Raw genomic sequence first — 134304 nt, forward strand, 5'->3', positions numbered from 1 at the left:
AAATGTGTTTGGAGAAACCTGCAGGGTGTTCAATTACTATCATCTACTGTGTTTAGAGGACTTTAAAAGTTTAAAAGGGCTTCCTGATGCAGTGTCCAAGGAGCCTGGGAGATAGTGAGGAGATAGTGGGGTAGAGAAGGCCTTGTCACGGGGCTCTACCATCTCCTCCCCTGGAGGTAGACCCGGCCAAGTTACTGCTAGGGACGTTACCTCTTGTCCTGCTCTGGATGGTTTTGGGAGCCAGATGGTAAGAGCAGCTGAGTGGCTCAAACCCCTGACCAATTGAAACTTGTTGCTCAGGCAAATATTCACTTCTGTCTGGCAGCATCTGTGTCATATTACCTCCACTTAATATCGATCTCTACATGTCTTATTGAAATATGATTTATAATCCCATGTAACTTAAAGCATGCATTTCGTATTTTGTTTCTACATTTTTGCCCACCTCCTGTATATACACACACACACACATCTATTATATGCCCTTTTTTGGCTCTGGAATAGAGGCGCTCGATCAGGGGTAGAGGCATTTAAGGGGAGAATTCTTGTCCCGCCAATCTCCCCCTGTCAAATCTTAGTTTTGGAAACCCCCCATAACAGGCTTGTATTAGGCTACATTCACACAGATGAGAATGTCGTGTGAGTTTTGTGCGTTGCGAGACACAAATATGTACTACATTCTTTTGAATGGACTTATTCACGTGAACAATTTTTTTCCCCTTGCGGTGAGGATGAAAGTCGCAGCATGTCCTATCTTTTGGCATTCCTTCAGAACGTCTCGCCCATTGTTTCCAATGGGACTTTAAAAGACATCACATAGAACTCACATGCCATATGATGGGCATGCGAGTGTGATAGGTTTCAGATTGAAATCAATGGGAAATACTTGAACCTGGTGGATCGGTTTTCACGTGGATGCGAGGCATTTTTCACTCAAAAATGCCTCGCATCCGCGTGAAAACCGCACGCTGGCAAGCACGATATCGGGCTAAGCATATGGTAATTGTCTGTGTGAATCCAGCCTAAATTAGATTTCAGTCAACAGACGTCTAGCATTCATAGAAGTTTGCAAATGCATCCCAATTTTTGATGTCAGAGAAAACCTAAATCCAACAGGTTGGACTTATGCCCCCTGCTCCATTGAAATAACAGCAAATAGGCACTAAACCTTCAGTCTCTCTCATCTCCATTTCCTGTGCAGTTGGAATTTATCTAGCAGTGTCTGGGAGCAGGTATCACAGGCTGGGAGAAGGTACACTTTAGTGAAATAAAACGCCTGCCCACAAAACATTACTTTAGCTCTATAGTAGCAGCCCTTTCTATTAGCTGCTCACATTATGTTTGCATTGTTTCAATAGCTACTGCGTTTCCCTGAAAATCAGACACTGTCTTATATTAATTTTTGCCTCAAAAGAGGCACAGTGTCTTATTCTCAGGGGTGTCATATACTTACCTAGCTAGTGGTGTCCCGATGCCTCGCACTGGTCTCCAGTGCTGCAGCAAGCTGCTGTGTCCTCAGTGCTGACAGCATTCTCTTCCTGGTAACTAACAGGGCTTTGAATACCCCGCCTTCAGCAAGCAAGTACTCTGATTGGACCATGAGCGCCGCTGGCTCAGCCAATCAGGGCCAGCATTCGATGAACCAATCACAGCCATTCAGTAATGTCACCCCAGAAAACAGGGTAGGTCTTATTATCAGAGAAACACGGTAGCTTTTGACAGGAGAAGAACACGCCAGTAGATAGTGCTTAAACTAAGGAGTTTGGAATGAGAGGATTACGAGTATCTACAACAGGATGCTGCTCATGACCCCAGAGAAGATACTTTCCTCATATTTTCTGGAATATATAACACAAATAGAAAATAAAATAACAAAACAACAACATTATGCAGAACGTAAAAAAAAAACATAAAAATGTATGGCCATAATACATGCCAAATAAAGTGCTATGCTTGGCTATCTGCGCCCACCATACTTGGACATCCAGTCTGTTCTCCCATGAATGGCAGGAGGTGGCCAGGGAGACAATGTAGGTGAACTTTTTAGATGGAGAGTTGATGGTAGACTGTCCCAGATACGGCCCAAAAGATTTCATGGACTCAAACTCTAAATGGAAAGATCAAATAAAAAGCCGCTATGAAAATCGGTATTGGTACATGATTGGGAAAGCAAAAAAGAACCAAGACTCAAAAGGCCCCAAATATCTTTTTCATTCAAAGACTGAAGGCATGAAACATGCGGACAGCAATAGTCAAAGAAACACGCCAGTCTACGCATTTCAGATCTGTAGGTCCTTATTCAAGGCTCAGCCATATTTTTTTCCCCTTCTCTTGGATTCGCAGGAGCCAGCTGTGATTGCGGGCACCATATATGAAATGTGCCGACCGCCTGGGGATTGGTATATGATGGACAGATTTTCTTTTCTTTCCAAAATTAGTTTTTAGATACAATAGAAGTTTGTTTTAGCTTCTAAAGTAAGGATTAAGAAACATGAAAGAAAAGAAAAAAACAGGCAACACTAGCTACACTCCTGCTTGGTGGGAAGGCATCTGAACCTATCTAGTCACCACATTTTCTACACCAAACATTTAGGTTAACGAACTGGAAAGTTTTCTTACCTTGTGGTTGTGAAATAGGAAAATCAAATAATGGCATCAGGGACAGGACATTAGTGGGGCTTTTTAATTTACTTTTTAAGTGAGAAGAGCACAGACGTCAGCATGAGACCAGCCAACAAAACAAAAATGATCAAGGTCTTACAGTTACTTGACTTGCCAACTGCTTTGTTGAAAGAGCAGTAAACTTCAAATGATCTTTTCTATGATGTTGGTGGCAAGTATTCAACAGGCATACAGGTTTATTTTAACTCCTTCAGGACTGGACCTATTTTGTCCTTCAAGACCACAGAAATTTTTATGCTTTTGCATTGCCACCCTCTGAGAGTCATAACTTATCTTTCCATCAACGTAACCATGTAAGGGCTTATTTATTTGCTGGATGACTTTTTATTTGATGGCACAAGTTTGGTGTACATTTATCTTATTTATTAATTTTTATTAATGCTCTCTGGGGAGAATAGGTGGGGGAAACCAATTTCTTCACAGTTTTTTTCCTTTTTAAATTTTGCACCATTCAACATGTGGCACAAATAACATGTTCCTTTTATTACATGGGTTGTTAAAATTATGAAGATATGAATTATGTTTTTTTTTAGGTTTGACTAACACAATAAAACACGGAGGGGGGGGGCCTTGTGTGTTGTAGGATGAGTAATCTATTGATGGAATCATTTAGTGGTAAATATAAATAAGTAATTAACTTTTTTATTTTTTTTAAATCAAAAAATAAGGAATTCTGCCAGTGTCTTTTCCCCCCGAAAACTGTAAATACATGCGGCCACTGCTATTTTTAATTAACAATATGGCAGCAGGATTTTGCTAAACCAAATGTTTCACCTGCAAAACCACATGGCTATTCCAACAAGACATGCGCTTTGAGGGTGAAACAGCTGGTTTATGGCCAGATCATGCAGCCATGTAATCCATTTAAAAACTGCAGCAGCCACTTTATGTGACTCTACCCTCCAGAAGTAATCGTGGGTTTCCTGATTTAAGCAAGGTCCATCTATGGCTGTAAAAAGGAGCTTGTGGTCTGGCTGCTGACATTAGGACCTGATTAGTTTGGAATGGATCCTAACAGCAGCACCTGGATCAAAAGTTGGTTAATTGTCATATGTCAATCACTCTTATGTTGCATGTCACAGTTGGGGGCCCCTGTGTAGTGGCACAGAGTTAGTGGGGCCCCTCCATAATGTTATATGTCTGTCTCGTGCCATTTGTCTTGTCGGTGTCTTATGTGTAGTATGCATCAGGTTTATGTGTATTGCACCTCTGCAGGACTGAATGGGTTAATTTCTGGGTTATGTCTGGAAAATGTATCCTGTTGTGCGTCATATGAGTATGTTTTATATATGTGTTTGCAAGGTGGTTGCAAGGCAGTTAGCAAAAGTGAGTCTAGCAGTACACTTCAGTCTAAGACAGTTGGGAGTTAGTTGGAGTCAGTCTGCAAATGAGTGAACTCCACAGACACACGATTGGTCTGTGTGTGGAGGAAAATGGAGGAAGCTGAGTGATTCCCTTCTACTTGGTCTGGAACCAGTCTACCCAGGATATGCCAGTACTACCACTAAATATAGAGTGAAAGAGGAGGATCGTTCCTTGGAGAGAGAAAGGCACAAGAAGCATGAGTGTTGACTGGTAGAGAGTTGGAGAGAGAGAGAGTCGCCAGGAGCGGGATCACACAGATTTTCTGGAATACCCAGAGAATTCTCCCTGTCACACCACCTTCTCCTGGTGCAATAGTGCCGAATCGTTGTTTTAAAGTGGACTTTGCTATGATGGTAGAGCCCTGTGACAAGGTCTTTATCTACACTGTGGGCCCACTCCTCAGACACTGTAGGGCAGAGTTTTGGTGTCACAAACAAGATTATGCCTCCGCGCCTTTGGCTGTCAAGAACAGGAAGATTGTTCCACGCCTTCACTAAAGAGATGGAGAAGAAGTGCTTCCGATGTTTTCCAGACACGGAAGAGTGTGTGCCCATGCCTGAGTGTATACGGATAGTCAAGTTGTGTCTGGTTCCAGCCCTCTGAGAAAGTTAGAGAATCAAGGCTGAAACACCTGCAAGAATGCAGAGGAAACAAGAGAACTTTTATGTATCCAGGATGCATTACTGCCTGATGAAGAATCGTGTGGTGTTGCTAGATAAGGTAACATAGTAACATAGTAACATAGTATGTAAGGCCGAATGAAGACATTGTCCATCCAGTCCAGCCTGTCTATCCTACTGTGTTGATCCAGAGGAAGGCAAAAAACCCCAAGGCCAGAAGCCAATTAGCCCTTTTGGGGGAAAAATTCCTTCCCGACTCCCTAATGGCAATCAGACTGTTCCCTGGATCAACCCCTAATAGTTCCTACCTGCCTGTATACCAGGATTGACACTTAACCTAATATTTATATCCTGTAATATACTTCTTCTCCAGAAAGACATCAAGTCCCCTTTTAAACTCCTCTATCGATTTTGCCATCACCACTTCCTCCGGTAGAGAGTTCCACAGTCTAACTGCTCTTACAGTAAAGAACCCCTTTCTGTGTTGGTGATGAAACCTACTTTCCTCTAATCGTAGCGGATGTCCTCTTGTTACCTTTGTGGTCCTGGGTGTAAACAGATCACGGGAGAGATCCATGTGTTGTCCCCTCATGTACTTATACATGGTTATTTGGTCGCCTCTTAACCTTCTTTTTTCTAGAGTAAATAGTCCCAATTTGGATAGCCTCTCTGGGTATTCCAGTCCCGTCATTCCATGTATTAGTTTAGTTGCCCTTCTTTGAACCCCTTCAAGCACTGTGACATCTTTCCTGAGCACCGGTGTCCAGAATTGTACGCAGTATTCCATGTGAGGCCTGACAAGTGCCTTATATAGTGGAAGAATAATGTTCTCATCCTTCGCCCCTATACCTCTTTTAATGCACCCCAAGACTTTATTTGCCTTTGCAGCAGCTGACTGGCATTGGTTACTCCAGTTTAGTCTATTATCCACTAATACCCCTAGATCCTTTTCCATATCACTTTTCCCCAGCGGTACCCCATTAAGTGAATATTTGTGACATCCGTTCCTCCTGCCCATGTGCATAGTCTTACATTTTTCAACATTGAACTTCATTTGCCATTTTTCTGCTCAAGCCCCCAGCTTATCCAGGTCCGTTTGTAGCCGCACATTGTCTTCCGTTGCATTAATTATATTGTATAATTTTGTGTCATCTGCAAATATTGATATTTTGCTGTGCAGCCCCTCTATCAGGTCATTAATAAATATGTTGAACAGAGTGGGGCCTAATACTGAACCCTGTGGCACCCCGCTAGCGACTGTGGTCCAATCAGAGTACGAACCATTTATTACCACCCTCTGCTTTCTTTCGTTGAGCCAATTTTTTACCCACTTACACACGTTTTCGCCCAGTCCGAGCTGCCTCATTTTGTATATTAGCCTATTATGTGGCACGGTGTCAAAGGCTTTAGAGAAGTCCAGATATACAAGATCAATAGATTCTCCCTGGTCCAGCTTAGAGCTTACTTCATCGTAGAAACTGATCAGATTTGTCTGACATGAGCGACCCTTCATGAATCCATGCTGGTGAGGAGTTATTCCCTTAATCTCCTTGAGGTACTCATCGATGGCGTCTCTCAGAATCCCCTCGAAAATTTTTCCTGTTACTGAAGTGAGACTTACTGGCCTGTAGTTACCAGGCTCACTTTTGCTCCCTTTTTTGTAAATTGGAACCACGTTGGCAATGCGCCAGTCCAATGGTACTACTCCGGTCTTGATAGTGTCTAGAAATATTAGGTATAGCGGCCTAGCTATCTCGTCACTTAGTTCCTTTAGTATCCTTGGGTGTAATCCATCTGGGCCCGGTGATTTATCAATTTTAGTTTTCTTTAGACACTTCCGCACCTCCTCCTGCGTTAGGTATGAGATATTTTGTGAGGGGTTCGTTTTATTCCCCTGCATCTCGTGTGGCATTTCCTTTTCTTTGGTGAACACACTTGAGAAGAAGCTGTTTAGTAGATTTGCTTTCCCTTCGTCATCATCAATGATTTCTCCTGCATTGTTTTTTAAAGGGCCAGCGCTCTCCCTGCAAATCCTTTTGCTGTTTATGTAGTTGAAAAATAGCTTCGGGTTGTTTCTGCTCTCTTTTGCGATCCGTCTCTCTGCTTCCTCCTTGGCAGTTTTGATCGTATCTTTGCATATTTTGTTTTTTCCCTGTATGATTTTAGCGCTTCTTCGCTGCCTTGTTGCTTTAGTAGTTTGAACGCTTTCTTCTTTTCGTTTATTGCCCCTCGTACCATCTTGTCGAGCCACATTGGTTTCCTTTTAGCTTAGTTTCTTTTATTTTTAAAGGGAATGAACTGCTCACATGAGGTGATTAGGATCCTTTTGAACTTTTCCCATTTTTCCTCCATACTGATATTTTTGAGGATGTTGTCCCAATTAATGTTACCGATAGTAGTTCTAAGCTCATCAAATTTTGCTTTACTAAAGTTTAGTTTCTTTGTCTCTCCCTGATAAGGCTTCCTATTGATGGACAGCTGGAAGTTGATTATATTGTGGTCGCTGTTCCCCAAGTGCCCCTCAACCTGCACCCCCCTTATACGTTCCGTTTTGTTAGTTAGTACTAGGTCCAGAATGGCTCTCCCTCTTGTTGGTTCCTGCACAAGTTGGTTCAGGTAATTGTCTTTAATTACTCTCAAGAACTTATCACCCCTGTGAGATTTGCAGGTTTCGTTCTCCCATGTTATATCTGGGTAATTAAAGTCCCCCATGATAATTACTTTGTTTCGTTTTGACACCTCATCTATCTGCCTTAGTAGTAAGTCTTCCGTTTCTTCTGTTGCTTTTGGTGGTCGATAGAAGACCCCTATCAAGATTTTGTTATTTTTTCCTCCCTGTATTTCTACCCACAGAGATTCCACCTGTTCGTCTCCTACCCCTATATCCTCCCGTAGCCTCGGCTTCAAGTTCGATTTGACGTACAGACATACCCCTCCCCCTTTCTGGTTCCTTCGGTCTCTTCTGAAGAGATTGTACCCCTGCAAATTCACCGCCCGATCGCACTTATCATCAAGCCATGTTTCAGTAATTCCGACTATATCATAACTTTCATCAGTCATTTTTGCTTCAAGCTCGCCCACTTTACTGATCAGACTTCGTGCATTCGTGGTCATACAATTTATATCATTTTTTTTGTTTTTTAAATTTGTTTTGTTGCTATTCGTACTTATGGCTGATCTATCAGTTCTAACTGTACTAACCCCACCCCCTGCTCGTCCCCCATTCCCTTTGCTTGGACCCAGATCGCTAATTACACTGGCTACCCCACTATTTCTCATTTTGCCCTCCCCCCCAGTCCCTAGTTTAAACACTCCTCCAGCCTTCTAGCCATCTTTTCCCCGAGCACAGCTGCACCCTCCCCATTTAGATGCAGCCCGTCCCTACGGTAGAGCCTGTAGCCGACCGCAAAGTCAGCCCAGTTCTCCAGGAACCCAAATCCCTCCTTCTTACACCAACTCCGGAGCCACTTGTTTACCTCCCTAAGGTCCTGCTGCCTTTCTAGTGTGGCTTTAGGTACAGGTAGTATTTCCGAGAAAACTACCCTGGAGGTCCTCGCCCTGAGCTTGGACCCTAAGTCCCTGAAATCATTTTTGAGGGCCCTCCATTGACCTCTAACTTGTTCATTGGTGCCAACGTGCACCATGACTGCTGGATCCTCACCAGCCCCTCCCAGTAATCGGTCAATCCGATCCGCGATGTGTCGAACTTGAGCGCCAGGAAGACAACACACCGTTCGACGAGCCAGGTCCCCCACGCCGCATCCTTCTCTCCATGGCAACCAGGCGCACGTCCCAGGTCTCTGCCTGTTCTGCAGGGCTGGGGGCAGGTTCCCCAGCGTCTCAGTGATTCCATGCTGTGCCTGTCAGGCTCCCCTCCCCAATCCGCTGCTGGGGCAGGAGCTCTGACAGCTTTTAAACTCCTGTGTGTCTGTTCACTGTGCCAGTGTTAGTTTGTTATCAGCTACACTCACGTCTCTTGGAATTTGCCTGTTTTCCCAGTATTGACTCTTGCTTGACCCGGACTTTGCCTCTGCCTGACCCTTTTGTAACATGCACTGGCTTGTTGCCGACTCAGCCTGTCTGACTCTCCTCTGTGTTTGTTTTGTCTTAGTGTTTGTCTGTTCCTGTCCCCGTGCCCCGCTTCCCTAGCCAGTGTAGGGTCCGTCGCCCAGTTGTCGCCCTGGGAGTTAGCCCAGGGGGACACGTAGGTAGGGATAGTGGTTGCGGGTAGGACTAGGGATTGCCGGGAGGAGCCGCCAATACTGGTGAGTGGGCCTATGGAATTGTCTTGTCAGTTCAGCGTACGCACCCCTGCAGGCCAGATTACTTCTTCCAAGACTCTCCACTGTGTCCCTACTGGTTATCCACCACCTCAGCCTAGATTTTATTGATGAGCTAGAGCTGGAGGAGCTGATGCCAAGCACTTATCCCACTTCACCTCCAGCAGAGGAGAGATGGACTGCGACCCTAATTCTGTGGAGGCTGTATCTCCTCTTTCTACTGCTCCTCCAGCTGAGAAAAGGCCTAGGAGATTGCAGAGATACAGGATTCCAGGAGGATTTGTGGAGATGCGTTACCCTCCATGGATTCTTATTCACCACGATAACCAAGAGGTGAGGGCTGCATTGCCACTATCCATGCACCTAGTTATTAAAGAATATGGAGACGCTAATTTCAGGTTCTATTTTGTGGATTTCGTGGCGTCCACACAGCAGTGTTCCAGTGTCACATGGTTGTCCAGAGGAGACTCCTTGCCTGGAGAACTTATTACAAGCCCAGCGGCAGTCAGAGAGCAACTGTTCTGAGCCGATTCAGGTGGACAGTGACTCGGAGGTAAGAACATTTATTTGAGCCAGTCCGTCCCTGTGTTCTTTTGTCAGGATACGGTCTTGACCATACCGACTGGTTTCAGTCAGAGACTGAGGAACTTACTTTGTCAGCTGTTGTTAAAAAGGTATCACTAGAGGGCAAACTCATCAAACAGCGGCTCTATTTTTTTGGACACGTGATGGTTGCTAAAGGCCCATTCAGACACAACGATTATCGCTCAAAATTCGCAGTGTGTAAATGTGCCCATCTTTCACTTTTCTGCCCAAACGATGAATTTCAGTATTGCATAAAATCCATCGTTCGGCAGAACAGCTGAAAAGTAGGACCGCACACTGTGTTCTGCCCGGGGAGCGCTGATTACATTGTCTCAGCTGTCAGCCCTGCTGGCAGGACAAAGGGAATGTATTCAGCGAACAGCAGGTGGTCTGTTCCCTGGATAGAGCTCACGGCGGCTCACACGCTACTAAATGGTACTAATAGGCATTAGTACCTTCTGCTTGGCCTGGGATATGCCAGTACTACCACTAAGTACTGAGTGAGAGAGAAGGATCGTTGCTTGGAGAGACAAAGGCACAAGAAGCGTGAGTGTTGACCGGTAAAGAGTTGGAGAGAGAGAGTTGCCGGGAGCGGGATCACGCAGATAACTAGGACTGTGGATTATCTGGAAAACCCTGAGAATCGTCCCTGTCACATCGCTTTCTCTTGTTGTAACTGTGCATAACCTTTGTTGTAAAGTGGACTTTGCTAAAGTTATAGTAAACGAACACTACCGTTTTGTCCAGAATGTTTTCCCTGTGTGGACTACTTTATTCTACCATCAAGATTCACCGTAAAGGACGGAACAGTGGCATCATGTGTGGCCAAAAAACTACAGATAACCTGGTTACTTTTACCTTGTGACACCCCCCCCCAGTAGAAAAATGGTCGGGTACCGAGCTACTCTGAGGAGATGATAGAGCCCCGTGACAAGGTCTTTATCTACCCCGCTATCTCCTTAGCTGTCGGCCTGCTCCTTGGACGCTGCACCTGCAGCACAGGATTTCTCAGTTTTCCCTTACATTCACTTTAAAGCCTGATTGTTTCAGGTCCTGAGGTTAACAGAGAATGACAGCTGAGCACTCCTGTGCTGTGTAGTCATAGATAGACTCTTCTTACAGCGAGAAGTCTGAAATCCCCACAGCAAGGAGGACCATAAATGTGCGGCTGCTCTGCAAACTGGCACACTGCTAGCTGCTGTATATTTACATGAGGTGGTCGGGAAGTGGTCAATAGGTCAATAAGCAGCTGGCAGTCACTTCTGCTGGCGTTTATCTCATAGTGAAATCCAACAGGGCTCCAGATGGCGACAAAAATAGTCTCCAATGCAACGAAAATGTGCAGGTAGCATTTTTCAATCCTGTTGCCATTTATGACAAGCCCTACCGTCGTGGTGCTCCATCATACATCCCACTAGCAGCTGTCCTTATTGCCCCCACCCCCAATGCACATACAGCCTTCATCTGATTATTCAGGGCTCCTGATGCTTGGCTGGCCCCCTGGTATGCAGCAGCACTGCCGTCTCATCCCTGCCAGGATACAAGTATGTAGTATAAGAACTGTGTGTAGTTCCTGTGGTTTATTTTTAACAGGGCACCTGGCTCCAGTAAACGGAAGGTAAGGAAACCTCTGCATGTACTTGATTGCACCTGTGTGGGTGGAGCCTGTCAACATGATTGTACGAAGGCGAGACGTAAAACTCAAGTCTCGGGGAGATTAAAAAAAAACACATTTTAAAGGGGTTGTCCCGAGCCGAAACGGTTTTTTTCTTTTTTTTTAACACCCCCCCCCCCCCCGTTCGGCGCGAGACAACCCCGATGCAGGGGTTAAAAAAACAAACCGGGTAGTACTTACCCGAATCCCGGCGGTCCGGCGTCTTCATACCTGCTGAAGATGGCCGCCGGGATCCTCTCTCTCTGTGGACCGCAGGGCTTCTGTGCGGTCCATTGCCGATTCCAGCCTCCTGATTGGCTGGAATCGGCACGTGACGGGGCGGAGCTACACGGAGCCGGCATTCTGCACGAGCGGCCCCATTGAAGACAGCAGAAGACCCGGACTGCGCAAGCGCGGCTAATTTGGCCATTAGAGGCCGAAAATTAGTCGGCACCATGGAGACGAGGACGCTAGCAACGGAGCAGGTAAGTGAAAAACTTTTGATAACTTCTGTATGGCTCATAATTAATGCACAATGTACATTACAAAGTGCATTAATATGGCCATACAGAAGTGTATAGACCCACTTGCTGCCGCGGGACAACCCCTTTAAGGCCCTAAAATGCACCATTTTCGAGGAAAGAAAATTTTCAGACTGGAAGCAGAAGCAATGACAAGAATTCTCCCCACTTCCATTCCCCCCACTCGGCACTTACCATCCCGCGTCCCCTTCACCTCGCTCCTTATATATCAGACTGTTAACGGTTTTTCCTTCCAGTCTTCCATAGACTACTTCGATAACCATGTGTGAATGATACACTGCTTTTTACAATGGAATTAAAACTACCTACTGAGAGTGAATACGCAAATTGGATTTTACCGATTTTACTGTTTGATCCTTCAATTGCGTTTTAACAATATTATGTAGAAGGAAATAAAGTTGGACAGCCCAATTTTCAATAACCAATCCTTGTGCTTATAGTGCCGTGCAATGCACGGGTACATCACCTAGTTTCTATTATAAACGATCCTATACACTCCTCTACTGGTTCCCGCACATCCAGCACCGCAGCTCCCGTCTTCCCTATGTTGCCATGTTTACAGGCTGCAGTCAGTCTGTGGACCGATCACAGGCTGCTGCAGCCAATCACAGACCGTAATGCCCATTTACTCTGCACAATTATTGTGCAAACTGCTCATTAGATCGACTGGTTTGCATGGTAACTGTGCCGTGTGAACACATGCAGTGAAAGAACGAACAATAAATTGCTGATCGAATCTTTCATGCAGACCATAAAATAGTTAGCTGCTGCGGCATCTACCTGTGTAGACAGGAAGTTATTAATCTATGGCTGACTGCCTGTATACTGTGAATGGAGGCGGGCTGGGCGGAACGATCCCCATCCTACTCCACCTCCATTCACTGAGCGATGGACACACCTGTGTGAAAGAACAGGAGGGATAATTGCATGTAAAGGGGCCTTTACTGTTTTTGCAGGGAGGTCTGATTGGCCCAGAGCTTTGTACAGAGGTACAGCGCCTGGACATGCCGGAAACCAAGAGAGGAGTATAGGATCATTTATTTTTACAACCCCCTTAATTATATATGTATTTAAATTTGGCGATTAATGTTATTTGGCCCCCAAGTTTTTCCACTGTAGCCAACGGCTTCTAGGTAATTTCTTTTTTTAGTCTGGAGCCCTTTTTTTCCCCAAAACAAGTACCTTCCCCATTCACATTATATTATTGGCCGGAATTGCTATGTGTATGCAGCTTTTGGTCTTGGAATAGGTTTTATGACTTTCTTCGGGATGCTGGTGGAAAAGACCTACAACCTTTCAGACACAGGCACAGCGGTTATGTGGTCTTTAACGTTCTGCTGCTTTTCATCCGGCTCTCAGCATGTGCGTAAATAACAGCAGACTTGGAAGTCATATTCTAAGAAAAAAAAATCCATACCGAAAAGTGAACATCTTCATAAAACAAACACCCCCAACTTACTTGGAGATGGATCTGCAAGGGATGGATCTAATCGTGTCTTTGGCCCAACAGTACCAAATTCCTGTTTCCAGAAAGATGGAATGTAACCAGCAACTCCAGTAGGTCCTTAACAGGAAGACAAATGAATAGAACATTTCAGAGGATACCATTACTGAGAGACTAATCACCTTTATTCATACCGCACATGCATATTACGCAGCGCTGTACAATCACTAGATATTGTGTTCGGTCCTAATTGGGGCTCACAATCCATGTTCACCTAGATCAGTGTTTTTGAAGTGTGGGAGGAAACCTGAGTACCCAGAGGAAACACAAGCAAACACAGAGAACATACAAACTCCATGCAGAGGTTGTCCTTGGTTAGATTTGAACCCAGAACCTTAGCAAAGCATGGCAAAAGTGCTAACCAGTCTGTATTGCCCATTTCTAATCAAATATAATAAATCATCGTAATTAACTCCTTAGTGACCAAGCCTGTTTGCGCCTTAATGATCAGGCCAAATTTTGGCAATCTGACATGTGTCACTTTGACATAGACTAACTCCGTAATCGAAGTGATTCTGATATTGTTTTTTTGCCACTTATTGTACTTCATTTAGGTGGTAAAAATAGGCTGGTAAAATTTGTGTATAGCACCAAAATTGGGAAACGTTTCAAAAAATTGTCATTTTTTCACATTTTCAACTGCAATATCTCAAATACTGTACACATTTTTGATAAGCTATATATTTCCATCTGTTTACTTTATTCTGGATGCACATTGGAAAAACTTCAGTTTTTTTTAACCATTTAGGAGACGTACAAATTTAACATTGATTTTTAACATTTTGAGGATTTTCTTTTATTACACCAAGCCAAGATTGCAAAGGCTCATAGATGTCAGAATGATAGATACCCCCACAAAGTACCCCATTTTAAAAACTACACCTATCATGTATTCACTGAGGGGGTCGTTAGTATTTTTATCCCAGTTTTTTTTTCAGGAATTATTGCAATTTAGAGGAGAAAGACTAAAATGTCATATTTTTGCAAATATGCCATTTAGGATTTTTTTTCTATAGTGTACATAAAAATGAGTATTTGCACCCAAAATAGCTACCCCTGTTTGTCCAGTGTTCAGAAACATACCCATTGTGACCCTAATCTTGTGTCCGTATGCACAGCAGGGCCCATACCAAGAGGAACAGCCAGTGGCTTTCAGAACAGACATTTTGCTTGAAGGTGATTTAGGCCCCATTGCCCACTTGTAAAGGGCTTGAGTGACCAAAACGACAGAGGATCCCCACAAATGACCCCATTTTGAAAACTAGACCCCTTAACGAATTCATCTAGGGGTATACTGCACATTTTGACCCCACAGTTTTTGAATTAATCTAAGCAAAGCAGGAGGAAAAAAATTACGATTTTTGGCAATTATGTCACTTTTAAAATAGTTTTTATTGTACAGCATACATAGGAATGAAGACTTACACCACAAAATGGATTCCCGTTTGTCCCGTGTTCAGAAACATACCCGTTGTGGACCTAATATTATGTCCTTATGCGCAAAGGAGCATCAAACTTCAACTGTGTCTTAACTTTTACGTAATCGCCATTATCCATTGGATAACGGTGATCACGTGACCGGGGACCGTTTACTGCAGCCCTGGGTCACTGTTCCAGACTCTTGGCTACCTTTAGTAGCCAGGAGCGAGGAGACTTTAAATTTCCAGGGTCCTCACCAGCTTCTGAGTTTGCATCCGCCATTTTGCTGATAGGCACATGCCCCAAAATTGGAGAAAGGTCCCCAGATAAAGATCCCATCAGGGGACATCGCCAGAGGCCTTAGGTAAGTAATTTCACTTTCCCTCATGGATCGGATCAGTGATTGGAGGCGAAACTTAAACTTTTTTCACTTTTACTACCAGGGGCCAGGTACTGCGGGGCCCCATGAAATCTCAAGGCTCTTGGCTATGTTTGGTAGCCAGGAGCATTGAGATTCTGCAGCTTTTGTATATGTGTCCGTTATTTTGGCGGCGGGAGCGTGCGCAGAAGCGGTGGTGAGGTCCACGGATAAATCCAGAGCCTTAGGTACGTAATTTCATCTCTCCTCACAGATATGATCCGTGAGGGAAGAAGAAACTTAAACCTCTTTTTTACTTTACATGATAACTGTTATCTATTGGATAGCAGCGATCATGTGACCAGGAACCGCATACGGCAGTCCCCGGTGACATCTCTCTGCTACACATGGGAGCCGGGAGCCAGAGAGATTTTAAATTTCCCGGGCCGCGCACCCTTCTGTGCACGCGCCTGTCGTATGACATCTGGCACGCATGCGCAGAAAGGGCCTTCAGGACCCGGGAGGCCAGGACACTGCGGGACATCACAGAGGAGGCGGGTGAGTACTTTTAGCTGCTCTGATGGATCTGATCCATCAGGGCAGCTGAATCTTTAACTTTTTCAAACTTTTTATTGACTTTTATATGATCGCCGGCATTCGGTAAATGCCAGCGATCAGGTGACCGGGGTGGGGGTCCCTTGGCCTGGGATGACAGCTCCAGGTTGCCGGCTACCTCCGGGAGCCGGCAGCATAGAGATGTTACATCCTCAGGTTGCAGGGCCTTAATACTCGCAGGAAGCATGCTTCTACATCCTCAGGGATTAAAGCCCAGCAAGCTGGGACGTAAAAAGGCAATGGGCTAGTCAGTAAGGGGTTAAGAGTATAGTGCTACATAGATATTTATAATACCCTCAAAGAGAGTGGCAATTATATTTGTCAGTAAAGCTATAATCACTGCACGGTATTGGTATAAAGACCTGTGGTTTCCACATGTGATAGGCAGGCAGGCAGACAGACAGTCAGATAGTTTATATCTCTATCAGTGCTACTGTGCTTCAGGCAACAGTGCCGCTAGAGAGAGTAAAGCGTTGCTCAGATGGACAGAGAGAGACTGACAGAGAGAGAGAGAGAGACAGGCAGACCAACAAAAAGACAGACCAACAGAGAGATAGAGAGAGACACCTGTAGGCTTTTTATATTAGATATCTGCTCCAAATACAAAGTGACACTCTAAATAATCACCTAACCAAGCAGATTTAGAAGTTTACAACAATCACTTTTCCAAACATTTTATGTTCACGAAGCGAACATTGGGTTAGTGAGAGCTGCCACTGATTGGTGAGGGCTGTGACCAATCAGAGGCAGCCCATTCAGCAGGCGGGGATTTTAAATCCCCGGCTGCTGAATACTACACAGAGCAGTTCAGGAGAACTGCCGCGGCTGAATTCCGGCTGCACGGACAAGGTGAGTATATATATATTTTTTTTCTTTTTACACATTTTTGGACGTTTTTCAGGGAAGGGCTTATATTTTTAAGCCCTCCCCGCAAATTCATCCCGCTCTCGCCGGCAGCGAATTTGCTTTCAATGGAGCCGGCTGTATTGCTGGCTCCATTGAATTTAATGGGCGAACCTCGTTCTTTTCTGCCACAGCTGTTACAGCTGTGGCAGAGGAGAATGATCTTTGTAGTATATGTTCTCAATGGGGTCGGCGCTGCTGCCGCCGGCCCCATTGAGCGCATATATAGAACACAAGGAATCGCAGAACGCAGATAGGCGCGATCTGCGATACCTCGTGTCCTATAATTTATCAGACATCCGCATAAAAAGCGGCCATGTGACCGATCCCATTGCGAAGCAATGGTTCTATATATGTGCAGATCGCATGCGCAAGTCGGGCGAAAAAAACGCCCGTCTGACCGAGGCCATAGAATGTCTCTGTATGTCAGTGCATTAGAGAGATATCTATCATTAGAGAAATTAGAAATGAATAGTCTTATTATATAAATATTAGAGATGAGCGAGCGCACTCGTCCGAGCTTGATGCTCATTTGAGCATTAGGGTGTTTGAGATGCTCGTTACTCGAGACGAGCACCACGCGGCACTCGACTCCATTAATTTCCTTCCCTGAGAAATTTGCGCCCTTTTCTGGCCAATAGAAACACAGGGAAGGCATTACAACTTCCTCCTGTGACGTTCCAGCCCTATCCCACCCCCCTGCAGTGAGTGGCTGGCGAGATCAAGTGATCCCTAAGTATTTAAAGGGGTTGTCCCGCGGCAGCAAGTGGGTCTATACACTTCTGTATGGCCATATTAATGCACTTTGTAATGTACATTGTGCATTAATTATGAGCCATACAGAAGTTATAAGAAGTTTTTCACTTACCTGCTCCGTTGCTAGCGTCCTCGTTTCCATGGAGCCCGTCTAATTTTCGGCGTCTAATGGCCAAATTAGACGCGCTTGCGCAGTCCGGGTCTTCTTCTTTTCTCAATGGGGCCGCTCGTGCAGGATGCCGGTTCCGTGTAGCTCCGCCCCGTCACGTGCCGATTCCAGCCAATCAGGAGGCTGGAATCGGCAATGGACCGCACAGAAGCCCTGCGGTCCACCGAGGGAGAAGATCCCGGCGGCCATCTTCAGCAGGTAAGTAAGAAGTCACCGGAGCGCGGGGATTCAGGTAAGCGCTGTGCGGTGTTCTTTTTTAACCCCTGCATCGGGGTTGTCTCGTGCCGAACGGGGGGGGGGGAAGTTGAAAAAAAAAAAAACCCGTTTCGGCGCGGGACAACCCCTTTAAATCAGCCCCACCCGCGGCTCGCCTCAGGCTGCAGTCTGTACTTGAGTATAGGGGCAGTATTGGTCAGGGGACAGTGGTAGTGTAGAATCCTGTCTACAAGTACCCCAACGGTTCTTCTTAGGGCAAGCTGTGACCGTGTGCATTTAACTCCGTGGTTGCTGGGAGTTGTAGTACCTATGTATTGCACAGCAGAGCCTGCGTGCAGCCTTCATTTAAACATTTTTCTGTCCGCACTTTGCGTTGCGTCAGTTCAGTCTGCCTCTAAGTGTACGCCAAGAAACCACACATTTTCTACAACGCTCTGTGTTATACGTGTGCTGTCTCACAAGTGCACGGTCTGCCCGACGCCCATAGATTGAAAGTGCAATACACACTGCCTAGCCTCAGCCTGCATTGCATAGAAAAATAAGGAGATTTTTTAAAAAAAACCTTTTTACGGCAACCGGTGACACAGTGCATTTGCCTGCGTGGCCTGTGGGACTTCACGTCCATCCAAACTGCATAGTTCACAGCCTAGCCTGCGTGCAGCCTTCATTTAAATACTTTTCTGTCCGCACTTTGCGTTGCCTCAGTTCAGTCTGCCTCTAAGTGTACACCAAGAAACCACACATTTTCTACAACGCGCTGTGTTATACGTGTGCTGTCTCACAGGTGCACGGTCTGCCCGACCCCCATAGATTGAAAGTGCAATACACACTGCTTAGCCTCAGCCTGCATTGCATAGAAAAATAAGGAGATTTAAAAAAAATAAAATCCTTTTTACGGCTACCGGTGACCCAGTGCATTTGCCTGCGTGGCCTGTGGGACTTCACGTCCATCCAAACTGCATAGTTCACAGCAAGGCCTAAGTGCAGCCTACCTTATAATTTATCTCTGGCTTCATTTTGCGTTATATTACCGCTTGCAGCCACCAACTGCGCGGCAGTAATTCACAAATAGAGATGAGCGAGCACACTCGCTAAGGGCAATTGCTCGATCGAGCATTGCCCTTAGCGAGTACCTGCCCGCTCGGGAGCAAAGATTCGTCTGCCAGCGGCGGGCGGGAGTGGGGAGGAACGGAGGAGAGATCTCTCTCTCCCTCTCTCCCTCTCTCCCCCCCCGCTCCCCTCTGCTCATGGCCGCAACTCACCTGTCACCCACGCCGCCACCCGAACCTTTGCTCTCGAGCAGGGAGATACTCGCTAAGGACAATGCTCGATCGAGCAATTGTCCTTAGTGAGTATGCTCGCTCATCTCTATTCACAAACATTTTTACACCGCTCTGTCTCTGCTCGATTCTTAATCCAGCATGCTGAGGGGTAGGGGTAGGGGCAGAGGACGTGGACTCGGTCGAGGTCGAGGACGCGGAGTCCCAAGTGAGGGTGTGGGCATAGGACGAGTTCCTGGTCCAGGTGAATCGCAGCCGGCTGCTGCAGGAGTAGGAGAGAGGACAGTTTCTGGGGTCCCCAGCTTAATAACGCAATTTTTGGGTCCACATCGTAGACCTTTATTAAAAAATGAGCAGTGTGAGCAGGTCCTGGATGGCAGAAAGTGCATCCAGCAATCTATCGACCACCCAGTCTTCTACGCCGTCCACTGCTGCAACTCTGAATCCTCTGGCTTCTGCTCCTCCTTCCTCCCAGCCTCCTCACTCCATGAAAATGACACATTCTGAGGAGCAGGCAGACTCCCAGGAACTGTTCTCGGGCCCCTGCCCAGATTGGGCAACAATGATTCCTCTCGCACCGGAGGAGTTTGTCATGACCGATGCCCAACCTTTGGAAAGTTCCCGGGGTCCGGGGGATGAGGCTAGACTCTTCTGGCAACTGTCTCAAGAGCTTGCAGTGGGTGAGGAGGACAATGACGATGAGACACAGTTGTCTATCAGTGAGGCACTAGTAAGGGCAGTAAGTCCGAGGGAGGAGCGCACAGAAGATTCGGAGGAAAGGCCGCTGGACGATGAGGTGACTGACCCCACCTGGTGTGATAAGCCAACTGAGGACAGGTCTTCAGAGGGGGAGGCAATTGCAGCCGCAGGACAGGTTGGAAGAGGCAGTGGGGTGGCCAGGGGTAGAGGCAGGGCAAGAGTGAATAATCCACCAGCTGTTTCCCAAAGCACCCCCTCGCGCCATGCCATCATGCAGAGGCCAAGGTGCTCTAAGGTGTGGCAGTTTTTCACTGAGATGGCGGACGACGACCGACGAACACTGGTGTGCAACCTTTGTCGCGCCAAGATCAGCCGGGGAGCCACCACCACCAGCCTCACCACCACCAGTATGCGCAGGCATATGATGGCCAAGCACCCCACAAGGTGGGACGAAGGCTGTTCACCGCCTCCAGCTTGCGCCACTGCCTCTCCCCCTGGGCCCCAACCTGCCACTGAGATCCAACCCACCTCTCACGACACAGGCACGACCATTTCCTGGCCTGGACCCACACCCTCACCTCCGCTGTCCTCGGCCCCATCCAGCAATGTCTCTCAGCGCAGCGTCCATCTATCCCTAAGAGAATCGTTGGAGCGAAAGCGCAAATACGCCGCCACGCACCCGCATGCTCAAGCTTTAAATGTCCACATTGCCAAATTGATCAGCCTGGAGATGCTCCCCTACAGGCTGGTGGAAACTGAGGCGTTCAAAAACATGATGGCGGCGGCAGCCCCGCGGTGCTCTGTCCCCAGTCGCCACTATTTTTCACGGTATGCCGTCCCAGCCCTGCACGACCACGTCTCACGCAACATCGTACGCGCCCTTACCAACTCGGTTACTGCCAAGGTCCACTTAACAACGGACACATGGACAAGCACAGGCGGGCAGGGCCAGTATATCTCCCTGACGGCACATTGGGTGAATTTAGTGGAGGCTGGGACCGAGTCAGAGCCTGGGACCGCTCATGTACTACCCACCCCCAGAATTGCGGGCCCCAGATCGGTGCTGGTATCTGCGGCGGTTTATGCCACCTCCACTAAACCTTCCTCCTCCTCCTCCTCCAACACAACCTCTACCTCGCAATCAAGACTTGTCAGCAGCAGCACGTCGCCAGCAGTCGGTGTCGCGCGGCAGCACAGCGGTGGGCAAGCGTCAGCAGGCCGTGCTGAAACTACTCAGCTTAGGAGAGAAGAGGCACACGGCCCACGAACTGTTGCACGGTCTGACAGAGCAGACCGACCGCTGGCTTTCACCACTGAGCCTCCAACCGGGCATGGTCGTGTGTGACAACGGCCGTAACCTGGTGGCGGCTCTGCAGCTCGGCAGCCTCACGCACGTGCCATGCCTGGCCCACGTATTTAATTTGGTGGTTCAGCGGTTTCTGAAAGGCTACCCACACTTGTCAGACCTCCTCGGCAAGGTGCGCCGGGTCAGCGCACATTTCTGCAAGTTCAACACGGACGCTGCCACTCTGCGCACCCTGCAACATCGGTTTAATCTGCCAGTGCACCGACTGCTTTGCGTTGTGCCCACACGGTGGAACTCTACGCTTCACATGTTATCCTGGCTGTATGAGCAGCGTAGAGCTATAGTGGAATACCAACTCCAACATGGCCGGCGAAGTGGAAGTCAGCCTCCTCAATTCTTTACAGAGGAGTGGGCCTGGATGGCAGATATCTGCCAGGTCCTTGGAAACTTTGAGGAGTCCACCCTGATGGTGAGCGGCGATGCTGCAATCATTAGCGTCACCATTCCCCTGCTATGCCTGTTGAGAAGTTCCCTGCAAAGCATGAAGGCTGATGCTTTGCGGGCGGAAATGGAGGTGGGGGAAGACAGTATGTCGCTGGATAGTCAGAGCACCCTCATGTCTATATCTCAGCGTGTGGAGGAGGAGGAGGGGGAGGAGCCTGAGGAGGAAGAGACAGCTGGGCCGACTGCAGAGGGTACCCATGCTGCTTGCCTGTCATCCATTCAGCGTGTATAGCCTGAGGAGGAGGAGGAGGAGGATACTCAAAGTGATCTTCCTAGTGAGGACAGCCATATGTTGCGTACAGGTACCCTGGCACACATGGCTGACTTTATGTTAGCATGCCTTTCTCGTGACCCTTGCGTTAGACGCATTCTGGCCACTACGGATTACTGGGTGTACACACTGCTTGACCCACGGTATAAGGATAACCTTTCCACTCTCATTCCCGAAGAGGAAAGGGGTTCGAGAGTGATGCTATACCACAGGGCCCTGGTGGACAAACTGATGGTAAACTTCCCATCTGACAGCGCTAGTGGCAGAAGGCGCAGTTCCGAGGGCCTAGTAGAAGGGGAGGCGCAGAGATCAGGCAGCATGTTCAGCGCAGGCAGGGGAATACTCTCCAAGGCCTTTGCCAGCTTTATGGCTCCCCAGCAAGACTGTCTCACACCTCCCCAGTCCAGGCTGAGTCGGAGGGAGCACAGTAAGAAGATGGTGAGGGAGTACGTAGCCAATCGTACCACCGTCCTCCGTGACGCCTCTGCTCCGTACAACTACTGTGTGTCAAAGCTGGACACGTGGCCCGAACTCGCGCTGTATGCCCTGGAGGTGTTGGCTTGCCCTGCGGCTAGCGTCTTGTCAGAGAGGGTGTTTAGTGCAGCTGGGGGAATCATCACGGACAAGCGTACCCGCCTGTCAACTGACAGCGCCGACAGGCTTACACCCATAAAGATGAACAAAGCCTGGATTTCCCCAGACTTCTCTTCTCCACCAGCGGACAGCAGCGCTACCTAAAGACCTTTGTCAATCTGTGTATGATATTCGTCCTCCTCCTCCGACTCCTCCTCCTGAAACCTCTTGTAATCACCGCCAATGGGCAATTTTTCTGTGGGCCAAAAGGCTCATATAACTTTTCTAAATAATATTTATCTGTTTCAATTCTCATTAAAGCATTGAAACTTCCACCTGAACCAATTGTTTTTTAGACTGGGCTGCCTCCAGGCCTAGTTAAAAATTAAGCCACAGTACGCTAAGCGATTAATGGGTTTCACCTGCCCTCTGGGTTGGGCATGGGCAATTTTTCTGGGGTACATTTGTACTGTCTGTACACCAATTTTTCAGGCCCTCGTCTATAATGTAATCAAAGTAATTTTTATGGGCTTCGCCTGCACTCATGGTACACCACTGTGTCTGGGTTTGGCCTACACTTTTGCTACAGAAATGTAACTCTGTTCTGCCTACCTATACTTCTGCCACAGTAATGCTACAGGGGTCTGACTATACTTCAGCAACAGAAATGTTACTTCGGTCTGCCGATACTTCTGCTCCTGAAATGTTACCTTGGTTGGTGTATACTGTTACTACTGTAATTTTACTAATACTGGGCTCTGCCCATAATGCTTCAACGGAAATGTTACTGGGACAGGTCTATACTGCTATAACAGAAATGTAACTAATAGTGTGCTCTGCTCATACTGCTTCTACCTTACTGTTACTGGGGTCTGACTATACTGCTACTACTGAAATGTTACAAATACTTTTCTCTCCCTACTCTGCTGCCAGGGAAATGTTTATCTGCTGCTTTGCCCATACTGCTTCTACGTTACTGTTACTGGGGTCTGACTATACTGCTACTACTGAAATGTTACAAATACTTTGCTCTCCCTACTCTGCTGCCAGGGAAATGTTTATCTGCTGCTTTGCCCATACTGCTTCTACGTTACTGTTACTGGGGTCTGACTATACTGCTACTACTGAAATGTTACAAATACTTTGCTCTCCCTACTCTGCTGCCAGGGAAATGTTTATCTGCTGCTTTGCCCATACTGCTTCTACGTTACTGTTACTGGGGTCTGACTATACTGCTACTACTGAAATGTTACAAATACTTTGCTCTCCCTACACTGCTGCCAGGGAAATGTTTATCTGCTGCTTTGCCCATACTGCTTTTACGTTACTGTTACTGGGGTCTGACTATACTGCTACTACTGAAATGTTACAAATACTTTGCTCTCCCTACACTGCTGCCAGGGAAATGTTTATCTGTTGCTTTGCCCATACTGCTTCTACGTTACTGTTACTGGGGTCTGACTATACTGCTACTACTGAAATGTGACTGGGGCATGTCGCAACTGATACTACTGAAATGCTACTGGGGTCTGTCAATACTGCTGGAACTGAAATGTTACTGGGGTCTGTCTAGACTTATACTACTGAACTGTTACTGGAGTCTGTCTATACAGATACTACTGAAATGTTACTGGGGTCTGTGTACACTGCTGCAAATGAAATGTTACTGGGGTCTGTCGTCACTGCTGCCAATGAAATGTTACAGGGGTTTGTGCATACTCTTACCGCTGAAATGTTACTAATTCTCGGCTCTGCCTATACTGCTGCTACTGCAATGTTACAGGGTAGTGGAAACGGAGGCTTCCCAAAGACATGATGGTGGCGAGGCTGCGCTACTAGGTTCCCCAGGCGCGACAACTTTTCAGCGACGCGGTCACTGGGAAGGTGCATATAACCACGGACATGGGGACAGGACACGTACTGCCTCAAAAACTTCCCCGTCCTCCTCCTCCAACAATGAAAACATTCTTGGCAAATGTTTTCGCAGTGGTCCCTCTGGCCGCAGTCCAAGAATTTCACCTTAAACGACACAATAAGAAAACCCCCCACCACGGCCCACTTAATCCTGGCCACATTCCGAAAACCAACGGAATAAAACCGGGCTAATAGGTCCACCGTCGCGACCACTATCCCACCAACGCGGTTACTGGTAAGGTGCATATAACCACGGACACGGGGACAGGACACGTATTGCCTCAAAAACTTCCCCGTCCTCCTCCTCCAACAATGAAAACATTCTTGGCAAATGCTTACACAGTAGTCCGTCTGGCGGCAGTCCAAGAATTTCACCTTAAACGACACAATAAGAAAGCCCCCCACCACGGCCCACTTAATCCTGGCCACATTCCGAAAACCAACGGAATAAAACCGCGCTAATAGGTCCACAGTCGCGACCATTATCCCACCAACGCGGTTACTGGTAAGGTGCATATAACCACGGACACGGGGACAGCATACGTACTGCCTCTAAAACATCCCCGTCCTCCTCCTCCAACAATGAAAACATTCTTGGCAAATGCTTTCGCAGTGGTCCGTCTGGCCGCAGTCCAAGAATTTCACCTTAAACGACACAATAAGAAAGCCCCTGACCACGGCCCACTTAATCCTGGCCACATTCCGAAAACCAACGGAATAAAACCGCGCTAATAGGTCCACAGTCGCGACCACTATCCCACCAAAGCGGTTACTGGTAAGGTGCATATAATCACAGACACGGGGACAGGACACGTACTGCCTTAAAAACATCCCCGTCCTCCCCCTCCAACAATGGAAACATTCTTGGCCGAAGCCCACCTGTATTTAATCTGACATTAGCTCTGCTGTCCAGGGCACTGCAATGGGATCTATTTATGTACCACCCATGCTGTTGGTCCACACGGACTTCACATTATTGAGTTGTACCTGCCTGTGTCTATGTATTAAAAACCCCGGTCAGACTGGGGCATGCAGTGTGGGCCGAAGCCCACCTGCATTTAATCTGACGTTACCTCAGCTGTGCTGGGCAATGCAATGGGATTTATTTATGTACCGCCGGTGGCTTCCTGGGACCCACCCATGCTGTCGGTCCACACGGAGTTGTAACTGCATGTGTCTACTTATAAAGAACCCCAGTCTGACTGGGGCATGCAGTGTGGGCCAAAGCCCACCTGCATTTAATCTGACGTTACCTCAGCTGTGCTGGGCAATGCAATGGGATTTATTTATGTACCGCCGGTGGCTTCCTGGGACCCACCTATGCTGTGGGTCCACATGGACTTCACATTAGGGAGTTGTAACTGCCTGTGTATACTTATAACAACCCCAGTGTGACTGGGGCATGCAGTGTGGGCCGAAGCCCACCTGTATTTAATCTGACGTTAGCTCTGCTGTCCAGGGCACTGCAATGGGATCTATTTATGTACCTCCGGTGGGTTCCAGGGAGCCACCCATGCTGTGGGACCACACGGAGTTGTAACTGAATGTGTCTACTTATAAAGAACCCCAGTCTGACTGGGGCATGCAGTGTGGGCCGAAGCCCACCTGCATTTAATCTGACATTACCTCAGCTGTGCTGGGCAATGCAATGGTATTTATTTATGTACTGCCGCTGGGTTCCAGGGAGCCACCCATGCTGTCGGTCCACAGGGACTTCACATAGGGGATTTGTACCTGCCTGTGTCTATGTATTAAAAACCCCGGTCAGGCTGGGGCATGCAGTGTGGGCTGAAGCCCACCTGCATTTAATCTGACGTTACCTTAGCTGTGCTGGGCAATGCAATGGGATTTATTTATGTACCGACGGTGGCTTCCTGGGACCCACCCATGCTGTCGGTCCACACGGAGTTGTAACTGCCTGTGTCTACTTATAAAGAACCCCAGTCTGACTGGGGCATGCAGTGTGGGCCAAAGCCCACCTGCATTTAACCTGACATTACCTTAGCTGTGCTGGGCAATGCAATGGGATTTATTTATGTACCGCCGCTGGCTTCCTGGGACCCACCCATGCTGTGGGACCACACGGACTTCACATTAGGGAGTTGTACCTGCCTGTGTATACTTATTAAAAAAAAAACAGTCTGACTGGGGCATGCAGTGTGGGCCGAAGCCCACCTGTATTTAATCTGACGTTAGCTTTACTATCCGGGGCACTGCATTGGGACAAGCTACAGGAGCAATACAGCGCTAATGAGATGTGCACAGCTACGCTAGCATTGGAGTCTGCTGTAGGCCCGCAATTGCTGAGGGTTTGTGCAGAGGCTTATGTCCTGGGTGCAGTGAAAGTCCGCTTCCTGCCTAGGATTGCTGAATCTGTGGGCCAAGGCCTATGCCGTGGGCACGGTGCAAGTCTGCCATGTTTGGCCGCTCAGATCAATTTTTTGTTCATTTCTTGGGTTTCCTAGGACCCACCTATGCTGTTGGTGCAAACTTAGTTACCATCGCGGTGTTTGACCTGTCTGGCACAAAGACACTGACTAACTTGGGTAGGGGGCAGAGCGCAGACGGCTTTCCCCTTGCAGTGTCGATTGAGCTATGCGACACCTTGACAGAATGCTGTGTGGCACATGGATTCCCCATTGCTATGCCTACGTTTGCAGCTCCTGACGGAGGTCGCACAGGATTGGATTTCTCATTGCTTCTGTACAGAATTGTGGGCTATCGCCCCGCCCCTTTTAAAGAGGGTCGCTGCCTGGGCCTGCCAACCCTCTGCAGTGTGTGCCTCCGGTTCCTCCTCATGGCAGACGCACTTATAAATAGACATGAGGTTGGTGTGACTATGGGGCCAGCGTGTGGCATGAGGGCAGCTGAAGGCTACGCAGGGACACTTTGGTGTGCGCTGTGGACACTGGGTCGTGCGGGGGGGGGGGGGGGGGGTTGGGCAGCATGTAACCCAGGAGAAGAAGCAGCGGTGTGTCCCGCAGGCAGTGCTTGTGCTTAGTTGGAGGTAGTGTGGTGCTTAGCTAAGGTGGGGCTTGCTAATGAGGGTTTGTCCGAAGTAAAAATTGTTAGGGGGGGGCCCACTCTTGCCGCTATTGTGGCTTAATAGTGGGACCAGGGAACCTGAAATGCAGCCCAGCATGTTGCCCCTCGCCTGCCCTATCCGTTTCTGTGTCGTTTCCTTCACTTTCTTGGGTTTTGTAGATTTTCACCAATGAAAACCTTAGCGGAGCATGGCTGATATACAAAAATGCTCGGGTCGCCCATTGACTTCAATGGGGTTCGTTACTCGAAACGAACCCTCGAGCATCGTGGAAAGTTCGACTCGAGCAACGAGCACCCGAGCATTTTGGTGCTCGCTCATCTCTAATAAATATATATTATATGAATATCAAACACTATATGGACAAAAGTATTTGGACACTGCATGTTTTTCAGCAAATATGCAAATACTAAGTTTGCCAAACGATATGCTGGGAAGAGCATGGGTAAAATAAAAAGCTGCTCATTTTGTAATAACCATTCATTGGATCGAGCACTCGTGGGACGAACTGGAGCGACAGGTACGACACCGCCACCCACGCCCATCCTCACAACAATCTCTTCTCACAGCCTGGCACGAGGAATGGCGAGCTATTGCTGCCCAGACTTACAGAGAACTTGTGGAAAGTTTGCCTCGACGTGCTGCCGCTGTAATACAAGCAAAAGGAGGGCCGACACGTCACTAAATAGAATAATAAAGCACTTTTTACGAAAAGCATGCAGTGTCCAAATACTTTTGTCCATATAGTGTAGGTTTACAGGATTATTACAAATGATCTTCCCGATGTGAAACACTCATAACTCACGGAGATTGGATAGGAAAGGCTAAATTAGTTAGCTTAGTGTAGCTATTCACAGGGAAGATATTACTCAATTTTTTTTTTTACTGAAACAATGGGACAGAACCATAGAGATATAATAGAGTCACTGTAAGGCTGTCTGCACGCTGGCAAATTTTTGCTGCGGAATCCGCAGCGGGCATCTGCACTAAATACCGTTCATAGCATGCTATGGGAAATCGATTCTTCCTGCACACAAGCGGAAACCAATTATGGTTTCCACTCGCGGAGGAAAAATCACAGCATGCTCCATCTTTGTGTGGATTACGATCAGGTCACATGATCGAAATAGATATTTAAATTATCATGCCCGCGTGACTGAGCCCTTACTGCAGAAGACGGCCGCACTTCAGGACGGACGACTCCCTGCAGTGCCAAAGAAAGAACACATGACCAGTAATGAAGCCGGTCACATGTTCTTTCTTCCGGCGCTGCAGAGAGACGTCCGTCTTTAAGTGTGGCCTTCTGCTACCTGCAGTAACACGGGCGCCGATGCGCCCGTGTGCCTAAGCCCTAATAGAAATAATAATACTGCAAATGTAGAGGAGAGAGAATGCAAGACTAAACCAGCATGAAGAACTAAATAATTATCAATTGTCAGGTGGGCTATGGTCTCTTATTGGTTTAATTATACAATTCTAACAATAAATGAAATTGCATTATATTAAATTATTTTATTTCTAAACATGCACTCATCAATGTATTTACTCAGCTTTTGGATTTACTACTTTCTGGTTTATATGGAGAGTATTTTTCCACTAGCTTGCTCGAACTCATTATCGACAGTTTTTCATCCTAAAAAAATAATTCCATTATCCAATTTTCTTTTGTAACGTTTTGTTTTTATCATTGATTTTTCAGAAAAATATCTTTACATTTTTTAGTGTATTGGTATGTTGTTTTTTTTCAAAGTTACATATTTGTTATATAATTTTTTCTATTCCAAATTATCCTCTTTTCAGAATTTATTTCAATGCATCTAACACTTTATTGGTCTGTATATCATTATCCACATGATATACATTCATTGTCAAAAAAAATCATGCACCTAGGAGTTGTCCTTTTGCTGCAAAACTCGGCATGCAGTTACATCTCAGGCAGCTATGGTGTGATTAGATGGACAGTCTTGCAACCTGAGGCCCTAAAAGTGGTTTAATTCTTATCCTATACAAAAGCTCTCAGAGGCTACTTGTGTGTAGTGGACCTCTTTTTCAGCTTGTTAGAACTTGTTGACGCTTCTACGACTCAACTGCAAAAAATTTCACCCAGTTAATAATGTTTGAAAGGGGGCACATTATTGGAATGCAAAGAGCTGGATGGTCATATCGACGAATTTCCCACCACCTGGGCCGTTCTGACCAGACTGTTAGGAGGTGTTGAGACCAGTTGATGCATGAGGGCATGCGCACAAGATGACCGGGTTCAGGATGCCCTCGACAGACCACCAGTAGAGAGGATTGTCTGACAAACATGAGCAGTTCCAAGAGTTTTGTTGTCCACCATTCAGAGACAGGAGGTACCATTATTACAGGCCCCTGTGTCTCTTGGAATCATTTCTAGACGCTTGGCTGAAGGATATTTGGCCTTATGGCGCCCATTACTTGTACTGCCTTTAACACCCACCGTTGCCTCCGTTTGCAGTGGTATCATGAACAACGAAACTGGACTGCTACAGAGTGGAACTGGGTTGTCTTCAGAGACAGTTTAGGCACTGACAATGGTTGTCTTCGTGTCTGCAGACTTGGGGCTAAGAGTCTCAATCCTGCTTTTGCTGTGGAATGGCACACTGCCCCCACTGCTGGTGTGATGTCTGCAGGGTCCATCACATTGGACAGTCGGTCACACCTAGTAATGGTATGAGGGGCAATGATAGCTCAACAATATGTTCAGGACACCCTCTCATGGCAGGGCTTCCAAGAGGCTTTTTTCAGCAGCCAGACTTATTATTACACAACATAAAAAGGAATAAAAAGGAATTTTGCTGTTTTATCACACCAGCCAGTGTGCTGTGTCTCTCTGCCAATGAAGAACTGAAGCACCGTTGCGTTTCTTGTAATGTATTATTCTTCCCTCTCATTTCTCTTATGCTTTTTTTTCCATTGTTTTTCTGGACAATATAATATTGAAATGTCCACAAGATGTTCTGTGGTCACCAATGGAGTTCTTCATGTTCTGCATGTGGGTTTAGTTTTTCATTGTCGCCTAGTGGGCTTTGGGTAAGTCGCGCTATATATATGTATATCTATATATATATCTTTTGCACCAAATTCTAAAACCCATAATATTATTTTTCCACAGATGGGGTGGTGTGAGGACTTGTTTTTTGCAGGTTAAGCTGTCCTTTATATTGGTAACATTTTGAGGTACATATTACTTTTTGATCACTTTTTATTCTTTTTTTTTTTTATAGAGAAATGGTGCTGCATTTGCAGCATTGCGGATTTTTTTTTTAAAGTGCAGAATAAATAGTGCAAGACCAGTTTCTTTTTTTTTTACTAGTTTATATTGCAGTATAGAGGTTGAAAGCCCCGTCCCCTCATCTTCCTCAGTGTTTTATAATAGACTGACGAGGGTAGGAGCCAAACTAAAAATAATTCTAACCGTAAACCAAATATGATAATCAGAAAAAAGTTTTTCTTTTTCTTGGGGGTGGGGGGGGGGGGGGGGGGGGGGGATCATGGAGACTTAGTGAAAAAATGTTTACCGGTAAGTCTAACCTAACTTTTCCCTATCTTTTCCATGATGGCAGCACCTGAGACACCAACTAAATGAAATTAAGGCGGGACCACACCCGAGAGGATTTTCTGTCTGAAGGCCAGATTCTCGTCTGCATAAATATCTAAACTATAGTGTTTCATAAAGGTACGCAGCTATATCCAGTCCGCTGCATTGCATATTTGCTCTACTGAGGCAGAGGCTTGCTCTGCCCAAGATGTAGACATAGCCCCGGTGAGTCTTAAAGCCCATTCTACCAGGGAAATTTTATCTATTGCTGTGTAGGCCTCTGAGATGGCTAGGCTGATGCATCTAGCTAGAGCCCTTAGCAGCTCCCCCCCTTATTGGGGCTGAAAAACTGAACGAACAGGTTACCATCCTGCCTCCACTGGCTTGTGGAGCTGATATATTGTAGCATGGCTCTCCTAACGTCGAGGCAGTGAAACTTCTATTCCTGGACATTTTTAGGGTTATTACAAAAGGATGCAACTATTATGTCCTGGGACCTATGGAAGGATGCTGCTACCTTAGGTGTAAATGTAGGATCTAGCTTAAAGATGGTTTTCGGTGATTCTGAAGAATGGATGGCGGATGGATAAGGCCTGGAGCTCGCTCACTCTTTTCCATGAAGTAATGGCGACCATGAAGATTGTTTTTATGGTCAGGGTTCTGATAGCAATTGAGCCTATGGGTTCGAATGGAGCCGAGGATGGGGCTCTAAGAACCCACTTTAGGTTCCATTCAGAGACTAGGTTAAGGATTCCAGGTTGTAACCTGTCTGCTGCTTTAAGGAATCTAGAAATCCAACTCACTTCAGAAAGTCTGATATCATAGAAGGCACTAAAAGCCGCTACTTGGACTGTGTGCTAGGAGAGAGGCCTTTGTCTAGGCCTTCCTGGAGAAATTTCAGGATTGATGGAATGTCAGGAGAAAAAAAAAAAAAGGGGGGGGGGGGGGGGAAGAACTTTTCTCCGGGCACAGTTATGTGAACTTTTTTGAGGTTTTATAGTATATTCTGTTTATTGTTACTTTTATCCACTAGAAAGGTATCTGCATCACTTTTTCGGAGAAGCTTCTACATATCATGAACCTCCACCTCTTAGTGTGGATATTGAGACGTCTGGATGGGTCAGGGGACCCTGTGTTAGAATAGTCGGCCGGGCTGGCAGGCGGACTGGATCCTGTCAACTCAAATTTTTTAGTAGGCCAAACCTAGTTCTCCTGGCCCAGAAAGGGGTTACTAAAATGAGGGTGCACTTTTGTTGGCAGAATTTTTGGAGGACTCTTGGGATCAGTGGGATAGGAGGAAATGTATAGAACAACCACTGGCCCCAGTTCTGGATTAGTGCGTCTACCGCTAGGGGGCGGTCCCTTGGGTTGAGGGAAAAGAACCTTTCTACCTTGCATTTTTTTCTTTAGGGAAAAAGGTCTATCTGTGGGAATCCCCACCTTCTTTCAGGACCTTGAAGACGTCCTGGGAAAGGGACCTTTCCTTTGGGTCCAGCTGTTGCCGACTGAAGTAAACTGCCTTTTGATTCAGAGCACCCTTTAGGTCAGTGATGGCGAACCTTTTAGAGACCGAGTGCCCAAACTGCAACTCAAACCCACTTATTTATTGTAAAGTGCCAACATGTCAGGGGGCAGGGCTTATCACGACGTATGATTTTTACCTCTGTCGCTATTAAAAGGACAAGGCTGTTTCAAAATAGACTGGGTGCAGATTTTTACTTCTTTTGGATGTGGAAATGCTGTGGAATTTGCCATGGAAATTTTCGCTGAGGACATTCTGCAGCATTTCCACCTCGTGTAATATATCCCAGCAGTGATATTGAAACCCCCCCCCCCCCAGAGCAGCCCCAGCGCTAATAGTGACCCCCCCCAGAGCAGCCTTAGTGATTATAGCGCCCCCCCCACAGTGGCCCCAGTAGTAATAGCGCCCCCCCACAGTGGCCCCCAGTAGTAATAGCGCCCCCCGACAGTGGCCCCCAGTAGTAATAGTGCCCCCCCACAGTGGCCCCCAGTAGTAATAGCGCCCCCCCCACAGTGGCCTCCAGTAGTAATAGCGCCCCCCCACACCTCCTCTGCTTGGCGCTGTTGCTGCCACTGATCCAGGAGCACACTGACGTGCTGCCGGACACCTTCTCCCCTCCCCTGCTCTCACGGAACCAAGTAGATGTCAGAGAAGGGGGGGGATCTGCGCGGGTCTCCCACGCGTCGCGCCCATAGGGAATCATTGGGCACCCACAGGTAATTAAATACCTGCGGATGTCATTTTTTCCCCGGCGTACTGATTGCACACGTGGAAAAACAACAGCAGCATGCTCCATTTTTATGCAGTTTTTCCCCAGGGACGGCTCCCATTGAAGCGGCCCAAATCGGCGATACAGCCACGGATGACACTGTGGCTGTGTCGCGAATCTGCGGAAAAAGCAGGAGTTAAAAGAAAAAAAAATGGCACGGCACATGCGCGTGGCACGGCACCAGAGTCCCGAGCGCATCTGCTGTGCAGAAGAAAGAAGATGCAGCTGCGACGGAGGAGAGCCCCGCAGCATTTAGACAGGCGAGTAAAATGTATTCTTTGGCCTCATGTCTGCAGGTCAGGTGGAATCTGCTGCGGGATTCTGCACAGGAAAACCATGTGGGCCCGTGGACATGAGGCCTTAGAGATCTGGAGGAATCCTTGAAAGAGCCGAGATTGCTAAGCAGCAGTTACTACAGCATTTTCCAACCTGTTCTATGGACAGGAAACAGGAGCTGAGGGGTTCCCGCTTCCTGTCTGGAGGGAGGCAGGCTCACATAGGTGCTGTCATGGGTGTAATGGAAAAGATACTCCAGAATTATTGTACCTGGAATACATGTACTATATTTACTAAAACAGACATGTCAGAAGAGGCGACAGCTCCTCGTGAAAGGGTTTAAATTCATAATAAAAATCATGGAAAGAGAAAGAGCAATTAACAGCCTTTCCGAATTTTGATATAAAGATACTTCATGGGATAACCCATTTAATGGTCTTAAAATCTTTTACTACTTTTTTTAAAGTTTTATTTCTGGTTCCTGAACAAACTGGTCACTACAACAGTCTAAGAAAAAAGATCTTTATTATACAACTTGTAGAAAGGAATACAATATAAATAGCATACCAGACATCAAAAAGGTAGCGTACAAAAAAATCATATGCATTAGGACTGCTTGTAAAGACTGCACAGCTATAAGGTGGTTCTTGGTTCTTCTGGAACACAGTGACATTACATGAAGATACTACAATGCTGAGTGTGCAGCATACATAGCATTTTGGCACAGGATAGTGTTGGGCACAATATTTTTTTAGGCATAAAAAAAAAAAAAATATTAAAATACACTTCTAATTATAGCAAATAAAATAAAACGGTAACATTTTTGACTATAGGGTGAATCCAATTGGCTCTGGAGGACACATGTTCATGCAATATACACTTTCAAAAAAAAAAAATAATAATAATTGGCAAAAGTGGACAACCCCTTTAAGCTTATATTCACCTGTGAATTCACTTAATGGGGCTAAAAACATCGATAACTATACAAGGTACCTCTGGGTACAAATTGCATAAAATGTTAGTAAACAAATTTACAAAAGCTCCAAGGGAATGTGGTTTCTACAGTCAAATAAATTTGCACAATTCTAATGCTTTAGGACAGCGTTTCACAAACTTTAGCCCTTTAGCCACTTTCACAAAGTGATGCGAGGCGGTTTTGAGACAAAAATGCCTCACATATGCTAAACTCCCTCCCCTTTCTCTCCGCCCCTTGGCGGCTGTTTGCAATGGGAGGGGGTTGGACAGGGAGGGAGCTGGTTGCTAAGCTCCCGCCCCCTCAGATTGCCAGCTGCCGACAAGGGGCGGAGCTTAGCACACTAGTTCCTGCCCTGTCCCTCCCCTTGCTGAGAGCCGGCGGAAAGGGGGAGGCAATTTAGCAGAGCTAAACTGTCTTCCCCGCCTGGCGGCATTGCGGGCTTGGCGTATATGCGCCGAAACTGGGTAGTCTGAACAGGCGCACAAACGGCACATTTGTTCACGCGTTTTTCGGCCGCACCATGGCCAGCCGAAAAACGCTACGCTCATGTGAAAGCCCTAAGTGTACTTTTAGACAGAATGATTATTCAAACAAGCGAAAGTGAATGATATCAAATCGGTCTAAACATGAGCCAATGACTGAACGACAAACGAGAACTGTCCGCTTTTTGTTTGTTCATTTTCTGCAGACATAAAAACCATTGTTGGCTCGTTTGCTTATCGTTCTGTTTAAACAGTAATGGTTCAGTCCCTCTTATTTGCTAATACAGGGACTGGAAGATTCTTGTTTAGACAGGCAAATGCATTGGTGGCCAGTTCAAACAGGCTGCAGGAGTGTGAACGAGTTAACGGTGACCTCACTCGCTCTTTCAAATAAGAACCTGCTCATCTAAAAGGACACTAAGACACTACATGCTGACTGGTCAGCACTGCTCAAGAGGTCAACACCAGCCAATCAAAGCAGGTGTAGTGTCTTTTATAAATAATGTATATTAGAGCACACTGAGCTTCAGATATTCAGAGAAGCTGGTGTAGCCATCTTTGTTTCTCCAGGCCTGGAGGGTCACTTTAACTTTAGCTATTCAACAAAGAGGATTTTACCACAAGTGCTGGCTGTTTGTTAGATATCAGACTCTGGAAGTTTGAAGGCCTGTGCATTGGCTCAGGTGAGCAGACCAAATTTGTTATATATCCTTGGGTATACTTGGATGTTAGTTAGGTTAACTTAATTGATCTCTCAATTTAGAAAAATTAGCCTCAGGCTGCTCTAATTTCAACATGAATTTGGAATTTCCTGGGCTGTTGGAACTTAAAGCTACATTATATATGCAAAGCCTCACACACTACCAATTTGCAGTATGTGCATTTCACCTGAACAACAAATCAGCATGGGCATAACCCTGTAATTACTGAAGTGCATGCATTGATGTCTGTCTAGTAGAAGCTTACTAAGGAATAGTATAGTACTACACTCCTGTACAGCCATCTACCTGCACCCGGATGAACTACTCCTTTGGACATCAGGCGAGAGCGCCACCGGTTTCTATTATTTAGTACTAGAGATGAGCGAGCGTACTCGGATAAGCACTACTCGCTCGAGTAATTGGCTTTATCCGAGTATCGCTGTGCTCGGATCTAAAGAGTCGGGTGCCGGCACTGAGCGGGGAGCTGCAGGGGAGAGCGGGGAGGAACGGAGGGGAGATCTTTCTCTCCTTCTCTCCCGCCCGCTCTCCCCTGCGACTCACCTGTCAGCCGCAGCGGCACCCAAATCTTTAGACCCGAGCACAGCGATACTCGGATAAAGCCAATTACTCGAGCGAGTAGTGCTTATCCGAGTACGCTCGCTCACCTCTATTTAGTACCCTTTGTGTTTTGTACAGAATACACCAAGAAGCTCCTGTCAACATAGAAAGTGCTTTATACTTATAATAGTCATAAAGAGATGCTGATATGTACGAACTTGCTCTAAAGGTGTTGTACCAGAATATAAAGTTATCCCCTATCCACAGGAATAACTTGGGACTAACTTGCTGATCGATGGGGATTTCATTGCCAAGACTCCCACAGATTTAAAAATCGGCTGAATGGAGAACTGGTCGTGCAAACGCACCAGCACTCCATTCACTTTCAATGGGATTGCCGAAGACTCAAGTGACGCACCTGTTACTCTCTCCTCATTGCCGCATGCTTGGGGGAACAGACAATAGTGCAGGCACATAAAGGGCTATTTGCATATACCTTCTCTCAAAATAAAGCACTTTAGGCATGCCATAGAGGCAAGAAAAAGGTAAAATATTTGCAATTCCATAAAAAAAAAAACAGGAAAATAAAAAGTACGTCAGTAGAAAAAAATGTTAAATACAAAGCCATTTACTTGTTGTCAGAGGAGGTCACTGTATACAGCTGTTAACATGAAAATATACAACTTATGGAGTTGAATTAGTGGTCAGCTAACTTCATACTAAGGGATTATGTAGATCTTTACATCTGCTCAACAGAATAAAGCTGAGGGTGCGCCTGTTAGAAGACGAGCACTACTAGATTGCCAGCAATTCTCTGCACATTATCAAAACAAATGAAATGAATAGACTTGGATTCTAATACCAGTAACTGAGTAGGGTTTCATTACAACATGAAATAGTTTTTGTATAATCCCCTATATTATAGGGCCTATGACTTAGATTGTGTGTCTTTCCCAGAATACTTAAACTGGTGGTCATTAAAAAAAATAAATTGAAATTCTGTATTTACCTATTCCTCCCTCGTCAGCCTTCTTACCAGATCTTCACCTCACGGATCTACTCCTGGCTCCTCCAGTCCCCCGAGTCACCTCACCTGCAGCCCCTGGATCCTCTTCTCCCGGTGACAAAGCGTACATTGTCGGCCTTCTCCTTCCTGCAGAGCAATGTATGCTACATCACTATTGACATAGCGTTCACTGCCTAGCAGGGAATGCCAAATCCTTGGCAGCCTGCTTTAGCGCGACTGCGCATGTGCGATGTCTCGACGTTATACTATATGCGACACTAGTGGCGAGATTTCTCGCATGCGTGCTAAAGCAGGCTGCAGATGTCACTCGTAGCGTTCACTGACCTGCAGAAAGTGAATTGCAGATAATGGACGCTCCAAAACAGGAAGAAGAGGATCCAGCTGGCAGGAGGTGAGGAGGGTGTTCTATGACCCGGGGGAGCTAAAGAAGCCAGGAGAACATCAGCGGGTAGAAGATGTGGTAAGAAGACTGCCTGGGGAGGAATAGGAAAGTATAGAATTTTTCTTTTTCTATTGACAAACCCCCTTTAAAGGAGGTCTTAACATGGTGGCCCTACTTCTGATATCCACAGGCAAAGCAGACATGCTGGTTAGTTTAAACCAGGTTTTTTGAGATTAGGACACAGGAGTTGCAAATGCATCCCAATTTTTAATCTCAGAGAAAACCTAAATCCAACATGTTGGATTTATGCCTCCTGCTTCATTAAAAGAACATGCAAATAGGCACTAAACCTTCAGTCTCTCATCTCCATTTCAGGTCTATTTACATGGGATGAATGTCGGGAAAACGAGGCCCGACACTCTTCCCTGTAATTCCTCGCTCCCGTGCTCCAGCACAGGAGCAAGCAGAGCTGGCATGCTCACAGAGCTGCCAGCAGGGGGGCGGGGCAGTGCAGGAGATTTCTCTGTTCTTGCTCCCCCACCCCTCTTCATTGAGATAACACAGCGGCCGTTCACTACTGAACGGCTGCTGTTTAAACTGAACGACGAGATTCATCGCTCATCTTTTATGCTGCATAAACGATGAGCTCATCACTCATCGTTCTGTTTAAATAGCAGACGTTCAGTAGTGAACGGCCGCTGTGTTATCTCAATGGAGAGGGGCAGGGAAGCGAGAAGAGAGGAGAGAGGGAGCAAGGGACATGCAGGAGCACGGGAGCGAGGAAACACATGGACGAGTGTCGGGCATTATTTGCCCGACATTCGTCCCATGTAAGTGGACCTTAACTCTGCAGTTGGAAGTTATCTAGCCGTGCCTGGGAGCAGCTATTTTTGGGCTGGAGAAAGGTGCAATTTAGTGAAATAAAAATATCTGCCCACAAAAGATTACATACATACATACATACCTCTAAATGATAGTATAAAGCTGTCAATTAGCTGCTGACACTATGTTTGCATTGTTATAATAGCTAGCTTTTGACTACAAACAAGCCAGTAGATAGTGCTTAAACTAAGGAGTTTGGAATGAGAGGATTACGAGTATCTACAACAGGATGCTGCTCACAGCACCAGAGAAGATACTTTCCTCATATTTTCTGGAATATATAAACACAAATAAAAAATAAAACAAAACAACAACATTATGCAGAACATAAAAATTGCTTCCATGTATGGCCATAATACATGCCAAATAAAGTGCTATGCTTGGCTATCTGCGCCCACCATACTTGGACATCCAGTCTGTTCTCCCATGAATTGGCTGAATGGGAGGAGGTGGCCGTGGAGACAACGTAGGTGAACTTTTAGATGGAGAGTTGATGGTAGACTGTCCCAGATATGGCCCAAAAGATTTCATGGACTCAAACTCTAAATGGAAAGATCAAATAAAAAGCCGCGATGAAAATCAGTATTGGTACATGATTGGGAAAGCAAAAAAAAAAAAGAAAGGAAGCCGCACTCAAAATGCCCCAAATATCTTCTTCATTCAAAGACTGAATGCATGAATATTGCAGACAGCAATAGTCGTAGAAACACGCCAGTCTACGCATTTCAGATCTGTAGGTCCTTATTCAAGACTCAGCCATTTATTTTTCCCTTTCTCTTGGTTTGCAGGAGCCAGGTGTGACTGCGGGCACCATATGTGAAGTGCACTGACCTCCTGGGGATTGGTATATGATTGGCAGATTTTCTTTTCTTCCCAAAATCAGTTTTTAGATGCAACAGACTTTTTTTTAAGCTTTTCAAGTAAGGCTTAAAGCCCCATTTACATGCAATGATTATTGCTCAAAATGCATTCAAATGAGGTCTTTTGAGCGATAATCATTGCGTAAATGTAAATGCCACCATAGTTTGCTTTTCTGCTGATGATTTTTAGTTCAGCATAAAATACATCCTTTGGCCGGCCAGCTGATAGCAGGGACCGCACGCTGTGAAAACATCGTTTCCAGCTGCAGTCCCACGGGAGAACAACGGAGCTGTGTGCAGATAACAGACCACCCACTGTTATCTGCATACAATGAAGGAAAACTCATTTGCACGCAAATTAAGCCAATAAGCTACTAATGGGCATTAGTGCCCATTAGTAGTTTATTTAAAATGATTCCTATCTTTTGAACGAATTTTGAGCGATAGTCTGTGTGTAAATGGGGATTAAGAAACAAAAAAAGCAAAAACAGGCAACTCTAGCTTCCCTCCTGCTTGGTGGGAAGACATCTGAACCCATTTAGGCACCACATTTTCTAGACAAAACGTTTAGGTAAACAAACTTGAAAACTGGATTAAGCCCCATTTGCACACAAAGATGATCGCTCAAAATTTGTTAAAAAAAAATAAAATAAATAAATAATATGGGGAGAATGACAGTTTAAGCGATCATTTTGCATAAACTACTGAAGGGCACTAATGCCCATTAGTAGCTTATTAGCTTCATTTGCATGTAATGGGTGCAGCGGGTTGTCTGTTATCTGCATACAGCTCCATTGTTCTGCCATGGGACTGCAGCTGAAAACGATGTTATCAGCACTCCTGTGGAGAATCACAGTGTGCAGTCCCCGCTATCAGATGGCCGGCCGAACAATGGTATTTATGCTGAACTAAAAATAATCGTCGGCAGAAAAGTTAATGATGGTAGTGAGAAGGTACAGGTCCATAAAATGGAAGAATCTGTCTCAAAATGGCCGCTAGATACAAAATGGAGCATTATAAGATGTAAATAAGCTTGTGTGTAGTGAAACAATAATTAAAGTAGAAATAACTTTACAGCAGGGTATTCGGTGCAATGTCTAATGATTTGTTTTTTTCTTTCTATTCATCCGAGAACATTTGCCTGGTACAGCCGCTATCAGAAAAGACTCCCCCACGTCCTGAGCTTTGGGAAAAGAGCAAATCGTGCTGATAAGACGCTGCGATCATCCAAACTCCCAAGGGAGAATAATCATTTGAAGGACATTTCACATATTTATTCTCACTGCGCTGATTGTTCAACAAAGCACAATTCTTGATGGTTTTCTAACCCAATGACTAATGATGACGTATTCCTTTCCTGTATTAGAACGATACTCAGTCAATAAACGCTCAGAGTACGTACGCCTTAAGCAGAGTGAGCTATATACTTGCCGTGGCTCTCTCTCCGTATCTGAGGAGAACTAAAAACCGACTCTTTGTGTGGTTCTTGGCCTCCGTGGTGCACCGGATACGAATTGATTTGGAACCCAAGGCTTGAAAGGTTAATGTGACCTAACGGTCCTTAACAGTAGCATTTACACGTAAAGGCCCATTTAGACACAACGATTATCGCTCAAAAGATGTCTTTCGAGCGACATTTGTTGTGTCTATTTACAGCACAAGGTGATCGCTGAAACATTGAGCGATCACCTTGCGCTCTGAGCAGGGGATGCAGAAGACAAGTGGGGCCACTTGTCTTCTGCATCCAGCTGTTCCCCACTCTGAGCACCTGGCTGTTATACAGCCGCGCACTCGATGCAGAAGACAAGCGGGATGGCCCCTTGTCTTCTGCATCCAGCGGTTCTCTGCTCGGAGCGCCCGGCTGTTATACAGCCGAGCGCTCCGAGTGGGGTATGGAGAACACAGCTAGACAGCTTTGTTCTTCATACCCAGCCTGTGTTTAGGGAGCGGGATACAACAAACAATAGTATCAGCTCTATCCCGCTGTGAATTCCTGATAAGGTTCACCATTGTCCATCAGCATACTGAAAGACAAGGACGAGCGACGGCTTATCGAAAACTGTACGATGTCAGTGCAGTTAGACAACAATTATCGTTCAAAAGACAGGTTTTCAGCGAATTTTGAGCAACAATCGTTGTGTCTAAATGGGCCCTAATGATTACACTGTGCAACTCAATTTTTGTGCCCGATAAGCAGATAGGCGGCTCATAGTAACTTTAGTGTGCTGAATTTAAATAGGGTATCAGTTGTTTGTTTTTTTGCCACGTAAGGTTTTCCAATTTTGGGGAGTAATGTTTTTTTTTTTTTTAAATATATGCTTACACAATTAATCCAGTAGGCTCACCATTAACCTTGCTTAATAAAAACAACAAAAGTGATTGCATGCTGACTGAACACTATAAGGGTCGGTTTATGTAATATATAGGGTAATTGTAATTGATGAACTGTGTTTTTACAGGTCATTGGTTAGACTAAATAAAAGAATCAAAAATCGTAAAACAAAAATACATGTTTGGAATCACTGCATCCGTAAAAGTTCGATCCAGCTATGTAATTCATTATTTACCTAGCACGGTGAACATCGTCCAAAAAAAATAAATAAATAAAAATAAAAAAATGCCCGAAATGCGCTTTTTTGGCCAGTCTCCCAAAAGAGAAAAAAACATTTAAAATTCAATAAAAAGTGATCGTAAAGTTGTTGTACGCAAAAATGGCGTCAGAAAATAATTAAAAGAAATTAAGGTCTTTGCTGCACTGCTTCTTTATTTATTTTTTTTTCTTTTTCAAACAAAACAAACTACATATAAGTTTGGTATTGTAGTAATCGTACTGACTCAGAGAACAAAGTTCTGTCATTTTTGTTGCAGTTAGAGGGCCGTAGAAACAAGACGCACTGAAAGATGGCGGAATTTACTCCACTTAGAACTTTAAGAGTTTTTCAGTACATTATATATTAAATAGTACAACCATTTTACTTATATATGAATTTAAATTTGGCGATTAATGTTATTTGGCTCTCAAGTTTTTTCAGTTGAGCCAATGGTTCCTAAGTAATTTTTATTTTTTTTTAGTCTGGAGCCCTTTTATTTTTCCAAAACAAGTACTTCCCCCATTCACATTATATTATTGCCTGGAATTGTTATGTGTATGCAGTTTTTGGTCTTGAGAAGGTTTTATGGCTTTCTTCGGGATGCTGGTGGAAAAGACCTACAACCTTTTAGACACGGGTTACATGGTCTTTTAACGTTCTGCTGCTTTTCATCTGGCTCTCAGTATGTGCGTAAATAACAGCAGGCTTGGAAGTCATATTCTAAGAAGAAAAAAAAAAAAAAAAATCCACACCGAAAAGCATATTCATAAAACAAACACCCCCAACTTACTTGGAGATGGGTCTGCAAGGGGTGCTAATCGTGTCTTTGGCCCAACAGTACCAAATTCCTGTTTCCAGAAAGATGGAATGTAACCAGCAACTCCAGTAGGTCCTTAACAGGAAGGCAAATGAATAGAACATTTCAGAGGATACCATTACTGTGAGACTAATCACTTTTATTTATACCGCACATGCATATTACAGATAGTGTGTTTGGTCCCAATTGGGGCTCACAATCCATGTTCACCTAGATCAGTGTTTTTGGAGTGTGTGTGGGTTTCCTCCCATAAATAGAGAGAGCATTCTAACCCCCATCAGAGGTTGTCCTTTGTCAGATTTGAACCCAGAACCTTAGCGCAGCATAGCAACAGTGTTAACTACTGAGTCGGTGTTGCCCATTTATAATTAAGTGTTAAGAAATAAGAGTACAGTGCTACATCAAAATACTAACGACCACCTGTCTGAGTTACATGTGTGGTCATTATCATGTGATCAGTCACTAGGGCTCTGAGCTCCACCCGGATCATATGACAGTGAGGTTATCACAGGCCCTAAAACATGCAGAGCTGTGCTAAACACTGGTAGATATATAATTGCCACTCTTTTGAGGGTATTGTAGATTTGTTAGTAAAGCTATAATCACTGGTATTGATATATAGACTTGTGTTTACAGTATTATAGCATCAGCCATGCTTTAATACGCTGCCAAGAGCCTGCTATTATCTCATAATGTAACTGTGTGCCTATATAATATGCTTTCTACCCTAGAAACATTACATTGGCAGAGTGAGGCTTTTAAAGAGGGTAAAAACCCAAGATCCATTCTTATAGGTGTCAAGCGTACTTTGGTTTTCAACACGTTTTCTAAAATATAACCAGTTCTCCTTACCCACCTATTTGCTGCTGTTTAAAACATGAAACAGGACGCAAACTTCTGATTATTAGGTGGTTTTCCCCATTTTTCCACTGCCCTGCTGTTTGCAATCCACTTTCAGGTAGAAAGTGTAGCAAGCCTATCATTCTGCCAGCAGCTCACTGTCCTGTACTTACTTTCCCTCACTTCCAATGCTGCATTGCTCTCTTGTCCAATCAGCAAGGACACAGTATCTGAGTGCCCGCCCTCTGCACTCAATTGAGGCATTCATTCTGGCCAATTGGTTAGTAAACCTAATATGATGTTTACACACATATACACTAAACAGCAGACAAGGCAGAGATTGTGGAGATTGCAGACATTGTGTCTGCAGATCTGTTAGTCCCTCCCCCACATTCCATTTACTACAGCTCAGTACCTAATATCATATAGTCAGACACGTCAGAAGCTTTGATTGGTGGGGATGTGGGTGTCAAGATCCCACAGTCCATTAAAATGAAGGGGCTCAGGTGCTCAGCTGAATGCTGTGCTTGACGGGTGGAAATGCTCAGCTGACACTACCTCTTAGTTTCAATGAAAAGTCGGGTCTATGAAGCAAGGCCTCCACTGCCAAAACATCTGACATGTCACTGTGGTATTTCAAGAGTTTAGTCACAGTTTAATGGTTTAACATTAGAAAAACATGGTTGTTTCCTTCCAAAAGGCAGCACCACACCTTTACACAGGCTTAGCGTGGTACTGCACGTCAAGGCCATTCATTACAGTGGAGCCAAAGAACCCTGTTTTTCTAATCCTGTAAAAAGCTGTTAATGTTGTCCAGTCTAAACAGTCTGATATTTTGTGCTTTGTTATAATAGTCATTGGTGGACGTAGGAAAAAGTATATAAGTCGCCTTAGAAGATTTCTATATACAATTAGGCAAGCGCAAAAAAAAGAAAATATATATCTATCTTATTATTATATTAATTGTATCTATATCTATCTCATACAAAATGATGTGGTTAAAATCCCTCTGAAATTAACACAATTAAATAAGACTCAGGCTTTACCTGTTGGCACAGCAAGAGGTTTAATTGGACGACTAATATTTGGCCATGGGTTAAAGGGATTCATTCCATCTTTATGAGGGTTATTACTTCCTGTACAGTTTTTAATAGAGATTCCTAAAGAAACGATACATAAAATATAATGCTAAACACAAAAAGGAAAATGATTGCAGATTAGATTTAATATTACAACTTTAATTTATATGATTAAGCCTAAAATAGATAGAGTATTGCAGGTTAATTTTAGTGTACAGATATCAAATGCAAGTTCTCTAATAACAGGTTACTTGTGAATACACATCTGTGAGTGTGTTTTGTGAAACACTGAAGGAAATAATCGTTGTACTGACCAGGTAAATACCTGGAATGCTTCAGGTAATGTTGCTTTGCAGATGTTCTCCTGGATGCTGCAGTGTCTTGTCGAGAGAAGGAGGAGTGCACGGGTCTAGCCGTACCGCTGTCTTCCTTCAGATCTAAAATACTCTCAAAGCTGCTTCAGGATAGGCAGATTGAGGGGTAAAAGCAAAGCCAGAAAATGGAGTGTGAATATGTGATGAAAAGTAAGGATTATACAATCTGACTGTGAATACATATTACAAATTTCCAAAATTTGCATCAAAAAAAGATTCTAATGAGCTAAATGGTAAGACGTGCGTAGGAATATTAAAGGGGTTGCACCAAAATAAAAAGGTTATTCCTTATGCACAGGATAGCAGATTACTGCATGATCAGTAAGGTCTGACTGCTGTGCTCTCTACATGGATGGAGTGGAGGATACACGCGTGCTACCGCTTCATTCATTTCAACGACGGCATTGAAGATTACCGAGCGTTTATACTCTGCAATTTTGGGTGCCATCATTAAAATGATTGGAGCTGCAACATGCATGCATTGGGACCCCTGTTCTCAGGATTGGCGAGTGGTCAGACCACAACAGATCATAAAGGTATCACCTTTCCTATGAATGTGGGATATTTTTACATCTTTGTACAACTCCTTTAGTGTCTTATTCAAGTGATAATGTATTTGGGTATAAAGAACACATCATGGTCTTGATTTTATAAGGCTTCCTATGTGGATGAGAGAACTTCAAAAAAGAAGAGGTTAAAATACTTTTTTTCTACGTATAGGAACTCACAAAATACAAAAAAAAAAAAAGAAGATAAAAATAAAAAATAAAATTACACCCACAAGTATAGCAATCCACCCAGTTCGATAACATATGGAGTGTCTTGGGAAGCTGCTGGTAATCAACACAGGAATGTATGTAGAAAGAGACAAAAGTCCAGTACCTCCAATATCATCATGTCATAATAGAAAAACAGTATAAGAAGTCTAGTGTTCAAATGAAGACACATTTCGAGCCACAAGTGACTTGTTTACAGCTACAGAGAACAAAAGCAGCTTACGGCTCCGCATATTGTGTCACTGCAGTCACATGCCCAGAGACCATACTGATGAGTCTCTAGGAAAAGCTCCATGACTTCATCTGTCTTGTGACAGTTGGGTCACAGAGCTACATACAGGGGAGCTAGCAGAATGAGCTGCCTGAGCTCTGAGATGCAGGGGGGGGGGGGGGAGGACACAGCAGTGCCTTCTCCATGTAACTGGCTGTCACAGTGATCACATGCCTGGCGAGCATGGGGATTGGTCTTCAGGCAAAGCTCTGTCATCTGAGCTGTAATTACATTGCATGATCATGCAGCTTAAGCACAGGAGGAGGGCTATAGGGGAGATCTCTGCAGGGACATTCTAAAGGCCCATTTAGACAGGATGAATGTCAGGCATACGATACCCAATGCTTATCCCCGCATACACTCGTTCTCGTGTTCCTGCACAGGAGCTAGTATCGCTGGCTCGCTCACAGAGTGGCCAGCAGGGGGGCAGGGAGGCTGCAGGAGATTTCACTTTTCGTTCTCCCCCCGCTCTCCCCCGCCCTTCCACATTCACTTAGCATTCGTTCAGTATTAAACAGCTGCTATGTTATTTACACTGAAGGATCATCGTTCATCATTTATGCTGCATAAACAATGGACGATGAGCTGAACGATGATCCTTCAGTGTAAATAGCAGCTGTTCAATATTGAACAGCCACTATGTTAAGCGAGTGGAGAGAGGCGGGGAAGCGCGAGGAGAGAAATCTCCTCCAGCCACCCCACTGTGAGCCAGCAATACTAGCTCCCGTGCAACAGCACAAGAGTGAGTAAATGCGGGGACGAGTGTCTGGCACAGTCTGGCCGACATTCATCCTGTCTAAATGGGCCTTAAGATGTTTGTGCAGAGATGGATTGACTATCTGACATTTATAGATTATTGGATAGTTATGAAGTGGTTAAAAGAGAATGCAAATAAAATCTCAAATTTACCTACAAAGACCATCACCAATTGGTCTAGGTTTTTCATTTTTTACCGCTTTTCTACTATTTGAAGAGCCAATATCAAGGTCTTGCAAATCTTCCCAGTCATCTGAACTCTTGACTGTTTTTGTTATGTATCCCCATCGTCTTCTATTCTTTGTGTTCATGTTGAAATTAGCACTATCCAAATTAGAGGCAACATTCTGAAATTATAAAATGTAAAACACATGCAAAATGATCACTAATTGTCTATACATTTTTATAAATATTTAAAGAACAGAGTACTAAGGCTATGCCAGATTGGTGGTTTAACCCCTTGAGTGGCACGCCCGGAAATTTTCCGGGACGAGCTCCTCTGCCCATAGTGACATAGCCCGGAAGATTTCCGGGCTATGTATCACTATGGGAGCTGCAGAGCACAATGCCACAAGCTGTGACATTGTGCTCTGCCTGCACAGACCCACATAGAGCAGTGCAGGACTTTGAAAAACCAGCAGAAGATATTGCCGATGTTCCGGCAATCTGCTTTGTTTACAGGTTGCCATAGAGACCATCGGCTTGTCAGAAGCAAGCCGATGGTCTCTGTGGCAGGGAGAGCTGGTTGCTAGCTGTCAGAGGACAGCTAGGTACCAGCTCTTACAGCAGAGATCAGAGAAAACCTCCGATCTCTGCTGTGTTAACCCTTTACATGCTGCAGTCTATGTGACTGCAGCATGTAAAGGGCTGTCACTGCAGCATGTAAAGGGCTGTCACCATTGGACCCCCGGAATGTGATCAGGGGGTCCTGATGGGTCCCTGTGGAAGTCCCCTAAGGGACAAAAAATTAAAATAAAAAAAAAAAAGTTAAAAAAATTATAAAAAAAATAACACTTGTCTCCCTTTACTTTGTAAAAAAATCAAAAATACAATCACACATGTGGTATCCATGCGTCGTAATGACCCAGAGAAGGAAGTTAATACATTATTTAACCCCTCAATGACATGGCCCCTTTTTTTCTTTTTTCCCCCATTTCTTTTTTTCCTCCCCCGTTTAAAAAAATCACAACTTGTCCCGCAAAAAACAAGCCCTTATATGCCCATGTCAATGGAAAAATGAAAAAGTTATGGCTCTTGAGACGCAACTGCAAAATTAGTTGAAATTCAATGATTAGACCATTTAAAAAAAACCTGCCCTGGTGGGCACGACAGGGTGGTAGGAAACCTGCCACTCAAGGGGTTAACCATCTAGAACCTTGTTACTAAGCAGATGCCTTGCACTGGGGCTGTTCACATTAGGATTTTACAAAGCTGCTTTAGAATTCCCCCCACTGTCATCTTCCTGCTCGGCTTTCAAATCTTCCGCCGTCAGCTCTGTGGATGTAAGCGCTGTGATTAGATTGAGCGCCGGCCAATTACAGTCAGCGCTCAATCAAATCATAGCCTGACAGCGGAGTATGACAGAGCCAAGCAGAGAGTAAAAAGCAAAAAACCTTTCTGAAAACGTAAAGAATGGACACATGTATATAAACAGTTAGCAGTTTAACTTAAATATTGTAAAAGCATGCAGGTGTAGGTAAAATGTAATAGCTTTGTGTAATATTTTTCATGTATGTTTAACAGATATGCTAAATATACATTAAAAAGGCGATGTGAAAAGCCCCTTATTAATGTTGGGTGCGGTTTAACAACCCATGTGGTCAAAATAATGAAAGACATCTCACTGCACTGGATTTCTGGTTTTGAATGCGGTTGGTCACACTTGCATGTGGTTCCTCCATTTGAGAAAGCTGCATACAAAAGGAGTGTTTTGCTCCCCCCCTTTTTTGTGTTTCCTATAGTTTCCCCCACTATTATCTATTCTTAACTTTTTAATACTGTTTAGAGTCTACTGGATCTCCTGGGTATAAATTAACAATCTAGTTATTGGTATTCTATATGTTTTTATTACTTATATATGCCATTTTACTACTTGTACCATCATGCACACTTTACTGGAACCTTTTGTACTTGGATGACTATTATATTTTTATAAATCTACTTTTAATCTGCAATTAAAAATTGGGAAACATAACATGTTTGGTATAACAGATGGCAAAAGCATTCTCCTACTAACACGTGTCCTCATAAATGTTCTGTACAGCACTTCTCAGAGCTCTGGTTTGTCTTGGCAGCAGCAGATCGTTATTTTAGTCTATTGATGGTCCAGGAGGAAGGGCCATGAATTTATGTACTTTTATGCCAACCACCTGTCCTAGCTTAAAAGGCAGGGAGGTTAACCTCCTTGTTTTGTGGTATTGCTGCTGAGCAGAAATGAAAATTGATTTCTGTGACTGGCAAGTGTTATCTTCTATGCAGTAGACAAAACACAGGCTATAAGACAACTAACATATATCCTGGGAGTTAGAAGAGGTTGCCCAAGTTAAAAAAAAAATTCTAAGTTCAATGAATGCTATATAATAACAAAAGTAAGTATACCCATCTGTTCAATAGCCTAGTGCTATGGTCTTTGTTTACATAGCTACATGCCCAAATCACTACATGATCAGTGCAGGGAATCACTGGCCAAATTGATATAAAAAGGCACAAGTGCTTTGATGCCAGCAATTGGCTGCACTGGTCATGTAGACATGTTACCACTGCAGCCATGTAAACCCAGCAGGGAGGATGAATACAAGTACAATCAACCAGAATAAAATTATACTGGCACTTGTAAAAACTATTTTAAACGATTTTCTCTATCTTAAAAGGGATTGTTTCATGAAAGCAAGCCATCTTCCATCCACAGTATAGGGCATAATGTGCTGAATGATGGGGATCCCGCCAATCCCAAGAGTGTACGACCACTGCTTCATTCATTCCATGACAGACCAGATGCCCGGTCTTGGCAGTGACTGAACTCCCAGTGGTCAGACCCCACTGATCTACAAGCTATCCCCGATCCGGTGGATACGTTTCTTTTATGGAACAACCCCTAAGACATAATATTTGTTGTATTGCTCAGAATACAGGCAGGCAGTGTAAGGTCTACTCACGAGAGGAGCTCTGTTGCCTAGTTCTGGCAGAATAGGGTGGTTTATGGCGCCTCCTCCTTCACTGGCGTTTTCCACAGAATCTACAATAGAGGTGTTCAGTTTGAAAGGTTGCCCATTTGACTGGCTTTGCTGGAGGGTTCTTGATGAAAGTCGGGATTGATATTTGGGTGGGGGCTGAGGAGGTGGTACAGGTTTCATGTGTAATGGAATTTGCTTTTCCTGAAAGTCTCTCTGTGGTTTTGTTAACTCTTGAATTCGTTGAGGTGTACCAAGAGCTTGCCCCACATGGAAGTAAGGGTGCCTCAGAGCCTGAAACACAAAACATATAACATTCATAGGAAGTTTTCGGTGTGACCGTTTGTTCTACTGCATCAGTGTGACATCATAGGAGAGGATTTGTGCTCCCGATACATTTAATCTCTCAAAGCATAGGCTACGCTCAGTTGTGCGCAGGACTTAGTCGCATCACGTACATTTTTATTTTTTTGCTATCTGTGCAAAATCTTCTACAGTCAAATGTTGTCACATTAGCCACTAGATGGTCATCATAACTGGCTACAAAACAAAAAATAAGCAAAACATGTCCATATACATTAGATAAATGGCAGCCAAGCTGGCAGATTTTGGTGGAACCTGCTAACTATCTTATGTGCATGGGGGCATCCTGACTCATTGGAGATAAGCCACCACCATTCGTAGTCTGCCAGGGCTTACTACCACCTTTTTGCCATTGAGAGGACATGCATGCTCAGCCTATCCGAGCATGCATGTGTATGAGCAGCTGTAGGTCAGCCATCTAGAAACACTTTTTAGAACTGTAGTTAGTTCTTTTTCAGTTAATTTAGCAGAAAAAAAAATAAATAGAATAAAAGTCTTTTTTCCCCCTTTTTCAAATTTAAAATGTATTGAGGTTTTAATTTTAGACAAAATTATCCAGCCTACTAACCACCAAGCATGGAAAATCTGGTCGCTCCTACATACCTCTGTCTGGAGAAGGATACAAAAAAGGGAATATTTCCATATTTATGCATTTTATTCAAAAGTAAATAAATGTAGAAGAAAAAAAAGTGTTAAAAAACACATCCCTCTGAGATTACATGGCCAAAATTATTTATTAGTAACTTAAAGGGGTTGTCCCATTTCTAGCGATGTTGCTAGAAGCTGCAAACAGCTCTGTACATTGCACAGTGGCCAGGTTGGTGCTGCAAGGCGAGTCCTAATGAAGTGAATGGGACTCTGCCTACATTACTATTCTACGCCACTGCACAAAATACGGAGCCGTCTGCTTCCTGCAGCAAAACAGATAGAAATGGTGGGATAACCCTTTTAACAAGTGTAGATTTTTCCCCCCTAAATATATACCCTTTATAGCACATACCTTGCTTGCTGTTGGCCTCTTTTTGGGGTCCCACTGTAGCATATCTCGCATGATCTGAATCCCATCACTACTTGCATTGGGGATTAAGCTCTTTAGATTATTTGGTACACATTGTGGCCAACGAAAAGTCATTGCACTGGCAAGCTGGTAGCCTTCAGGCCAGTCATTCTGGAGAAAGGAAAAAAAATATATATATATTTTCAAATAATGCAGAATGCAAACGAAGTTGGGAAATTGCCCACAGCAACCAGATTCCAGATGCAGCACTTATCCTTTGTACTAATTTCAATAAAAGGGTCCTCCACTAAATAAATGTCAGGCCACATAGTAAAATTTCCCCTTATTAAATGGGTATTCCCATCTAGGGCTTTGGCATAGAAGTCCAATATGTGCAAGTGCCGGAGGAGAGACCTACCTCTGTCTCAAGTTCAGCCCCCCCAACCTCCCCCAGCCCACCCACCCCAAATCATGACTTTAAGTGGGGAGGGTAGACTCGGTGGAAAGCCATCAGGACATCAGAAACATGGAGACCTGAATGGTCCAAGATCTGTGTTGTTAAATTGGGATGATGCCTAACAGAGGAGAGTGCAATGGACATTGAGAAGGGTGGCATATATATGGGGGAAGCTAATTTGCCCAAGCCAGGCAGGTGGTGCAGAAAGAGGTTTTTGTTTTTGTACCAAGGACAAAATGTCAGGATGGACACTAAGCAGTATGCCAGATGCCTTGACCTTGGGTAAGGAGACAATAGCTGCAATGGAATGTACACACAGTTAAGCTGAAATTCTGTAGGACCTAGTTACTCCACCTAGGGACAAATGTATGTAGAACTTACTTCCTTGACACTGCATCGTTCCCAATAGAAAACAATACAACGTGCAACCTAATGTTTACAAAAGGCTCTAGAGAAGATTACAGGGCAATGAATTTGTTTAATCCAGTCCCTAAAAGTGCAGTGTGTTTAGTTACGTTACTTATGATGGTAAAAGAGGACTTGCTCTTGCTATGGAAGTGAACATGAGTTGACTGATGGGGGGAGCGAAATGCCTAGCCTGGTTGGTGTACTGTTGACAGAAGCGGGCAGTCATTCGCCAGGCAAAAATACCAACTGGAAGGGTTAAGGATGTTTTTGGTGATACCCAGACAAGCCAACTGAAGCCTCACCCAAAGAGCCCCTTCACTGAGGACATAGCCAGTAAGCGTGTTAACTTGGGCTGGAAATCAAGTCAAGCTGTGCAGCCTCAACCACTGAGATTTTTCAGTAGCCTAAAGGGACATGCTGTCTATAAAGAGGGTAAGAGATGTTGAAATAAGACTAGCATTGACAGCCCACAACAGCACATAGAATACTTGTTCTGCAGAAGCAGGAAATGGGCTGCGTTATATTTGACATGATCAAATGCAGCACCTTGTCCTGATGAAAGCCAGCAAATGGAGGTTTGGATAACAAGGCTGCAAGCTTGGAAATTGTGGGGCCAAAAATTCTACGGTGCATCCCAAAGAAACGACCTCCTGAACCCTTGTGTCTGAGACATGGGCAAGCCAGCTTTCCCTAAACAAGGAAAGTCACCCCCCGCCCCCATGGACAAAGTGGGTGAGGGCCACACGTCATGCAGAGGATTTAGTAAAGGACGACTTTGAGGGCTGTGGTCATGGGCACCAGATGGGTCTGGGCTTAAAGAAGAGCCTTCACTTTTGATCTTGAAATGCTCCTTTACTATCTGAGGCCTGGGGGACTGGGGCAGCAAAAGGAACGAAACAGATCTTTTGCTCTGTGTAGCTTTTGCATGCCTGAGACTGTTCCATGGTGGGTGGGAACGTTTTCGTTCAGTGTGGTGGCGAATAGCCTTGTGTTAACAAAGGGAAGGTTTGTCATGGACCTTTTAGAGAAAGCATCTGTCTCAGGATTTAAGGCACAAAATGCAGCGTGTAGCTATTGAAGCTGCCGAAGTGCTTGCCAAGAGCCTGGCTGAGTCCAGGGAAGCATCACAGATCAACTTCTCTACCAGGCCTATCCGCCATTTCTTCAGAAGAGGCGAAAACTGGCTTGAGAGCTGAACCCACTGCCCTAAAAGGAGGTTTTAGTTATGAATTGAATCTTCCTGTTACACACTTCTTGAAAAGACAAAGTATCTGCTATAGGAAGAGTGGTATGTTTTGCCGACTGGGACACTGGTGGAGCCACTATTGGTGAAGCTGATAATTTTTTCACCAACTCCTCTGGAAAAGGATACATAAGGTCTAAGTGCTTTGGCATAGTAAAGAGCTTGTCGGAAAAATTCAATTTCCTAGTCAACACATCGTCAAAGTCCTACTGAGGAGATAAAAGCTTCAGAGGATGTCTTGGGCGTCTGAAGGAAAGACACCACAGATTTAGTCTGTCTGATCCAATACCTGCATGGTGTCTGTTACGGTGACTAACAGGCCATCTACCATCATGGAGAGTTTGAAAGCCTGCTCCTCATCCAGATTAGAATCAGAGGGAGACTCAGACAGTTCGCCCTCTGAGTGACTGTTGTGTCTGGAGTTAAAGTTCTGAGCGCACTTTGGGAGGTGCTGAATGGAAGGACAACGAGGGAGACCCAGGTGACTGCCTTGAGCAAGGTCTAAAAACCCACCAGGGGCTACCACAGAAGACGCCCTGTAAAATGGAGTAGTCTCCATCAGATACATTCTGAAATGGTCTACTAAACAGAGTCCAACCTGTTCAAAATCACCATGGACGCCCAAGTAAGGTCTGAAACCACTAGTGATAGGGAGTGTGTCCATTCCAGCTCGGCAACCTGAGAGAGCCAGTAGTGAGATCTACGGCTGCCTGCACCAACAGGATATAGTTGGAAAAAACTGATCTAACTGCCCCCATGAAAACTATTTTTCACCAGGAGCACGTATAAAATGTAGTTCTAGCTGTAAGCGGAACTGCAGGAGATGTTAATGAAGGCGGGAGCTAGCCGCCAGGCAGAGATTAACCGAACCGGAGCAGTTTAGTCTGGAACCGTGAGTCCCACCACGCCACGCTGTGCAGTCAGCCCGGAGCGTAGAAAATCAAGGGGCGGGTCTGAGTGAGTAAGGAGGCTGGGACGGCTGGGCTACGATAGGAGAAGAGGCTAGAGACCTTCCCCCAGCATGTCACTACAAGAACCACACACCCGATGCATGCAGCGTGAGAGCGCCAGCTCGTGATGGAAGTAAACATGGCACGGGTATAAGAGGACAGGAAGTACCGCCAAACAGAAACTGTCTAGTGGCCTCCAGCACCACCTTGTTCCTTTCCCCGATGCGATGCCGCAAACACCGCACTCCATTTCCCGACAAAGCCGGCCTGGTGATGACCCAAGCCCAGAAGAACTGGGGAAATAAGGCAGGAGGAAAATCAAAGATGAGCAGCATAGCTGAGTGTATAATCAAAATAAACGCATCAGTCTCGATGCTCCTTTATTCACTCCAGAAAGATATGCAACGTTTCAACCCCAGCAGGGGTCTTTTTCAAACCTAGTTGCTGTTCGCCTTTAATGATATGGACAAGAAAATGCACTTTAAAGTTTCATTACTGCTATACTTAAGGTTCGTCTAGATAGAACAATTATCGGTCAAATGAGCGAAAGCAAACAATAAATCGGTAAGTCTAAAAGCACGAGCCAACCCCTAATGAACAATAGTTTGCTTTTAGCTAGCAGTTCATTTTATTCAGACAAATATATATGCGATTTAAACAGCTTATACGGCAAACATAAAAGACTGAGCAATTTCTAGTTTGAACAAGCCATCTGCCTGTATTAACAGTGTGCACAAGCAAATGAACCAACGATGACAGCAGTCTCTCGGTCAAAAGATAAATAGGCTCATCTAAACGGGCCCTTACAAATGTGCTGCTGCATCTCGTTTGCTCAAGCTCAAAACACGAGACATAGGAGTGAGGTGGGGAAGATGCCAGAAGAGAAAGAAGAACAAATAATAGCACACCACCACTGTTATATAAAACTAAAAATACATAAACATTGCAAAAAGTAGATGCTCAAAGAAATATAAACCGACAAAAAAAAAAAAAAAAAAAAAAAATCTACATTTTTGGAGTAGAATACACAAAACAGCTATACTTGGATCATATTGAACTTTGCTTTTTAATAGATATCATAATATGAAGAGCTCTCTGGGCTGCAATCTTCTAGTGTGTTTTACAAAAAACTGATATGCAGTGTTTTATAGGGGAACTGTGCTTTTGTCACTGCTTAAAAAAAAAACCACCTCACAGCATAATGTTTCTTGGTTCATGCTTACACTTGCTCTCCTCAATTCAATCCCACTGTTCAGCATATCGAATTGGCCGCAGTGATGTAAGGAATTTGGGGGCAGGTACTTTGCACCTGTTTCAATGGATGCCTGTGGCGATGATAGATTTACCAACTTGTAACTTTAAAGCTTACATGCAATTTCAGGTGAGTTTTTAGGTAAAGCTGATCTATATGTGAGAAATAACACCAATTTTACCATTAGACTTGTACCCTGCATTTTTTAGTCCTCTGTAGACTCAGTTTCTAACTGCCAGTTTTCCCTGAGTCGCACCCCAGAAGAGGTGGAGACCTGCTGCTATAATATCCCCATTACACAGAGAAGTGGAGATCCTGCTGATGTATGGATTTTAGCAGTATTTTAGAATAAGTGATCAGTACAGGAGAGGGGAAGGAGGAGTGACTGATAAGTGGAGGGAGGCATTTTCTTTGTAATAAGATAAACTTTTTTATATTTGCTTGTCCTATTGGATTTATGGGAAAAAGGGTAGTTACTCTTTAAACAAGAATATGGCAGGTGATATACCTGTTATTTCATTCAAACCAAGATACAAAAAAAGTCATACTAAGCATACACCGTGCAAGAGTACAAAGAGCTGCAATAGTCTGCACAATATAACAGCCTTGCCTTCTTTGGTGTCCCTAGAACCTGGCAAATCTTGAATATGGTGTCTATTTCACTGGAACCTGGAAAAAGAGGCCTAAGAGTGTAAATTTCAGCCATGATGCAGCCAACAGCCCATATATCAATGGAAGAGCAATAGTTTGTCGATCTAAGCAGAACCTCTGGTGCTCTGTACCTGCGGATGGAAAAAAAAGAAAGTTTATATTACTTACTAAAGAAGTGTGTTATATACGGTAATAAGTTATTAACCTCACCTATATTGCCCTGTGGGTAGGATAATAAAATGGTAACATAGAAATACGTCAAGATTCAGAGTTCTGATTTTTTTTATAGCAACTATAGAATAGGTCACACTGCTGCCAATTTGTTCCGTTGTTCAACACTGTCCTAGGAAACAAGCAATTATAAAACTAGAACTGCTGAACCTGAATGACACCAGATGGACTCCGCTGACTATATTATCGTGGTCCATCTGGATTCCGGTTTGCTTTGATTCTATTTCTTCCTGAATTTTAATGGAAATTTGCGATGGAGGCTCCAAGTGAAAACTCTGATGCAGAATTGAGCCCCATTCTACAAATGCTAGGTTCAACAACTATAAAATATGCACATATGAACCTACACATCCAGTATAGGATGTCTCCCCACTTGGAAACCTGAACCCCTTCATATCTGTATATACACATATAGTGGCTAGTGACTGCTTCATACAGCTTTATGTATAGTACCCCATTCATTTAAAAGATGGCTGGCCCATTGTACGCAACAAGCAGTTTTACCTTTTGTGTCACCTGTTTCAACTGTCTAATCCCTCAATAGGGCTCTCACTCCTATTGTGTAACATGTGATATATTGTAGGTTATGCCTTAGTTTGTCTATGTTGCCTCGGACATTTAAAATGCTGCGCAAAATGTTGGCACTGTATAAAGATTAACAGCTTAAAGAGGCTGGCTCATGGAGAGAACTCCTGTCCCTAACACCCTCTCATATGGTATGCCACTTCCCTTCTGGTGGCCTTCAATCGTAGTACATAGACGGCATTTCAACTGCATGGAAACCATCTAAGGCCTCATGTCCACGGGCAAAAGAAGAATTAAAATCCGCAGCGGATTTTAACTCTTCTCCCGCACGCGGATCCGCACCACATAGGGATGCATTGACCACCCGCGGGTAGATAAATACCCGCGGATGGTCAATAAAAAGGGAGCATGAAAAAATCTGGACCATGCTCCATTATCGTGCGGGTCTCCCGCGGGGACGGCTCCTGCGGGCTTCTATTGAAGCCTATGGAAGCCGTCCGGATCCGCGGGAGACCTAAAATAGGAATTTAAAAGAATTAACTCACCCGCAGCGGACCGGGAAGGTCTTTCTCACGGCCGGATCTTTCTTGCTTCGGCTCGGCGGATGTGCCCGGCGCATGCGCGCGGCACGTCGGCAACGTGCCAGCGACGTGCCGCCGGCGTGACGAGTTCATCCGCCGGCTGAAAAAGAAGATCCGGCCGTGAGGAAGAGAAGACCTTCCCGGTCCGCTGCGGGTGAGTTAATTCTTTTAAATTCTTCTTTACAGCGCTCATGTCCGCGGGGCAGGAGGGACCCGCTGCAGATTCTCCATGTAGAATCCGTAGCGGGCCTGATTTTCCCCGTGGACATGAGGCCTAATACTACATTTTTTCCTGCAGAGGAAAGACCTAAATTACCGTGGCGTCCCCAGGTAAATACATTTTTAAAAAAAATTTAAAAAAAGCTGTTTGCCACAGTTCCCAGCCCCCAAATCCCTGTCAACCAGCTGTGTACAACAAAAGTGAGCTTGGCCGTTTTCTCAGCCATCATTTACAGTTTTAGCCCGGACGCATCGGCCAGCGGCTACCTCATTAGGCAGAGAGGACGGCCCCTGTTCATGGATGATATGAATGGAAATACCCCTCTAATGTCAAGCACAGAAATTTGCATCTGTGTTAAGAAATGGATACACCAGGGCCCTCTATTGTAAAAGCAGGATAGCTGTACTTGTTTAGATTATAGGAAAAGGCCAATATAGTATAAGTGTAGATATTTACTGGATATCTTCTGGGTAGAATGGCATTTTAGATTAGCTTTACATTTTTTTTTTTAATTAATAATAATTTCGGTTTATGACATATAGCAAAGGCTGTCATATTGGCTGTGATTTTTGTAGCATACTTTATTTGCAAGTGAATGTCTTTTTACCATCGAGTAGACACATAATCTGTGTAAGGTGGCCGAGATCTTGTTTCCCGAGCTAATCCAAAATCAGCTATTTTCACAAGCTCTGGTCCCATGCAAAGGAGGTTTTCTGGTTTTAAGTCCCTGTGGAAAAAACCTGAAAAAAAATAAATAAATAGATTCCCATATTAAAAGGTCTAAAATCAAAACACTTTGTATAATTGTGTAAAAATCTAGTACACCATGCAAAGAAATAACTGGCAAGGAAAATGGCTGTGATTCCCACTAATCAGCTGATTGAAAATAAGTGCAGTTTCCTCTTCTGAGGCCTATGACTTCCCGTTAATGTGTCACATGGCCTAGGAGCAATTCAGTCCCATTAAGTGGATGGGATTGAGTTGCTAAACCAGGCAGAGCCACTATATAATGTACAGCGCTGTGCCCGATATGGACTCAAGCAGCTGCGGCTCACACTCAAGTGCTGCTGTCACTTCAGTCAGCTGGTTGGTGGGGATCCCAAAAGGTGGACCCCTGCTGATGAACTACTGACTATATCCTGAGGATAGGTCATCAATAGTTTAGTACTGGACAACTCCATTTTCAAGTCTGTATGTACAAAACACAGACGTGGAAAATAAGTGTCCATGGTGTAAAGACAGTGCAACAGTACAGACCGGAAGTATTGTCACGATGACAAAGGATTAGAGATACCTAAGGCTTCTGATATTTAACTTCAAGAAATGATAATTCTGCAAAGTTAGAAGTTTACTTAGAGGCTCTCCACTTTGGACAATCTTACTTGTTAGAAGGGTCCCTTGCCAAGAAGCTGATCACAAGAAGTCTCCACTCAGTTAGGAACTGCAGCAATTAGCTGTAGTCTAGGATGAAACCTGGAAGTGTCCCAATGACCTGGCAGCGCCACCACAGGTAAAGTTAAGCATTACATAGGGCGCATTCAAATTAATAGATTGTTTGTATAGTACAGGACTGGGTGTGAGAACCACTCTTTACAAACACTCTCCACTCTGGCCAAGAGTTGAGGATCTTTGAAAGGGACCCCCGCTAACCATTAACAAAGGAATTCTACAATAGGGTACTTGAAGATGGGTTTTCTAAAATGGGATAAGAAAATTGTTAATTTTTCTGGTAGCTCTCCTTTAGTAGGACTCAACTTGTACATGCATGAATATAAACAGTTAAAGGGATCTCCAAGAGAAAAACCACTGCCGACCTATCCTGAGAACAGGTCACCAATCGTAGATTAGTGGGAATACTGCAGCTTTCTACCACTCACTCATCAGCTGAATGGCAGGGTTCCTAATTCACTTTGCTGTTGGTGGCCTATCCTGAAGATAGATCACCAATCGTTTCCTCTTGGAAAATCTCTTTAGAAATGGAACCCATTGAACATGCTGTGTATTACAGTGCAGGAAAAGCTGAGCGGACTGATATATAGGTTTATGGGCTTAGAGGCATCAGCAGTGGAGTCATTTCTTTGTGCACAGTCATAAACGGATAGACATTAATCACTGAAAAGACCACCCAGTGGACTGAGGTGATACTTAAAAGGGAGCCTGTCATGACCTTTGAGCCCCATAAACTACGTTATGGGGCTCAAAAGCTCAGCGAATGGGGAGTTGCGTTTCATGGAGCCCTGTTCCAGTTCAAAGGCCCCACGAAATTGGCACATGCATATAGCGTAATTTCTTTCAGCTGGCTCTGTGAGCGCATTCTCCCATTCATCTCTATGGGAGAAACTAGCACAGATCAAGCTAAAGAAATTCTCACTGTGCGCTCATTGAGCTTTGTGGGGCCACAGCACTGGAACAGGGAGCCAAGCGAGTGTGCAAAACTCCCCGTTTCCTGACCTTTGAGCCCCATAAAGTAGTTGATGGGTCTTAGAGGTGATGACCGGTGCCTTTTTAAATGAATAAAATGCAAGAAGGATACATTTGTGATAATTACCATATTTGTGTATGAAAGCGAGCCCTTGTAGTATCTGGTACATAATGTTTCGGATGGTAGATTCAGGAAACAATTTGTTCCTGTGGAGAATTAGGGGGGGGGGGGGGGGGGGAATAATTACACATCCGTAAGCGAAATAGATATTGAAATGGTCTTGCTGTAATAATCTATAAACATTTCAAACCAGGTAATAAAAGGATCAACTTTAAAAGGGAACCAGTGCAAACAAGTTTCATCTTCAAAATGCGGTGTCAATTCTAGCTTTGAGATGTAGCAACTTTGCAAAATACAAGTGAATAACGTAAGGTTTGGCCAGGAATATATTAAATATACCATATTTTTTGCGTTATAAGACACACTCCTCCCCCAATGCGTGTGTGAATGTGTCAGTGCGTCATATAAAGTGAACGTGCTGAAATTCAGACCCAGATGGCAGCTGAAAAGGATCGCAAGTCCTTCTCACAGAGGTGCCCGGCCGAGATCACATACATAGCAGGAGAGCAGAGGGGCTGGTGCAGCTGATTGGTGGTGGCAGGGTAGCAGCAGGGAGCTCAGTAATTAGCTGTTTGTATGGGCGGCTCGCCTGCTATGGAGCAGACTGTGTGATAAGGATCGGATGTCCGCTCCATAGCAGCACTTAGTACCCAAACAAACAGCTGATTATTGGGATGGAACTGCTGCTGCCCAAAATACAGCCATCAAGCAGATGAATTACATTACACAGTGTTTTATCAATACTTAGCATTACTTAACATGCAAAACCTACACAAGTTCATACTGCACAATTTCTGCAACTGTTCCATTCATATGAATAGGGTTTTGCAGAAGTCCATCAGCATGTTGCAAAAACACCATTTTGATGAATGGAGGATACATATAGATGCAGCAAATCTGCTAAGTGTAAATATACCAATAATACCCAAAGCTGCACTGATCTTTCTACTGCTTCCTCGCAGAATCAGCCGACCACTTGCTGACAGACATCCCTAACAGCAAAGCTCTGGTTAATATATCCTACTTGAAGGCTTTACTTTTCAAAATGCAAATACCTAACTTGCAGGCAATGAGCTAGCAGGAAATGTCTGGAGCATTTCGACATACAAGTCTATGAGGGAGCGCAAACACAGCACTCTAAAAAAGGGCAGTTTCATGCCACTCGCTAACATCAGAGGGGGACCCAGCGGGATCACGGGAGAGTATAAAGGGGCGCATTCACATCAACGATATTCTTGTGAATGTTTTTTTGCAATGCAAATAAAACTCGTACAAATATGAAATCCACCCTTTTGGATGGATTCAATCAATCACACAAGCAACTTTCCTTACAGCGTCGCTTAGAGGAAAATTTTTCTTTTTTTTTTTTTTAAATCACAGCATGTTCGATTTGGGTGTTCCCTTGAAACAAGCCCATTGTCTTTCAAGGTCCCACTGAAAACATCGCACTGTGTCACTTCACAGGCTGTGCAACATGCATGCAAGTGCGATGCGATGCTTCCCACTAAAGTCAACGAGAAACACTTGCGATGAAGACAAGCGGGGGGAGGATCACAATTTTACAGAAGCCAAAACGCTTCCCATTGCCGTAAAAGTCACACATTGGCTGGAGCGATATCGGACCAAGTTTCTCGGGCAGATATCATGCTGCACTGTGTGAATGTAGACTTAAGACATCAGCTGTAGGAAGGTACAGAGGAAGGTTCACCACTGGAGAACTCCTTCAAGCTTAATAGGCTCCAAGACATATGGTAAAGCTGGGTTCACACCAACACTAGGTTGTACCATTGTTTGGCTTCTGGAGGGGCGTGGCTTGGTTGCCGAAGTGAATGGTTGCCTGACTGCAAAGCTCCCAAATCACCAGGGCCCTAAAGTGACTCCAAAGCTCTAATTCTACAGCCAAACAGACTGAACCTGCTGCCCAGCTATCCAGGATGCCATGGAGGGGAAAGTGACCAACAGCTAAGCTAGAGAAGCTAAATCAATTTTTACTTCTCTCAGTCTTCAGCGCGGGACCAAGTTGGCACGCCCAGAACCTCACGTGGAAGCTCCGTCATGCCTGCATCTGCTGAGCAAATCACAAGCGTGCAAAATCCAAGGAGGTGAAAGCCAGGAGTTCTCAAAATGACTTGGTCATTATCAACTACCCAACCACATGGCAGATAGTCACCACCATGAAAGTGATGATAGATTGTAAGGAGAATCTTAAGGCTAATTTTACTCAAGTAATTCAGCGCCTTACCTGAGCAATCTCTAAAGCAGAAAATAAAACTACCCATATGGAGACCAAGATGGCAGAATTCACAACATCACACAATCTAGTAGACTCACACTATAATTTGGAATCAGAAGAAGTTGAGGAACTTCTAAATAAAGTGGTGAACCTAGAGGACAGGTCACACCGCAATAATATTAAGTTCAGAGGAATCCCAGAAATTGTCTCTGCTTCTAAGTTAAAGCGCCATTTGCAAAACCTTGTGAAATCGCTGCTACTGGCTTGTTCCTTGCAGGATCTCATACTAGACAGGGCACACAGACTCCCTGCCCTAAACATCTGGCAGACCATGTACCAAGAAATGTCTTGGCCCATATTCAGTTTGGTTAAGGAAAAGCTCCTAGGAGGTGGCCAGGAAAATGGGTGCATTACCTGCGTCTTATTGAGTTTTGCTGGGGAGACAGTCTAATATCATCTGACTCCAGGAGACCAATACAGATACTTGCAAATTCAACATTTCCTACTCTACTTGACATATTTGCTAAAGGAACTCAAGTATTAAATCCTATATATGCATTACTACAGAATCATAGTAAACAGAACAAAACATACCCTCTGAAAGAGTGGGAAAGGGAGTTGGGTCAAAAATTAGACAGAATAGAAGCAAACCTTCTATCGGATTCATTAAAAAAAAACAAAAAAACACTAAAAGTAGTACCGTGTTTCCCCGAAAATAAGACATTGTCTTATATTAATTTTTGTTCAAAAAGGTTTAACTTTTTTACACGTATAGCTGCCTGGACACTATTTAAATAGACTTTTTAAATTAACTGTTAGCAGGTCTTAATTTTGGAGTGGGACTTATATTTCAAGCATCCTCAAAAAGACTGAAAAATCATTTTGCATCCTCACAAATTCTGGAAAATCATGCTATGTCCTATTTTCAGGGGATGTCTTATTTTCAGGGAAATAGGGTGTTATATGCCAATCTGTCTGTCTAAGATATACTTAGATTGCACAGCTGACTGTTGAAGAAACTGTGGCCACCTGAGATCATTACTGCATATATTGTGGAACTGCCCTTTCACTTACTATCTTCTCGGGTTGGTCATACAGTCTAAAAATCTCCCACTAAACTCCCACTGAAGTTTCAAATTCTGGGATGCAAAGTGCTGGCATTATCAAACTTGGTTATACGTAGACACTGGAAAGTCCTGACATCCCCAACATAGGGGAAACCAGCACTCTGATAAACCAAACGTGTGTATGAAAAATATCTGCAAACACCTACATTCTCAAAATCCCTACATACATAGAGAGCCTGGATATCTTACAATCAGTGTATATCTGGATAATTGTCATATTGTTCTACTTTTGTAGAGTCCCATATTTATATCGGATAGTTGAAAATCCACAGGAACTATACCTATAACCTACCTGCACTAGTTAGGTCCAATGCACACAGGCGTATTTGCAATGTGGATTCCGGAGCAGGTGTCCGCCTCCAGATTCCGCAGCAAATTCTGCCTATATACCCGCTATTGAAAAATCGTTTTCCATGTCCACGAGCGGAAATAAAGAGCGGTTTTCCACTCATGGAGGGAAAATTGCAGCATATTCTACTGATGTGCAGATGGCTTCCATTGAAGTCAATGGAAGCCATCCTATACTGACACTGCGGCCAGGCCGCGGAATCCGTGTTATCGCCTAATGTCGATGTGGCATAATCTGTACTGCGCATGTGCGCTGGCTGGCCCATCTGCAATACAGATGAAGAATCCAGACAGGAACGCAGGGGTCACCGGCAAGGCACAGGGTCGGATTCTAGTGCAGGATCCCGCATGCGGAATCAGAGCCGGCCATGTGCATTCAGCCTTATTCAGCTACCTTTCCCTTTCACACATTTGTTTAAACCAATAGATGTAACTTTCACCCTATAACCTACCCAATTCAGGATACAAATTACATGTCTTATGGAATGTTATATCCGTATCTCATTGTATGTGTTAGCTTGTTAATTCCCATTTTTAAAAGAAAAAAAAAAAACAAAAAAACACACAAAACCCGTACATCTCAAATCTGGCATATACTGAACAGGAAAGACTTAAGAACTTATTTTTGTATAAAAAAGAAGGGAAAGGGGGGGGGGGGGACATGATCGAAACCATTAACGATGTTAATACGGTTAATGAGGGAAGGAATTTTATTATTAGGAAAGTAAAACACTGGAAAAAGGGGGCGCAATCTGAGATTAGTTAGGAGAAAATAAAAGGGATGTCAGAATGTTTCTTTTGTTGTTAGCTGAAATAGTAGATGTTTGGAACAATCTTCCAGCAGAGGTGGTTGGGAAATCAACAATTAATTAATTCAAGCATGCCTGGGATAAGAATAGATCTATATTGAGAGAAATAAAAGGGGCAATAAGGGCAGAGTAGATGGACCAGGGGGGATTTTTCTGTCACCACTTTTCTATGAACCTGGAGGGCACCGAATGGACCCCACTGAGTCTAACAGGGTCCATCTGTCTTCTGTCATGCCAGCAGAAGAAATAGTGAAGCATGAAGAGTTCAGCTTAAATGGAACAATTTGTCAGCCCATTTCTTATGTTAACTTGAACCAGAAATTAGAGATGAGCGAGCGTACTCGGATAAGCGGTACTCGCTCGAGTAATTGGCTTTATCCGAGTACCGCTGTGCTTGGGGCTAAAGATTCGGGTGCCGGCACGGAGCGGGGAGCTTCAGGGGAGAGCGGGGAGGAACGGAGGGGAGATCTTTCTCTCCCTCTCTCCTGCCCGCTCTCCCCTGCTCCCCGCTGCGACTCACCTGTCAGCTGCAGCGGCACCCGAATCTTTAGCCCCGAGCACAGCGGTACTCGGGTAAAGCACATTACTCGAGCGAGTACCGCTTATCCGAGTACGCTCGCTCATCTCTACCAGAAACGTTTCATTATGTAGAATGGATACAGATAGCAGCTTATCAGTTTTCTGCATACCGATCTTTCATCAGCTGATACAGATTTTCTTTCATGTATTCAAATATAAAATAGAGGTGATCATTTTCTCTAATGACTTCCTTCAGTTTAATGACATTGGCATGATTAAGCTTCCTCAGAGACTAGAAAAACAAACAAAACAATATTAGTGTTTCCCTCTTAACACAGGTTATAATAACACCACCATAAGTACATTACAGAGTAACTACACAAATAAAAACAGAACAAAAAAACTCCCAAAACATACATGTAAAAAGTTTTGATCAGTGGGATCTGATTGTTGAGAGCCATGCTAATCGCTGAAATAAAGGGGCTGCAGCGCTCACCTGAGTGTTGTAGGTGTCATTGCTGCCTGTCTGCTGAAAACAGACGCACAGACACCCGAGCCCATCTTCAGCTGCCGAATAGAGCAAACACTGATCAACTTTTGACATGTCGCTCTGACATGTCAAAAGTTTTTCTAAACGTGTAGTTACTTTCTAAAGACTTTTTTTTAAATTATTGATCTACATGTAAACTGGACTTAGGCCTCATGTCCACGGGGAAAATCAAATCTGCTCCGGATTTGTAACGCGGATTTGGGCCGCGGATGCAGTGCGGATGAGCTTAAAATAGTATTTTATTGCATGCGGATGACACGCGGATGCGTTTTTTTTCACGCGTGTATGCACGCGGATGGCATTTTTGCATCTGCGCGTGAAAAAAAATGCAAGGCCACTGAAAAAGAAGCCAAACTTGTAATCCGCATGCAGATTTCACGCACCCAAATAAATGGCATTTAACACCCGCAGCGGATTTCCCGCACCCCATAGAGATCAATGGGGCCATCCGGAGCGTGATCCGCACCTAAATGGAGCATGTCCATTTTTTTTCATGCTCCATGATTTTTCTAATTCACATTTATTGACCATCCGCGGGTATTTAGCTACCCGCGGGTGGTCAATGCATTCCTATGGGGCGCGGATCCGCGCGCGGGTGATCCGCTGCGGATTTTAATTATTATTTTCCCCGTGGACATGAGGCCTAAAGCATTTTTGTATTTGTTTCTTATTAAAGACTGGAGCCATTTGGCTTCTGCAGGGGAAAGAAGAGTAGAAGAGTACAGGATTCAATAATTACCTTTAGCTCTCGAAGGTTCATGCATTCATCCCAGGAATAAAATTTTCTTTTCATTCTATTTAATAAAATGTAAAGTTAAGAGGATTAAACACATATCTAGGTCTAAGGCCTCCTGCTGCACACAGGCGTATTTGCATTGCCAGACTCTGCAGCAAATACAGCCCATAGTATTCAATGGCAAAAGGCCATTTCATCTCCATGAGCGGAAATAGATTGCGATTTTCTGCTCGCAGAGAATAAACCGCAGCATGCTGCGATTTTGTGTGAGTTACTGGAAGCCGTCCCTCCCACGGCACTTCTGCAGTGAACACTGCGGAAGCATCGCAGGATTCATGTCACCCCCCCCCCAGCACCGGCGGCTACTGCGCATGCGCGACGGAGTGCCGTCCAGCACATCCGCAGCGTATGCAAAAGCTGCCGGACAGGTAAGCTGGGGTCACCGGCTGGGCACCATGTCGAACTCCGCTTCGGGAAACCCGCATGCGGGGTCTGACACACCCGTGTGCAGGCAGCCTAAGTTACACTTATCTAAACACTACTACACACAGAACAGCAGGTTTGTGTTACAGCTAATTCATACACTATCACAGTGGTGACTTAGAGTAAAATCGTTATTCCAACGATTAAAATATACACGTAGGGGCACGACACATAAAACAAAACAAAAGTGATTAAAGGACATGGTGTGGACCATCCAACCACACCATAGGCAGTCACTAAAGGTAAGTGTTTGATCACACTAGTATGTGTGTGGGTGTCAAAATATGTGGTTCCCAATGACCACAAAATTTCTGGTCCTGCTTATGGCCAGTTAGGCAGGGGGCCAAAACTTGGTTGTATATTAGCACACCAGATGTGTTAGAATGAGATGTCTCTGGTTGCTACTTCTTAGTATTGTGTAACCCACACGTCATAAGTAGGTTCAATTATAGTGACTCAGGTATACGTTTCTTCACATTCATTACAAAGGAGGATTAGAGATACTCGTCCGGCTCTTAATAGAGAAACGGAATTTGGTCTATGCCAAGGGAGACATCTCTCGAGGATTCTGAAGATGTCGAATATATTGCAGGATTCCCAATGAGAGAGCCTCCCAAAGGTATAATACGGCCTCCCTTCTATTGATAGGGGTCGTATTTTAGAAGATACTAGACCCCAGGAATTTAAGATCCCTTTACTTATTTAATTTCTCATTAATTTGTTGCTCATTAGTTTGTTGCTCGACGCGTTTCACCACTCAAGTTTGGGTGGATCATCAGGAGCAATATGAATTAAGATTAGATATTGTTGACGATATTAAAGGGTCTAAATAGACCAGTTCGTAAAGAAACTAGTGTCCCAATCTTTAGAGGACCAGCTGTTACAGCAGAGATAGTGAGGGTTGAATACCACCTAGAGTGAGATCCTTAATCCTCCAGTGTCTCATATTAAGTTGGACACAGATGTGAGGTTATCAAAGGTGTCTCACCCCAACGTCAAAGAATGACATTGAGTACGACTGTCATGAGATTTTTGAAAAGGGAATTAATGAAAAATATCCTCAGAACTCGAGCCCTCATATAAGCATAGGGATACGTACGTATCCTGTTGGGGTGAGCAGAGTATACTGGGTGACTGGTCTCCGTTTCAAAATTAGACAGCCAGATGGTCGGCGTCCCATGCAATATGCGTGATGGGGCGCCGTACCAATGTCTCAGAGGTGTTTGTCTCCGTATCTCTCAGGGTACGTGTCTCCCAGGGGAGGGAGGTGCAAACACCTTGCTCCTTGGTGGTATTCCCCCAATTCAAATCTTTTCCTATTTCAATTGCAAGAGTGAGCTAGTCAATTTCTGGCTCATTCGTATAGGAATAGTCTAAAGATACCCGCCCGAGTTTCTTTTCCCAAAGTGTCAAAATTGACAGAAGAGAAGGATGGATACAAGAAAAAATAACAAAGCTGGTGTCTGTAGCCCGGATGGTAGGCTAGTATCCGTGATGCCTCTACTGTACCCCTGTATGCCTGCGATTTCATATGGTGACATGCTTCATTGGATTACTTACATATGTTTAGGGTTAGAAGCATTCCTTCCAGGGGAGAATATGTCTGCACACACCTACAGATCCATATTAAAGAGTATAGATTCCATGCAATGCTGTAGAAATGAGGTCTATGTAACTTGGGTCGGTATTGCTGATAAAGCTCCAACTGAATTCAATTGATGCAGTGCCTACATTACCAAAAGAGGGCCACTGCACTATGGACAGAGCAGTCCTCTTCCAGCTAATTGGCGGGGATCCTGAGATGCAGACCCCCGCTGATCAACTATTCAGGACCTAGCCTGAATACAGGTCATAAATGATCAAGTCCTGGACAACCCCTTTTAATGTTCAATGAGGTCATCCACAAGTTACACTAAAATCGCAGAATTACAAAAACTTTAATGCCTCTCTAGGTGAAAAAAAGCAAGCAGCCTTGCAACCACTGTGAAAAATCCAACCAAGTTGAATTTTTTGCAGCATTGCAAGGTTAATGATAGGCTTTTCCCGAAAAAAAAAATGGTTCAGGTCATGTCTCTGTATCAGGCTGGTGTTACATGGTTGAGGGAGATATCAGGCCATGATTCACGGCCCAATATCGCACTTTCCGCCATGTGAATGCGAGGCATTTTCATGCGAAAACACCCTTGCATCATTGAGGGGAATCCCTTCATCACCAATGGGCCTGAAGGGGATTCTTTCCGCCAGGGCTGAAGGAGATTGCAGAGTCCTCCCATTGCTTTCAATGGGGCTGGCCCCATTGAAACCAATGGGCGATATTGCACGAAGATACAACATGCTATGATGCGTGTCCTGCATAGCATCATATCATAGTGCCATGCAGTAAAACATCGCTCACGGGTATGACCTCATTCAAATGAATGGGGTTCATATTTGTACACGATTTTCTCGGCCTTGTGAAACTGGCCTCACTGTGACTCAAGGACAACACTGTTGTGACGCTTTTCACTGCTGAAGTCTGATTTTCAGAATTTGTGATTTTTAAAGATTAAAACATTGCTAATTTTCTATTAAAACAACCCCCCCCCCCTCAAAAAAAAAAAAAAAATGCAAGTTAAGCGAACAATGAAGATACCAAAACCTCCTCTATATCAAATAACTTACTTTTTAATTGCAACCAGCTCCCCTGACTCTGTGCTTCTTGCAAGGAGGACAGAGCCATAAGTGCCATCTCCAAGCTGTTTGATAGTCGTATAACGGTTCATGATGACAAATCAAGGGTGGAAGGGACATTTCAATAGAAGCAGGGTGCCTCACTTGCAAGACACTGAACCCTCGAAGCAGAATCACAGCGCAAGATGAGCTTTACTTGTAGATGATCACCCCTGTACGGACAAGAAATGAGTAATGTTCATTAGAATAAGAGGATCCAGGAAATCTAATCTATTTGATTCACTAGAGACTTCCTATTCCCAAATGACAAGTGTCACATATCTGTCACAGCAGGCACTAGTACTGGTACCAGAGACCAGTCACTCCAGCGGCATACATAAACCCATTACCAATCACTGCTTATTCTTGCATTTATAAATACACAAGTCTATGTGGGAATACACGAGCTTTACCTTACGTGTAGGAAACCATCGCCCGCCGAGTCTCTACCCACTTCCTGTACAAGAAGTCTCCTTGGAAAAGACGGCACATTACCTGCTGCATCACTTAGCAACACTACCTGCAAGTAACTAGACGGCTCCTGGGGGAGAGTCAGCCAAAGAGGGAGCTGCCACAGGTGGACGAACAATGACAGCCAAACCCATTTAAACAATGGCTGCACAATACAAATGTGTAGGAGAGATCGCTGCAGAAGAGCCTGTGCTTAGTTTAAAGGGCACTTCTACACTGTCACAGCCTGCTGCATTATGTCTTACTGTTCCTCTGCTATTCCTCCAATCAGTGCTGAATGTGTAGTGACACGCCCCCTTTAACAAGGGGAATGGTAACGCCTACTTGTCAGTGTACCCAGCAGGAATAAGATGAACACCACAAGGCAGAATTAAAACAAAGATAGTCTATGACATTTGGAGCAAGTGCAGTACACAGAATGGCCTGCAGGGGGCTTGAGAACAGGCAGACTGAGATCCAATTAGAAGCTGTATGGGTGTAGTTGGAGGAACTAAACCTCCAGCCACATTACTGCTGGGAGCTACTCTGTGAGAGAGACAGGTAGCTCAGAAAGAGCCCGAGGTCCGGTGCGGACTAAGTGGTGGGAATACCCCGAGTCTGACAGGGTAGGACGCCCCCTAGACTGACACCCTGGTTGGGTACGATATCATGGGCACTGCTAGGCCACTGTGTTAGGGAGTATTGTAATCTTATGTGTGTTACATTATTTACCGCATGTGTGTACTGTGCCTAAAACAGCAGGGGGAAGACTTATCTATTATGGCTGCCAAGATAAATGCTGCCGGTCAAGGAAGCAGGACCCCATTGACTAGAATGGGGTCCGTCCGCTTTCCAACTAGCTGCTCGGCTTTTGGACAGGGGCGGGCAGGCAGGGGCTGCCCAGCACAGTCCCGGCAGGGGCTACCAAGCACAGTCCCGGCAGGGGCTACCAAGCACAGTCCCGGCAGGGGCTATATATATTTGGTCAGAGCAGGGATCCAGCACACTTGTAGTCCCTAAGCATCACTCTGGCACTCGTCAGTCATCCGCACCATGGACACAATGGTTACCAGTGAGGACGCCGCCGCTCACAGCCTGTCTCCTCCGCCGAGCCGCTCGCACCCCTCCCTCTCCCCGCTGCTCCGTCCGGCAGGCATATTAACACATTCTGCCGCAGTTCTCCAGCGCGGCCGATTCACCCAATCAGCTGGCTGGAATCGGCACATGTGACTACACAGCGTGCACGCGGATTGCCTGCAGCAGCCGTGTGCACTACACAGTACAGTTAAGCAGCCGTGTACTACACACTCCACTTAAGCAGCACGGGGTTAGGGTTTAGGGTTAGGTTTAGGGTTAGGTTTACGGTTAGGTTTAGGGTTAGTGTTTAGGGTTAGGGTTGGGGTTAGGGTTAAGCTTTAGGGTTAAGGTTTAGGATTAGTGTTTAGGGTTAGGTTTAGGGTTGGGGTTAGGGTTAGGTTTAGTTAACCCTAACCCTAAACCTAACCCTAAACCTAACCCCGTGCTGCTTAAGTGGAGTGTGTAGTACACGGCTGCTTAACTGTACTGTGTAGTGCACACGGCTGCTGCAGGCAATCCGCGTGCACGCTGTGTAGTCACATGTGCCGATTCCAGCCAGCTGATTGGGTGAATCGGCCGCGCTGGAGAACTGCGGCAGAATGTGTTAATATGCGTCCGGCAGGGCAGTCTCTCTGCTCTTCTCTCCAGTTCCGGCAGCTTCACATTACTACAAGTAGCGGACTGTACTCGTATAGCGTAGACCAGCAGGATCAGGAGACACAGCAGCGCCCCCTGTATATACCTCCAGTCACTACACGTATCTTCGAGAACTGACGCCGCTCTGTACCGCGCTGTCCTCTCTCTGGTTCCGCAGCCGGCCTCTCTCCCTCTAGTTCTCTTCTCTTTTGTTCCGGGACCTCATCTTGCTGGCGTCAGCTTCTCCTCTCGCTGGTTCCGGGGTCTCGCCTCTTGTAAAAAAAAGCTCAGAGTGCTCGTTCCCGGTGCTGCTACGCTCGGCTCCCGGGTGTCTACGCTCAGTCATGGCCGCCGCTCGCAGGTCCCGCTCAGACTCCCGCTGTGTCCTGCGTTTCTCCGACCGAGAACTGTGCTGAGCTGAGAGGACCCCGCAGCCGCCCAGCATGGTAATCCCCGGGCGCGGGGTGGTAGACGGCAGCTTGTTTAGGGGGTGTGTGCGCAGATGGGCCAAACACAGGGCGTCACGTGATGGGGGCCGGCCAATCAGGCGCGGTTGATGGCTGTGCACACCGCAGTGCTGACTAGCTGTAAACACAGGGCCGTCAGCTGTCAGTGTGCCCGTCTGTGCAGCCGCCAGTGGGCGCCTGAGAGTGCGCATGTTACAGCCTGGGTTATGCTGGCAGCAGCATGCCTCTGCCTTGTGGTCTGTGGGGGGCTTCAGCATGCAGCACATATGGAATTTCCATGGCGTGTGGCGCAGATCCACCGCGCATTTCTTCCACTACATTTCGCGCCGGCCATGGTTATATTTACACGGCGAAATCTGAAAAATATTTTTCTGCCTCCAAAAACCACAGAAGAAACCCGCTATTAAGGCCTCGTTCACACGAACGCACATGAAAACCTCGCACTAGAACGCGGCCCTGCCATGCTTCGGTTTCAGTTGCTTCATTCAGATGAACATGTTTTTTCCACGCAAAATATTCCCATGAGAAAAAAAATCGTACCTGCTTGATGGTTTTCAGCCATCTTTTTATATGGCGCCTGAATATATAGGTATTGCCCTATTTACGCAGAAAGCTCCCCAAGACTTGTATGGCAGCAGAAAAAAGGGAGGGGGTTACCTGCGTACAGCGGGGGGAAAAGACGGCAGCCGGCCTGATTAGGCATTAATTGTCATTCTAATCCATGGGAAGGGCTCTCACACGGGCATAGGTGATTCTTGGTTGGCCGTGTTACGGACACAGCGTGAATCAGAGGCAGCCATGAACAAGTGACGGCTGCATCTCCTGTCTGTGCGCCCGTTCAGTATACGCCCAGGCCAGATGCCGTCGGTGGGGGGGGACAGTTTAACTCTGCTAAACTATCCCCCCTTTCCACCAGCTCTCTGCAAGGGGCCGGCAGGAGTTCGTGTTCCAAGCTTCCCCCTCCTGTCAGCTGCCAGCAATGTTAGGGGGCGAGAGATTAGCAACTAGCTCCTCCCCCTACCACTGCAAACAGCCGGCAAGGGGGTGGGAGTTTAGCAGTCACGGTGCTAAACTCCCTCCCACCTCCCTTGTTCGGCAGCTACTATAGGCTACCATAGGAGTCTATGGGAGCCGCTGCCGCATTCCGGCCAGAAGATATTTCCTGAACGATCCTTTCTGGCGGGTGTAAAAATGTGCTATCTTGGCCGACCATTTTTACGCTGCTGTAAACCAATGCATCAGATGGGCAGCGCGTGTCAGCTCTATTTTCACAGCATGTATCGGCTCCACACGGGCCGATATACACTCATGTGAATGAAGCCGAAGGGTGTAACATGCAAATGTGTGATCGGGCATTTGGATCGCAAAAAAAGCCGATCGGCTAGCACAGATGTATCAGCCTGCTTCTTGCCGTCTCCTCCATTCATGCGAATATACGTTCCTATGGGCGAATCTTTCAATGCGTACATTCGTGTGAATGAGCCCTAAATCTGTGGGTTTCTGCTTTAGTAATGCACACATGCAAATTTGCATCTGGATTTAGACCTTCTCAACAGGCAAATCCACATCAAGAAGTGACATACCTTCTTATGTTACACAGGGGGAAAGTGGAACAATGCCTCTACAGCGCCACCTATTGGAAGGCAGCATTCCTGCAAGTCAGTGTCAGACCTTTTAATAGACCTTGTAACAGTGACTGTGAATATAAGCCAAAGGCAGAGTCTCTCCGAAAGTAAAATATAAGCATGTGCAGACAGACTGTTTCGGGTGATTGCCCCTCATCAGTGTGCATAAGTTTGCTGGTCTGGATAGTGAGAGGCCTGTAGATGAGGGTCAGGATGGGTATAGGTTCTCCTTGTGGAAATAATCTACTAGGTATGAGGAGCCTTGGCGTCATGCACACGGCAGGCATGGATTCTGTGTGGGGAATTCCACATGGAATCCGCCCGCGACCCTGCTTACCTGTCATTTCTTCTGTACTGCGGATGTGGCTCTGGCGCACATGTGCAGTACAAATGTCCCCGTGCCGTCGCCAGGTGACACTTCTGCAATGCTCATTGTGGGATGGATGGCTTCAATTGACTTCAGGTGAAGCCGTCCCTGCGTGTCCTGCACTAAAATACACTATGCTGCGATTTTATTTTCGGCACGTAGTGTCTGCAAATAAAATACGTGTCTGTGTCTGGAGAGAGGAATCTCCACGCACATCTATGGGCTAATTGAGCAGCGGATCGCCCGCGTCAGTGACAAGCGTGGGAACCACAATTCAATTTGCCCTGTCCGCAGGAGGCCTTATAAGGCCATCCATGCTCCTCTGGGAAATATGCAAAGGGGAAGATGGAACAATGCCTCTGCAGCGCCACTTATTGGAAGGCGGCATTCCTGCAAGTCAGTGTCAGACTTTTTAACAAGCCTTATAACAAGCACTGGGGATTGTGAGCCAAATTCAGAATCTTCAAACGGCTATCTGTACGTGTTTGTCTTCTTATAGAGAAGACTCTGGCTTTGGTCCACAATTGCAGGAATGCTACCTTCCAATTGGTGGCGCTGAAGAGGCATTGTTCCATTTTCTCATTTGCATAAATTTCCCAGAGGAGCATGATCGGCCTTATAAGTCTCTTCACATCTTCCAGGGGCTCTCTTTAAGGAGAAACGCTACGCTTCTTATTTTTTATTTTTCAGTTAGAGCATGGCTTCCCATTAAGAATCGGCGTTGTATCCGCAACAAATTCCGCCATGTAAACGTACCCTTAGGTTACGTTCATGTGAATATTTCTTGAAGAATCTACATTAGAAATCCATGGATGCGCCAGCAGATCTGCACAAGAATTAGCCTTATAATAATTTAGTGGGTTTAATCCTTTCCACTCCAATGCCTGACCTGGTCCGACGACATGAGCTTCCTCTATAGCTCCGATGTCGGAAAAGGTCTGCAACTGCACCCGCTTATCAGACACATCAGGTGCAAATGCACTCCTGCACTGGTCCTCATTGAGGACCCCCGAGGAGAAGGCAGAAAGGGTTTTTAACTCCTTTTGCCTTCTTCTTTACACATTACCTAGCGCTCAATTAGCGCTATGTAATGCAGAGAGAATGTGGAAGTAACACTTCCGCATTCCGCCCAGCGATCATGTGACCGCCGGGAGCCTGCTGAACTCAGCTGTCACTGCCTAGGTCGGGAGGATGAAGAGAGAATGCGGAAGTGTTGCTTCCGCATTCCGCCTGGCCATGATGTGACCGCCGGCACACTCCTGATCTCGGCTGTTAAAGATCAGGAGGGTAAAGGGAGAATGCATTCAAATAAATTGGAGCTGGGGAGAATGGACGGGGGAAAAAAATGGATTGGAAAGGGTTAAGCTGCAGATAATGAGCATGCTGCAGATCTTAAAGGGGTTGTACCACAGGTTTTACCCTATCTCACTGTTAAGACCACCGTCAATCTCAAGATCAGGACTCCCGTATCCCGTTCTGCCTGTCACTGCAGAGGTTGCTTCTTCCTCCGCAGTGACATCACTGTGAATGGAGCGCTGGCTGAGCATGCACAGCCGGTGCTCCATTCATTTCAATGGAGCTGATGGAAAAATATGGGCATACTTCAAAGTGCCTTTCCGAGTTCTCGTGTACCTGTTTGTAGCCGCTCCAGAAGAATTCACACTGACCACCGAGGATTTGGGCAATTTTTGCAGAACCGCTTATATAGATGTAACCCCCCCACTGAGTACTCCAGGACTGGAGCCATACTCTACTTTTACAAATTAGAAGGGGGGGGGGGGGCGCACAAGTGGTGGTCCCTTTTCTTTGATAATATATGTACTAATATATCACTTGTACAATATACTACAATACATCTGTATTTATGCATAATTACATAAAATTAGTAAATTGTATTTAGAATGGCTTCCTAATGGGAAGAAATCCATGACATAGCTGGGAGTCTTCACTAGGCCCCAGGCTGCCATGATAGATAGGGAGACAGAGGTCCTCTCCTTCTGTGCGGTCATTTAAATGTTACTGTCGGCAATGACAGTGGCATCTAAGTGGTTAACTGGCTGGGTGTCATCTGTATTTTATCTACTCCATACAATGGCGCCTCACGCTCATTGTACATGTATAGTTGACGTCGGGAAGGGGTTGTTTGGACTCTTAAGCTTAGAGAACAATAATTAACCCAGTCCTTTATAATTGCCTGCTGCTCCAGTCACTAGTTAGTTGCTCACTGCCAATCTACCCTCTTTGTAAAAAAACAACAATCCAGCACCTAGAAAAAGTTGTCCTTTCACTGCAAATAGTCTTGCAACCTGAGGCTCTAAAAGTGGTTCCCCCCTTGGCCTCTCAATCGCACATAGAAAGTTTCAGTCCGTTTCGACAACTCCATCTAGGGTCTTGATTTTTTTTTTTACAATGACTGCAGCGGTAGTGTACCTGTATACTCATTATGTGATTGCTACAACCAGTGGTGCGCGAGCCACACACCCCAAAATGGAACATCACCAGTGATGTCTCATACACAGAATTGACTATTGACTTATCTCCTAGCCCATGCAATCTGTATATGGGACATCACTGGACCAGGATGAAGTGGAGATGTCATATATTGTGTGCCACTGGATAGAAGAATGGATGTAGCCTTGGGGCTGTAGAATATTGATATAGGTAGAAATAAGTGATTATTAGGAGGAAAAAACCATTGCTCCTTTTACCAAATAACTTATTTTAGACCCCAGGGACATGGTGAAAATTCTGTTACTAACCTCTTTTAGCATAAGGCAGCAAGAACTTTGCAGTCTTTGTTGTGGGCACAAGTGCAGTTGGAAACGCCATTGAACCCCTTCCTGTACCATGCTATTATTCCCACAAAGTGATGTAATAGTATTGCATAGTGATGTTGTGGACTCAGGTGCCATGGTATCTTTGTTGTTAACCCGCCCTAATGGCCCGGATAAGATAGAACTCAGAACCTTGCCATATAACTAGAGATGAGCGAATGTACTCGGTTCGGGTGTTTTTGCACTCGAGCACCGCTTTTTCCGAGTAACTGACTACTCGGACGAAAAGATTCGGGGGGCGGTGGAGCGGGGGGTAGCAGTGGGGAACAGGGGGGAGCTCTCCCCCCCGCGCACCCCCAAATCTTTTCCTCTGAGTAGTCAGTTACTCAGAAAAAGCGGTGCTCGAGTGCAAAAACACCCGAAAAGAGTACGTTCGCTCATCTCTACATATAACACTTTAGATGCCATGGTATATGTTGATTGGGGCATCTAAGCTGTTAACAGAGGGAAAGAACTCCTTCGGTCAACCCATTGGCCCCCTGTGATGTGTCCCCATGGCAGCTGGAGACCAAGCAGTAACTGTAAAGTAAAGGTAAAATAATATTCAATATATAATCTATGAGTGCAACACAGAAGGGGCAAAAAAAAATAAAAATTAAAAACAATCACAGAAAATGGGTGTAATCTATGAGAGCTCAAAAAATTGCTTGATCAAGGGGCATAAGATGAAAATAAAACTGGGAGATAAAAATAATTTGAATAGGAGGGCAAAAAGCATATTTTAACTCTTCCTTTTTATAAAAAAAAAAAAAAAAAAATTTGTATTGCTGCATCGGTAATGACCCCTACAATAAAATGACTGCAATATTTAGCCTGTACATAATCTTGTGGATTCTGTGCCAAAATTGGCACAAGGATCTATTGAATGCTATGGAAATCCACACCATAGCTCATACAGCATGAATTTTTATTTGCATGGTTTTGGAAATGTGGGGAACAAGAGAATCGACATGTTGGCGCTTGACGCAGTTTTTACGCCGCCAGGCTGATCAGAGGAGCCATTTGTAACTCCCAGCATCCCAGTAACATAATCAGCCATGTGGCATTTGTAAGTCAAGCTTCCAATCCTTTAGTTTTCTGCGCTCCGACTGCCTTGTAAACGGCTCATGCATCATACTGTAGTAATAACAAATGTACTGTAGTGCAATGGTAACATCAGGCTTCATATATTAAACAAAACGGGAACCTCTCTTATGATGATACATTTTCTATAAACATTAGGCCTATATGTTAAAGATCATTTATACATGACCCCTTTTCCATCAAAGTGTATGATTTGATGAATTCATTTTTTATGTACTTCTCAGGCGGAAGGTGATGAGGATTGTTCTGAAATCCTGAAGTCTGATGAAAATGGAAGACCAGGAGAAACAAATCTTCAGGTAACTTGTTTTCAGCCCCCTCTAGACTGTGTCATCTGAGAATGCTGCAGGTACCTCAACAGCTGGCCTCTTCGGAAACTGGGCACAAAATAAATCACTGTCGGATTTTCAAAATCTATCTTCAAATACTTATAGGCAATTCTGAGTTAATATTGGGAAGTCCCCCATAAGGATCCTTCATCTGTTAGCCAGGGAGCAAAGGTCACAAAGAACATCTTTCATTATGGGAAAACTCAGAACACCTGTGCATCACAAGGACAGTTTATTGATTTTAATTATAGGGGGCTTTTTGCCTCACTGCTCAGAACATCCGTCCTTGCCCCTTTCTCCTCACCCAATGAGGAGGATCTTTTACTCCCCCCAAAAAAGTCTTATATAAGTTTTTGCCTCAAAAGAGGCAATATGTCTTATTTTCAGGGAAGGTCTTATAACAGTGGCAGAGTGCTGCCATTTCAGTGACGGTGCTCTGCCGCGATTTTATTTTTGCTTCCGACAGTAGCTTTAGCACACCCCATCATTGATGAGGTTCAATAAACACAAAAAATAGAACAGATAGTGCTTGAAAATCATGTTCAAACGCATATATGGAACCAGGTGTGGCGCAGAGTCTAAACTCTCGCCTACGACCAGAGTTCAATCCCCGCATGACTCAGGTAGCCGGTAAAATGAGAACCCAGCTTGGTGGGTTATTATAAATAATAATTACCTGAAAGTGCTGCGGAATAAGTTGGCGCTATACAAATACCAAGATTTATTTATTTTTATTTATATCTTCTCCCGCGGTAAAAGAGTCTGTGCTGCTTATCTAGCGAGGTCCGGGTCCCTTCCTCTGGTCTGCGGAGTTCCGGCAGCTTGCTTGCAGTCTCTAGCAGAAGATCACTTTCTGGTAACGAGGTTTGTAAAGCCCACCTCCAGGAAGCGTTGGCTTTGATTGGCTGAGCCGCGGGGCTCGAGAACCAATCAGTGCAGAGCTTGATGAACGAATCACAGCCATCGCTTTTTGAAGGCGGGGTTTATGGACTCCGTTACCAGGAAGCGATCTTCTGTCAGCTGCTGAGGACTACAAGCAAGCTGCCGGAACTGCAGAGTGGCGTGAGGGACCCAGATGGCGCTTGCTAGGTAGGTATTGCTTTTTTTTTCTTTTTTTTTTTTTTAATGTAGTGTGTATATATTTCAAGTGCACACCTTTCCCCCCCGAAAATCAGGGTAGAGCTTATTTTCGGAGAAACATGATATGCCCTTCTACTTCGCTATTTCCGACAGCTTCATTCAAATGAATTGCGCATCAATGCGTATGCTTAGCTGCCATTCCATTCAAGCTCCTCCTCGCTGCACCTCCTGAGGGGGATACTAAATACCTGTTCTTTGACTCGGCGTGATTCTGAGCGATCGGAGACATATTTCATCACCTATCTTATGGATTGTTGCTAAAACATAGCCCCTTCACAGTAAGGGCTTAGTCAGACGGGCGTTTTTAGCCGCGATTTGCGCATGCGCATGCGTCCAGCGATTTTATAAAACCATTGCTTTGCAATGGTATCGGACACATGAGTGCTTTTTATGCGCTCGTCCGATAAATTATAGAACAGAAATCGCAGATCGCACCTATCTGCGATCTGCGATTCCTGTTCTCTTCTCTATATGCGCTCAATGGGGCCGGCGGCAGCAGCGCCAATCCCATTGAGAACATATAGAAGACAAATCATTCTTCTCTGCCACAGCTGTAACAGCTGTGGCAGAGAAGAACGATGTTTGCCCATTGAATTCAATGGAGCCGGCAATACAGCCGCTCCATTGAAAGCAATGGGCTGCCGGCGTGCGCGGGGTGAATTGTCGGGAAGGGCTTAAATATATAAGCCCTTCCCTGCAATTCATCCTAAAATGTGTTAAAATAAAAATTGTATACTCACCTTTCCGCTGCAGCCGGAGTCCAGCCGCGGCCGCTGTCAGTTCTCCTGAACTGCTTCTCGGCACTATTCAACCGGCGGGGCTTTAAAATCCCCGCCTGCTGAATGATCTGCCTCTGATTGGTCACAGCCCTGACCAATCAGAGGCAGGCTTCACTCACACACCCATTCATGAATTCATGAGTGGGTGAGTGACTGCTGCCTCTCAGCGCTGAGCCAATCAGGGGCAGGTCTGACTCATATCCATTCATGAATTCAAGAATGGGTGTGAGTGAGCCCTGCCTCTGATTGGCTCAGCGCTGAGCCAATCAGGGGGCAGGTCTGACTCACACCCACTGCAGGACGGCCGTGCGGAGCTCCGGCTGCCGGGAGAAGGTGAGTAGATATATATTTTTTATTTTTACACATTTTAGGATGAATTGCAGGGAAGGGCTTATATATTTAAGCCCTTCCCGACAATTCATCCCGCGCTCGCCTGCAGCGCATTGCTTTAAATGGAGCCGGCTCTATTTTTTTTTTTTTTTTTCCGGCGATTTTTCGGCTCCGGTCACGCGATTTGCGCATGCGCATCCGACATGCGATGCGCAAATCGCGCGAAAAAATGCCCGTCTGACTAAGCCCTAAGAGTGTAAGGCTTCCTTTACACGCACTTTTTTATGTGGTTCTTCTTTAACATTTTATTTATTTTGCTGCATGCATTTTTTGGATGGCTTGTCATCCTTTTTTTTTTTCTTACATGCATTTGGAGAATAAAACCTACTGGCCCTAAAAATGCGTAAGCAAATAAAAAGCACCACGCTGAGATTCACAATAGCCAGGATATAGGTAGAGTACACAAGACAGCTGTCAGTAATCAGCTTGACAAACACAGGCGCAGGAAGAAAGTCCAGAGTTCCATTAAAAGGTCTTCCTTTACTATACCATGATAAAATAAGTAAAAGAGGGGTGCGATGGAAAGATGATCAACGCTTACACATTTCGGACCAACAGGGTCTTTTGTTCATAATGACAATTGTTTTTTCACAAAAAAAACTAGGAAAAGCTCCACTAAAAACCCGGGATTTTTCTGAACAAATGCTGTGTGTGAAACCAGCGTGAATACCTTCATTGTCCTTTAAGGCTGGGTTCACACAGGGCGGATTTGCCGCAGTTTTGCCGCAGCAGATCCGCCCGTGGCAAAACCGCCCGCGGCCGCTAATCTCGGGATTAGCCAGCCATGTGGACGAGATTTCTCAGAAACCTCGTCCACACGGGACGGCTAATCCGCTGCGGTAGATCCGGGTGAAACCGTGGCTGCGGCCGCCGCAGCCGCGGTTTCAAAAGAAGCAGCATGTCTATTTACCTTTCCTTTTTTGTTTATTTATGTCACGACCGCGCTCTCCTCTATGGGAGCGCCGGCCGCAACGGAAAAGCAAGCGGCCGGGCCGCTTCAAAGATGCCGCGGCTTAAACCACGGCGGTTCTCCCGGCGGAAATCTCGCGGTTTTTGCTGCGGCCAAACCGCGAGATTTCCGACGGGAATCCGCCCTGTGTGAACCCAGCCTTATAGTCATTAAATTAGTATTGGAATGTACTGATATTATTTTATTTTATGGGGTTTCATATCAGGGCAAAATCGACTGGTAATTATCTTGAACTGATGGCAGGCGTTTTAAACCTCTTAGGGATGGGTACCCTTTATTTTTTTAGTTGTTTCCTCCCCCTCTTTTAAAAAACCAGACCTCTTTTATTTATCCATCGACGTTGCTGTCTTAGGGCTTGTTTTTTTGCAGGAAAAGTTGCATTTTTCAGTGGTACTATGTAATGTACTGAAAAACTTTTTTAAAATTTTAAGTGGAGTGAAATGGAAAAAAATGTAATTCCGCCATCTTTGGGGCGGGGAGTCTTGTTTCTACAGCGTATACATTGCAACAAAAAGGATATGATAACTCTATTCTATGGGTCAGTATGATTTCGAAAATACCAAATTTATATATATATGTATATATGTTTTTTTTTACTGTACTATTTTTATTTTTTCCAAAAATAGGTACTTTTAAAAAATTTATTCTCAGCCACCATCTTCTGACAGCCATAACTTTTTTATTTTTCAGTCTATGTAGGTGTGCGAGGGCTCATTTATTGTGTGACGTGCTGTAGTTTTTCAGTACTTATGACTTTTTGATTGCTGTTTATTACATTTTTCTTGGCGTTGGGGGTGACCTAAAAAGGACAATTCTGGCGCTCTTTTTTTTTTCTGATGACATCCACTTTGTGGGGTAAATAATACGTTACTTTGCTAGATCGGACTTTTACAGACGCAGTGATACCAAAGATGTTTTGGGGTACTATTATTTAGATTCTTTTACTATAAATATGGCAAAGGGTGAGGGGGGAGTTAAACTTTTAATACTGTTTTTTTTTTTTGTTTTTTTTTTTTAAATAATTCAATTTTTTTTAAACTAATTTTTACTTTATTTTAATTTTTTTAGTCCCTACAGGGGGCAAGAACTTGCAATGCTTTGATCACTCCTACAGTATGATGTAAATTATACCGCAATCTGACAGGCAATCTATCACGCCATGCCTCAGGAAGTGAGATGGAGTAAAACTTTTTAATTTTTTTTTACCCCAATTGCTTTTAATGGGTTTTAAAAATAAATGAAAAGCAAAGAGAAAGTTTCCAGTCCTCTGTAGTGCTCTATGCATGTCAAAATGTAATTTCCACTGAAACTACTACAGACACATACAGCAGATCTATCACTGCAATCATCGTGAGAGTCACTATGTTATGCTGCTCTCAGATTCTGACTATTTGTAATACCACCATTCTGGACCAGTGTGTACATACTGTAGAGGCAGACCGCTCCACAGCCATTAGGTCCTCGGAGAGAGGACTGTATGGTCCTCGGACAGCACTGCATGCAGGACCTTCCTCCGAAGAGAAACGGCAAAAAGTTGGAGGATTGTCCCAAGTGTTATTTTAACCTATTGAAGACATGGGCGTTTTTTTTTTTTTGTTTTTTTTTCCTCTCTGCTTTCAAAAAAATCATAGCTGTTCATTCTTCTGTCAACATAGCCAGGGACTGCATTTTTTGTTGTGGGAATAGTTGTATTTTTCAATGGTACCATATCATGTATTGGAAACTTTTAAAAATTTGTTGGGTGAAATGGAAAAAAACCCAGTTGTGCTATATTTGGGGTGCTGTTCTTACTGTGTACACAGTGCAGCAAAAATCTCCTACTAATTTTATTCTATAAATCAGTACGATTATGGTAATACCAAATCTCAATAGTTTTAATACTAATTTAAATTTTTTTTAAACTAAAATAATACTTTCTGTTGCCCTATTTTAGTCACCATACCTTTTTTTAAAGGAGATGTCCCGCGCCGAAACGGGTTTTTTTTTTTTTAAACCCCCCCCCCCCCGTTCGGCGCGAGACAACCCCGATGCAGGGGTTAAAAAAACCACCCGCACAGCGCTTACCTGAATCCCGGCGGTCCGGCGTCTTCATACTCACCTGCTGAAGATGGCCGCCGGGATCCTCTGTCTTCATGGACCGCAGGGCTTCTGTGCGGTCCATTGCCGATTCCAGCCTCCTGATTGGCTGGAATCGGCACGTGACGGGGCGGAGCTACACGGAGCCCCATAGAGAAGAGGAGAAGACCCGGACTGCGCAAGCGCGGCTAATTTGGCCATCGGAGGGCGAAAATTAGTCGGCACCATGGAGACGAGGACGCTAGCAACGGAGCAGGTAAGTATAAAACTTTTTATAACTTCTGTATGGCTCATAATTAATGCACAATGTACATTACAAAGTGCATTATTATGGCCATACAGAAGTGTATAGACCCACTTGCTGCCTCGGGACATCTCCTTTAAGTTTCTATGGATAACGCTGTTCGAAGGCTTTTCTTTGTGGGACAATCTACAGTTTGTATTGGTACCATTTTGGGGTACATGTAACTTCTCGCTTTTTACATAAAAATTTTCTTTGAGACTGGCTGACCAAATAAGTACAATTTTGGCATTGTTTTTTTTTTCTGATGGTGTTCACTGTGCAGGATAAATATATACTGTATATATTATTTTTAAGAATGGGAAAAGTTTTTGTTTTTCTACATTTTGTAAAAATATTTTTTATTTAACAATTATTAAAACTCTTCCTTTTTTTCAATTTTAGCCCCCATAGGGGACTTAAACTTGCAATTATTTGATTATACAATATACAGCATTACTTCAGTATTTGAAGGGAGGCAGTGAGTGGCCCTTTGTCAGTGAAGTCATCACCGCTACCTGCATCCAGAAGTGATACTCCGTGTGGAAGGTGAGTATATCTTCTGTTATTAGAGCAGACTGAGCTGGTTTGCCAGCGGATAACTCCGGTCATGGCCGTTTAAAGGGGTTATCTCCAATCACAACCACTGTTGGTGGGTTCTGTTTTTTATAGACGGCCAACACCCACCGTGTATAAAGAGGGCTTTGCTCTGAAGCCTACTGCATACAAATTGTACGCTCATCCAACATAAATGTATGTCTGAGATTGCCACGGAATTAAAGGCCATGGAATGGGAAACAAACACCGGACACTTCTGTTCTCGGTGGCAAAACTGGACACCATAATGGGGGGGGGGTCTATTTAAATTTTCCCTATCGATCCCCATCTCTTATATGTATGCCGCTGGCACATATTATGTTTAGCTGTGGAGATTTTTTGGAGAGGTGGGATGTGGGTGCTTACCCACACCTAATGGTATTATTCACCCAGCCTAAGAACGTGAGGAGTGCAACGGACAGCGGCTCGGGAGCACATATGCATTATTTTTAAGCTTTGTTTTTACTTTCTGGGGTAAAAAAAACATGATAGGTCAGTATAATTATGGCGATACCAAATTTATTGTGTGTTTTTTTGTTTTTTTTTACAAGAAAATAAACTTTTAAAATAAAAAAAAAACTTGGCTTTGGGTTACTGTATTCCAAGACCCACGTTACATTTACAGTTTTTCGCCAACTGAGGCTCAACGAGGGTTTGTATGTTGTGGGGTGAGTTGAAGTTTTCCTTAGGACCTCTTGACTGTTTGATGACCTTTTTACTCAGATTTGGGGCAATTCTGGCATTCTTTAGGGCGATACCAAGTACATGTAGCTTTTTAGCTTTTTTCCATAATACACTGCAGTACTTTGTAAGGGAAAATCCTGTTTTGTTCTTTTTTTCTTATTCCCTCACTTGACATCATTTCACTTCAACTTTTGTTTGATCTTTACTATTTATTCATTGCTTTGGGACAACTTGGCCTATGTAAACGCACTTAGATGCTGTGGTTGCTATTGACTGCAGTATCTAAGTGGACAAGTGGCTGGGCTCAGGTACCTTCCATCCCAGCTATTAGAGCAGGAGCTCGGCCATCATTAAATGATATAGACACCTGTGCTGGACTGATGGCTTGTTTTTCACAGCCCCCATTTCTGCTTTCCTGAATGCTCTACATTGACTACAACAAAGATAAACTGATGGATCTGCTTAAAAGGGAAATGCTTTCTGTGTACTGTAATATATAAAAGCTGCAAAAGCCAAACAGTACAAAACATTTAATGAAAACCTATTGCAAAAATGATTTTCAGATAAAATACATGCACTTAAGTAATAAAAAAAAATTCTCCCGAAGGCGTCCGTAGCCTGTTAACAGCCGCACACCCAATTTACCTGCGTAGCACATATTCCAAAGTATGGCACTCTAGAATAAGGCTCCTTAGCTGGCGCCATAAGAACGATTTGTTCACATGGCCAATGCTGTAATCCTCTGATTTTATTTTATTTTTTCCAAATTCACAGCATTTTCCATGTGAACATATCCTAACCCTGACCGAAGGAAATGGGAGATCAGAGAAAGTCAACAGCCAGGAGCAGTGTGCTGTTGGTTTGATGTTAATGGCTGCAGCACATCCAGCCGCAGGATGTTCAGGAACTCCACCAATAAAAAAAAATTATAGGGATTTTTATTGAATAGTATTTAACCCCTTAATGACGCGGCCTTTTTTTTCCATTTTCTTTTTATATTCCCCTTTTAGAAAATCGTTACTCCTTTATTTATCAGTCAACGTAGCTAAATAAAGGAGTAAGCTGAGGACTTTATTTTTGTGGGACGAGTTTTATATTTCAATGATACTATTTAATGTACCAAATAAAGCACTGAGACAATTTAAAAAAATTCTAAGTGGAGTTTTAAAAAAAACAAAACGACATTCCGCCATCTTTCGGTGCGTCTTGTTTCTACGGCGCACGAATTGCAACAAAAGTGACATGATAACTTTATTCTATGGGTCAGTACAATTACTACGATAATGATACCAAACTTGTATAGGGGGGGGGTTTTTTGCCCATACTTTTATTTTTTTTCAAAGACATTTAATTATTTTTTATTATTTTCTGCCACCATCTTCTGCGCGCAATCATTTTTAAATTTTTCCTTCGACATAGTTGCACTACAGCTCATTTTTTGCGGGATGCCCTGTAGTTTCTGTTGGTACTATTTTCAAATACATACGACTTTTTGATCACTCTTTTTTGCATTTTTTTCTTGGAGACGAGGTGACCAAGAAAGTACATTTATGGCGTTCCTTTTTTTTTTTCGGACGACTTTGATAGATCGGACTTCTACGGTCGCAGCTATACAAAATTATGTTTTTTATTTAGATTTGTTTATTATAAATATGACAAAAGGGGGGTGATTTTTTTATTTTTTTTACAATTAGTAAGTCCTCCCTCACACAGGCTTTTGCAGAAACGCACTGTTTTTAAATGCTGCTTTTACTGCGGTTTCAGCAGCATTGTCATGCAACTGTTTGGCTGCATTTTCAGCTGTGCCAAGGATGCTAAAAAATAAAAAAATCTATACTCACCTAGCTGACGCTGTCTGGTCCCTGATGCTGCTCTCTGGAGCTCCCGCCACTTGTCAAGCCGACAGAGGATCTTTTGCTAGTAACAGGAATTGAAATCCCTCGCCTCCAGCAAAAGATTGCTCTAATTGGCTGAGCGTTGCTGAGTGTCAGCTGGCTATACCAATCGCAGTCAGCGCTGGATGCACCAATCCCAGCCATGCATTCAGCAGTGGCTGTGATTAGTGGAGCCAGCTGACACTCGGCGGCGCTCAGCCAATCAGAGCAATCTCTTGCTGGAGGCGGGGGATTTCAATCTACATTACTAGCAAAAGATCCTCTGTCGGCTTGACAAGTGTCCAGGATCCTGCACTGAGCCCTGGAGAGTCCCAGATAGCACCAGCTAGGTGAGTATTCATTTTTTTTCTTGGTAGTGCAGTTAGTGCTAGTAATGTAGATTGAAAACAAGGTACCAAGTTGTGCCACGTTTTCAGCAGCTCTGAAACCGCTGCCCATTCATTTCAATTGTAAATACTATAGACTTACCTGCTCCTGTGAATTACCATTCATTTCAATGGGCAACGCAGGGCTGAAAACGGCCAAAGATAGGACATGCATTGCTGTCAAAGCACTGCCTTTTGACTCTTATGTGAGCAGCACCATTGAAATGTATGGGAGTTTTGTACAGCATTTAGCGCTGGGCTGAAAAGGCAGCGCTAAACGCTATACAAAAAACGTCTGTGGGAGGGAGGCCTTAAACTTTATTGATGTAATGCTGGAGACAGCTTGATAGACATTCTGCTGTGACATCACTGGGACCTTTCAGAAGTCCCCCGGCTGCCATGACACCCGCACAGCTCCCTGCAATCTCATTGTAGGGGGTCCGTATAGCAGAACTGACAGCAGCGTTTAAAGGGTTAACAGCTTTGATCAGCCACGTGGCTGATCAGAGCTGTTGCCAGCGGATGTCAGCTATAATAAACAGCTGCGGCCATGGTGTATGATGAGAGATTACCCCGCTATCTACCTTCATACATACCCTGCAGCTGCAGAATGTAAATGTACGCCCTGCAGCAGGAAGAATTTAAAAGTTGCCTGATTTAGTTTTTAGGAAGCACACTAACAAAGACCGACTGCACACGACTGGGTCAGAATTTGGATGTGGGATCCCACATCTTAATCCGACCCTGTGCCCGGCCGGTGACCCCGTGTACCTGTCATTTCTATTCTTCCATAGTGCGGATGGTCCGGACGGCTCGCCATCAGACATGCACTGTACAAATTTTAATGCGCCGTCACTAGGCGATGTTGCGGGTCACGTGACCTTTCCACAATGTTAATTGCAAAAGGACCACGGGTCAGACAGCTTCCATTGAACTCAATGTAAGCCGTCCATGTGGAGCTTGCACAAAAATAGAACGTGCTGCAATTTTTCCTCCATGAGTGGAAAATCGCAATTGGGGAAAAAGCGCTTTTCCCTAGCATGGTATGTGCAGTATTTGCTGCAGAACCCTGAGATGGATGCCCGCGCCATATTCCACAATTCAAATCCGGCCATGTGCAGCCAGCCAAACATATTTTCTGTGTGATGGTATCCGTAGCCCGAAGCTGGTGAACATTTTTTGTGAATGGAAGGATTCCCCCAAAGTTGCATACAAAAGCAAAGTTCTGATGCCATAACGGTATTTGTTCTTGACCTTAATTTTCTGTATGTCGTGGCATGCGCAATTACATATTTGTTTTTCTTTAGATTATATGCACTCTCTGTATTTTTCCGTATAAAATACCTTCACGCCACACAGTTGCCTATTTCTTTAATCTTCTCTGTTATGTGTGCATATGCAGGAAGAGCTACAGATGTTCCGGGCTCGTTGGATGTCTGAACTTGCTCCAGGAGCGAGTTCGGAGACCGAGATACAGTCTCGCAACAGAATAGCGAGAGCGCTTCTTGGAAAGGCCCAGGATACCAAAGCAAAGCAAGAATGGGCGAAGGAGGAGAAGGTAGTGTGTGTGTAATTTATTTGCCTGATTGCCCACTGAGTATTTTATTTCTTACATTTTATTTACTCCTTTCTTTCAAACAGGCTAAAGAACTTTTTCTTAAAGCTGCAGAAAAAGAACAGAATGGGGCACTCTATGAAGGTACTTATTATCTTGGTTTCTGCCTTTTTTTTTTTTCTCGCAGAATCCCTTTATAACAAGCACCATTTTTCATTACAGTTGCATTGAGGAAAAATAGAAATCTTGTTGAATTAACCCTTTCCAATTCACTGTCTGACGTCTGAAGACATTATAATTTAAGGCTGCATAGCTCCGATGTTGGAAGACGTCCGTCGGAGTTCTCTTAATGTATATTGTCAGCCTCTCTGCTGTCAGAGCCTATCCAATGTATCACCTCATGCAGTACTGGCTTTAGCCAGCAGAAGGCGCCGTTGTATAATGCACAAAAAGAGTAAGCCCCCTAGGAAAACCAGGATACCAATTGGATTGGAAAGGGTTAATAGATTTTTTTATGTTTCTACAATAGAAAGTGTCCCACCACAATAATTTTGGGGAGAAAAATTGTAACTTGCCCTACTAATGACTTGCACAGATGCCATTGACATACAGCATGTGCTGGCGTTTGTAAATTGCTACATCTTAATCATTTGTCTTACTACTTGGTGATGCGTCTAGATGACTGATTGTTGTTCAGGTGATATGCCTACTGTTCAGCCCCCTTACACATAATAGAAAACTCCGACAAACCTGCAGCTTTTAGTGTGACCAGCCAACTATCTTTACTGTGTATTGGGGCCGCCCAACTTCACCCTCCATATGAAAGCCAAGGGAAAGAAGCATTGGACATATTGTATTTCCACACCCCATCCTCTTGTTCGTCTTGGCGATAAGCCACCACCAGAGCTGCTTGCAATAGCTTACTTCCCTCTCTTTATTGATATTACACATGCACTCACCAAAATCTGTAACAAAATCTTAATCTGGATGGCACCAACTAAAAATGATCGTATCATGCACTTGAAATTCTACACTCAAAGACAGTAAGAATAAGGGTTGTTGACATGAAAGCCTATGTGCACCTTTAGCACCATAAAATGTGGACCTGTTTATTGAAGACTCATAAACAGTAGAGAAGATACACAGCATTACAGACTGCCAGTTTGTTTTCGCTCGTCAGCGGTTTTTAATGTCGTGCACCTTCCCCTACTTTTTATAAGTCTACAATAAAGATTTCTACATTTTATGAGGCTGGATTTCCTACGCTTTCTAAACTATTCCCGTGATCCAGCGCGGTGCTTCTTTTCATGCACCCTATCTGGACATTGGAGGATTACCTGTTTCATTCAGCAGAAGGGTGGTGAGCTGAACTGCTACTTTTATTTATTGTATACCTATGTCCACCTTTGCAACTGACTTTTTTTAGATTGCCCCAAAAGCATTTAGGCCCAATGTCCACTTGCACGCACTGACTTCACTGCTGAATCCCGCAGCGGAATCCAGCCGTGCCCACAGACATTGGGAGATGAAAAGGTTTTCTTACCTCTCCGGCTCTAGCGCGGATCTTCTCTGCGCCGGCCAGATCTTCTTTCTTCAGCACGATGGATGCGTCTGTCCGACACGGACGCATGTACAATGCATTTATTTTTAATGTCCTGCTTTCCCGCAGATCCGCGGCACAGCCACAATGACAGCTGTGGATGTGCCACGGATATGACGACTTCCATTGACTTCAATGGAAGCCATCCTGCTGGATCCGCAGACAAAAATGGAGCATGCTTTAAATTGCCCTGCAGATGCTAATGCATCCTTATGGGCACGGATCTCCCGTGTGCATTTTTGCCTAGTGGCTGCACAGGAAGAGCAGGGATTTAAAAAAAGAAAAAACTGTACTGTGCATGTTTGATAGTTCACTGTGTGGACCATCCGCAGTACAGGAAAACAAAGAAAAAAGCAGGTTCGCGCGGACGCCGACCGGGCACAGGGCCGGATTCTACTGCAGGATCCCGCATCCAGGATTCGACATGCGTGTGTGCAGCCGGCCTAATGGATGTACAGCGGCTAATCACAAGATTACATATAACTCTATGGATTCCTTTGGACTGAAGCTGTAGCTGTTAAGAATTAATTAGTACTACAAGAAGTCTGATGGTCTCATGTAGCAGCTGCCATATAGCCAAAATTCATGCCGAACGTTGGTGTGATTTTCAGATTCATTGTTAATATTTTGTGGATAAACCTGAAAAAATTGTGCATCCGTTAAAAGGAACTTGTCACCTGCCTGAAGCACCATAAACTAACTTCTGGTGCTGTTAGGGCCGGTGACAGGGAGACGGGTGCTGTATTTTTCATACTCATCCACTTCCTGGTTCCTGCAGTGCCAGCCTGTAAAAATCCACACACTGCCCAGCTTTTACGTCACATCTGTGAAGAACAAATGGCCTTTAGCAACCATGGAGGAGGTATTGTTCAGAAACCTTCCATACACACCTATATACCTTCAAAATTAAAAAACACTGGGCTAGTGGCATGACAGTTGAAGCCAGAGGTATAAACCTGGTCCAAATGGTTGGATGCATTTGGCTTGGCACAATTGAACATGCACATTAGGTAAACTAGGTGTACAAAGTAAACGATACATAGGGTATATACTAGTCACAAGATGGGGCGAAGTAGTGTAGATTGAGCAACTGACTATTTTCTGCTGATTACTCAGGATGCTGGACGATCTATATGGCCTCATGCACATGGCTGGGTCGGATTCCGTCTGCGAGAGTCTCTCAGCGGGATGCAACCAGTGATTTTGCTCTACAATGTGCTGGCTGGCGCACAGCCGCACATGCGCAGTGCAGAGCTGGCGTGTCAGTGATGATGCGGCAGTACGAGGATGGTACTGAAATAGGATATACCGCGATTTTGTTACCGTGCGAGTTTTCTTGCGGTCAATTGGCAGCTGTCTGCATAGGATTGCATAAACTAATGCAATCCTATGGTAATAATAATAATCTTTTTTTGTATAGCGCCAACTTATTCCGCAGCGTAGCATGCAACAGCAGAAATTCCATGCAAAATCTCGCCGCGGAATTTCCGCTCATGTGCATTCAGCCTATATTGGTTAAATGAGAGACTCCAAAATCTCCATTTTAAAGGGGAGCGATTCTGGCAGCTCCCGAGCTTCAGTCTGGGGAAGAGTCACATTCAAGTTATCGGATTTTTAGAGGTTGACCTTGAAATTGCTCACCCGGCCATATCTCATGAATTCCTTCGTCACGACCAGCAGTCCCACTCTGGGGCTCGACAGGAACAGGAGGAGGTCGTCCGCGAACAACGCGATTTTATGTTAACAGGGACCTTCTACTAAGCCCCTAACTGGGGAATTTTTCCTTATGGCATTCGCTAGGGACTCCATTGAGAGAATGTAAAACAGCGGCGAGAGAGGGCAACCCTGACGGGCGCCATTACGGATCAATATGGAATCCGAGAGGGCACCGTTGACCCTAACTCTAGCCGAGGGGCGATTGTATAGCGCCATGATCCGCTCCCTCATTCTCTGTCCCAATCCCAGCCGCTAAAGAGTCCCCTCCAGAAACCTCCACCTGACCCTGTTGAACACCTTCTACTCGTCGACCGGCAGCAGGCACAGTGGCCTATCCCCCTTCCTAGCCCTGTGGATGAGTGAGATAGCTTTGATGGTATTGTCCCTGGCCTCCCTTCCAGGAACAAACCCCACCAGCTCTTTATGTATCAAGTCAGGGATGTATCTACTGAGTCTATTAGTTATTATTTTAGCAAACATTTTTACATTAATGTTGATCAGGGAGATCGGTCTGTAATTTGCGCAGAGGAAAGGATCTTTTCCCGGTTTCGGGATAACTACAATATGTGCCTGGAGGGCCTGAGGAGGGAAGGAACTTTCCCGAGAGACCGCATTGAAGAGTGGCGTCAGGAGCGGAGAAAGTTCTCCTTTTGAATAGTTTATAAGGTCTCGCCGAGAACCCATTTGGGCCCGGGCTTGTACCCAATTTTAGTTCCCCAATGCAATCCAGAATCTCATCATGGGCGAAGTCAAGATCCAAAGTCTCAGATTCCTCCGGGTCCAAGGGACCTGATCCAAACTCTCTTAGGTACACTTCCTCCTCTCTGCTAGCCTCTCCCATCACAGGCTCTCTCTCTATGTTTTATAACTTGTCGTAATAGAGGCGAACTTCCTCCAGGATATCCCGTGTGGAGAAAGCCAGATTCCCCCTAGCGTTGTGAACTTTTGGGATAAACGTCTGTGGCGCTCTAGGGTGCAGAGCCCGGGCCAACCGGCGACCACACTTATCTCCCATCTCAAAAGCTTCCGTCCGGATCCTGTCGCTTTATGCCAGTGTCCTCTGGTCTAAAATTTACACAATTCGCTGGCGAAGGGCTAAGATTTCCACCCGTAGCGTGTCCCCCGGGGTTCTTTTATTTACCATCTCTCGATCGTGGAGTGACTGCAATAAATTCCCCAATTCCTTTGAGCCCTCTTTTTTCAGCCTAGCTCCGTGGGAGATCAGTGTTCCTCTCAGGGCACATTTTAAAGCCTCCCATTTGAGCGGGGCCTGCGTTTCCTCCGTTTGATAGTCTGTTATGAAGTTAGCTATGGTCGCTTTTACGTCTTGAATACATAGGGGGTCTTTTAACAAGTTGTCATTTAACCTCCACACTTTTGTGCGCATCTCTCCTTGGAAGCCCGCAAATTCTGTGTAAACTGGGGCGTGATCTGGCCAAATAAAGGGTCCAACCGAACGAATCAACTGGGAATCTAGAAGCCTATGAGAGACCCAAAGATAGTCCAGTCTGCCGTATGTGTTGTGTGCTGATGAAGGGAATGTAAAGTCCCTAACGTCCGGATGTAATACACGCCACAGATCCACCAATTGTAGCTTCCCTGGTTCTCTCAAAAGCGAGTGTGTTGCCACCTGCGAGTCAGAGGACCTACCGAGTTGAAGTCGTCCCCCCCCTCCCTCCCCAGTACGATGGCGGCTCCATCTGCGAACTTCGCCAATTCCCTTAAGGTGGAGATTCCGAAGGAGGTCTGTCCCTGGTTCGGAAAATAGAGTTTAGCAAACAGTCGCTTTACCTAATATTTCAGTCTTAATGAATATGAAACGTCCCTCTTGGTCCGTAACACCCCAAGGGGCTGAATCTGTAAGGATCTGTGGAATGCAATGGACACACACCTCGCCTTATGAGTGGGGTCTGGACTATGGAACCACGTAGGGAAGAATTTGTTGGAGCACTTGGGTATCTCACAAGCTCTGAAGTGCGTCTCCTGGGAGAGGAGCACCTTCATCCCCTTCTTTTGCAGATGGTAAAGTATTTGACCTCTTTTAGATTTGATATTCAGCCACTTGGTGTTATATGTGCAAACTGTCAGACTAGCCATGGCGGGGAACAGTGAGAAGCCGTATTACCTTCCTGAGCCAGGGTCTAATTTGGACAGAGGTAGGGGAGGATAGATTATGCGGGGGAAAAGGAGAGGAGGAAAAGTGAAAGAAAAAGAACAGTAACATGTTTAAATTAAAAAAATTAAAAGAAAAAACAAAACAAAAAACCTTGACTGGCTAAACTCGATAGCCCGTCGCTCTATAACTACTATTGTAGCCCAAGGCTACCTAACCTATGTGGGGGAAGAGGGGACCAGAAATAGAGGTCCTCCCCTGACCACACCGCCATCTTGAATCTTACAGACGAAGAGGGGAAGGGAGGGGAAGAGCAAAAAAAAAAAAAAGGAGGGGGGGGGGGGTTGAAGTCATTTTAACCAAAACTAAATCTATATTCATGTTCAATTGGTTTCTGCAGCCATCAAGTTTTACCGTCGAGCTATGCAGCTTGTACCTGACATCGAGTTCAAAATTAATTACAACTGGTCTCCGGACGGTGATGGAGTTGGAAAAAACTTGTATGTATACATAGAGTAGCATTTTATCAATTTTTTTTCAGTTTGACTGCAACAAAAATTTTTTATTATTATACTAGTAAGTAATTGCAATGTGTGATTGAAAGGAAGTCTGTCAGCTCAATTTCACATATAACCCAAGCCCAATAGTATTGAGCCATGTGAAGGGGAGTAACTACTTAACACTGTCCTAGCTTAGTCTTGTGCAATTCCCTGAACTGGCATTCTTCACCCTGCCTGCTATATGTAAATTGTCGGCAAGGCAATCACTTCTTTACGCTGCCTTCACATGAACTTCACATGAACATATACACTTATACACTTATTTTCACGCCCGGCCGATATGAGACCATCTGAGGCATAGGTTTTCAATGCATTCGTTCACATGGGCGCATTTGCGGTACATAAAAACGTTGCACAGTAAAAAATAGAACGTACGCGACTGAAATCTGTGACTGCTATTATATGCTGGGTGAAAAGATAGTTTTGGTTCTATCTTTTGACGATATACGCTGGCGGCTCCCATAGACTCCTATGGGAGCTGGAAAAAAGGGAGGGGAAGGCAGTTTAGCAGTGTCCAACGCTGCTGAAAGCTTACTCTATTTAGGCATTTAAAGTCATTTCAAGGATTTATACTGACCAAGAGATTTCCGGTCTGCTGTGCTTTTTTTTTTTTTTTGCTAAAACATTGCACCCAGCCGTGGGAATAGACAATAAAATACTAATTAAGCTCGGGACTTGATCGCAGAAAATCATCCATTCAGGTGAATTTACAGCACATCCAAACGAAAGTAAAAACATTTACGCTCTGGTGAAGAAGCCCTAAGACTGGTATGGGCTCTCTCCCCTTGTTTGTCCTAAACCCTACCCTAATGGTTGGCGTCTCCAGCTTCTTTTAAGCTTGGGAGCTGGAGACGTCAAGTGAACAAGGGAACATAACCCAAACAAGTGCTAAAGAGATGACTTTTTCAGAATAAGCCAATTTGTATATACATGAGGAATAAGACTCTTTCTGGCTATTGCATGTCTTATGTCCTACATTTTTTAGCAGTTTTCTCCACAAACTAACTCTAAGGCCGCCTCCACACGGGCACCAACGATATCGCTGCAAGGAAAATCGCAGTGATATCGTATCTGTGTTCTGTGCAATATTGCTGCATATTCTCGCGGCAATATCACAATTTGGTGTCGCTACAAAGTCGCACGACTTTGTAGCACCACCTGCAAGGATTTTCAGGGCAGCTTGAAATCGTGGCTGTATAGAGCATGCCGCGATTTTGTAGTCTTGCAATGTCGCAGGCTACAAAACATCTCTTGTGTGGAAGAAACCCATAAGAAAGCATAGGCTCTACATACATGCGATTTGTAGCACTGTGGCAAAATTGCGCAATAGGCTGCTTCCACAAGGGCGACGTTAAGGCTAGGGCTACAGTCGCAATCTAGCCCTGCTGTCTTCTAATCTAATAGATTGCAAGTAGTCGCAACTGCAACCATCAGATTACCAAAAAATGTTCTTTTTAGTAACTTGCGGGTCACAACTACTTGCGATGCGATGCGACTTGCATTGACTTCTATTAGATTAGGAGATCGTAGGGCTACATTGCAACCATTGTAACAGCCAAAGTTACCAAGTAGCCATAGCCTGATTCTCAGTTGTCCTTGAGCTGCTGGGAGGAGACTAGCTGCTATGATAATTCCCATAAACTGCACAAGAAAAAATTAGTAGATTCTGCTCCTTAACACATTCACTCATTCAGAAGAATCAGCACCATATAGATAATTATAGAGAAGCACTGAACCATATTGATGTGAATAAAGCACTAGGAGTGCAATAGAACACACTGTTTGCTGCAGCAGCTTCTCTCTGTCTCCCGCGGTTCCTCTTCCTCCCCTCTCCATAGACGTCTATGGGCAACATGTCTGTGTACGTCTTTTAGCAGCTGCTTCTTCCTCCTTCTCTTCCCCTCCACAGACGTCTATGGGCATCATGCAGTTTGATCCTTCAGTGAGCTGTCAGTCCTTTTTGTTAGACCAAGGTGCATTTTAGCAGTTCTTCAGAGAGTGAGCAGTTCGGAAGGGTGGAAGAAAGAGGAAAGGAGCATGACGAGTGGAGAAAGACTTTTTTTGTGATTAACATACCTTACAAAGTTTCTTATACTTACTTGTACAATTAATTCATGCTTAGTTTGTTGAAAGAAATAACCTGTTGAGCCGTGTAATTTTGGTTTATTTAAGATGCTGCCTATGATGCATAATCTGTTTATTTGCAGTATGGATGACGCCAGTGATGACAGCAAGATGTCTGACCTATTATCATACTTTCAGCAGCAGCTGACATTTCAAGAGTCCTCGCTTAAATTGTGCCAGCCAGAATATGATGTCAGCCAAACTCATATTTCAGGTGTGTGCAAATTTTTTTTTTTTAAAGTCTTGCTTTTATCCTACACATGTATAATTGCACATCGGAAAGGGTTCCTCTCTACCCTAGGGGCAAAAACCATGCAGAAGCAGTATAAAAATTGCCATCTTCCTACCTTCTCCAGTTGTTTCTTGTCCCTCTGGAACTCAGAAAAGCAGTTTCTCCTCATCAGCTTGAAGAGGGTAAGTTTTTTTTTTTTTAATGCTCACACCAGCCATTAAAAATCCTTCCCCCTCCTTCTTGCCTCATGGCTGGTGGCAGGGAGGGCTGGCGCAGACAGATTCTGAGTGTCAGAGGCTAGAGGGTGAGGCAGCCGAAGCTTCTTGTGGGTTCCAGTTCTTTATTTGCTGAGGGATCTAAATGCTGTATCAGCATTTCAGCAGAGCAAACTGGGGATTTTCCTTGGGTAAGGGAATCCGTAAGGGCTTGAAAGCAGCCTTTACTCTGGGCTTTAGTGAGGTCAGCAGCATGCAGGGCAGAGCTCTACCACCTTGGTATGTAGCTCCATCTACCATCAACTTTGAGGCCAACCCTACTTGTGGCGGTGATTGTCAGTCACATGGAATTTTGATATCTCAAAGGGAGGGAACAAACCCCTTCTTCCTGGGCATGCTTTAAAGTCATCCTGCTGCTTTAACTGCCTACTACCCTAAGCTTAAGACTTATTTACTCTACTTGATTCTTTTGAAGGCTCAAGCAGAGTCTGTAGATTTTGGTGTGGCCTCTTGCCAAGTACCCTATTTTCCTTTTACACTATGGCTCTTGTTCCTTTTTTGCATGGTCTCACTTATTCCTATTATGGTTCTTTCAGAGAGTCATAGAATGGTAGAGTTGGAAGGGACCTCCAGGGTCATCGGGTCCAACTTCATGCTCAGTGAAGGATTTACTAAATCATCCCAGACATATATTTGTCCAGCCTTTGTTTGAAAACTTCCATTGAAGGAGAACTCGCCACCTCCCATGGTAACCTGTCAACTCATTGATCACCCTCATTGTCAGAAAGTTTTTTTCTAATATCTAATGTGTGTCTCCTCCCTTTCAGTTTCATCCCATTGCTTCTAGTCTTTCCTTGTGCAAATGAGAATAGGGCTGATCCCTCTGCACTGTGACAACCCTTCAGATATTTGTAGACAGCTATTAAGTCTCCTCTCAGCCTTCTTTTTTGCAAGCTAAACATTCCCAGATCCTTTAACCGTTTTTCATAGGACATGATTTGCAGACCGCTTACCATCTTGGTAACTCTTCTCTGAACGTGCTACTGTTTGTCTATGTCTTTTTTTTAAAGTGGGGTGCCCAGAACTGGACACAGTATTCCAGATGAGGTCTGACTAAGGAAGAATAGAGGGGGATAATGACCTCACATGATCTAGACTCTATGCTTCTCTTAATACATCTCAGAATTGTGTTTGCCTTTTTGGCTGCTGTATCACATTGTTGACTCATGTTCAGTCTATGATCTATTAGTATACCAAAGTCTTTATCATATGTGCTGCGTAGCTCAATTCCTCCTATTGTGTATGTGGTTTTTTCATTTTTCTTGCCCAGATGTAGGACCTTACATTTCTCCTTGTTAAATACCACTCTGTTCGTCGCTGCCCACTGTGCAAGCTTTTCTAGATCTTTTTGAATACTCTCTCTCTCTCTTCCCTAGTGTTAGCAATCCCTCCTAGTTTTGTGTCATCAGCAAATGTATCAGTTTCCCATCAATTCCCTTCTCCAGATCATTTATAAAAATGTTGAACAGCACAGGGCCTAGGACAGAGCCTTGTGGTACCCCACTTAATACATTCACTCAGTACGATCACTCAGCCAGTTCTGAATCCACCTAACAGTTGCCTTCTCAATCCCATATTTGGTCATTTTTTCACAAATCAGACACATCTTTGATTTGTGCACCTGGGAGACAGCACACCTCTCGTGAGGTTATGTCAGGTCTACAGACAGCAGCCTCTGTTCCTCTCAACCGGGAATCCCCTACTACATCCACTCTCCTCTTCTTCTTCACAACAGCACTTCTTTTTCTCCATTCAAGAGGACTCTGTGCACTTCTTACACAGTTCTTTGTGGGTAGAGTAATTTCTTGCGGTACATCTTTCTCCTCTGCTTTGTTTTCTGTGGGTAGAGTCATTTCTTGCTGTACCTCTTTCTCCTCTGCTCTTTGTGGGTGAAGTCATTTCTTGTTGTACCACTTTCTCCTTCTGCTCAGGAACCAGTACCAGCTCCCCCTCCATGAGAACCTCGTACCGGTTCCCAAGCAGTATGGGTGCTGGCTGACTCATGTTCTTCCTGCTTCTTTGGGTCACATGCTTCCATTCCTCGGCTTCTGCAGGTACACTGGACATTTCTTTTCCTTCAATATTTTGAAGATTTTCTTCTACTCTGTCCAGGAAATACTCATCTTCCTTAATACGTTTCAATGCAGCTATTCTCTCCTGAAGACTACGCATCTTTTCCTCCAGTAGAGACACAAGCTTGCATTTCTAGCAGGTGAAGTCTGTCTTTTCTTCTGGTAGGTATGTAAACATATAGCATTCGTTGCAGCTCACTAAATGACTCCTCTCCTTTTCCATGTTGTCAGTTAATGTCCACTTTCAAACCTTTAAAAGTCAAGAATTGTAGTGAAGATACATAACCGGTAAAATATCGGTTATATAATTGAAAGGAAAGAGACATTCCTTATAAATTTAGATCTTAGAAGGAATGTGGAATCTGTTTGAAGTTTTTGGCTTTCGCTTATAAGAAACTGTTCTGCTAGAAATTTAAAAGCAATTTGGTAAACCTAGTTCGCACCTTCAAAATATCCTCACACCGATTCATGAATAGGTGAACAAGGCTGTTGAGAACAAAAGAATGATGAAGGAATTAGAGTCAATTCAGACCCCAACTGATTGTTTCTAGCAGAAGATGCAGGACAACCTTTGAAAGCTGTCTGAACTACAGTGAAAGTAGAGGAGCCTAAAGAACCCCACCCGAGTCAAGATCAGATATTCCGGGGCTTTGATTCCAGAAGGAAAATAATTCTTATTTATAAAAATATTAAAAAGTTGCTCTTCAAAGAATGGGCCAATCCAAAGAAAGTATCTTTTCGCCTAAAAACTTTGAGAGATTATCTCTTCAGATGAGATATAAGATGGCATCACACACTGGGATAAAATCCCTAAAATAGACATTCTGGTGACATGGGCCACCACTTCTCTAATAGCCTTTTAATCCATTGAGTCTTGCAACCTCAAAATGTAGAGAGGGCAAGGATTGCTCTCAAGATATCTTGAGAGATTACTATCGTTATTTTTCAGCTACCTGCATGGCACAGGTCGTTAAACCTGGATGGAACACCAGAAACAACCAAGGAGCAGATCCTGCCATACTTAAGGATATGGACGGACTTTCTGGCTTATGCTTTAACAGATACTGTTAGTCTAGCTGCTATATTGACAATTTTGTCTTGTGCTGCCAGAAGATCCGGCTTCATTTTTGGTTTGGATTTGCAGGATCAAAGTCCCATCTTTCTGGATTTTCCTGTGAGGAAGCTGACCTCTTTGGTTCAGGATTAGATGAAATCCTGGAAAAAGCTTTGCATAAGTAAAGTCTTTTTCACAGATTCCAGATTTTATCAGCACAGAAGATTCTTTTGAGGCTTTGAGAGAATTTCAGGATCAAACTTAAAAGGTTAAGCCTCTAATCGCTGGTAATCTACCAAAATTGAGTTCAATCAAAATCCTTCTTGTGGATCTTTTTAGAGTCTTCTATCTAAGCCTCTTTTTTGCCAGTAGAGAAACAGGAAATAATTGTTTCTCATTTTTCTTCATTAATCCTCGCAAGATCCAGTTTTATCAGGGAGACCATGCTTTTTTCAGTCTCATCACTTTTTCCATACCTGCGGTCAAGTGGGACCTGGCCCAATCAGGAGTCTTCAGAAGTTACTAATATCCTGTTAGGATGTGTAGTAAAGCGCACTGGACTTCAAGCTTCATGTTCCAAAGCAAGTGAAAGATTCTCTGATATAGTGGAAACTTAAGAAAGAATATATGTAATTACCAGGTGATTCATCTTGATCACCTGGTAATTACAACAGATACCAACAGCAGGGGATGGGTAGCTCATACCAAGCATCTAGTCATCCAGGGTACCTGGCCAACAACTAGGTTCTATGCATCATCAAACCTAAAGAAGTTAGGGAAGTTCTGATAGAAAGGGATCCACTGCCCTTGACCCCCGCCAACCAGTTGATTGAAGGTGTCATGGCTCTCGTCTGAGCTCTGCAGCTGCTTCAGTGTTTACATCCACTGAGTGTTCAGCCTGTGATTGGCTGAGCACTCAGCTAATCAGATACAGCTCTTTCAGCAGGCGGGGATTTTAAATCCCCGTCTGCTGAAAGAACGTCACTACAGTGTCAGGGACCCAAACAGCTAGATGTGCCTGAGCCCTGACAGCGGCAGAGAGGTGAGTATTTTTTTTTAAATTTCTTGCACAAGCCAGGGATGATTTTCAAGGAATGGCTTATATTTAAAGCCCTTCCTGAAAATCACTGCGAGGGATGCCTGCAGCCCATTGCTTTAAATGGGGCCACCAACAGCAGTGGCGGCCCCATTGAAAGCAATGCGAACGGAGTGTCGTCACTCGTTTTTTTGCACATCTGTGCAGCGCTGCGTGTGAACGAGGCCTTAATGGGAAAGTCCAAAACTAGGAAATGGTTGAATGTACTTGAGAGGAAATGGCATATATTTATTAGTGAGGTGTTTTATTTCAGGTAAAACTGCTCCTTAACATTTAAGCTGTGGTCATTTTGTGGAAACCGCATGTGAATAATGACTAAATGCTTGGAACATCTAGGTGAAGCCGGGCGATTGGCGGTAATCAACATGGACCAGCTATAGCTCTTACAGGCACCCTTAGAGTATATAATTGATGTTTGATGATGACTTGATTCTTACATGTAGCAATGGTGTGACAAACACAGTAACTAGTCTTATGTAGAAACTGATTGCTTTTTTTGTGTTTTAGTGCTCCCCATGGAAGTACTGATGTATATTTTCCGCTGGGTGGTTTCCAGTGAGCTTGATCTCCGGTCATTAGAGCAACTCTCATTGGTCTGCAAGGGCTTTTATATTTGTGCAAGGTACATCTTCTAGAATGCTGACATGTTATCAATTTACTGCTGCAACAGTATGTGAGATTTCTTTTTAAAGAGACTATCCCCATCTTCTTGCACCCCTCTTTTAGGGTAGCACAAGGTAGTGACAGTCGCATTTATTACAGTGATATGTCTGCTGTGTGTATCTGTACAGTAGTTTTGGAGAAACTTGCATTTTATGAGTAGCAGCACATGCACAGAGGACCACTTCAAGTAGTCCTGGATATTCATGAGCTGCAGCTAGCTATGTTCATCCTGCCCTGCAGTGAAAGATTGTCTGCTTTCTGCATATGACTGTGCATATATGAGGGAACTACTAATCAATGGCTGAAGATGGGGTGGGTGTGGCGTAGCTGCAGTTCATGAATATGTAGAACTAGTTCTATTGCTACTAACAAAATGCAATTTTATCGAGAACTACTGTACAGGGCCACACAGCAGACATAACAATGCAATCAGTGTGATGGGTGCTACATTGTGGTGTTCTCAGAGACCACTGCAAAAACACAGTGACAGTATTTAAAACAATCAGCCATAGCATTAAAACCTAATATTGTGTCTTTAGAGGTAAAACCAGCACTTTTAATTATTTTGCCATGTTACTTAATGTCCGCCGATACGCCTTTTGACGGCCTGGCTGTTTCTTATAGCCGACACCCGACGGCAACAGCTCTGATCAGTCGCGCGGCTGAGCAGATCTGTTAACCCTTTAAATGCCCCAAATGATGTGCCGGGGTCCCATACGGCTCTCACCCCTTCCCACCCACGATGAGATTGCAGGGAGCCATGTCGGTGTCATGGCAGCTGGAGGCCCCAGGGCTGTAATGGCAGAATACCTATCAAGCCATCCCCGTGGGGTGGCTTGATAGACTGACTGCCCGATAACAGTATGATGTAATGCTGTGGCATTACATCATACTACAGGAGAGATTAAAGCATCGCAAAAAAAAAATAGGAACAATAAAGTTTTACCAATTATTAAAACAAAGTAATAAAACTTTAAAAAATTGCCATAATTCTAATAAAATAATCTAAATAATAAAACAAAAATATATATTTGGTATTGCTGCATCCGAAAAGTCCGATCTATCAAAGTAACGCATTATTTACCCTGCACGATGAAAGTCATCAGAAAAAAAAAATAAAGAATGCCAGAAATGCGCTTTTTTGGTCACCCTGTCTCCAAGAAAAAAATGCAATAAAAAGTGACCAAAAAGCCGTGACCAAATGACACCTTGCACAACTATGTCGACAGAAAAGTAAAAAAGCTATTGATTCTTCAGACACTTAAATTCCTTAATAGACAAATTCATCTGGGCAGACAAACCAACTCGCATAGCCTGCTCCACACTGATGAGACCTAAATCAGAGGGTGGATTGGACCTTCCCGACGTCAGGACATACCACCAAGCATTTCACCTACTCAGAGTAGTGGATTGGCATAGACAGAGGGACACTAAACAATGGATAGCCATAGAAGGAGAAGCTTTGTCAATGCCCTTAACAGCATTACTATGGATATCCTGCCCCTGGAAGCCAGAGACCCAACAATTGTACCTACTATGGAGACAATTCTTAAAGTACGTGAGAGACCAAACCTCTTCCCCAACCCCTCTCCATTTTTCCCAATTTTAGCACACCTTCCATTCCCACCTGGGCTGGAGATAGGAGTCTTCAGTAGATAGATAGCAAACGAAAAATTTAGAGCAGGTCACTTCATACAGGATAGGCCATGGATGTCACTGGAGGGACTGAGTGTGCTCACGGATCCGACCCCTCTACCAACGTGGCACATAGGGCAGCTTCATCACTTTCTTTCATTCCTGCCTCCCCCCCAAACTTTCACCCGCCCAAAAACCCCCTTTGAATAAATGTACATGATTGAGGGCCCAGCTAGATACACTCACTCACGCGTTTACAAACAGTTGAATTCCCAACCAGACACACTAACCCCATCATACCTAAGTAAATGGGAAAGAGAACACAGGCAGAAAATTCTTACACTCACACACAAATCGTCTATTTCTAGCAAAATCCAGGAGACATGGTTCAAGATACTCACACATTGGTATAGGGTGCCGTGTGCAGAAAAGAAAGATCTGCTTGACGTTTGGGTTGAAACGTTGCTGCTATACATGGGTCTCTGTGCAATAAAGATTCTCTTCCACTATGGTTGAGTTCTAAACTGCACCTATTTGATGCTGCCTGGAACTTTTTTTTTTGCATTTGAAATATTTGTGGATCATGGTCCCGGTCCGTCCAGAGGCGCGCATCTGATTGACACCCCCCGAGTGTTCGGTTGAGAGAGTGCTGCTGTGGCTGTTGTGCTGCTTTAGTTTTGTTATAGGGTGCTCTCTCGCCTGCATGCCATGTTCCCTTCTGTCTCCCTGTTATGTTGGATATGTGGAGAGGAGCAGGGTACAATGCTGCACATATATTGGCAATACCCAAGGTTGACCAGGTTTTGGACCTAGGTGTGGAGATTCACTTCAAAATTCATAAATTTCACCCTACCCAAATCGCCCGCACTGTTCCTGTTGTACCACAGCGACATACCATTGGCAACATACAAATGCTCAGTGCTTCGGCATCTGGTAAATGCAGCAAGAGCTTGTATCCCCAGGTTATGGCAGCAGACTGCTTTCCCCTCGGTCCCAATGTGGTTCACAATAATAGAGGAGGCGATGGAAATGGAAGACCTGACCACATCAATGAATGGTACACATGATAGGTTCCTGAAAAGGCGGTTTAGATTGAGTTTCGAGACTCAATGAAATACCGGAATGTCTACAACTCTTATTACTCAAGATCCCAGAAGGGGGTCTGAGTTGCAGGTAGATTAGTACCATTTCCACAAAGAAGGGTTCTGGGTCAGTGGTATTAAGGATAGTAAGGAAGACGACATATAGGTTCATTTTTTAATCAAGTGTCTGTTAGGTAAGTTACAATTATAGACCCACAATCTAAAAGTAATCACACAAATGGTTGTACTATTTTTTTTGTTCACATTGAGTAAACGTCCACGCTGTATGGTAAAAAAGTGAAGCTTCGAATTTAATAACCTGCAGATCCCTATAAGCTTAAGCTTGCTTATAATTTACAGCTATCACATGCACAGTATCAAGTACTGACATGAGAGCTCCCAAAGATCAGCGGCTATGGGGTCCGACAGGGACAATTGCCATTGCTTAGAAAATGTGGCCATTATATGTCAGGCAGAAAGTCTTATTGAGCTTTGGGAGCCCAACACCCTGTTGTCAGTTACTGGATGTCCTTCGTTGGATCATCTACCAGGAACACGTCACCGCAAAAACGCAGATGGACCTCTGCTGATTGCGACTGACACCTGGACTAGTCATATTGTTTGAATTAACAAGTCAAGGTGCTGGAAGGAATCAGCGGAGCAGCACCCTTAATACTGCCTCTTTTTTTCTTTCTTCCAAGACACAAGCTACAAGACTGACCATTCACTTGCTGCCTAATATATACCTTTTTCCCCTTGATGGGTACAGTTGTCCTGATCAATATTATTCACCTCACCTGTCAGAGGTTTTAATGTCATGGCTGATGGGTGTAACGTTGACAGTATGCTTTACAGGATTAGCTAATGTAAAATAGTTAACTCTTGCTGGTCTCAAACTGTATATTCTTGAGCTCAGTGCTTATTATAAGTAATGTTTTTTTAATGCTTTTCATGTATATTTCCTAGAAATTAAGCTAAGTTCTATTCTTATAATGCAGGGATCCTGAGATATGGCGTTTAGCATGCTTGAAAGTCTGGGGTCGAAGCTGTGTGAAAATGGTACCATATATTACTTGGAGGCAGATGTTTCTAGAAAGGCCACGTGTTCGGTTTGATGGTATCTGTTTTCGATTTGTCATTCAAGTTTGTTTTGCACTTTTGTAAATGTGTGATAAATGCATTGAATGTATTTACATTTGCTTTTGTATACTAGACACATTTGCCATAAATTCCAATAACTATGTTTTCTGAATGCAGCACTTTTTTTTCCATCTAAAAGCCAAGAAGCTGAGCGGAAACCGAACAGACATTGTTATAGTCAATGCGGTCCGTTCGGCACAGTTTAGTTCCTTCCAGAGACAGAGCCCTTCAGCCACAGGGTTTCCCCTTTCTTGCTCCCCAAAACGGAACAGGAAAACGGAACTTCCGATGCAGATGTGAAAGCAGCTGTTAAGGGAAACAAATGGTTTCCTCTGAATTCGCTGTACTGCTCCAAATTAGTGATTGAGAAGTGCATGCATGCAAAGTCACTGAGACACACAATGTTTGTCAACAACGGTACGCTTCTAATTTATTGATAACATCACGGTACATATATACTCGAAATGACGTAGCAATAGAAGTACATACCACTAAAATCATAAGAACATCTGATTGGCTCTAGGTCCTAATGATTAACATATATTAACACCTTAAGGTGTGTTTTACTACCGAAACATGTGATTTCTAACTAAGCAAGAAGTGAAATAATACTGTGTTCATTATACTAGTAGCTTTTCCTGATCAGTGATGAGGGGACCCCTAGAGCACTCTAGGACAGCTTTCCTTCTGGGAAAGAAATGTGGGAGTTATGAGAAGCATTTTGTACATACAAGCGTACAATACTGAACAAGTTAAGCATTTAGATGCTGTCCTTTACTAAGAAGGAAGATATATAAAAAAATATATATATATATATTTACATGTACACGTATTTTACAAACAGCTGCCCTTCAGTGCCCCCAATGAGTTGCTCATTGTCCATGTTTATTTCAATACTCAGTGGGTCATTAGTGGCTGGCATATATCACGGACTGTACATGTCGTGCAGAAGGATGAAGTGTTTAAATAAAATGTATATATACTGTGTAAAAGATTTAGGCAGGTGTGGAGTCTATCTGGGATTACATGAAGAGACAGAAGGATCTGAACAAGCCTGCATCCACAGAAGTTAGTTCTTCTAGTTCTTTGAACAATCTCCTGTCGAGTTCCTTAAAAAACTGTGTGCAAGTATACCTAGAAGAATTGGTGCTATTTTGAAGGCAAATGGTGGTCACACCAAATATTAATTTTGATTTAGATTTCTCTTTTGTTTGTTCACTTTGCATTTTGTTAATTGGCCAAAAAACTGTTAAAGGCATTGTGTGACTATAAGAAAAAAATTCTTAAAGGCTGGGCGTGTGATGGTAATTCTTTTTTTTAAAGTATATTGTTCTTCTGTCTTTTGGCCCCCAGGACCCAGCTGAGCTGGTCTGGCTACCCTGGCCGTGGACCTCTGCCAGAAGTCAGGTGACCGCTGTGGCAAATCGGAAGCCGCAGCGTTACCCTTCAAACTCCTGACATCAGCGCTCACATCCCTGGCGCCATGATACCAGCAGTTTGTTGCAGCTTCTGATTGGCCACAGTGGTCACCTGACTTCCAGCAGATGAGGACGGGGCAGCGGTAGCGGCTAAGCTAGGTCCTGGGGGTCAAAGACAGGTGAGTATACTTTTTTTTAACTTCTAAATTTTATCACCTGCTCAGCCTTTAAAAAAGGCTGATTACAGCTGTCACCACACCCCCTCCAAAAAAAAAAGTTCTTGACCTTTATATGGTAAATCAGTTAGATTTTTTAAAAATAGTTTAAAAAATATATTGTTAATTTATGAATTATCTGTTTTATAGGTGTGTACATTAGCAAGACGACATACATCCGCCAGGGAGAACAGTCTCTGGATGGGTTTTACCGGGCTTGGCATCAAGTAGAATATTACAGGTAGTCTATTCAAATACATGTTTACTCCTTTTCATATTGGTAACCTAATATAAACATGAAAAACTGCTATTTTTGTTCTCTTGCTGTCATCTTTTTATTTGTGAATACTTTTTCAACAGGTATCTGAGATTTTTTCCTGATGGACTAATCATTATGCTTACCACCCCAGAGGAGCCACAAACAATTGTGCCTCGATTAAGGACAAAGAATTCACGGTATTTTTTTAATGCGCTTTTCATACAAGACTCTATAGCAGGGGTGTCAAACTCCTTTTCACAGTAGGCCACATCAGCCTTATGGTTACATGAAGAGACAGAAGGATCTGAAAAAAGCCTACATCCATATTTCACGCATGCGCCCATTTGAATGATCCCTAAGACTGTATAGTAATTGTGTCCCTCATTCTGCCCCAGTAGTAATAGGGACCCCCGTAGTGGCCGCAATAGTAACAGTGGCCCAATAGTAATAGTGTCCCCCATAGTGGTCACAGCAGTAATAGTGCCCCCGTAGTAGTCCCAGTGGTAATACGATTCTCCATAGTATCCCCAGTAGTGATAGTTTCCCTATATTGGCCTCAGTAGTAATAAGTTACCCCTTAGCACTCCCAGTGGTAAAAGCATCCCACCTATTGGCCTCTGGCCAACCAGCATCCCTACAGGCATTAAACTCATCCAGTCTGCAGCCCCGGTCCAGCAGCAGCAGAGCAGAGCTGCAGACTGACCTCTACCCTCGGCATCTGTGCTGCATACAGGACAGCACATGCAGACATTGGAGGGGAAAGAGCTCAGTGGTCACAGACTCTGCCGGATCAGTGCTATAGGCTGGGTGAGTGGATTGTGTGTTAGGTTGCTGCATGGCGGGCTGCATAAAATGAGGTGGCGGGCTGGGCCTTGTGTTTGACACGTTTGCTCTATAGGCTTTTTTTTTTTTCATTTTTCAGATTCTTTCGTTTTTGATGGTAATTATAGCTCTTATACAATACTGTTTTTCTCTCAATACAATAGAACCTGACAGACCCCACTTTTAGTCAATAGAGTTAGTTGATGACCGTAGTGGTATCCATTGATACACTAATATGTATTTTAGGGGCTATTCTAGGCACAGACTAACATTTTAAATCTAATGTACATAATCACAATAAGTCATTTGTCATTTTGTAATAGGATCACTGTACCTGGAATAGCTACTTTCTTCATTTTCTATCCATGTCACATGACCCTCCACCTGAAAAATATTTCCATTTCCTCTGACATCTTGTCCGCACTTGCTACTTTCTCCCTTGTCCGTAACATCCTGTGAGCAGTGCATTATAATAGTACAGGAAGTAGTAGCACTGTGCTGTAGTGCTCATGTGCAGTTCAGAGTGCTGGAAGCTCCTGTCTGTCTGCTTCATCTGGCACTGTGAGTGAGAGGGAGGTTGGTGCTAGTAAGTTGTAGGACCTGTCAGCTGTGGGCGGAGCTACAGTGCTGGGTGGGAAAACGAGCTCTATGCATGCTGGAAGTTGTAGGTAACAGTCTGTTCTGTTTACTGCGGAAATTTTGTATGTAAATACAGCAACAGATCAGCAGCTACACGGGACAAAAAAGAGAACACAGATAAAAGGTACAGGTTGACGCTACTTGGCTGTTCCTTCTAGATTTTAGCATTTTTAAAATTTACATTGTGACCGGAAAACCCCTTTATCCACTGATAGACCAAACACAATAAATTTACAGCTCTTGGTCCTGGGCTATAATCCCGGCTGATAGGAAAAATACGGCGCAGGATTAAAGCTAGTAGGAGCAGATCAGGTTCTCGACTGTTAGTCAAAGCCGAGGACCCTGGGGAGAAGGTAGAAGAGGTATAATATAATACAATAGTATTGCATCATACTGTATAAGCGATCGGGGGAGGACTAGAAAAAAGTGAAATTCTAAGAGAAGAGTTCTAAAGAGAACTCTCCCTACCAAAAGTAAAAATTGTGTAATTACTTTTTTTAATCCATTTCACCTCTCTTGGAAATTAAATTTCTCAATGCAATATATAGTACGTTAAATGGCAGAATTAAAAAAAAACAACTCCACCCAGAAAAAACAAGCCCTTATGTTGATTTGTCAGCAAAAAAGTAAAAGTTATGATTTTTTAAAAGTGGGAACACCAGTACTTTGGAATGTGACCTGGACACAGGCGCATCAATGGCCCTTAGTCATGAGAGCTAGCTAAGAACTTGGTACTGACACTTATTCTGCCATACACCACCATAAACAGGCAAGCTTGCGATTGTGAATTTGTGTTTATTAATTGGGGTAGGAAAGTTAGCGAATACCAGACTCCTTTGCAAAGCGTATTTTCTAAAGAAACAGAGTATTAAGCATGTAGAAAACATTGAACATTTACACCCAGTGGGTTGGACTTTCCCTTCATCCTCTGTATAATTACAGACACCCAGTCTGTTATAGCCCTTTTAGCTAATACTAGTCATATACATAAGAATGCTGCGTTCCCCAGAAAAAAACACAAACAATTCATGCTCAGATTGTCCAACTATGCAGTTTGAAAACTATTACTTTGTCTGTGAAGTGCCATGTTTGTTTTTACTTTTCATAACCATGATACTTGTAGCCCTGTACATCGGCAAAGATCAACAAGCAATTGCTACATATTTCCTTCTATAATTTTTTAATCCACAGAACTGATGCAATGTTGTTTGGCCATTACCGGCTGTCACAAGACACAGATAACCAAACCAAAGTTTTTGCAGTAATAACCAACAAGAAAGAGGAGGTATATATTTTTAGTGGTTACTAGAGTAATTTTTGTGAGCTTTGTAATAATTTTTAGCGTTGTCTTTAACTTCTAAAACTGTATATAACAGTTGTATCTTGCTTGTCTTTTAGAAACTTTGCATGCACTTTTGAACTCTTGTATTTTACATTGTAATCAAATAGAAATCAGCAGACTACCAAAAGTTCCGCTATTACCGTCGTGCCCCAGTGCAGGAAACGGATCGAAGTTTTCATGTTGGACTTCAGCTATGCTCATCTGGTCGTTATAGATTCAACAAGATGGTTTGGATTCATCATTCGTGTCACATTACTTACAAGTGAGTTTAATTAAAGTGCAACTGCACCCTATGCCGTGTCGAACGGTTTCTGTAAGCGCAATTACACCTTAAGTTTTAATGTATTAAAAAAAGTTTTACTAATGTATTAAAGCACCTAGATTTCAAATAGAAAACAGTCCACATCAAGAGTGTGTCTAAAGGCCTTAAAGCTCATGGGCCTGATGCATACGTTTGTCCCCACCCCTCCCCAATAGTAGTCCCTCTGTCCATCAACTACCTTCACCCAAGATTAATATTGGTCCCTCTGCACCCTCTCTCAGGAGTGATAGTTGCCCCTGTGTGCATCAGGACTCTGACTCTTGAGTGCAGTAGATCTGCACTGTGACGCACTAGTTACAAACCTCTAGCAGCAGTTTCAGCCATACACCCGGCTGTGTTCAGTTGACCAGCGCCCACTGGACAGCACTGTGCATGGCTAGGCAACACCACCACCTGGAAGATGTCACAACACAGGAGGAGAGGGGTGCACAGACAGTGATCACTTCATTAATCTGCCTATGTAAAAGTCTTGCTAGCTGCTCCTCCTCCTCCACAATCCCCGAACAAATAACATATGGCTTATGAACTCTCCTATCAAATGAGAAGCTGCTGCTTCCTGATAGGAGGCCCCCGCCATGAATGTAAGGTTAGCGCTTGCGAAGATCAATGTCTCACTCACTCTCCTGACTGCCCCTGATTGGATAGAGCTACTCTCAGACCATAACTGATTAAGTGTATTCATCTGTCTCTCACTGACTTGGCAAATATAGCCACAGTCCGTGACGGCAGAGTGCGTCATAGTGTGGTGAGGAGGGCCCGGTCTCAACTGAGACTGCTGCGTCCCCTATAGTTATGCCACTAGTCCACGTAATGAGGTGGACACAGTCAACAAATGTCTTGACTCTTTAGACACTCAGGAAATTGAACTTCCTGAGCGTCTAAAGTCAAAATATCTGTTGTGGATTTTATCAGACTTTTCCCATTGTGATCTGAAATCTTAATATGTCTTTCCAAATATGACTTAGGGACCTAGGGATGCAGAAGACAAGTGGGGCTACTTGTTATCTGTATTCAGCTGTTCCCTGCCCGGAGCGTCCGGCTGTTATACAGCCGAGCGGGGGCCGCTTGTCTTCTGCATCCAGCTGTTCTGGCTCGGAGCACCCGACTGTTACACAGCCAAGCACTCAGAGCGGAGGATGCAGAAAACAAGCGAGGTGTCCCAGCTTGTCTTCTGCATCCAGCTGTTCTCCGCTCGGAGCACCCGGCTGTTAAACAGCCGAGCGCTCTGAGCGGGGTATGGAGAACACAGCTGCACCACTCTGTTCTTCATACTCCACCTGTCTTCAGGGAGCGGGATGCAGCTGAAACAATAGTATCAGCTGTACCCCGCTGTAAATTCATGATAAGGCTGATTGTTGTCTTTTTTTTAGCATGCTGAAAGATCAGCGACGGCTTAACAAAAACTGCACGATGTCAGTGCAGGTAGACACAACGATTATCGCTCTAATGACGGCTTTGAGCGATTTTTGAGCGAAAATCGTTGCATCTAAAAGGGCCTTTACTTTCCGTCACTGACTCTTTGAATGCTTCTCTTGCAGGTCCACTGGGGAGACAGCTGTCACAGCCTTTGACATTGATAAAATGTACACGCCACTGTTCTTTGCTCGTGTGAAGAGTTTTACTGCTGTATCTGAGAGACCTCTCTAACGTCTTTCTTCTCATTTCTTGCATGGTACTTGCTGATAATGACAAAGCAATGAATCATTCAGCATGCATTTATTTGTGGATTTCTGCTGCAGATAAGCTGGAAGCTTGTTCTTGGGGCATGAAGGACAGAATTGCTTTTGCAAGCTTGAAAATTTTAATTTAAACATAGTGGGGCGTATTTATTAATACTATCTAAAAGTTGGACAGTGCAGACTAACTCTGGCACATTGTAAGACTGCCTAGTCTATCACCAAAAGAGAAATCTCTCAAATTTTGAAACTATCTTAGTTTATACCACCTATTAGTTGGCTTAATTTAGAAATTGGTGGCAATTTGACGCAATTTAGGCCATGCCCCTTTTCTGGACATCTTGGAAAAACTATCCAGAAGTGTCCTAAAACACATGATAAATGTGGCGCAAGCATGTAAGACTGTTTTTTGTTGTATTTTGAATAGTAAATAAGCCCCAGTGCATTTTATAAGATAATTGAATAATCCGTTTTAGTTTGCCCCTCATTCTCTACTCTTGTCCTATTCCATAGTTCTCATACAGCATTTTAGGAATCTTGTCAGCAATGCTGTATTTAAAGGGCACCTAGAAACCAACACTGTGCCAGCAGCACAATCCAGAACACTTCATTATTGAGGCAACTTATGCATGGTCACCTGGAACCAGAATCCTTGGATCCAATCTAGAATCATAGAAGAGGTGCAAAATAGGTCTTTATTCCTCAAAGGGCATAATAGCCACAATTCTATCATGTCCTTGAGGGAATTAAGACTTTTAAATGTTGTACCTGGAATACTGTCATGTCTCTCTTCTATGATCCTAAAGGGAACCTGTCACCTTTTATAAGCACCATAAGCTAAGTTATGATGCTTATAGGATAGGTCCCGCAGAGTTCAGGGGTGTAATTTTTATACTTGCTGGGCTCCTTGTTACTGTACTGTCACGCTAGGAAGTCTATGCACTTTCTATCATCGTGACTCTTTTCATTCAGGCCTTGTCTGCACACTTTACTGTTCTCTATGAGAGGGCGTAGTCATGGACTGAATGAAGAGTCAACTTCCCGGGGTGACCGTGCGGGAACGGAGAGCCCTGTAATTATAAAAATGACACCACGGGACCTATCTTATAAACATCATAACTTAGTTTATGGTACCTAGAGGAGGTAATCTGTTTCCTTTAATGATTTTATCCTGATCCCCTAAGCAAATGACAGCCTCCTCATTGTAGTACCAAAAATTTATATTTCTAAAAGTAAAATTGAAAATGTGTATATGATTTTAACTTTGAGAAAATTAATAATTTTTAACATGGTGGTGGTTATTACCTATTGCCATTATATAAGCACTGTTAATTAGAGATGTGTACAGTATTCATATCTCTAGGAAAATTAAAGGATGAAACAATCATTGTCTTTTATATATTTTTTTACCTGGGAATAGACTAGATACTGCATAATTAAAGGAACACTAAACCTAGAAAATAAAAAAATGTATTTCCCAGCTCTTCTTTCCTTAATCTCTTCCCTTTGATCTTTTTTGGTCTCCTATTATAAAAGAAACTGCAACATTTATAAAGAAATTCTCTCTTATCCCCCACCCACTCACTCCTCACTGTCAAGCGTCTCCCATCTATCCTGCCTGCAGTAGGACTACATGATTAAGCCCCATCCCCTCCACCAGGGCCAGATTAAAGGTATAGACGATGCAGTACAGAGAAGGTAATTTATTGGGGTCCCCGATTATCTCAGGGCTCTCCAGCACACACCAGCCAAAGAATAAAAATGTATCTTGTGTGTTTCAAGCTATATGATTAACAATATACTATATAGCTTGAAACCCATAAGAGACTCACAGTTACTGATCACATGTGAATGCAGTCTAAGGCACAATTAAGAAAAATGCATCTAACGCTTTGTTTCATGCCATCATAATACAGACCTTTCATAGGTTCTGTTCTGCACTGCAACATTTGGACCCAACAGTTCTAGATCATCTGAGTTCTGTGGTGATCTATGTTTGAGTCAATAGAGCTGTGTAAAATATAGACCCTAAAGTGCATCTGTATTGTTGCCTATTAGGCTGTGTTTACATCTCATTTTTGTATATGTCATTTATATAGGGAAGTGTTCCTCTATAATGTACATTACCTCTGATGTGTCTATAGGCTTCCATACACCCAGCATATGCCAATGCAGTGTTGTATTGACATACTATGAGCCTGTAAAAGAAAGCATAGCCTATTATGCTTTCCTATGCACTGTATTGTAAAAGTATACATATATGCTGTGGTTTTTGTTTTGTTTTTTTTATATGGAAGCCTTTGGATGACATATCACACTATATGCCAATACAGTGAGATATCTTGCAGCCTTTCATCATAGGTATAGGCCTTGGAGATCCTTCTGACCTATACCTCCATCATGGGCTCAAAAGAAGATCTGAACAGAGCCTTAGACTGTTCCAAGTTCTGAGCTGATAAAGGACAGTTACAGAATACATAACTATTACAACTGGTGACTTAGGGCTCACTCAGACGAGCGTATTTAGTCTGTGTACTACGCTAATAATACACAGTAAATATGCATATACCATGCATATTTGCTGCACCTAACTATGATAATCGTGCGTATTACGCACCAAAATTGGGTATGCTAAGTTTTTTTTTTCCACATGCGTAATACACAGGTCTGAGTGGCCCAATGTAAATCGTTGGGCTGTGAGTACTGTGTATTACATGTGCAAAAAACATGCGCGCAATAAGTAGGCTAAATACGATTTGCAGAGTAAACCTTTATAGTGACTTCTCCTGTTGAAGGCCCTTTTTATTTTCTTCTCCATCCAGCCCAGACCAATTGCAAATTGCAGAGTACGCTGACCCAAAATCTTTGCTGCTTACTTTCTTCTGCTCTCCCCACCCTTTAATACTACTATAAATATTAAATACAATAGAGTTGAATTGTGTTAGCTATTAAAAGCAAAACTGATGAAGCCAAATTCAAAACCGTATACAATAAAAACGGTAACTTGGAATTGTAACAGTGCATGGCGGCCTAGGGATCCTAATGAGCAGGTCAATGCCTCGACCCAAGTCCATTATAAGACAAATGAAATATTTATTGCAATATAAAAATGTAAAATGTATAAAAATAGGGTTAAAGCTTAAAAGTATACTATTAGTCAAATGTTTTAGAACACCTCAATTTTTTTCATTTTTTTAATGATATTTACATAATTTAACATCTCAAATGCACTTTAAAATGAAACAAATAAACAAGTTTAAATTATTGTTGTTGCCATCAATATTCTGCCTGCCGCTGCCACATGTGCGCCCATTACTGTACCTACAGTGCAGCCCAATTCCCCAAATACTATGCTTTAGACATATTAGCGCCTAAGGATGTGGATCATGATGAAAGTGGGGGCCTAACTACAAAATGATGGGTTCCAAACCAAACCGCCATATGTTTATTCATAACAGTGCTGGTGGTTGTTGATAAACATATTTTGCTCATTTTAAAGAGATTGAACGTTCTGTTGACATTGCCTTATTTCATGGGGTATGTCCACTTTTTAACATCTTTGCTGCGCATAAAAAGTTGAGTTAGGTCTCCTGCACACGGGCGTATTTGCATTGCAGAGTCCGCGGCAAGCTTCCGCCTCCGGACTCCGCAGCAAATACAGCTCATAGTATTCAATGGCAAAACGCCATTTCATCTCCACAAGCGAAAAATCAATTGTGATTTTCCGATCGCGAAGAATAAATCGTAGCATGCTGCGATTTTGTGCGGGTTATGTACGGTTGACTTCCATTTAAGTCAATTGAAGCCGTCCATTCCACGGCACTTTCCCAGTGAGCACTGCGGAAGTATCTCAGGATACACGTCACCCCCCAGCACCGGCGGCTAATACACATGCATGACAAATCGCCGGCTGGCACATCTACAGCGTGTGCAGAAGCTGCCGAATACGAGAGCTTGGTGCATCGGGTCGAACTCTGCTGTGGGAATCCCGCATGCGGTGTCCACCCGCCCGAGTGCAGGAGGCTTAACTCTTGAATACATTGCATCACTTATCTTGTACTGATCTTTAGTCAATGCCTTTAGTATAGTTCAGAACTCAATTCATAGTTCTGCAGTCTTCCAAGGTGAAATTTACCATCATTCCTTGTTGGCTCAATGTCTGCGCAGAATTTACATAATGGCAAGCATCACACAGAAATATGACAGAAAAATTGTATCCACCTTACTGTGTTTAGACTTCAACTAAGTTGATAGTAACTGTTTTTAACAACAATTTGCAGCACTAAGAATGGAGCTGTATAAATGTCCATACATATTTGTTGGCTGATACCGTAATAAAATTATTAGGGGCCAACTTCGCTTTCCACAACATGGAAGAAACTGGTCAGATGAGTTTAATTTAACATTGAGTTTCCACTCTGTAGCAATGCATGTGGCCAAAACATTTGGCCATATGTTGTGGCCAATGATTTAACTGTAAAAAGGGCAATATTGCCAGCAAACTCATGCAGCCCTTGGCCACCGTGGATGGGCAGGGATTAGACTGCATGCAGTGTGAAAACCCAGCAGAAAGCTGTCCAATTATTTTTTGGGGGCATAAGAAGCATCAGATAAGCACCTACAAAACTGTCTGGAGTGCAACCCTCTCATACATGTAGACCAGTACAAGGTAAGTAATTCAGTGTGCTTTACAGCATTGTCCAAATTACAATAACTACCATTCTGATTATTAGACCGCCTTCTCACACAGCGTATTCACTTTGGGCGTTCTGCAGCGGGAAACCCAAAGCATATATGCTGGAAATCCGAAGAGGCCAAGTCCACACCTTAAGGGCTCCCACACACTTGCGTTTGCGTTTTTTGTTAACGCGATTGTCAATGGGACTTTCTAATGTTAAAAACGCAACGCACCAAAAACGCAATTGCGTTACGTTGCGTCTTTAACATTAGAAAGTCCCATTGACAATCACATTAACAAAAACGCAAACGCAAGTGTGTGGGAGCCCTAATGGTGCAGATTTTGCTACTGTTTTTGTTGCGGATTTTAACTCTTGTATTTCCAGGGTTGACATCCACAGCAGAAGTAGGCATGATGTGGATTTAGAATCTGCAGTGTTTTTTAAAAATGCTGATTTGTTGAGAAAAATTTCCACACCATGTAAAGAAGATTTTTAAAATCTCTTCCACTTGTCTTGTACAGTACACGCTGCGAGAGCATTTACATTGTGAGAAAGCGGCCTAAGTCTTGTAGAAATGCTGTTAGAATGACCTGTATAATATCTTGTTTGTCTCAGGAAAAGCCTACCTTCACACGGGCGAGCATGATATTGTGCCAGGAGACCCAGGCCGATATCATTCTTTATATCGGTGGATGCAAGGTTTCACGCAGAAACGCCTCGCATCACTTCTCTGAAATTACGATTCTCCAGCACTTGCTTCACACCCGTCAGAGGATCGGCAAGTGTTTCCTGTTGATTTCAATGGGAAAAATCACATTGCACTCACATGCACATAATATGACATGCAATGTGTTTGACTGTCCCATTGAAAATAATGGGCGATGCGTTCCGAGGGAAGCGAAAAAACAGGACATGCAGCGATTTTTAACCTTGCAACATCGCTGTGAGGGGAAAAGAAATTACCCTTGTGTATGACTCAATTCAAAAGAATTCGCGCGTCTCGCAACACACAAAACTTCAGCGAGATTCACGCTCGTGTGAATGTAGCCTTAGGCTGCCTGTCCATGGGCATTGTAGTGTCCCACGGCGAGTCTCCGCCATGGGAGCCGCCGCCCAGGAGCAGGAGCTGGCAGACGGATCTCCGACGGTCAGCCTATATGACAATAGGCTGACCGCAGAGAATTGCGGCAAATCGCAGCATGCTGCGATTTGCCAGCCACGAGCAGGGAATCACACAGATTATCCGCTCGTGGACAGGGGGGGAGGCGTTCTCTATACCAACGCTATGTTGAACTTTCACTGCGTTCCCCGCGTCCGGATTATCGCCGCGGGGAACGCAATGAAAACCCGCCCGTGGACAGGCAGACTTAGTGTGATGAAACTGGGATGAATGCAGGTGTGGCCCTATGCTCTACACTAGGCACCAAATGTCAAATCATATGGACATATGTAATGATTACTGCAGATGACATGAGGCCTAATAACCTATGATGCATGAACAGGCACTTTGATAAGATATATATGCATACCGTTTTGTGGCACTTTTTTATCCTTTCTATAATCACATGCAGACACTAATTTTTGGCATAGCAGGCTAAAAACTGGAAATGGCTACATTCCTGCATATGTATAAGATTGCTGCTAATATTTCTAGAGATCACATTAGTTGCACCTCAATGGTGTCTGCTTATAGCCCTTTTTTTCCTTGGGTTCAATGCCAACCTGGGGCAACATCTGTATGGAGCTGGGTATGTTCTCCGGTGCTCTAAAACATACTGATAGTTTAATTGGCTTCATTATATAAGCAATGGGCAGTAAATTTGCTATAAATTCTACTGAGCTGCTGACATATAATTAATCAGCACTTCTGGCAGCTGTGGCTGCTATAAAACTTGTATGCATATATGTATAGCTCTGCAGTTTGAATGTAGCCTCTGTTTGCAGTCCCTTGCGAAAGTATTCACCCAATTTTGTTTTTTGCTTCATTACGTCCTGGAATAAAAATGGATTTTAATTTGGTTTTGATGTAATTCATTGGACAAAATAGTCCAAATTGTTAGAGTGGAATGAAAAAAGAATCTTGAAAAATTGTGAGCGCATATGTATTTACCCCCTATGCTATGAAACCTTTAAATAAGGACTGATGTAGCCAATTTGCTTCAAAAGTTACATAAATAGTTGAATAACTATCACTCCCCCAAACACATGGAAGAAGGTTCTCTGGTCAGATGAGACTAAAATTAAACTTTTTGTTCATTGTGGGAAACTCTGTGTATGGTGCAAACCCAACACTTCCCATCACCCCAAACTTACCATTCCCACAGCGATGTATGGTGGTGGCTGCAGCATCACGCTGTAGGGATGTTTTCATCTGCAGGGGCTGAAAAACGAGTCAGAATCCAAGGAAATGGGGATGGCATTAAATACAGGGCAATTCTTGACAAAAATCTCATACCAGAGGTTTACTTTCCAGCAGGACAAAGACCCTAAACATACTGCTAAAACTACACTGCATTTTTTTTACAGGGAAACACTTAATTGTCTTGCTAGTTAAAGCCCGACCTCAATCTAACTGAGAATCTGGGACATGACTTGAAGACTGCTGTGCACCAACACAACCCATCTACTTGAAGGAGTTGGTGTGTAGTTTGGCAAGGAAGCAAGGGCAACAATCCCAGGGTCTAGATGTGCTAAGCTAATAGAGACTTACCTCAATGGACTTGCATCTGTAATTACAGCAAAGCTTGGCTCCACAAAGTAGTGAATTCCAGGGGGTGAATACTTATCAGCATAAAAGTTCTATGTTTTTGTACTTTTTGTCTTGGTATTTGTGTTACAGTAAACAAAATTTTAAAGTGGCATGATATTCATGTTACGTAAATCAAATAGTAAAAAAAAAAGACAAAAATTAATTTTAATTCCAGGTTGTAATGCAACAAAACAGGAAAAACATAAGGGGATACCTTCGCAATGCACTATGTGTATTTGCAGATGTGTTGGTTGGAATGCCATTACTAACATTGAATGGCTGCCACTTTCATTCGCTCGCCTGCAGCAGTAGTTCTTAAACACTGAGACGTGCCTCTCTGGTTCACTTAGTGTTTGTAAACATTAATACAAAGAATGAGCAGCATATAACACATTCTCTACTTGTACTTGTTTGTATCTCTGATGCAGAATCAGCAGTGTTTATAGATGAAGTGAGTCAATACACTCGCATCTCATTGTAACAACATCTCATATTTCAAGTATGTAACACATTTTAGAATGGCTTTTGGGGGAAAGGGTTCATGTACAAGCTCATCACTTCATCTACCACTGGAAAAACGATTGTACTTGTACACATGTAACTTTATTGTTTTCAAATAATTTTTAATAAGGGATAGAAGATGCAATTAAAAACTGTGTAATTGGTCTGGAATAAAAGTGTGAGAACGCGGATCTCAGAACAAGACCTGTGCTAGAGTTTTCGCTTGGCATGTGAACCAAGCATGCTGGTTATGCAGACCAGGTAAATCCTTCATTGTTGAAATGTACTTGGACTGTCAGTTCTACAATAAATCTTGTCCTTTTGAAAACCAACATTTTCTGTTTTCTAACAAGTTACTTCACAACAGTTTTTACAGAATGTCTTGGGTCAATATAGAGCCTTAGAAGCAGAGTAGAATATTGTCTGCCATTAGTTGATAGCTTAGTTGGCATAGTGAAAAGAAAATTGCTTATTGATGATTGAGCATGCAATCTTGGAACACTACAATTTCTTCTTAATAGTAGACCCGAAGACCACGTTCAAGAGGGCAGGAATATGGTTTTGTACAGAAAACATATATTGGGTGTAGAAAATTGTATTTTTTAAAAATAACTTGTTATAAAAGGTTGTGCTATTTCTTGGTTATAAGTATTGAGCCTTACCCAGAAAAAATGGAGCTAGGAAGCTGAAACTGCCACACTATTCTACATATTCCCCCAGGATGTCAATGCACTTGCAGCATCTTTCCTGCAGCTTTTTAAGTCCCTGCAAATACAATTCTTCCGGCTGCTGGTCAAACCACTCATTTGCAGAATTAGTTGCCTCCAAAACACTCCCAAAACTTTATCCCTTTAGGTGTTTTTTGAGAGCGGGGAACAGATGGTAGTCAGACCACCAGTTCGCACCAATAAAGTGGATAGGGCATAAGTTGAAAGCCTAAGGAGGTCATTTTTGCAATACTCGCACCTGCCGTGCGTGACAGGGCATTGTCATGCAACAGGATGACACCTTTGGAGAGCTTTCCTCACCCTTTTTCCTTAATATTTTGCCTCACCTTTGTCAATAACAAACAGTAATATGTTGCATTGATGGTTGGACCCTTTGGGAGGTAGTCCATGAGCAGAACTCCCTTCTTATTCCAAAAATTTGCTTCTGCGCTGACCTGTGCACACAGAACTTCTTTTGCCTGGGGGAACCACTGTGCCTCTGTTCCTTAGAATGTTCCTTGTGTCTCTGGATCATAACAGTAGATCCATGTCTCATCACAAGTCACCAGTTTGTCCAGGAAATCTGACTCCCTTCTTACAAAATGCTCCAAAACAGTCACCGATGTCTCCTCTTCGGTTCGTTTGTCAAAAGTTTTGGGATCCACTTGGCTGTAAGTTTTCTCATTCCCAAGTCATTGTGGATAATGGCACCACATCTCTCACATAATATCCCCATCCCCAGATATGTAGCAATACTTTTTGGTTAATATTCGGTGGTCCTCCATGATTATGTCACGGATGGCTTTCACATTTGCAGACAAGGAGACAGAGACAGGCCTTCTACTGGGTTTCTCACTTTCAATATCAAAATGGCCAGTTTTAAAATTTGCAACCCAACGTTTAACTGTTGTATATGAAGGGCCACTGCCAACCAAAGTTTGTGACATTTCATTATGGATGTACTTTGCGCCTTTTCCTTGGAGATACAGGAACTTGACTATGTCCTATGCTCTTCCACACTGAACGTCTTTGGAGATTCTGACATGTTCATTTTGGATCGGAAAAAAAAGATCAGTTAAATCGTGGGTAGTTTATTTTTGCATCATTGAATACAGACAAATAGACAAGTACACCCTGCAATTTACAGCTTCCTAGCTCAATTTTTTCTGGGTAAGGTTCAATACTTATCAGCACCCCCTCATATTTCCAGTGGCTTAATGATTTCCTATGGCATGGACTGTCACAAATTCTGTAAAAGGAAGATATTTGATTCAATAGACATTAACTGTTTTAGCTATTAAAAGCAAAACTGATAAAGCCAAGTGCAAAACGGTCTATCCTAAGAACAAAGAAAAAAGTACTTTGGAATTGTACTGCATGTGGACATGGTGATGCTAATAAGCTGTCATGCCTCGACCCAAGTCCATTATAAGATAAATGACAGATTTATTGCAATATAAAGGTGTAAAATGAACAAAAATAAGGTAAAAGCTTATTTAAGTACACAACCTGTCAAAAGCTTTATAACACCTCAATTTTTTACGTTTTTATTGATATTTACACAGTTTAACATTTAAAATGTAGTTTGAAATGAAAGCATAGAACAAAATAGTGGATTAACTTTATTTCACCAAAGTAAATTTAGATTTTTGACTTATTCTTTGAAGCCTACACGCTTCTTAAGTAGCTCAGACATAACCTAGAAGTAGGTTTTTGATCATTGTCTTGCTGTAATATGAACCCCTGACCAACTAGGTGTACGCCAGAGGGTATTGCAAGGCATATCAAAATGCTGTGGTAGACCTTTTTGTCAAGTGTGCCAGTCACTCTGTGCAAGTAGCCAACTCTGGATCCTTCAAAAGAGCCCCAAACCATCATGCTTCCTCCATGTTTGACAGTTGGTGTCACACACGTAGGAACCATCCGTTCACCTACTCAGTGGCGTATAAAAAACCTTTTTCATTCATCAGTCTATAAGATTGATGCCGGTGGCCCCATTGAAAGCAATGGCCTGCTGACAACCCCTGCAGTGATTTTTCTCGGAAGGGCTTTAAATATAAGCCCTTCCCTGAAAATCATCCCTAGCTGTAGTAAAAAAATATATACTCACCTGTCCGCTGCTGCTGGGGCTCAGGCGTGTCTAGCCGCCGCTTGTTCTCCCTGCATTTTTAATCCCCGCCTGAGTAGTGCAGGGAGAACAAGCGGCGGCTAGACGAGCCTGAGCCCCAGCAGCGGCAGACAGGTATATATTTTATTACTCGCTCGAGTAATTTGCTTTATCCGAGTATCGCTGTGCTCGTCCCTGAAGATTCGGGTGCCGCTGCGGCTGACAGGTGAGTCGCAGCGGGGAGCAGGGGAGAGCGGGCAGGAGAGAGGGAGAGAAAGATCTCCCCTCCGTTCCTCCCCGCTCTCCCCTGCAGCTCCCCGCTCCGTGCCGGCACCCGAATCTTCAGGGACGAGCACAGCGATACTCGGATAAAGCAAATTACTCGAGCGAGTAGTGCTTTTCCGAGTACGCTCGCTCATCTCTATTAATAAGCAGTAATTACCTAAACAACCAATTTACCTACCCTGTAAAGCAATGTAGAGGACTTGGAGTCAGTTTGTACCAGGATCCAGCCAATTTCACCAAAATCGGGAATCAGGACGGCCAATTCTGACTCCTATTAAAGTAAATGCAAGTAAAACTTAGGTTCACTAATTTGCTCTCCAGAAAGTCCACATTGCAGCTAAAACACCTCAAATTGCATGGGAATACAACCACACATCTGTTTTTCACAACACTGTTCTCAAAAAAGTTAGTGAGAATAGTGTATATTAGTGTGAGGGTCACTCGTAGCACGGTGTGTCACTGAAAAACGAAAGAATGCCCAGATAGGGTCAATTAGATCAAAAATTACGCCGAGGGAAACAGCAGGTGTCCTGCTTGTTTTAAAAGCAATGTCATAAATTTTGTAAAAGACAATCTACCAGGTGAACAGCATATCCAAACACGGACCTTCTCAAAGAAAGTTGTAGAGCTTCAGCTGTTTCTTAGGTTATAGAAATTTTTTGTTTGGGGGCAATGAGGAAGAAGAGAGCAGCAGCACCTTGATTGCAGAGTGTTGTCCTTATGTTAACATGAGAGCTGTAGCTCCGTATTTCTGTATTGACATATTTTTCATTTTTTGGGGGGTGGAGGGGTGGGAAAGGTGGAGGAAACCAGGCAGAATAAGGAGAGGAGCAGCACCATCATGATAGCAACAGCACCTGGAGGGCACAGTAAGGTTTTTGATATAATTCTATGCTCAGTCATATGTAATTAAAAATTACCAGCATGATATCTAATCAGTGGAATCTACCATGCGACTGCAGAAGCCAGGTGAAACCCACACCTGGTTCATTTTTTATAAATGTCAGGCGAACTACATTATCTGTAAACAGGTGGATGCGTCTTCTGAACACCCTGGCAGTGGGGAAGGCAAGCACCTCTAAAGAATGTTTGTACCCTCTGTCCACTCATCCAGCTTAGACACCCAGAAGTCAAAGGGGCCAACACCATGTCTGAGTACATCCACGTGGGAACTGACATACTTTTAGACCATCGTGGATAAGTGCTGCCTGTGACTGTGAATCCTAACTTGTGATGTTACTGCAGGCTTCGATGGGCTGAAAAAACGATACCACATCTCTGTTAGGCTTCCCCTGCCACCCGAGAGAGTGTTGCTGTGGCAGCTTCCTGTCGTGCACCATGAGCCACAGAGCTGCGATCCACTGCGGATACATCCCCTTGGCCATGATTAAACGCGGTGCTCAAGCTGCTTAATAGTCTGTCCTGACCATGCCGTATTTTGGGAACTCTCTCCAATGCTGGAATCAGATTTCTTATTTTGGCCTTGTAGCTGGAATCAGGGAGGGTGGCCACCTAGTAATGATCTGATATTTTGATGTGGGCTATGAGGCAGTCCTTCTGCAAGCACTGCAGCAAACAAACACTCATATGCCTTAAAGTGCCTAAGGGTGATGGCACACATTCCTTGAGGTCAGGTCTAAAAGTGTCCTCTGGCTAGTCTCACCAGCTCTGTAGAATATCTGGGGTTAGTGATGAATTGAAGGAATGCTGCGTAGCACCCTCCCCTGCCTCTGGACCTATATTATACCCCTCCTCTTCCTGCTCTATACTTCTCCCATTGGTGAAAAAACATGTTGGTGAAGACATCCACCTTTCTTGTCCAGAGCCACCCTCCCTGTGGTGTGATAATGGCTGACTGGCCAGATGGTTGAGAGACTGGTTTCTCTTCCTCCTCATGTGACAACACGTCATTGTTCGTGAGGCCCTGTACCGTCTGTTCCAGCAGGCAGACAACAGGGATTGTCAGACTGATCAGTGCATCATCAAGACTGACTGACTATTTCGGTCACTTTCTCAAAGCATGCTAAAATGGCACATGCGTCTTTGATCTGAAGTCACTCCATAGGCCTCAAATGACCAACCTCCATACAGTGTCTGATAATGGCATACAACATATGGTAGTACGTGATTTCTCTCTGCTGCTGGCTTATCCTCTGCAATATATGCAACTTGGAATTCCACCATGTAGGCACATCACAGATGAGATAGTTGAGAGGTGGCCTGAACTGTCGCTGTAATCTATCCCAGTGGTCATGAGGAAATGCTCTCCTCAAGCTGCTTAACAGTCTTGATACTACTGTGTTTTTAGGTCCCTCTCCACTCCCGGAATGAGATTTGTCATTGTGGCCTGGTAGCAGGGATCAAGGAGTTATGATCTGATATTTTGATGTGGGCTCTGCAAGCACTGCAGCATAAAAGCACTCAGGTACCTCTAAGTTCCTGAGGGCGATAAGCCTGACCCTGAGGCATGTGGACTAAGAGTAGAATAGCTGGTGTTAGTTATGGATGCAAGGAATGTTGCGTACCTCCATCCCCTGCCTCTGGACCTATATTATCCTCTTCTTCCTTCTTATTTTCCTCTATACTTCTCTCGTGGGTGGAGAAACATGATGGAGAAAACGCCACCCTACCTACAGTGTTAAGTAGTGGCATACTGACCAGACAGCTGGGAGATTGATATACCTTACTCCTCCACAGCTCGTACTGTGGGTTAGCATGGTGCATCATGTTGCGGAAGGCAACCATGTCCTTAAGTCTGATGGGCAGCATTTCCACTTTGAGCAACATCTGTGGCTGCTAACACGCACTATGTCTTTTGCTGTTACCCTGTTTGTTTCATATTCACAAAAAAACACCACAACAACCACCAACTAAATTAGCTGCAATCCCTGGGCAGCACAATATGTGAGAACAGAAGGCCACAGAGTATAGTTTTTATATTGTCAACTGTTCTTGTTTTGCACAGTGTAATTATATTCCCCTCACCCCACAGATAGCTGCGAAAGGCCTGCAAATTAGTTGTAGTGAGTGGTCTTGCTACTTGCAGGACAGCGGTCAGGGAATCCAGAAGGAGGCTGGTCTGATCACACTATGTTTTAAAGAGACCCCCAGACTATTATATATCTTGATGGTAGAAGGTCTGTGGGCAGCCAACATTATAGGGATTGCCTATCTTATTAAAACCTTATTCTCTTAGATTTTTGTTTTCAGATTCCAGGATATGAGATGCAGTGTGTATGGATGTAGAAGCAAAATACCCCAATAGGAAAATGGATCTTCTGTGGGTGAAAACTTCCAATAGTTGCCCTTGATAGCCCCCATGCCAAAGACATCCAGATCTAATGGGGATAGGATGGGAAAATGCTTATCACTTCAGATTGTTCCTCTCGCACCTTCCGCAATACTTTTGGATATGAGAAGGAGAGGAGGGTACACATATACTGTTTTTCTCCTCCCACTAACCGAGAGACAGTCTAGTGCTTGAACTTGCTGAGAGTGGTACTGAGAGATGAAGTTTGACTTTGGCACTCTCCTCTGTCATCACGGCATCCAGCACTGGCATCCCAACCTCCTCGCTGTGTGTGTAAATACATCTGAATTGAAGCTCCATTCTCTTGTGGTTGAGATATTCTGTATTGATATTTTTGACTCTCTTGTTATTAATGGCCAAGATCCCCAGTACACAATTTTCTGCATGTAGCCTGCATTCTCTGGTCATCTGCCAGTTTTTGGTGCCCCCCTGCTTTTTGATAGAAAAATAGTGGGTAAGTTCTCTGATTTACCAGAACTCGATTATTGTGCAGGTAAGCCTAAAAGTGGGACAGAGCTAGTCTGACCACTCAAGTGTTTCATGTTGGAGAATAAGGCCTTGTTCTTCTTCCACATCCTTTAGATTTAAAGGTAGTCCACACCGACCTCCCAGCTCCAGGAGAAGGTATCCGTAGTGAGGAGTCTCTCTGGGGCTAGAGACCCAGAAACCTTCCACACACTGTGAAACTACTACTTTGGAACATGACAAATGGAAGGATGGATTGATATGGCACTGTTTAGGTACCTGTGGCATTTGTTCCAGGAGAAAGAACATTGCTTTATAATGTTCAAGTGTGTGCCTTTGCCCATGGAATGGTGACTATGGTGTAAGTCAGATGATCCAATACTCTCATGGCAAATCAGAGTGCAGTCCTGTTGTGGGATATTAGGGTCTTAACTGATCAAAGTATTGACTCTATTCTCTCTAGAGACAGTTTCCACTAAGAAATGTAGGGAGTCCACAATGAATCTTAGGTACTTCAATTGTTTTGCTGGAATGAGATAAGACTTTTTGAAATTGATTGAAACCCCATAGTCCTGCAGGAGTCATATTGTCATTTAAAGATCCTGCTGAATTTAATGACTTGCAGAGATCTTCGTCATGAGAGCTGAGGTTAGTACTACCATAAATGTTCTGGATGATATGACAAACAGCAGATGTGAAATGAAAATGGTGGAATCCAGTGTCTGTGTGACCTGTAATTCTCAGGCCTCGGTCACACAGGCGTTTTTGCCCGCGATTTGCGGATCGCATAACGGATGCCCATCCGCAAATCGCGTGACCGGGGCCGACAATTCGCTGAAAAAGCTGCACCTAGCAGCGTTTTCAGTGAAACCGCCCCGCACTGCCCGCTATCCTCTGCCACAGTTGTGCCACAGCTGTGGCATAGGAGAACGATGTTCGCCCATTGAATTCAATGGAGCCGGCAATACAGCCAGCTCCATTGAAAGCAATGGGCTGCCGGCGAGCGCAGGATGAATTTTTGGGAAAGGCTTAAAAATATAAGCCCTTCCCTGAAAACCATCCTAAAATGTGTAAAAATTAAAAAAAAAAGGATACTCACCTTTTCCCTGCAGCCGGAGTTCAGCCGTGTCCGGCCAGCAGTTCTCCTGAACTGCTCTGTGTAGTATTCAGCAGGCGGGGATTTAAAATCCCCGCCTGCTGAATGGGCTGCCTCTGATTGGTCACAGCCCTCACCAATCAGAAGCAGCTCTCACTCACCCATTCATGAATTCATGAATGGGTGAGTGAGTGCTGCCTCTGATTGGTTGAGCGCAGGGACCAATCAGAGGCAGCTCTCAGCTGTCATTCAATAGCCATGATTTAAAAGGCTATTTAGCCTAATGAGGTCCACATGTGTTCTTTTTTTCTGCGGTTTTGCGCTGCATCCTGTTGTGCATTATGTGCACATTTGTGCACCTTCCATAGACTTCTCTGTGGGCTCCTTAAATAGAGCATGTTCGCACACAAGAAATGCATGCACAAAAAAGGGAAATGAGAATACACACATTGAGAATGGGTTCTATTCTCTGCAAATTGCACACACAATTTTTGTGCGAGCACATGCTTGTGTGTGTAGCCACCCTTCATACGTGTGTGTGAAGCCAGTAGTAAAGAATGAAAATGGAAGGGGGGATGGGCTGCGGCAGGAAGGGATCAATAGCTTAAGATAAACTGTCACAGAAAGTTATTGCAATGATGTTGAATTTGACTACATCTATATCAGCTGTCTTTTGTGTCCAAGAACCATAGTAACCTAGTATGTTAGGCTAAAAATAGACATATCTTCATCAAGTTCAGCCTTTTTTCCCCTGATATTGATCCAGAGGAAGGCAAAAAAAAGCCACAATGAGGTCGAAGCAAATTTTCCCCATTTAAGAGGAACAAGATTCCTTCCCAAATCCAAGTCCGGCAATCAGAAGAATCTCTGGTTCGCTGACCCTTCTGAAGAAATTAGTAACTATAACTTGTAATATTGTAACACTCTAGAAAGGCGTCCAGGCCTCTCTTAAACTCTTATTGAATTTGCCATCACCCCATCCTCAGGCAGAGAGTTCCATAGTCTCACTGCTCTTTCAGAAAAGAACCCTCTTCTATGTCGGTTTCGAAACCTTATCTCTTCTAGATGTAGAAGATGCCCCCTTATTACAGTCACAGTTCTTGGTATAAATAGATGATGGGAGAGCTCTTTGTATTGTCCCCTGATATATTTATACCAAAGGACACGATGGCTTGAAACTTTCAAAGCTGATACTGGCATGGCTATCGCACAACTGAAAGAAGCAGTGCAAAACCGAAAAACATGGAGGGAGGGAGCCTTTAGGGTCGCCAAGGGTTGTGAACAACTAAACAGCTAACAACATATTTATACATAGTTATTAGGTCGCCCCTTAGCCTTCTTTTTTTTTTCTAAACTAAATAGTCACAATTTTGATACCCACTCTGGGTATTGTAGTCCATTCATTCTGTTTATTACTTTAGTTGCCCGCCTTTGTACCTGATCAAGCTCTGATATATCCTTCTCCTTGAGTACCTGGCCCGAAACTGTACACAATATTCCTTGTGTGGTCTAGGCAGTGACTTGTAAAGAGGAAAAACAATGTTTTCCTCACGTGCCCCATGACCTCTTTTGATGCACCCCATGATCCTATTTGCCTTTACAGCAGCTGCCTGACACTAGTTGTTCAAGTTAAGTTTGCAGTTAACTAAAATCACCAAGTCTTTTTCCATGTTGGTTTTGCCCAGTGGTTTTACATTTAGTGTGTAATAATTACATGTATTTTTTCTGCCCATGTACATAACCTTACATTTATCAGTGCTAAATCTCATTTTCCACTTTTCTGCCCAAGCCTCCAACTTATCCAGATCAATTTGCAACTGCATTCTGTACTTTCTTGTGTTAATTACTTTACATCGTTTTGTGTCATCTGAAAATATTGATATTTTACTGTGCAATCCTTCTACCAGGTCATTAATAAATATATTTAAAAGAATAGTGCCCAATACTGACCCATTCACATATTTACCACCCTCTCCTTTCTATCACTGAGCCAGTTACTTACCCACTTGCACACATCAAGCATTCTCATTTTATATACCAGCCTTTTATGTGGCACAGTATCAGACCCATTGGAAAAGTCCAGATACACAAGATCTCATGACTCTCGCTGATCCAGTCTAGAACTTACCTCCTCATAGAAGCTGATCAGATTGGTTTGACGGGAGTGACCCCTCAAAAAACCCATGCTGAGATGGAATTACACAACTATTTTCCTTGAGGTACTTTAGGACAGCATCTCTTAGAAACCCTTCAAGCATTTTACCCACAATAGAAATAAGACTTACCAGTTCTTACTTATTCAGGTTCACTTTTTGACCCCTTTTTGAATATTGGCACCACATTGGCGATGCGCCAATTCAGTGGAACAGACATCGCCACTATAGAGTCCTTAAATATAAGAAACAAGGGTCTGTGTATCATATTATCAAATTCCCTTAGAACCCAGGAGTGTATGGCATCAGGGCCCAGCCATTTGTCTATTTTAATCTCTTTAAGGCTGCTCTGCACTTATTCCTGGGTTAGACTGGTGACATTTGGTGAAGAGCATACTTTATCTCACTGCATCTAATCTGACATTTCATTTTCCTCTATGAATACACTGGCGAAAAAAGCTATAATAGATTTGCTTTCTCCTGATCACCCTCTACAGTTATTCCTACATTATTTATTAAAGGGCCAACACTTTCAGTATTAATCTCTTTACTATTTAAATACTCGAAGAACCGTTTAGGATTAGTTTTACTCTCCTTGGCAATAAGTCTCTCTGTCTCCACCCTTCCTGCTTTTATCTGCTTTTTACATAATTTATTTTTTTCCTTTATAGGTTTTTAGTGCTTCTTCACTGCCTTCTTGTTTTAGTAATTTAAATGCTTTCTTTTGCTGTTTATTGGTCTTTTTACATCTTTATTGAGTCACATTGGTTTTCTTTTTTTCCTAATTCCTTTATTCCTGTAAAGTATGAACCTCTCACAGTAAGTATTTAAACATTTCCCATTCATTGTCTGTACTTTTGAAAGACAAGTGTAAATTTATTATATTATGGTCACAATTTCCCAGGTGCCTATCAACTTGCACCCCTGTAATTCTGCCGGGTCTGTTGATTAATATTAGGTCCAAAATGGCCCTCCCTCTAGTTGGATTTTTTACAAGTTGGGTAAGGTAATTATTTTTATTGAGAGTAACTAGCGGCTTTTCATGTTTGAGCTATCCTTGCTGCTTGTTCCTTGTGTTATTGAACCTGATCACTATGAAACAATTTTATCATCATTAAACTGGAATTAATATAAAAATCAATATAAATATATCATATTTTGATTTTTATTGGTCGTTGGATATTCTATCACGACCCGATGGATTGCTCTCCCCTCGTGCTACAATCAACTTATCTGCCGTGTCGCTCAATCAAGTGATGCCCAAATAAATGTATTTATATATTTTTCTTGACATAGCTCCCTACCGGATTGCTATATATCTATATTGTATGTAACAACATTAATAAAAATTAAGATTAATGAGGTCCGGTGTGTTGCGACACATTGTTCGTGGTCCGCTGGTTTAATGGCTATCGGCTATGGGATGGTCTAAATGTCTAGCGGTTATGAGTGAGAAATACAATAGGGTTAAATATAGGCGTTTGGTGAATAATAGTAAAAGTGAAATCCCTTTGGGATATATCTGATGCATGGATCAGGCTCCAGGTGGTCCTGGATGGTTACGGACATGTGGAGTGGAATCAACAACCATCAGTGAGTTTATATGACCTTTATTGTTTACATTTATGGATAATGCTTTATAGAAATAGGTAGATCTGTAAATATGTGTATGTTGTAAAAAAAAAGTAGGCTTCTGTACAGCCAGACAGGGTTGATAATGATATGACAGACACATATGTGATAGAAAGATTGGTTAAATACCTGGACGGGATTGCATTAGAAGCAGTATAGCTTCCGTGGTTACTAAGCATCCATAGCAACCAGACATGATCTTGCGTTACATCGCGAGAGGAGTTCTTCACTCACGCGCATGCGCACTAATGAAGTTTGGTTGCAATATGAGTTGGGAGTATGTAGCTAGATATCGGGTGACTCCTTGCGAGAACTTAAGTGTTACACTGCACACGCCGGTATGATGGAGCACGAGTGGTTGGAGCAATCCAAAGGGATCTATGCCTTGCAGGTACGACTACTTATGTTTCCTATCTAATAATTAAGGTAGTATGCTGCCATTGGTGGAGGGTTGTGATAAAAGGGTGAATTGTTCACTTTTTAGCTATGAGCTTGACAAAGACTGCGGCTGAGCAGTCGAAATGTCGCTGATATTATGACTTGAAGAAATAAAGTGTCATCCTTTGGGATGTAAATTTTATCTATGCACCCGAGGTTTGCTGTCCATCTCTCTATTTGCTTGGATTGTGGGGAAGTCGATTCCATCCCCTTGTGTTTGGACATGCAAACAATCCCGCTTCATCGGTAAATATTACCTGGAACAGAGTGCTGCTGTGGAAATCTCTTTTTTTGCAACATAAACTCTGGAATTAGTTTCCGTCTGATCTCTTCTCTTAAGTTTTCAGTTATTCTTGGAATACATTGGTTTTCTACTCACAATCTTTCTATCAATTGAGACTTAAGGACCATTACCTTCCCCTCTAAGTACTGCAAAGAAAGATGCCAGATATCACTACCCACCTTCGAACATCCCAAACCTCTGAGGATAGTTAGAATTCTGATAAGTTGACATCTCAGTATCAACAATTAAATCATATCTACACATCATGAAGAAATCCGACCAACTTCCCCCTCATTGGCCAAATCATTGTCCAAGGAAATGCTTTATTTAACATCTTTCATCCCCAGCTGGGGCACTTCTGTTCTTTGTAGAAAACTAAAAA

The 134304-nt window shown here is 43.9% G+C and overlaps 2 protein-coding genes across 5 annotated transcripts; one reads left to right on the forward strand and one right to left on the reverse strand.

The window, feature by feature from the left end:
• Positions 1-36169: 36169 nt before the first annotated feature.
• Positions 36170-72190, reverse strand: CILK1 (ciliogenesis associated kinase 1). 4 transcript variants are annotated; one of them, XM_066603781.1, is made up of 14 exons: positions 72133-72190; positions 69816-70036; positions 66675-66729; positions 65556-65677; positions 60356-60435; positions 58415-58547; positions 56210-56381; positions 51293-51460; positions 49915-50223; positions 46913-47106; positions 44897-45039; positions 44550-44663; positions 42637-42738; positions 36170-38937 (listed from the first exon to the last, which is right to left on the reverse strand). In XM_066603781.1, the coding sequence occupies exons 2-14, from the start codon at positions 69914-69916 to the stop codon at positions 38780-38782; spliced, it is 1851 nt and encodes a 616-aa protein (XP_066459878.1). In that variant the 5' UTR covers positions 69917-70036; positions 72133-72190; the 3' UTR covers positions 36170-38779. The 4 variants fall into 4 exon arrangements, with proteins under 4 accessions (XP_066459878.1, XP_066459888.1, XP_066459870.1 ...); XM_066603791.1 differs by lacking the exon at positions 72133-72190 and adding an exon at positions 71384-71467 and having other exon boundaries at positions 44897-45036; XM_066603773.1 differs by lacking the exon at positions 72133-72190 and adding an exon at positions 71384-71467.
• A 142-nt stretch (positions 72191-72332) lies between these two features.
• Positions 72333-116781, forward strand: FBXO9 (F-box protein 9). Its single transcript, XM_066603813.1, has 13 exons — positions 72333-72472; positions 78627-78701; positions 89310-89465; positions 89549-89606; positions 95292-95391; positions 97659-97789; positions 102812-102926; positions 106683-106801; positions 108608-108698; positions 108818-108913; positions 111369-111462; positions 111627-111781; positions 113380-116781. Exons 1-13 carry the CDS (start codon positions 72470-72472, stop codon positions 113486-113488), a joined length of 1302 nt encoding a protein of 433 aa, XP_066459910.1. The 5' UTR covers positions 72333-72469; the 3' UTR covers positions 113489-116781.
• Positions 116782-134304: the final 17523 nt, after the last annotated feature.

This window comes from Eleutherodactylus coqui, chromosome 1 (genome assembly GCF_035609145.1).
Source record: "Eleutherodactylus coqui strain aEleCoq1 chromosome 1, aEleCoq1.hap1, whole genome shotgun sequence".
Lineage (NCBI taxonomy): Eukaryota > Metazoa > Chordata > Amphibia > Anura > Eleutherodactylidae > Eleutherodactylus > Eleutherodactylus coqui.

Bases quoted from the DNA above. Each gene is read 5' to 3' on its own strand.
- FBXO9 (XM_066603813.1), top strand. The intron at 89,607-95,291 runs GTACTTATTATC...TGGTTTCTGCAG, and splicing joins GAATGGGGCACTCTATGAAG to CCATCAAGTTTTACCGTCGA. The intron at 108,914-111,368 runs GTATTTTTTTAA...TTTAATCCACAG, and splicing joins TTAAGGACAAAGAATTCACG to AACTGATGCAATGTTGTTTG.
- CILK1 (XM_066603781.1), bottom strand. From the start codon at position 69,916: ATGAACCGTTATACGACTATCAAACAGCTTGGAGATGGCACTTATGGC. The intron at 58,548-60,355 runs GTAATTATCACA...ATTTTTTTTCAG, and splicing joins CGCTTTCATACACAAATATG to GTTTTTTCCACAGGGACTTA. The intron at 56,382-58,414 runs GTAAAAAGACAT...TTCCATCCGCAG, and splicing joins GATTATGTGTCTACTCGATG to GTACAGAGCACCAGAGGTTC.